The sequence below is a fragment of the Falco rusticolus genome, chromosome 2 (assembly GCF_015220075.1).
Source record: "Falco rusticolus isolate bFalRus1 chromosome 2, bFalRus1.pri, whole genome shotgun sequence".
In the NCBI taxonomy this organism is placed as follows: domain Eukaryota; kingdom Metazoa; phylum Chordata; class Aves; order Falconiformes; family Falconidae; genus Falco; species Falco rusticolus.
Window position 1 is genome coordinate 24,560,892 of NC_051188.1, and position 122,921 is coordinate 24,683,812.

The 122,921-nt window shown below is 39.8% G+C and overlaps 5 protein-coding genes across 12 annotated transcripts; 1 reads left to right on the top strand and 4 right to left on the bottom strand.

The window, feature by feature from the left end:
• Window positions 1-220: 220 nt before the first annotated feature.
• ZAR1L (zygote arrest 1 like) lies at window positions 221-1,989 on the bottom strand. Its single transcript, XM_037378465.1, has 4 exons — window positions 1,368-1,989; window positions 1,120-1,212; window positions 901-975; window positions 221-488 (listed from the first exon to the last, which is right to left on the bottom strand). The coding sequence occupies exons 1-4, from the start codon at window positions 1,959-1,961 to the stop codon at window positions 345-347; spliced, it is 906 nt and encodes a 301-aa protein (XP_037234362.1). The 5' UTR covers window positions 1,962-1,989; the 3' UTR covers window positions 221-344.
• Window positions 1,990-5,003: 3,014 nt separating this feature from the next.
• On the top strand, window positions 5,004-46,126 carry BRCA2 (BRCA2 DNA repair associated). The gene is made up of 27 exons (XM_037377559.1): window positions 5,004-5,258; window positions 6,218-6,323; window positions 6,965-7,213; window positions 9,166-9,274; window positions 10,058-10,110; window positions 10,216-10,256; window positions 10,354-10,465; window positions 12,061-12,116; window positions 13,055-13,169; window positions 17,431-18,612; window positions 19,489-24,237; window positions 25,424-25,516; window positions 26,953-27,022; window positions 27,412-27,830; window positions 28,767-28,957; window positions 29,558-29,745; window positions 33,174-33,344; window positions 33,643-33,994; window positions 34,683-34,838; window positions 36,982-37,126; window positions 40,520-40,641; window positions 41,695-41,896; window positions 42,154-42,320; window positions 42,419-42,554; window positions 43,223-43,479; window positions 44,172-44,324; window positions 45,368-46,126. Exons 2-27 carry the CDS (start codon window positions 6,257-6,259, stop codon window positions 45,995-45,997), a joined length of 10,185 nt encoding a protein of 3,394 aa, XP_037233456.1. The 5' UTR covers window positions 5,004-5,258; window positions 6,218-6,256; the 3' UTR covers window positions 45,998-46,126.
• N4BP2L1 (NEDD4 binding protein 2 like 1) lies at window positions 45,588-61,089 on the bottom strand. Of its 6 annotated transcripts, none has more exons than XM_037377563.1 (6): window positions 60,934-61,089; window positions 52,939-53,063; window positions 52,014-52,102; window positions 50,640-50,716; window positions 48,400-48,663; window positions 45,588-45,672 (listed from the first exon to the last, which is right to left on the bottom strand). In XM_037377563.1, the coding sequence occupies exons 1-5, from the start codon at window positions 61,053-61,055 to the stop codon at window positions 48,435-48,437; spliced, it is 642 nt and encodes a 213-aa protein (XP_037233460.1). In that variant the 5' UTR covers window positions 61,056-61,089; the 3' UTR covers window positions 45,588-45,672; window positions 48,400-48,434. The 6 variants fall into 6 exon arrangements, with proteins under 6 accessions (XP_037233460.1, XP_037233461.1, XP_037233459.1 ...); XM_037377564.1 differs by having other exon boundaries at window positions 45,593-45,672; window positions 48,433-48,663; XM_037377562.1 differs by lacking the exon at window positions 45,588-45,672 and adding an exon at window positions 46,007-48,077.
• A 546-nt stretch (window positions 61,090-61,635) lies between these two features.
• Window positions 61,636-79,583, bottom strand: LOC119142810. The gene is made up of 5 exons (XM_037376184.1): window positions 74,152-79,583; window positions 71,681-71,766; window positions 70,919-70,961; window positions 69,752-69,944; window positions 61,636-64,878 (listed from the first exon to the last, which is right to left on the bottom strand). Exons 1-4 carry the CDS (start codon window positions 75,854-75,856, stop codon window positions 69,784-69,786), a joined length of 1,995 nt encoding a protein of 664 aa, XP_037232081.1. The 5' UTR covers window positions 75,857-79,583; the 3' UTR covers window positions 61,636-64,878; window positions 69,752-69,783.
• Window positions 79,584-88,701: 9,118 nt separating this feature from the next.
• LOC119142811 (NEDD4-binding protein 2-like 2) lies at window positions 88,702-113,716 on the bottom strand. Of its 3 annotated transcripts, none has more exons than XM_037376185.1 (6): window positions 113,594-113,716; window positions 109,616-111,063; window positions 99,149-99,273; window positions 96,249-96,337; window positions 95,806-95,882; window positions 88,702-91,347 (listed from the first exon to the last, which is right to left on the bottom strand). In XM_037376185.1, the coding sequence occupies exons 2-6, from the start codon at window positions 111,061-111,063 to the stop codon at window positions 91,149-91,151; spliced, it is 1,938 nt and encodes a 645-aa protein (XP_037232082.1). In that variant the 5' UTR covers window positions 113,594-113,716; the 3' UTR covers window positions 88,702-91,148. The 3 variants fall into 3 exon arrangements, with proteins under 3 accessions (XP_037232082.1, XP_037232083.1, XP_037232084.1); XM_037376186.1 differs by lacking the exon at window positions 113,594-113,716 and adding an exon at window positions 113,130-113,300; XM_037376187.1 differs by lacking the exon at window positions 113,594-113,716 and adding an exon at window positions 113,026-113,104.
• Between the last annotated feature and the right edge of the window lie 9,205 nt (window positions 113,717-122,921).

Below are 122,921 nucleotides of genomic sequence, written 5' to 3' on the forward strand. Positions count from 1 at the left end.
TTTTAATTTTAGCATTCCCTAAAGGCAGCTGAAACCAAAACCTCTTTTTGTTAAGAAATCAAACTGGTTCCATTTCCTTCCAGATGTAATTTTCCCTCTTTCATTCCAGCAAGATGAAACTAAGGGGTAGCAAAGTAGTGCAAATGTTTATTGTACATATGCTGTGAGTAAAGTTCAATTAAGTTATACACTTCATAAATAATACAAAAGTCTTTACCCATTATATATTCTATAAATAATACAAAAGTCTTTATCCATTATCCAATGCCAGGTCAAAAGCCTAAAGTCAAAACATTGCAAGAGATTGACAGAGTGCAACGCACGAACAGAAGAGGGCACAGTGATCAGACAATGTATTTGAAGCTGTAAGTGTTGCCACAGGACAGCCTCTTGCCTTTGCAACGGCCACAGAGCTCTTGGCGATGAGGCTTCTTGATATCAACATGTCTTTTCTTCCAAGGGCAGGAACAACGAGTCTTTGAACAGGTCTTTAGAAAAAAGACATTTTATTAGTAGTCGATCAAAGGTGCTCACACTTCATGTTAAACTGACATTTAGTTTTCCTTAATCACAGCAACACATTTGGGCTGATGCACTTGAAAGAGCTTTTGTGGTAAAAACCCTGTGGAGTTAAGCTGAAAGAGCCTTCTCACCTAGAAGCACAAAACCATACCCTACTACTTGTAGCTAGGCATAACACTGCATGAACAGAGAACCATTCATGTAGAGCCATGAGCAGGAGAATCCTAGCTTGTTGCACCTTTCCCAAATAACACTTCCCAGTACTTTGATGAAAGCAAGTTCTCTTCCACAAAGTCAGTATTGAATTCAGCAACTGTAAACTATTAGAGTATATGACAAACTCCAGCGGTCTTACCAGGATATAGAAAAGCAACTTACCTGGCACTGGATTGCTTCCACTCGATAGGGATTGAAGCCCTTTTGGCATCTGCGACAGAGCTGCTTGAAGTATACCTGAAAAAAGCAAGTTCTCAGTTACTACAGAGACTTACTTGGGGTGTTCAGTACAGGTACCTAAATTTGTGCCAAAACATCTTGATTTGTGGCAGATTTGGTGCCATTCTTAATCTCAGGAGCAATAAATTACTTGCCAACTACCTTGTTGCTTCCAGAAATGCACCACACGTAGGCACTCTCCCATCTGGTCTTGCAGTCTTTACAGTGGAAATAGCCATACTTCTGCTCCAGAAACTGCCGAGAGAAAGTTCACTGAGCAGCCTCCAGCACCACAGGAGCACCTGGCCCAGCTCCCTCCTTACACCAGGAAGGATATTCCCTGGGCTGGCTTTGTGGTTCACCCCCCACCCCTCCTGCCCTGGGTGGGCCCCAGCCCCAGGGTCACGCACCTGGAAGGCAGTCTGTCGTCTGGGGGCCACGGCCTCCTCCCCTGGCACCTCCGCTGCCTTCTCCCTCGGCACAGCAGCCGCTGCTTGGCCCACCTGCTGCTCCCTGCCACCATCCTTCACCTTCTGCTCCTCAGGGGTCTTTTCAGATGACTCTCCCTTCTCCTGGGGCCTGGCAGCCTCAGGCAGTGTGAAGAGGCAGCCGTCCCGCAAGGGTGAGTAGAGGGCAAGGCACCCTGGGGCGCAGAGGGCAGCAGGGCCGTGGGGGCAGCTGACGGGCAGCGTGTGCAGCTCCAGCGAGCACTGCACGGCAGCATCAGCCTGCAGGTTTACCTGCACACCCACCTCCTTGGTGTCAGCCCGGTGCAGCTCAGGGCTCACCTGTGACAGCAGGGCCTGGAGCTGGGCCTGTCGGTAGCTGCCCAGGCAGTCAGAGGGGAGCGGGCTGAGGGGTGCCCCGAGGAAGGGGCTAATGCCACTGCTTTTGGTCTGCTTCCAGTTGGGCTGTTTCCCCATTAGGTCCCTGCTGTGGCTTGGCGTGAGGTTACCCCTGAAGCTCTGGTACATGCCAAAGCGGGGATAGACAAAGCCCTCCATGATCACAGCTACAGAAAAGTCAGCCCCAGTTGCCTCCCCAGGCTGCTTTATTCTTATCTGGAGAGCTGCTGCTAATTGTTGCTAATCGATGAGGAAATTGGCCCCAGCCTAGTGGGGCTAGCTGGGGCAGCTGGAGGGTTGATTGCAAAGGGAGGACTGCAGGCAGGCCTGCCCCCAGCCCTGCTCCCAGAGCTTGTCCTGGGGGCTGAGCTGAGGCGGGGGTTAATGTGTTTCCAAGCAGGAGGTGTAGGAAGCCCTGACACGAAGAGCAAGAAGCCCCTGCTCTGGCCATCACGTACAGGATTTCCCTTCCTTCCCTCATTAAGATCTTTGCAGAAGGTCAGGGCCTGCACCGAGCTGGCCTGCAGCTGTGCAAAGCGCCGACTGTCGCTGCTCATCAAGGCCTTCGCCTGCCATTTCAGGTAGGAAATGCAGCCACAGGGCTACAAGCTCCAATAACAAATCCAGGGATGGATAAAGCCTCAGTTCATGTAGCTGTAAATCAGTGACAGTCTTGATAGAGCTGTGTAAGCCCTGAGAAGTAATTGGTGCTCAAAAAGCAGCACGCCTCTGCAAGACCCTGTAAAGATGAATAGATCTAATTCAGCCATAGCTGGGACAACGGTGGCTTTCAGAGTGAGGAGAGGCCTGCTTGCCCACAACACCTTCTGTTCATGGTCTTAAAAGAAGGAAATGGGGGGTTGGGAAACTAACAAAGCCTAGATAAACTGGACACCCCACAGACAACTGAGCAAAGAACGCAGGCAATTAAGTCTCTGAAAAGAAGTCTTTATTCGTATTAAAATGTCTAAGCATCCCTATTGCTTCTGTTACTTGAGGATTGTCCACATGCAGGTTTTCCTATCAACTGGATTGGTTTAGGAAAAGATGGAATATACTTCAGTTTGTACAACACTCTGGAGGGAAAACAGTTAAACCAGGAAAAGTGGCTTAATACTTGTGTAATAAAATTTTAGCGATTTTACAAGCACTTACATATTAGACTAATAGTTGTTCTTCCATAATTACATCACTTTAGTTCAATTCTAAGGTAATATAGTTAAAAATCATATAATCAAATCATTGAAACTGTATAAAGGGGTCTTCAGAGACTGCAGAATCCCCAAATCCCTAGACCTGCTGTGATGTGAAATAATCTCTTTGCCTGACTCCTCACCACCTTTATAAAAGCACTGCATTATAAAATTCAGTGGGCCAACAAGACAGGGGCTAGAGAAGAGCTGGTAGGGATGATGTCTCTAAAAATCCACAGTGTATTTGAGAAACATCCTTTCAGGTGCCTGAAATAAATCAGTAAGAAAATTTTTATGGAACAGAAGGAGGTTAAGGTTCAGGAAACACACATCCGTCCATCCATCATAGCTAAACGAAAGATGGCTCAAGGCTCCACATTATGTTTGGGTTTTCAAAGCACTGTCAGCATCAGCCCAAAGCAAAACAGGGTATAGAGATGACAGTTAAAATTTAGGACTGCAGTGTGGCAGCAGCAGGAGTAAATTGTTAGGGTGCATTGGGAGGGGAATGGGGATTAAATTGGAAGCTACATGCAATCATTTAAAACAACAGTTTGTTTTCCTCGAAAGTGCTTTGGGAAGGAGCAGTTACTGCAGCTTCCCAGAGCCTGCAGGATTAGAAGTCTGTATGAAGGAGGAGGGACATGTAAAAACTGTTGTATGATTGTTACCGAAATCTCAGAATGAAAAATTTCCCACCACCAATGTGTTGTAGATAAGCAGACACTTCTTTATTGACGGCCGGGTGCATGAGTGAGTCCTCTCACGATCAATGCACACCAGGCTTCAAAATCATACACTTCATATAGAACTTATCCATACATATTCATTAAGTATTCATGCATAAACATAGTATTTCCCGAAAATCACTAACATACTCTCGCTTCGTATGTTAATTAGCTTATCAATCCTTCGCGCTTGTGCAAATTCTTCCAAGAATTGTGGGCAGGGATCTCCGGGATGTGGGCAGTGGTCTTTGGAAGGAAGGCTGTAGGTCTTCCTCATGGGGTACTTTTCACCTTTTGCCTGGTATGCGATGGTCTTGCAAGTTTGCAGTGTTCTTATCGGTCTGAGCTAATTTATGTCCTTGTCGACCATCTGTTTCTTCTGTTTCTTTTAGTCGCTCCCTCTAGATAACTTATAAACAGGCCCCTTGTTAGAGAAAGTTAGAGAAACAGACTCCTCCTTTCATTAGTTATTTCATTAATTATTTCTTTCAAACTATGGTTACATGACCTAATTACTATACCTTCATTCTTTGAGTAATATATTTACACTTAACTTATTGTCCCTATTCCATACAGTTTCTTTATATCAATAATTAAAGTTCACGCTTTCTTGGCAGGTAACTACGAGTTGCTTCATTTGGTTGCTCTCAGTTCTTGGCCTTGGTACAGGGCTGTACAGAGGATTTCATAGCAGCTTTTGTTGTGCAACTACTAGTTTCATTAAAATATATTTCTTATTCCTCTATATTTCTATTAAAGCGATTTTATAAAATCAAATAAAGTTGATGAATTCTAACTGTCAGCAAATCTGTAACATGATGAGATGGCAAAGGAGGTGACGGGTGAGTAAGCAGGTGATAGAACCGTGTAAAGTAAGGAGTGGTATGGAATGGTAGGAAGAAACCCCCTTCAAGGGCAGATGAACATCTGGCTAAAATAAATGATGTCTTAACTCAATGGATGATAGGAAGCATTTTCCACCCAAGCTGGAGTTCCTTTGGAGTCATTGCTGAGGCTAAGAATTTCTCAGGAGCCTAAAAGGGAACATACGTGTATGTAGAGGATAATAATAGTCTCTTTGTTATAACGTCAACAACGATAACCGCTTCATGTGGCAGGGCCCACAAAGGCAGGCGGGGGCGCCGCCCGCAGCCCGCGGTGAGGCCCCGGCAGCCTTTGCCCGGCACCTCAGCGCTAATACGAACACGGCGCCCGCCCACCCTGGATGCGACGCCCCATTTCCCACCGACAAATAAAGACCAGCGGCTGCCCCACGCCTCGCGATACTCTCCTTCCCTATCGCGAGAGCCCTGCCCCCTCCGCCCGCTGCTGCCCGCCCCAGCCCCGCCTCCTTCCCGTGACGTCGGAGGCGGAGGAAGGCGGGAACGGCGGGCGCTCCCGGTGCCTTGGCGCCAAACTTTGAACGGGGTGGCGGCGGGAGCGCGCTGTGCGGTGGGGCCGTGCCCCCCCCACACACACCCCTACCGCCTGAGGCGATGCTGCGGCCGCCGCGCCGCCTGAGGGGCCAGCGGGAGGTAAGGGCCCCGCGTGTGGCTCGGCCCTGCCCCGGGAACTGCCCCTTCGCCGTGGTATGTGTGGTAGGGGGTCCCTGCTGCCCTCTGGGGATTTAACCCCGCTGGGGGGGTCCCTCCCACAGCCGCCTGTTCCCTCACAGCCTGGCTGGGGGGCCGCGGCGGACGGGGCCCGGTCTCTGAGGCACCTGCCCGTGACCCGGTGGCGGCTGCACAGGCCCTGCGTGTGCGTGGGTGCCCGGCGGGAGCGTTCTCTAGCGGGAAGCAGCGTGCGTGGGTCGCTTCGCCTTTTAAAATGCAGTTTTGAGGCAATTTTAAATTGCTTGGCTTTCTGGCTTAGGGTAGTCTTTATCTGTTTTTTTTTGTTTGGTTTTTTTTTTTTTCAGTGCCTGCCTTTACCATTTTTTTTGGCAAGGCATCGTGTGTAAAACATCCATCTCGTGGGAAACATTTTACTGTGGAAACAAGATATGTACCAAAATAAACAGGGATGTTTCTGTGAAAGTCTCCTTTATGCCTGTTTTTTAATAGAACTGTGAAACTGGCAATGTCAGCTCCACTTGAAAGCAACTTTAAATCAAATTCTTGGCACATAAGTTATAATGGTTGTAGGAGTTTGTATGTAATAGCATACATTCTATTCTAACATATATTAGGGAATGTAGATTTTTTTTTTTATTTGTGCTTAAAATACCTCAAAAGTCTTCTGTTGGTTCCATTTTGATTTTCACCTGTATTCACTGAGGTTTTTTATTGTCTCTGATACGACTCCTTATGCTTTTCTTGTCTGTTGTTTTCATACCAAGTTCATCGTTGGCAGTGTTTAAATACATCAGAGTCCTAAACCTGAATAGGTTGGGTTACAACACACCTACCAAGAAATGCAGGAAAGCAGGCTGAAGACTTGCAGCCCTGTGACATTAGAATAGCACTGTATGAAGTAATTCCTTATTTTATCTCAGGTTTTTCAGCAACTGTTCCAGTAATGTTCTGAAAAGAAAATGGCTTGCAAACCTGTGGAAAGACCAACTTTCTTTGAAATATTTAAGGCACGTTGCAGTGAATCAGGTACAGCTTCTCTATAGTAAATAACTCTTATTAAGCTTATTTTCTTGACATTAATACTTTGTACACATCTGCTGTATATTCCATAGAAAAGCATTATGCCGATTAGCATAGCTGGTTAGCTGCTCCTCTTGCCCCAAATCTGTATTTGCTAGTATATGTTTCTTGAAATTTCTATTTGTAGCTTTTTTTCATCATGTGTACTCAGTTACTTTTTTGGTACTTGCTTTTTAGCTGTGGCCTCCTTAATGTACCCACATGCAGCCTGGGTTTGGTCTTTTGCCAGATGCACCTGTAGTAGTATCATTTGTTGATATTAAAAGGAACCTGTTTAACTTGGTAGTCTGAGTAGAACAAGAGATAAACTAAAAGTCGGAAGTATATTTTTCATTGTAAACAAACTGGATATTTATCTGCTCTTTGGTTAGTTTTGTTAATGGTCTGAGAACTTGGGCAGGCATTATTTTATACTCGGGTATCAAGAGTTCAAAGCTGTCTAGAAACAAAATAAACAGAAGTATGACAATGGAATGATCAGTGGGATTTTGCTGCTAGCATTTAAATGCCTAATGTATTTCCACATCCTGCATGGAGGATCCTTTTTTTCTTTTTTCATTTGTTTTTCTTTATGTTTTTCTTCATAGACTTAGGGCCTATCAGTCTCAACTGGTTTGAAGAGCTCAGTGCAGAAGCACCTCCATATGAGCCTAAATTGTTGGGAGAACTTGATGGTCCCTTTGGCTGGCTTGATCCAACATCTTTTAAAACTCCAAGGGCAAAACCTACCTACAGTCAGCTGGCATCAACTCCACTGATTTTTAAAGAACGAAATATAATACTGCCACCTTATTCTTCTCCTGGAAAAGAACTGGATCAGAAAAAAACAGGAGCAAGTAAGTGATTTTTATTTTTTTTTTTAAAGTGTTACTTAAAGGCTGCTTTTGCTTTCCAGAAGCAAGAGACTTTTTTTTAAACCTGTTGTGTTGTACCTGATGATTATTAATGGAATAGATAATGCTACTGCAGAGATTGTATGACTAAAAAGATTATCTTAGTAGGCTTCTGAGGACCACCTATAAAAATGCAGAATGGATCTTAATGATTAATTCAGCCTTGCAGTGAACTGGTAATATTCCTCGCAGAAAAGACATTGTAATGGTCCTTATACTCTAAATACTGTTAATATATGGAGATATGAGCTTATTAGTGTAACCCGTTGACTGAGAATCAGAGTGGATTTTTTTTAGCAGTCTGATTTTTGCTTTATGCAAAATCTGTGAAAACCTTCAAGAGAGAAAAAAGTTCCTTATCATGCTGAAGCATGAAGCTGTCTGTAGGGTACTCCTTAATCTTTGTTAGAAAGATCTAGAAGCACTAAGCTCTTTTGAGTTAGTAAAACTGTAAGTCATGGAAAGAAGTTACGCTTTTCCATTTGGAAACAAGGAATGATTTCCAAGTCTCAAGTACATCATGAAAGTACATGTCACACTGCTCCTTTTTGATGTACCTGCAAGGTAGTATCAGATTTGTACATCTACCATGTCTGTACTCTGCTAACAATACAATAAGCTTTTCTAAACGGGTTACAGACAAACATAGGACTCCCTTTATTACCAGAATTGTTCTTAGATTCTAAAGCAAAGTCTGTAAAGGTGCAGAACTGTGCGACTGTTCAAATACACTTTACAACATTGCTTCCATTGAATAGCGTTACCCGGTTTGTTTTTCTTAAGTTTGCTTAAGAAAGTGAACTTCTGCTCAACTTATTCTCAGCTGAGAGCGTTTTTCTTCTAAATGTAGCTATTTGGCCTTTTACAGTGTTATGTTCCTAGTGAATTATTGGTAGCGTTGCATAAATTGCAAACAGAGGAACCTTATGATTCTTCCGTTTCAAAATGGCTTACTTTTGCTCTGTGTTTGTGCATGCAGACATTTGTATATGCTCCCTAAGGAAGGGAAGATGGCTATTGCCAAAGTTTACCTGTGGCTGGCCTGAGATCTCCTGGTTTTCTTAGCTAGACCCAACTGGCTCGTGTATCTAGATTTTCTTCTTGTGAAAACAAGAGCGTGGATGGAGGCTGATGGTTTTCACCAGGGTATGGTACTGAGCTGCAGCTGTGCTGTGCATGTGGATTTGGGAACTCGGAAGCAGAGAGAAATGCAGAAACCTAGGTGTAATTTCTGATACAGAAGTTGTTTGGAAATATCTGCATAGGAATTCTTTTGAGTAGTTGCTTGTTTGTGTGAGAGGCTCACTCTTCAGAGCATTCTGCTGCTTTGGTGGGCATGCTCTTTCTCTTTGCTTGGACGTGCATAGTACATAAATAGCTACTGCCACCAGTGGCGGTGCCTTCACTAACGGTTCCATAAATAATTTTTCCTTTATACTGCTTATTCAAATCAAGATGGGTATGTCTCAAGTAAATTTGAGGGAAAGCTGGTACAAGCGCACGTTTGCATGTATTGAGTTTCTCCTAAGAATAGCTTCTGCAATGACAAGAAAGGCACAATATAGTATATTAAAACTGAAATGGAACATTCAATGACTTGAATAATATAAAGGAAATAGACTGCAACACATCTGTATTAAGTGAATGAAGTGACATAATGAGGGTTTTTTTGGCCATGTAATTGAAATGTGTTTAGCATTGTTTGGATATAGAATTGTGTTCAAAACTCTAGAGAAATAAGTAGTGTTGGGTTTTTTTGTTTTTTGGTTTTTTTTCTAAAAACTAAAGGTCAGACATTGCATAATTTTTTTTAAAGCTTTTCTTTAAACTTCAAAATTGAAACTGTTACCTGTAGTTTTGCAAAGTTGTGTTGATTATTATATTCTGCATTGTAGGCAAAGAGAATTTGTTAAGCCCGGATATCACAAGAAGAAAAATAGATCAAGAAAATGAAATAGATCAAGAAAAATCTCCTGGTACCTGCTGCAACTGCCTTGCTGCTAGGTATGCTAAATATGTCAACACAAACATAAACTAAACTGCACCTGAAGAAAAAAGCAACATTAAATCCACCTTATTTGACTGGTAGATTTTTTCAGAGCAGTGACTAATCTTGTATGTCCAGTATGTTTTTATGATACTTGTAGGTAGCTAAGTGAGTTGAAAATAAAATGCTAGCTAGTTTTGAAAACTTCCTTGCTTTCAGGCTTTCTTCTTTTCCATTTTTCTATTCCTTCACAGCTGGCATATAGCATTTGTTGACATTATTTCAGCTTCCCAAATCCCCAACATACTGTGCAATGTGTCCTGTACTTCTGAAGTAGTAATTTGTAAAGTATTTATAATATTTACTGAGGGTTTTTTACTACTAGCCTTGACTTTTACATTTAAATTATATTTCAGATAAATCTGATCAAAGTACTCATGTTGTTTACAAGAACAGTTAAACTAATTAAAATAAATTATGCCAATTTTTGTAGTTTCATATAGCTATTTAAAAATGTATGGTTATGTTGAAATCTGTTATGTGTCAGACAAATCATCACTGAAAACTAATGTATTTAAAAAAAAAAAAAAAGTATTTTACAGTTTGTCATAAACTTATGGTAAGGTTTAAAATCCTGACTGATGGTTAGGAGAAATCTATTTTATTTAGTCAGGGAAATAGCCGTTGTTGCAAAGAAAGAAAACAATGGAGGTAGTAAGTAAATATTTCAGATATTATGTATATTATTTTAGAAATTGAGAAGTGAAATTAATATTTTTATATTTGATTTCGTTTTGCAGTCCAGCTATTGTAAGGAATACTTATAGAACACCTCAGAGAAATAACATGCCTGGTTTGTATTTTCAATTTTTGGTTTTACAAAATATTTGACATCTGTAGATATAAATCCTTATGTCTTGGGAATTATTTAATTTCCTTATTACATAATGTTTTTTAGGACCATATGGAAGCTTGTTTTGCACACCAAAACTTTTGGAGGTGAGTATTTTATTCTTGTATTTTGTTTCCTTTTTCCCCCCTGAGTAGTACATTTAGAATTCTGCATATAAATAATACTTGTTAAATATATTCCTAGGTCAGAACTCCAAAATGTATTTCTGAAAGCCTGGGAGCAGAAGTGGATCCAGATATGTCCTGGTCAAGTTCTTTAGCTACACCTCCTACACTTGGTGCAACAGTCATAATAGGTATTTCTGAAAATGAACAGTTGCTAACGGTTAAAAACTTCTGGGTTCGACACACTGGAAGTTCACTTGGTGTGAACTGTTGTTTGGTTGGTTGGGGTTTTGTTCATTAAAAAGGGAAAAAACTCTTATAAAGTGAAGCTTTGTGGGTGTCTATATATAATGCAGCCCTGAAAGGAAGAAATTGTGTCATTGCTTTCCAAAGGTTTTCTTCCTTTGTATAATGTATTAGGGAATAAAGATATAGCAACAACATAGCAAAGCATAGAAGGAGGATTAGATAATGATTGCTTTGCAGTATTGCAAAACTAGATACTATTAGGTTATGTCATGTGATTGTTTATGAAGTCTGAGAAGGTAGCCTGTTGAGTAAACTGTCCGGAAGCAGTGCTGGCTTCAGCATTTTCAACCCCTCTCGCTGTGCCTATCATCACACTGATGCAGTGAGAGGGACTGAGATACTGGTCCAGTTGAAGACCACATTTCCAGGACAGGGCAATTCTTGGACCTTATTTACTGTGCAGCTGCACAAACAGCTGTGCCACCATAACTGTAAACAAGAATGAGTGGGTGGTAACTGTGTAATTGGTAACTAACAGCAATGCTAAATATCGAGCCTTGACTGGAGGCATTGCTGTAAAAGGGATTTCATTAGCATATGGTAAGCAAAATGAAATTTGGCTGTATGACTTTATGAAAAACCCTGAGAAAATGGGAAGACCTGGATGTCTGCTTATTTCCTGACACTGCTCTTCCTAATGTTAAACTGTCACTGTCTAAAGCATGCAAGCATATAAAAGATACTAAGAATGAATGCTAGAATACCTCTTGGGAGGGAGGGGTGGCACTATTTACAAGACTATTGAGTTTGTGCCATTTTGGGTGTGTGTTGATTCGGAATGATGTGACCTGAAAAGAAAGGCTGGGGGAAGTACCCATAGCTGATTATTGTTTTGGGAGATGAGCCGTGGTTTGAGCTCTCATTCTTCCACTTCCTAGATGAGCCTGGTATTTCATAGTAGTGATGCCCACTCTCTGCTGTCTGGCACATGTGAAAGGGAAGAGCGAGTCATTTGGTTACTATATGGAATCTAGATGCCATGTCTATGAAATGTTATTTGAATAGACACTTCTTCAGGCATCTTAAAAATAGGGTTCACTTTCTCCTATTGTAATGTAGGTGAAAGGTATTACTGCTCTTGTGGGAGGAAATGAAAAAAAACCCAGAATTTCCTGACAAAGGCTTGAAGATCTCATCCAGGTCCTTTGACAGAAAAATACCAGGGAGTGGTGCCATGAATAACTGCTTGAAAGTGGAATGGCAATGGTGGTGGTCTCAGGGTGGTAACTGGTCTAACTGCGCAGCAGAAACAACTTATGATTTAGGGTGTTTTGTGCTGTTATGAAGCTGCTTTTGTACCCTGTCTTTGTCTCACATGGCAGAACTTTTAGCTAGTTTTCAGTAGCTTTTTGTTTAGGGATTTCAATTGCGTTTAAAATAATCCAACAGAAACCCTCCCAAAACACAACCATATTTGAACACGCTCAGCAAATTCTTTAGGAGCAAATGAATTTACTTGTGTGTCTTTCTTCTAAAGCTAGAGAGAATGATTCTATATCTGGAGCAAAGCAACAGGATGAAAGAGCTGATATAGTAAGTAGCTTTAAGAGCTATGCTGTCCTTTAATTTCACTTAAGCTATTCAGTTACATGTTTACGTTTCTTGAGCCAAGAATTAAAAAATCTGTCATTTTCATTCTAGGCTGTCCTATATAGCTATTTTTGAAACTTACTGCTCATAAAACTAAACTTGCAAAACCTGGCTGTAGACTATTCTCACAAATAACCTCCTTTGAGGAATGTTTTTGCTGTCTTAAAAAAAAAAACAACAACAAAAACCACCAAACACCCTCAAACAACAAAAAAACCCAAACAACCCCACTTGGATTCAGCAGAAGTGAGTAACTCAAAGAGAAATCAAACCTAAGAATTGCAATATGCTACTTACCTGTGGGTTTGTTTGGTTTTCTTCCTCTTATGTCAAAGTTTTGGGAGTTATTTGGCAATAACATCTTGTGTTCAACCCCTACACCAAGAGTTGAAATTGGGTATTACTTTTATAGTACTGGGGAGAGTTCTTGCATAATTGTAATTCTACTCTGCATATATGAAAGCTGAGTGATTAATCAGACTGAAAACCAAGGATAGATGCTAATAGGATTCAATTATAAATTTACATTTGATTCTTAACTACCTGAAACTTCACAGTTAAACCATTACAAGTTAGAATGAGCAAAAAGTCTTTCTGCTTCCTCCTGTCTCTTTTGTTCCTTTTTTTGAGAGGCTCACTTGCAGTTAGCTGCTGAACCTATTTACAGCCCTTAATTTAACTGTAGGATGGAACCTGATTTGCATTGAAAATGGGGTTTATCTGCTTATTTATTTTCAAGCGTACCTGTGAAAATGTTACCTTTCACTTTAAGGCATGCAGCATTATGCAGATACTGCAGTAAATGTTCTGAGTTGCATGTTTTACTATTAAAGTAACACTTACTGGTATGTAATGTAACAGCTTATGTCTTTGGTTTACAGATTTTGCACAACTTTTTTTCCAAATATGACAAATATCCTGGGGTGAGTGATAAAAGTATGCTATCTGTTCCAGAGACAGTTAAGCCGAATGCTGAAGATGATGTCAAAGATTTTGGTATGCATTGATGCTTTACTACTGAGTATGCTTTGAAGCAGGACTGAGGGTAAAGTTACACTGGATGATTTGAGCTAATCTTACTGCGTATTTCCTCTGTCAACTGTGTATTCCCACTTCCTGAATTGATTCAACTTTGTAAAACTGATCTGGCCTTAAAGGGAATCAGTTTTGACTGAGTCAGTGAATTAAATCAGGTTACCATGCCAGTGGATGACAGCCAGATTAGTACTGGTGTAAGTGAAGGCATGATGCTGTATGGGAGAGCTGAGAGAGAAAATGGTACAGTGTCAACAGGGAGCAAGACTACTACTTCTAGCTATTGAGTAGGTTTGTCATGAAGTTTCACCCAATACTCGTTATTCTGTGGTGAACTTGTTTTTTGTTTTTTAATCCTGCTATATATTTATTATTATATACCTTTAATTCATTTACTTCCTATTAGTAATTCACAACTACTACCTATCAGTAGTTCAAAACATGACAAATTGGGCCCCTTACGATGAGAAAGACATTGAGGTGCTGGAGCCTGTCCAGAGAAGGGCAGTGAAGCTGGTGAAGGGTCTGGAGCACAAGTCTGATGAGGAGCAGCTGAGGGAACTGGGGCTGTTTAGCCTGGAGAGGAGGAGGCTCAGGGGAGACCTCATTGCTCTTTACAGCTGCTTGAAAGGAGGTTGTAGCAAGGTGAGGGTCAGTTTCTTCTCCCAACTACCAAGCAATAGGACAAGAGGAAACGGCCTCAAGATGTGCCAGGGGAGGTTTTGACTGGATATTAGGAAAACTGTCTTCACCAAAAGAGTTATCAGGCATTGGAACAGGCTGCCCAGGGAAGTGGTTGAATCACCATCCCTGGAGGTATTTAAAAGACTTTAGTTGTGGTGCTTAGGAACATGGTTTAGTGGTGGTCTTGGAAGTGCTGGGTTAATGGTTGGAATTTGATCTTAAAGGTCTTTTCCAACCTAAATGATTCTATGGTTCTATGAAATCATTTAGGAGAAAGAAGTGTTTATTTTTTAAATGAATGCAGAAAATACTCAGCAAGGGAACAAAATGTTTTCATTCTGTGGTCTCGGATATGTTAGTGGACAAGTGAAAATGTACACTTCAGTGTGAGTTTCTTGATTTTTGTTGAGAAATTATAGCAAAAGGGAAGAATATTAAGAGGCATTTGTTCAGCACATGTGAGCGTAATAGGGTGCTGTAGAGGCCGATGCAAGCTAAACAGGGTGGTATATCCTTAGGATTGTATGTCTGCTTACCTGTATCAAATGGGCTGCCCTAAAAATAGTTCAGTGGTACGTGTAAAAATTGTGAAAGAATCAGTTTAGAATTTGATGGGAAGGGCCAGGAATGCTGAGGTCAGGAGGCATTGTTGCTTGGAGTGACATATACTGCAATTTTTATATTGTAGGTTCAAACGTGCTGAGAAAACATAATTGGAAGTAAACATATCCAAGTATCTGTAATCAGTAAAATACTTCTAGAAGTTAAGGACAAATTTATGTCCTGTTCTGTACTCCAGAATAGCTTATTACATCCCATACTGCAATAGAGAAGGCTAGTTAAAACAGTATCTGATTAAAAATAACAGGAAGAAGAAACCACTTCTCTAAAAGTACAAAATACTTTTGCAAATGTTTTTGGGGTTTTTTTTTCCTTGTATCTTCCCTTTTTGATAGTAGTGAACTTTGCATTTGAAGGTGCAATATAAAAAGGATAGCTCAAACCTCCATATGTGTAGTTTTCAAATGTGTGTTTTCTCTGGAATAGTTTTGTATGATCGTGAGATACAGTCAATTTTATTGGATATGTTTTGTTTCAGTAAAAGAAAATGAGAGAAAGAATACTGAATTGAATATCTACATGATTTTAAGGATATGATGAGATTATTTATATTGTACTGGTTGTGTTCTTTATAGCAGTGAGACTGAATACATGCACTCAGTCCAAAGTACAAGAACTACAAAGTATTTAAAATACTAATTTTTTTACTGGATTAATTTGGCTTTCAGTTGTAATAATTTGGGGGAAGAGGAAAGCTTTTAACTTTTAACTGTTTACTTTTAGTATAACCATGGACTGAAAGGAATGTACTCTCATGTAATAACATTCAGCTCCTTTTGTAAAATTCTGAAGTTTGCGTATAGTCATTAAGTATACTCATTCATAAGCCAGTCATTAATTCCTAAGGTTCACGTCCCTAGTTTAAGGAAGTCTAAGACAGGTCTAGCAAGTCTTAAGGAAGTCTTAAGACTAAGCTTTAGGTATTTGGCCCTTGTAGCAGAATTCACAGCTTTGCTGTAGGTATATAACCATGGATTCAGAGTTAAGTTGCTTCAAAAACAGAATAATCAGCATGTTGACTGGGAAGCTATTTAAATTGAAAAACTAACGGGAAACATGAAATTCTGTAACTTACAATTTACTCTGACATGTTGCTCAGAACTTGATATTTTAACTCTTTAATTCAAGAAAGAAAATTGCATCATTCATTCAGTTTTTAACCTTGATCAGAGTAAATGGTCTGTATTTAACCTCAGTGGCTAGAGCTGTTCATGAAGTAGGAGAAAAAGGTTCAATACCCTCTGATAATGACCGCATTCTAAAATGGGGCAGTGTGTTCTAACAATCGGTTAGTATGTGACTGCAGAGTGGAAACATCTAACTTTCAGAAATATCTAAAGCCCCTCTTTTCTGAGTATTATCTACCCAGAAGGAGAGGCACTGAGAAAACAAATTAGGTAGCTAACTGCCAAGTTAGGGCACTTACTGAGAAAACAAGAGAATTCTGTTGTGCAGTCCTTTTTTTTTTGGAGTTGTCATTTCACTGACCCTCTAGTGAGATTAGAAGTCAAAATGAACTTCCCTGTCAGTCTACAACCAGTAATTTTACAGTCTCTCAGATACTCCTGGTTTTCTTTTTCAATTAAAGGTAATGGGTCCTGTTTAAATGAAACAAAATACATCTGTGTCTTTTTAGAAATCTCTGTTGACAAATTATTACAGGATAAAAGGATGTGTACGTGGGCGTTACTCCAGAGGAATGTAATAAGGAAAAGGACCTGTACACTCAATCTGTAGTGTTACAGTTTTTTCCTTTCCGTATCTTGGTGATGCCTTCTGCCACTCAGGCAAGAAACAGATGATAAAGAGAATGATTAACTGTTCAAGAGAGGTGATGAGAGAAGTTGTTTTGTGCCTGTAGTGTGGGCATGAGGCCTTAATGGCTGTATTACAAATAGTTGGATATGTGTGAACAAGTATTGGGAAGTCTATGGACTTCCAAACGGCAAACCTTTTGGACAGTAGATTATTTAAAAGTTTTGATAGGGAAAACTATAGAATTCTAAATTATAGAAAAGGCTGATGGAAAAGTTAAGCTGTTGGCTGTGAGCCCAAGGAAAACAGAGGACAGCGATGGTTTCTAGGTGATTCATTATTTTTTTTCTTTGATATGAAAAAGCCTTAAAAAGTACTTTCAAAATAAAACCTAGCTTTCTTTTTGAATGTAAACTATTTTGATAGCTGGGTCTAGTTTCGTACATTTGAGAAGGTAATATTTTATTTGGTATGTGTAAGCTTTTAAGGCTCTCTAAAAAGTAGAGTTTATGTTATTTTTTCCGCCACTGCATATTGTTTCTCTACACAAACAAAAAATTCTCATAATTTTTCTGATATTTGTGCCAATCATGTGGAACTTCTTAAAAGCTTCCCAGTCAATTAAAAAATTGAGGTTATTCTCTAAATCTTTCTAGGTACTATACTATTCTATATCAAATCAAAAGTTTAATAAAATAATCCTTAAAGAAGTTTCCTTAGCTGCCAGTTATAGACAAAATATACAGCTTCTTAAGGTTTTTAGTGCCTATCATCAGGTATAAATTCTGGAAGGAAAACATCTAGACTTTTATCTTGTAAAGTTTACTACTCATTCTTTTGTCTGTAGGGGGGGAAAAAATAATCTTTTGAGACAGCTAGGTTTCATCTTGGAAACCTGCTTAACCCACAGTCCTCAGGAGGCCAGGGCATCTGCATGTATATCCTTTGCCTCCTGTTTCCTCTAACAGCTGCTGTTGGAGGGCAACCTCTACTTTAAAGACATGTAGGTGTGCCTTTCCAAACTCTCTCCTGAGTAAAGGTAATTACCATAAAATTGAAAGCTGTGTTTACCTAAAAAAATGCCAATGCTGTTGCCAAATTATTTCCTAAAACTTGATTTTTTTACTTCTTTTTCTCTCCCCATCTTCTCTAAACTATTTAGAGTCGGAGATGTTAGACGGCTTATTTGGTGAGATGAATAGCTTTGAGGATACATTCAACATGCCTGCTAAGTCCAATGGAACTCTCCTGCTGATGCCACATGGTCTGGATGCAGTTGAGAAATGTGAAATGAATACAGATAAAGCTCAAGGAAAGGGGGATGTTCCTTCTGAGCAGCCTAATAGAAGAAAGACTGGCATTTCACAGGAAATGAAAACAACTAACTGGACTGAAAAAAGCCATTCTATTGAAGTGAAGGATTCTTTACTGAGAAACACAGGTGAAGATCCGTGGGATGGTAAAGCAGCCTGTTTAATAGGACAGGAAAAGGAGTCTGAGTCCCTTATGATCACAGGAGATGTGCATTACAGAACACACAAGTCATCTGAGAATGAGAAGCCTGTGAAAGAAGATGTGCAGTCTTCAAGCCAGTGGTCTCAACTGAACTTATCTGATCTTGATGTAACTCACTTGGAAATGTCTGTTTGTAGCTCTTCACCCTCTGACTTACGTAGAGAGAAAAATTTAGAAGAGAAGTCAGTACTAATAACTGAGGATGATACTCTGGAAACATCTTTACTGAATACTTCAGACTTGATAAAAGCACAAAAGCTGTTGAGTATCAATTTGTCAGAAAAGTGCTATGAAATGAAAAATTCTGAAAACAACCCGAAACTGGAAGTAACTCCAGTAAATTCAGTGTGCCTGAGCGTTCGCAATCCAAAGTTAGCAAAAGGATGTGCAGCTGAGAAGGTTTCCAAAATGAGCTTCTTAAACTGTAATTCTTTTTTAATTGAAAGTACAAATGTAATGGAGTATTCCGTAGTCTACAATGGCAGCTTTTCCACACATTTAAAAGCAATTTCTAAATCTGTCATAACAGATGTTGTGTCTCACCCAGTTGTATGTGGTGCTACATCTCCAGATAACTGCAATGACCTGCATTTAATAAATAGAGAAAATACTCCTACAAAGTCTGGCTTTAAAAGCCTGAATATGTTATCCAGCTTGAGAAAGAGATCCAAGAGACTTATTTATACAATAAATAATACTTTACTGTATCAAGAAGAAAAAATACAGAAAGAAGTAACCTCTGAATTGCCTATTCATCCTGTATTAATGCACTCGGAATCTGATTTGTGTGAATTTAAAGGTTGTCGTGTGGCCAGTGTTGATAAGCAAGGTATATTATTGAGCTTTTCATCATTTGAGGAGGATTCTTTAATTATTAAGACTCTCTTATGTAAATGTTTCAGATAAAATTGTGTAAAATCCTGCGTTAGTGATAAAGTAGCTCTGCAACTGGGAATTAAGGTATGGAATTGGTCTGTTATAATAACAGTGGCAGAACAGCATTATTGTCAAGTAGTTTGATGCCAGCTTACTGGTTTAGTCTCAGATTAGTTTTTGGAATAGAAACTTCCACCTTGAACTGTTACTCTAATAAGGAAACTTAGTTATCTTTGTCAATGCTGTTTAGGCACCCATAGTGTTGAGGGCCATCCTGTCCAAGTTGACAACTTCTAAGAAATCATAAAGAATGGCAAAGTTGTATTGTTGTTTTTCTAAAATTAGGGGGTTTGAGACTGTACATCTGTTTCTTACAGAAGTACAAAATACTTTAAAAAAAAAAATATATAATGAAAGCAAACACACGCTCCTATTTTTAAAAGCTGTTGTTCTTGCTGGAAAAATAATGTTAGGATTTGAAGTACTTCTCTTTAAAGTTTGAAACCCATTCCTTGTGTCTCAACATGAGGATTTAAGTCCATCTCTTCAAATTTTATTACAATTAAAAATCAGTTGTTTTTCAGCTGATAACATTAACTGCAGCCTACTCGCTTCTGGCTATTAGAACATGATTAGATTAAATAGATCTCCAATCTTGTCAAGGCATTCACATTTGAAAACAAAATTGATATTTATGGTATCACTGTTAAGTGTGTGTGGAAATGATCTTAAAGGGCCAAAATTTTAGGAAAAATTTAATTTGCATTTGTTTGAATAAATGAGAACTACTTTATTAACATGGTTTTCTCTGTAATGTCTTCTCTTGTAGACTGCTTGCTTCTTGCTGAGAGAAAGTGTTTGCAATCGAATATCAAGAAAAATAATTTCAGCACTTGTACTTCAAAAACAGATGTAATGGGTAGCGCATGGGATAATTCCTTCAATGATAGGTTGAAGCAACAAGATCAGAGAGGCTTGGAGGGAAATGCAAGAGAAGATCAACCTGCTACGTCATTAAAATGCGTAGAAGTATCTAATACACAGAAAGAAGACACAACAACTTTAAAAAGTAAAATAATTCCAAATACAAAAAGTAAAGCTCTAACTTCAGCATGTCTAATGGCAAGAAAGTGTTCCAGATTGCTCCCTAAAGGCTGTTGCTTAGAGAAGGGTGAGGAAGATAAGTACGTGAGTGCTAACATGAACAATGGAGATACTGTACTTCAGAGCCCGAAAGAAGAACTTGTGTGGTCTTCTCCTAGGGATAATGAACACTTGATTGACGTGCACCGTGACACTATATCTGTGACAAATAGCAGTTGCAGTAATACTCAGAGTCAGATCAACTTTTGCATAAATGGAGTCAGTAGTGATTGTTGCAGTAAAATACCAACGGGTAGAAGGCATGCTACAGACTGGCGGTCAGTAGTTGATGGCAGAGAAGCATGTGAACCTTTGGGAATAAACTACTCAGAAAATTGTAGTATTGGATTAAGACAAAGTGAGAAAACGGATGCAGCTGCCTGGTCAGAAGTTGTAGCCAACAATGAAGAGCCAAAGTCAGCTGAAAACAAGGAAAGCCCTCAAGCAGCTGCTTTCAATAATGTAGCTGTAGAGTCTGCCAAAGAGTTGTTAGATTGTATAGATAATAATTCTTTAAATGAGGTAATTTCTGAAGAAGATAAACAATTCGTACCTATGTATTCCAGCAAAAACCCAAATGAGAACCTGAAGAATAAAGGGAAGTCACCAGGAAATCTTAATGCTTGCAGTTTGAATCTGGGCTTTGGTGGCTTTCAGACTGCTTCCAATAAGCAGATTAAATTCTCTGAATTCAGTATAGCAAAAGGCAGAATGCTTTTCAAAGATATTGAAAATGAATGCTTTGAAGCCTGTTCAATGCAAAGAGTCGGAAACTTTTCAAATAAGGTTAAAAAGGCGAATATGTTTTTCTCAGATTCAGAAAGCAAGTTGGGTGGTAATTTATCTGATTCTTTAGATTCACAGACAAGTTTTCTTAATCCCAGGCTTACACAGTTTATTCCACATAAAGTTGGCTTGTGTAAAAGCTTTCCTAGAAGTCCACAATCCTTGCAAGAAACAAATCAAACCTTGACAGCAAGCCAAGAAGCTGAAATTGCTGAACTTTCTAGTATTCTGGAAGAAACAGGTAGTCAATTTGAATTTACACAGTTTAGAAAGCAAAGTAACGTACAAAGTCATGCCTTTCAACAATTTGGAACTTTAGAAACATGTGGAACAAAGAATGTGGAAAACATTTTTGAAAAAAGGAAAGATGCTGATTTTTGTAGCACTTTTAAGTCTGAAAATCAAGTGAAAAATGACAAGTATTGTACTAAGCAGGAAGACACAAATGAAGACTTAAAAGTGGTGGAATATGAAAAAGAAAATGCAGTGGTTTTACATAAAAATGACAAACACGTTACATTTACTAAATTAGACAGAAATAAAAGTAGAATATCCAATAAGAGCTTTCCAATAGCTAAACAGGACTGTTTTTCTAATTTTGTAGGCTTTACTTCAGCTGGAGGTAAAAAAATAAATATTTCTAAGGTGGCTTTGAACAGATCTACAGAGCTCTTCAGGGACTTGGAGGATGATGATGACTTGTTTAAATCTTCTGAAACTAGTACTAGATGTCACAATTCAAATGGGCATATGTCTTCTAACTGTAATTCTGTCAGATGCCTGACAAAAGAAAACAGACAAAAAACTGTTTGTGTTTCAGACTTCAAAAGCATAGATGCCATTTCCCACAATACACAGGAAAAAAATGATGAAAATACTACTACACCATTTAAGGAAAATACGGAAAATCAAACAAAAAGATCAATAAATGATACTGAAAATGTTCATTTCAATAGTACTAATGCTATCATCAACAGTCTATCATCTGTTAAAAAACATAACCAGAATCTTAAAACTTTCAAACAATTTTTGAATCAAGGAGATGGCCAAGTTGAAGGCAGGTTGCAGGAAGACTCATTAGGTGTAGCATGTCTGGGAGATGCTGTTACAACTGCAGAAGAACATAATTTAAGTATATCAGATACAGTGGAGAACCTGTCCCCTAATGAGAAGGGAGAAGACAGAAAGGAAGATGAACGCTTGTCACAAAAATTTCAAACTCCAGCTGGTGGTGATATATCCAGTTTTGATGCAGCATTGGATCATTCTCTACACTTGCTCAATATACAGTATGGAGGAAGAGGTGTAAATGTTTTGGACAACTCTGATAAACAAAAGATAAATTGTGAAAGTATGGAAGATGACACCACCCATGATAAGAAGCTGTTACTGAATGAAAGCAGAATAAAAATAGGTTCTTACCATCATCATCATCAAATACCTTTTGAGCAAGAGGTGAATTTTGAAAAAAATCAAGTGAAGGGGAGTTACCTAACTGGTTTTCATACTGCTAGTGGCAAGAAAATAATAATTGCCGATGGATTTTTGGCTAAAGCTGAACAGTTTTTTGCAGAAGATGTTGATGTAGGAAGGGAATATAATGATAATTTTGAGAATCTCATAAAGAAAAGGAAACATGGTAAGAACTGCATAAAAGACTCTGATTTATGTATTGAAGGCATTGCTCAGTGTGATCTAGAAAAACCTGGAGATCAATTTAAGCTGGCAGTAGAGAGCAGTCCTGTTAAACGCACTGTGGTTCTTGATCCTGTTGAAGTAGATACATCTGTTAATCTAGGTGAAGGTTGTGAAAGAAGTTTGGTAACTTCATATGCACATAAAAAAGCTGATGTCAGACCTGGGGAGTCAGAATTTGAATCTCTTACTAGACAGGAGAGTGATACTTTAAGTAGAGCTCATTTGCCTAAAGATGGAAAACTGTTTGCAGAGAGAAAGATGGAATACTCCCCAAAAAAGAGCGATGATTCTGAAAACATACGTGATTTTCCTGTGCACTCTGCTGCATCTCTGCATTTAATGAAGGTATCAGATAACCTTGAAGATAATTCTGTACCTGGAGATAAAAAAAATACTTTTTTTGTTGAGTATAGTAACAATAGATCTAATCGATCCTTCCTCTTAAATTCAAAAAGTAGCTCTGTGAACTGTGACAGTAAGAAATTTGATTTAGAATGTTTAAATGAACCTTGTGCTGATAGAGACTGCTTTGCAGACACCATGGTTAATGCTTGCCAAAACCAGTCACGAGTCAGTCTTCCTGAAGATGAAAATAATTTAACCAGGTTAAAAGAAACAACACTTAGTGTTGAAAATCAAGAGGGTAATCTGAAACAAACTGTGTTTAGTACAGCAAAAGGTAAAGCCGTTTCTGTTTCGGAAGGTGCATTAGCAAGAGTCAGACAGATGTTTCAAGATGACTACAGTGAATCTGTAAAATATGAAATTGAGACTAACTCAAGGACTGAACAAACAGAAGTTGCTGGAAATTCATTTGTCATTCATACTGAGTGTCCTAATTCTGCTAAGTTTTTTAATGCTACAAGAAGTGAAGCGAGTAATTCAGCTGCATCCCATTTTATTAAAGTAAATGTAAGTGTTAGTGAAAATGGTTACCAAGATACAAACACATTTGCAGATGCAAAGTCTGTTTCAAATTCTCAGAAGCGATGCTTTGAACAGAATATTGAGACTTCAGGGCGCTTGCCTGTTCCAGATAAGCAGATAAAGCTGACAGATTCTTCTGTGAGCAGTCTTGGATTTTTCAGTACAGCGAGTGGTAAGCCTGTACAACTATCAGAAGAGTCACTCCGGAAAGCTAGACAGCTCTTTTCTGAAATGGAAGGTAATCATTCAGCCCATGTACAAGAAGACTTTTTAATTGAGGAAAATGTTGAAAAGTCTGAAATGTGCACTGAAGTAGTTCCTAGGAAAATGCAGATAGTGTTACCAAAAGGGGAAGAGAATGCCAGCACTGAATTGATTTCATATCCTGCTTTTGGGTTCAGCACTGCAAGTGGAAAGCAGGTAACTGTCTCTAAAAATGCCTATCAAAAAGCAAAGGCAATTTTAAAAGAATCTGATGACTTTGTAAGCAGTGGGCTTTGCATTAGAGATCAGCTGAGTTCAGTTAAAGAGAGTGGTCAATGTATAAAATCTTTAACTGATAAAGTGAACTTAGAATCCAAAGTTGAGAAAAGCTGCAATGAAGACCTTGAATTAAAAAACTTCCACCCTGAGGAAATGAAGTCTTTTGCAAGCACTCACCATGTCAGAATGCCTGAATATATGTCACATAGTAAGAAAACCAAGCAATTATCATCACTTAAAAATAGCTTTCAGCAAGAGGAGACTAGACCTTTTGGAAAAGGGCAGCTGAATCTGGGGATGAAAACAGAGTCCGAAGCAACTTCATGCAGAGCTACTGCTAAAGGAGAAACTAATCTTCTCCAGACTCCAAAAAACTACTTTGTAGTGGAGGCTGAAGAAAGTGCAAGAGCATTTATGGAAGACGATTTTTCTGATTCTGGAGTACAAACTAATGCTGCACGGACCTTCAGTAGCAGGCTGGATAAAAACTTCCAAACGAAGACCCTTGGGAAGAGGCACTATGAAGAAGAAAACTCACTTGGTAGGTCTTTATTTTATAGATATTCAAATCAATTTTCTGCACAATGGGTTGTTTGAGGGTTTTTTTGCATATCATGTTGCTTTTTAGGTTGTATAGAACTTTAAGTTCTTTCTTTAGGTGTCAATGACAAAAATTTTTGCTGCAGGTGATAGTTTCTCCTCTCTTTCCAGCCTTAAATGCACAGTACAAGCTAAATTTGCAATTAGTAATTTTGAGAGGTATGCAGGTTTTGTTGTTTTATAAAGTTATGGAAGAAAGCTGCTGCTCCTTTTCTGTCTGAGCAGACTTCCTTCTGTTTTTTTTCTCTGCATGAATCTAGTGTTTTTTCATTGAAAAATGAGTAGCAGCATTTCCCTTTTCACCTTTTTGTGCCTTGTAGGTGAGGACACAGTTTCACTTGTATTGAGATTGCTGGTCTGGTAAGAATAGTTGTTGGTCTAAAAGCATGGTTTCTTGCCATCTAAAACTGATCTGTCTCGGAGCTGAAGTGTTGGTACTTAATGTTTGCAGTCACTCAGACCTGTTCAGGGACCTGGGCTAGATGAGAAGTATTTATGGAAGGGTAGATTGCAAAAGTCGCTGCCTGGCTGCACAAGTTCAGGTACAAAGTGGGCAGGCTACTTTCTGGGAAAGTTTAAGTAGTTGTGAAAAGGCAGATAAGACTCTTACCAGGTCCAGCTTGAAACAGCAGTGCCACATTTGAACCACATCCATAGTTACAGCTTCTGTAAAAGATGCGTTAACCTCTGCTTCTTTAGAATTCTGCAGGGACTCTTTATTTGCAGAAAGTACAGCTGTGCTGCCAGCTGAAGTCCGCTGTGGTGCACTTTCTGAAGCAGACTGTCTTGAGTATGTTTGATAACTTAAGGCTCACAAACTTTGAGTTGGATGGAACAGACCTACTGTCCACAAAAGATTCTGCAGCAGACTTAATTACATCTTGAAATCATTCTTGGTAACGTAATATGCAGTCATTCTGTACAGAAGAAACTTTTGCAAATTGTGAAGTAGCTCTGTGTTCAAAAAGGCTCTTGAATACAGGGGTGTGATCTGAAAACTTGCTACTTCTGCTTGCTCTGACTTCTTGAGTGGGTTTTTTTAGAAATTAAAATTACAGTATACAGCATTGGAAAGAAAATGAGCTTAAAAGGAACATCACTTTTAAAAATCTGTGGTTTTGTCCTAGGAGGACCTCCAATTAAGAGACAGCTACTGCTTGAATTTAACAGAACAAAGAATCCCCCCAGATCCTTGAAACCTTCAGTAAGCACCCCTGATGGTAATTTTAGTCTTTTTTGTGTTCTAATTAGTAATCTGATGTTGGTTGTTACCTTTAGAATTCTTCAATTTCAAATAAACTAACATAATAAGATTGCTTAACTGCTTCTTTTATCAATATAGTCATGGAAATTCAGGGTAGTTGCTATAGTAATGTTTCCACTGACTTGAAATCACATGATTAATGGTATGCCTTACTGTGTAGAATCTAAACTTATTACAGTGTACTGCTACTGCAACAATGTGGGTTAATTTTCACCTTGGTAGGAATTCAGGTTCTCACAATCCTAAATTTCATAAATTCTAGTCTCAGTAGGAAGAATATGTTTTATTGATCTGTAATTTCTAAGTCAAAAACTGTATCTGCAGGAAAATGAGAAGATACTGGGAGTTTTATCAGAAAATAATTTGTGAAGACTATAGTTACTGATAAGTGCCTACATTACAGATACTTTTCGTATTTTGAGCCAGTAATATGGAGGCTTATGAAAGTGGAATCAAGGTTTTAAAGTTTGAGTTGATGCTTTCTGTGAAGCTAGTTAGCGATTAGTATATATTAGCGTCGTGATTTTTTGGCTACAGTGTTTGGTTATGGGATAAGCTGTGTTCTTTAAGGAACTTGTTCTAAGCACTGCATGCTTTCATCTAGGATTCAGTAGTAGGATTCTTTAAATATATTGGTGTAACCAGTATATTGGTTCCTGAATGCTGTCCTAAATCTGTTTGAAGCATAAGCCCCGTGATCTGAAGTTTTAAGTGGAATTTGTAAGTTGCTGCCAGAGAATAATTTCATACCCTTCATATGTTAATATTACCCTACTCTGCAGCAGGATTTTAAGTGTTATTTGGTGGAACAACTGAAAACAGTTCTAATCTCCAGTACAGTCTTTGACTTCCAGAACACGTGGCATCTTGTACATATGACTTCTCATCTGAAACTTCCTTCTTTGTAGCCTAAGGACATATAGGACAAATTAGTTCCAGTTCTGGGCAGGCAGGATTTAGTTATGTTGGCCAAGATAAGCATGTCCTTCAATGTTGGAAAGAGGAGTTTGTGCAAATGTACCCATTTCTGTTACTACTACAAAATAAAAAAAAAGTTGAGAGTTCTAACTGAATGGTGAGTCTACCTGGCGTTAAATGTATGATAAACATTTCCCTTTGAGAAGCCTAAAACATCTTTCAAGCTCACAAACAGGAACTTTTGAGAGTTCAGCGTTGTTGTCACTTACCCTTTAGATCTGTCTGCAACTAGTGTGAAGATGTCTTATACAAAGATTTTAGCAGGGGGATGGGAGGGGATGAGAACAAAGCTATTTAAATCTACTCTGGAAAATTTTCTATATATTTATACCATTAATATAGAAAAAAAAGTACTGTAAATATCTATCCATGTAATGTTACATTTCAAACTTTATTTTTCTAATTATCTTGCAGGCATTTTCAGAGACAGAAGAAAATTTATGTACCATGTTCCTTTAAAACCCATAACATGTCAACCTTTTGGGTGAGAAACTTATAATACATTTTAGAATTCTTCTAATGCAATTTCATAAAATCTCACAAGCCCTTGTAACTTTTTAAAAATACATGGTAATAATTTGCTACCCAACTTTATAAAAGTCTTAATAATTTTACTTCAAAATAAACAAATTGCCATATAATAAATATTGCTGCAGTAGACCAGTGAGATGCTAAACAAATTTTACACTTGTATTTTTTTCTCAATAGTGGGAAATTAAGTATTATGTTTTTAAAATGTTAAAGACTGATACTTTGTCTTTGCTTTGAGGTAGTGTTGAAACTTGTGTCACTAAATTAAGAATACGAAAATCCTAACAAAGTTTTCTGCCAGGAAGCTGCAACCGGTATGTTTCAATGTTTTAATCTCTGTAGGGCTACTAAAGAACGACAAGAAGTCAAGAATCCTAACCTTACTCTACCAGATCAAGACTTCAAAGGATTAAAATCTAAACATACCATTTTTCAGCACTGTGCACTAAGGCAATCTTCAAATGCTACTTCTGGGTTTTCTACTCCAGGTAAGGCCTCAGCAAAAGAGGGTGAAGAAACAAGAAGTTTGTACAAATCTGGCAAAACTGCTAAAACTTTCATTCCACCCTTCAAAACCAAGCTGACATTTTCTACAGGCGAACAGGGCAGCAGCAAAAGATGTGATTCACTGATCAGCAAAAATCTGACTGAAAAGACAGAATTGGGTCGGATCACAACTGAACAAAATATTGCTGAACCTCAAGATCACCAGTCTTACATCCAGCATATAGCAGACACTGACCTAGAAAATGGCAAATCAGGTATTTTCAGATTTTGATCACTTAACTATTGCGAATACTATCAAAATCAAACCTTTAGGGGTTTTGCATATTATGGCAGACTTTTTTTTTTAAATAAAAAGAAACTTTTTTTTTTGCAAGAAAATTAGGAAATAACTGCTTTCCTACTGTTTCATGTTACACTGCTGATAAAGCATATGCAACTCATCTCTGAAGTTAATTAAGAACATGAAAAAAACTTGGTTTCACACAGTGCTTCACAAACAAGATGGCTTATGTTTCATTTGATATTTAATTTTATATGCCTCTTAAAATATTCTAGGAACCTTAAAAGACTAGCCTTGCTTCATTCAGTTTTACAGAAGCTTGTTTTCATTCTGTTTTCTAATTAAAATGTAGGCTTAACAATATAAATGGCTGTGTCATTTTCAAAGAGGCAGAGTTTAAATGCTCAACTGTTTGACTTTAGCATGTGGGCTTATGCCTTCCGAGCTCTTTTGAATATTTCAATGTGTATAATTTCTGTAACTATTACAATCACATAATCTGGGCTTTTTCAGATGGACTTACTGTTCGTATTTGAACAGGTGCATGAACATTTGCAGAATTAGATCCCATATTTACAGGTGAAAATCTCAGGATTATGACTTTGTAGTCATCAACTAATTTCTGTTCATTTGCGGTTTTCTATGAAGATAGTTCAGTCTGAGAAAAATAAGTGTATTTAAGTTGAGTTCAGGGACTTATTCATTTCATATCAATATTAAAACACCTTCAGTAAAGACTGCTTTTTAAATGCATTAGTTTTGAAGAATTAGACATTGCAGTTTCTAAAAATAGAGTGTGGCTTAGAAAATATGCTTTTCTTAATCTGCTTGTATAGTGTGACTGTATATCTTAAATCAATATATACTGTTAACGGGTTTTGATGTTTTGGAGGTTTTTTTTAATTTGCAGCTACGGTCAAGATGATGACAAATCTCCACTTTGCCAGAGATCTACAGGATATGAGAATTAAAAAAAAATATAGGCAAAATATTAGCTCCCAGCCAGGCACCCTTTATGTCATGAAAACATCTGCAAGAAATAGAATCTCTCTGAAAACTGCAGTAGAAGAGAAATCTCCTAGGTTTTACTCTATGGAAGAGGTATATTGATCTCTTTTTACTGTGTCTTTCCTGGGATGTGTTTCCTGAAGAAAGCAAACAAAAACTCAGTAGCTTTTGAATAGATAAATTCTTCAGTTTTGAGATAGGTATTTACAGTGGCTGTTATACCAGCTGCTAATTTTTAAGTACCTTTGCATATCCACAGTTTTAAAGATTATTCCAAATAGTAAAGTCATAAATGTCTCTGTAGTGTTATAATCAAACAAGAAAAACATCAAACAAGGAAAAAATCCAACAATGATAGTTGCTATTGGCTTTTAACCCACATGAATAGCTATTTTAAGATAATGGTTAAAATTTAAGCTTAGCGAAGTGTATCAAAGCCCTCTTGCTTTTGGTACAGTGAAGGTACAAAACCTATGGAATTTTTTTAAACACATTTAAAGCACACTGATGCTGTTCTGCTAAAATAATTTCTGGGAATTCCTTCGTTCTCTTCGGTTTACATACAGAATTACAAGGTCAGGCAAAAGCTGTCTCAACCTCAAGCAAATATTTTATCTGAATTTATAACATTAGATATAAAAACTCTCAGCTGAATTCTTACTGTATTATTTCTTTTTCATCAAATTTTTTCAGCTGTACACATACGGTGTTACAAAAAATTGCATACAAGTTAATAGCACAAATGCAGAATCTTTCCAGTTTCTCATCAAAGACTTTTTCAGTAAGGAGTATTTATTAGCTGGAAATGGGATGCAACTTGCTGATGGAGGATGGCTAATACCTACAGATGATGGAAAAGCTGGGAAAAAGGAGTTCTACAGGTACTGTTACTTATGAACTTGAGACAAGTATGGTATTTATTAGTAAGTAATTCTGTTATCCCCTAGAATAAGTCCAACACAGTGGGCTTTTAAAGCCTCTAACTATTTTTTACTGTGCATTTTCAGTACACCTCTGCTAGTGTAAATGAAGATGCGGTAGGGTTGTCAGTTTATGATGTAGACTAATGTTAGTGATCCTCACTGACCATTAAATAAAACAAAGTCAATCTGGAAAATTCTGGGATTTCTTCAACAGTGTAAATAGTCTCCAAAAATTACAATTGTCTGTTAATTCAGCACTTACCACTTTGTTTAATAGGTTTTGACTTTAAGTGGAAAAGGATTTACCTTTGGGCTCTAGAGTTTCTTGATGGGAATGAAGGTTGATTGGGGAAGTGCTTAGGGCTTCTTTGTCAGGACAGGGATGAAAATTTTTTTCAATGTAATTTTTTTTTAAAGCTGACGTATGATTTGAATGAAGCCAAGACTTCAGTAGCAAAACTCACTGATCTGTTCAAGCTTTCCTTTGAGTATATGTAAGAAGCAAAAAAAGAAAAAAATGCACAAACAACGCTTGCTCTTGCACTCTTCCTAGTCCTTTTATCCCTCCTTTTGCAGGTCATTTCAGATGAGCTGGAAAAAAAGTTTGAGTGCATCTCTCCTAAACACTTTTGTAAAAATTGTTTAGTTTTACTGTAAGCAGGTTTGTACCTTTAACTTAATGAAAAGCATGTGCAATAGAACAAGGAACTACCAGTGCACTGTTCTTGCAGCAAAACTTCAGAAAATATTAAGCATTAGTTTCTGACTGACTTGGTATATTTGAGGTGCTCTTTTTTCAAGTCAATGTCGCTGTTGGTATGCATTCATACAAACTCAAGGCAGGGACATGTATTTGAGTAGTATTTGTAGTCAAGCATGCATTGCCAACCTATGTAGTATCAGAATTCAAGAAGTTTGCAACATTTGCTTCCCAGTACCAAAGTGTGACAGAGACAGGTGTGTTCCAAACTCAAGGACTGCTTTTATTTGAAGCTTATCTACTTATCCAGCCTATATCTATCACCAGTTCAACGATAGAGAGACTATTAAGAAATTATCAAAGTCTTGCTAACATATGCAACATCCACTGCCCTCCCCTTGCCCACAGCACCTGTTACTTCATCACACAAATCAGTTGGGTTGGTTAGGCATGATCGACTCTTAGTATATCCATGCTGACCATTTCCAACCACCCTCTTGTCCTTTGCTTGTTTAGAAGTGGCTTTTAAGAATTTTTGCACACTACTCTGAAAGTCCTTGAGTCTCTCTAACAGAGTTTGTCTCCATGGGTTTTTTCTAAATCCTATAAGGCAGAGTTAATCCTCCCACAGTTTCCATTTTGCACCCTGTAGCATCGCATGCCCCAGCTGTTTTATGGACAGCTATGGGATGTGTAGGCATATGCTATTGTGTAGTCACTCGGAGGCAGAGTGTGCAGAACTTGACCTAACTTGTTACTTGTCTGTTTCCTCCCCATTTGGCAAGTATTCTGCTAATAGCAATACCGTCCCTGATTCTGCATTTCCTTCTAGTGGTGACATGATTGTTGAGTGTTTTGGGGATCTACCTTGCTTGATGGAATGCTCATAAAAGCATTTATGGTAATAAATAAAACATAAAAGACATGTTCATCCCTGTGCAGTTAACGGTGCAGGACCTCTTGCCTACATGTCAGTCTTCTGGAGTTGCATGCATTTTTAGAAAGCATGCTGCTCATTATTTTTTTTTCTCATGTGAAATTGCTATTTCTAGGCTGACAAGTAACACCGCTACACAAATTAATAGGAAACGTGAGTTTTGAGGTTGTTTCTGTCAAGAAGCAGTAGATCTCTGGGAACAATCTGCTGCTTAAGCATGTTGGACGTAATCTTGATCATTTCCACACAGTTTTCCTGATAATGGGAAAGGCATTAAAATATTTGCACAAAACACCTTATGCCTAATGTGCCAAATATTGGCCTTTTTAGGCCAGTAGGAACTTCTTGTTCCAGAGGCAGCTTGTCTTAATAAATCATTATCAGATGTGTTCCTGATTCTGTGATTCAGGCCATCAGGTATATGGCTTTCCCCACATTCATTTTTCAGAAACAGAAGAGAGAAACCACCAACATACTACTAAATACCCCAGAATAGCCACAGTGGTTTTGGTGTGAGAACCTGCTCTGGGTGGCAGTGTTGTTCTGACCCTGAATCCCAGATAGCCTCTTGAGCAGTTTGTAGAGGTTGTTCCCCAAGAGATTGGCTTCAGTTCCTGTATGTTTTCTGGATTTTGTTAGATGTTAAAGCATATGCTTGAGAATAGATACCTACTGGTTGGTCAGCTGAATCAGCCTTTTTGTCCCTTTAAGTATATTAACTGGATCTCCATCAACTAGAATATATGGGTCTTCATTTAGTTGTCTGTATTTAGAATCTTAATCTTGAACTGAATTCTGTATTCAGCTGAGTTGTATTGTCCTTCACAAAGGATTACAGAGTGTCTCCTAAAGTCTTGAGATTGATTTGCTCTCTTCTAATGTAGTAGTAATTAATTTGATGGTCATGTCTGCTCCATATCTTCCTATATATAACTTTTTGGGGTTTAAATTGTCTCTTTTCCTCAGGCAGCTGCAGTACAGTTCTTAAAATCTTGAGGCTTTATGACAAGTTGGAAATTGACTTTTTGATAGGCCTTAACTTGTGTTCTAATAAGTCTAATGGCTTAGTTCTTTGAATCTCTGGTCTAATTCTCTTCCTCCTTGAATTAAATGGCCTTCCTAGTGACTGAGAGCTGGAAAAAAGTAGATGTTTCCAACCTAACTCATGCAGGTCACGGTGGTACAGCTTGGACTCAACACAGAATGAAAGTCTATTTCAGTGGTCACCCAATGGAGAGAAGAAAGTTCTTCAGTAGCAATTGAAAGCTCTTTAAAATGTGTTGTCCACATGCATGCTTTAAAAAAAATAAACAAAACCAGAATATCCAAACCACAACTCCAGAAACCGTGAAGTTAGAGGGGGATGGATTGTAATGAGCTCATCAAGCAAGCAGGGGAAACTCCAGGGCTGAAGGGGAGCAGAGCACACCTCTGTCCCTCTATGCTATGTGCATAACTGCACGAAGCAGACAGAGCATGCTCCTGGAGCTACTGCTAGAGTCAGAAGTATCCATTTCAAGAATGCGTGCATCTATGTGTGTGCATGCTGCCAAAGCGTATGAGGACAAAACTTCAGTATTCAGAATAACTGGATCAGGTTATGGAGCGTAACCTTCCTGTTTTCACTGTAATAAATATTCCTTTGTTAACATTGCCTATGTACATACACTGAATATAATGCTAGGAAGAAATATGCAAGTAAAAACTTAGAGTGAATTTCAGGTTAATTTATTAACAATTTATCTGCAGAGCCCTCTGTGACACTCCTGGTGTGGATCCCAACCTAATAACAGAGGCCTGGGTTTACAACCACTATAGGTGGATTGTATGGAAATTGGCAGCCATGGAAGTCTCTTTTCCACATGAATTTGCGAACAGATGTTTGACACCAGAAACAGTACTGTTGCAGCTGAAATATAGGTATGTGTATAGCAATGTATTTGGAGTTATAATTTGTGATACTGTGCTTTCTAGTTCATAATAGTACAAAATAAGCACTTCTACCTTGCATTTACTGTATCAGAATGTTTATATTGTTAAACTTATGCATATCAGTATTAAAAATTTACAGGGTCATATTTGCAAAAACTTAGATAATATTTGCTTTGCTACAGTGTAACTTCAGTCACGCAGATGGATTTGCTACAATTGTTTCTAAGGAAAAACAATGATGGATTTTGTTTGCTTTAACAAAGTGTCATTTAATTCTTTTTTGTAGGTATGATTTGGAAGTTGATAAAAGTAAACGATCAGCAATCAAAAAAATAATGGAAAGAGATGATGCGGCAGGTAAAACACTTATACTGTGTATTTCTAAAATCATATCGCTAAACACCGTTGCATGTCCTAGCAGTAGCAATAAGAATGTGGAAAGTAAAAGAGCAGCAGCAATAATTGAAGTTACTGATGGCTGGTATGGGATTAGAGCTCTTCTGGACCCACCTCTCAAAGCTTTCTTGCACAGAAGAAGGCTGACTGTTGGTCAGAAGATCATCGTGCACGGAGCAGAACTCGTTGGCTTTCAGAACGGATGTACGCCACTGGAAGCCCCAGATTCCCTTATGTTAAAGGTAAAACAAAGTATTAGTTCCGCTCGTTTGGATGTGACTGAGAGATGTGATAGGTGCTATTTAGTTGAGCCATGTTTTGGAAACAAACAGTTTTGTCGGGGCTTTATAAGCAAAAAAGTTTTGTCAGAGTTTAATAGCCAGATTTGTAAGACATGACACAAGGTAGCTGGCAGTATTCAATTGGGTTGGGAGACAAGTTTATAGTACAAAATTCTGCCAGGGTTTGCTGCATGTTTTCACGGTTCCAGCTCTTCAGTTTGATTAAGCACCAAGATACAAAAAGTACGTATCCATCACAGACAATATGGAAGTTGGGGGAAGAACAGAGAGGGGTGGAACCAGGTTGTAAGGATGGACTTGTGGAGAGAGAGGGTCTTGACTTATTTGAGAATGATTAAAGTCCTGGGTGAAGTGTCAGCATAAAAATTTTGCTCCTCTGGTATGAGGGAATGGCTTGTTTCATACGTGCTCATTTCCTAGAGAATTTTAACTCGTCAAATTTTCAGTTCCTGTTTAAAAATACATTCTTGGATGTGAAAAGAAACCTTGAAATTAAAATGTAGTATGTTCAGGTGCAAAAATTCTTAGCGAGGTCAGTGTGAAAATAGTCTTTCCTCTAGATATAGTAAGTTGGATATCTTTTTGACCTCCCAATGACAGTTTATCATTTAACATTTAACTTATTCAGATCTCGGCGAACAGCACTCGATGTGCACGATGGCATGCAAAACTAGGATTTCATCGGGATCCCCGACCTTTTCCTTTGCCTTTGTCATCACTTTACAGTGAGGGCGGTGCAGTGGGGTGTATTGATGTAGTTATTCAAAGAACTTACCCTATTCAGGTATGGATAAATATTCTATGAATCTAACAGGTTGTGTGAGATCTAAGTTATATAAGTTAATTGCTTAATATAGAATAACATAATATAGAAAGCTAAAAGATTTAAGATAAGGTACCATTATATGTAAAATGAACAGGAGTGGTTCTTGCAGTACACATGTATTTAGTATTTCAGGACTGTGGAGTATCCTGCTGTAAGAAGAATTGCATTTGCACTTGGTATCTTCTGGTTGGCTTTGCTTTCAGCTTCAAAAAGCCAGAAATATGTTAATTTTAGTTCTGTAGTCTAAAAAGCATAGCGCTTGTTTTAAAGGAGAAAAAAAAATTGATAGTTGCAACTCCAAGTTGAAGTGAAACACTTCTTTTTTCTAGTATTAGTATTTGTATCCCTTCAAAGAAATTAAATACTTAAAACCATTAGTAAGGTTGCTTTTTTCTTACATGTAGATGGCTATGTTGTGTAAGATCTATTATTTAAAAAATATTACTGAAAATACAGTGTGATTATGGTGTGAAATAAAATGAAGATCTTTTAAATACCACTTGATATCCAGACGTTTTAAATATGGTCAGACTTCACTGTAACTACTTGCTTTTATAACAATACCAACTACAAAAGGAAGCAATATATTTGCTTAGTAATCAGTCCTCTTAATGTTAACAGTTTAACCAGGATACAACTTTCAGGTTTTGTTTTCTCAGAGTATGTTACATTTGGCATGTACATATAGTTGGGGTTTTTTTCCCCCAATGCTTTTTTCCCAAAGTGTTGTATAACTGTTGGTTGATACAGAAAATTCTGCAAAGGTAACACCAATATTTGGTTTGCATCATTACTTTGGTATTTAGATCCTTGCTGTAATGGAGGAAATTGCAGCACTTAATATGTGAACTGCCTGAGAGAACTAGCATTTATTTAGGTCCCAGAAAGGGGACTGTAATCTGTAATCGCATCACAGTAAATGGCTTCCAGACTGGGGAGGAAAGTAGTGCTTTTTATCTCACTATATTAAGAGATTGTGCTGATGTAGGTTATTGTTGGTTTTTTTAAACACTGAGACCGTTGCTCGAACAAATCAAACTGATAGAAAAACTTGGGCTGTCTAGTCTCCTTTTGCCTCAAGAGTCAAGGAGTACAGGAACTACAGTAACCCTAATTAAAGGTGTCCAACTGTGAAGAGTGCAGGAAATACATGAGATGCAGTTAATGAGGCAGGTAGAGCCTAATTCAGCAATTCCCTGCCTCGTGAGGATTAGTCCTTCTTATCCTGCTCTCACTATATTCTCTTGCTGCTTCTCTCTGCTAAACCTGGAGCTCATCTGATCCTGTGGCTTAGCTAATGTAGAGTAACTAACTAATAATAATTCAAAAAAACAAAGAAACAAAAAAAAGACAAAACAAAAAACCCCACAAAAAAACAAAAAACAAAAACAAAAAACACAAAAAAATGCTGTCTATTGCCCTAACAGACTGATGTGGTCTGATGAGCTCAGACATGTTCTAGAGCCAGTGCAAAGGAGAAGATGGGACTGTGCAGCAAAGAGGAAAGGAAAGGGACTGCTTTCAGCAGCAGTGACCTCTTTGTTTGGCTCACCTGTCTCCTTAGATCAGACAAACAGGTTCTGGCAGGGCTGTGAACAAGGCTGTAGACTATGGAACCATTTAAGGCAGAAAAAGTTTAAGAGCATATGCAGGAAAACATCATCGTTCTTTCACATCGTCTAATCCAGTGTCTGAAAGCAGACAGTTGATGTGCAAAGACAAATTGGGTAGAATGCAGTTCTGGTATGTTTTTAAGCATCAAGATTGGTTTGTATCTTAGTAGTGTATCTGCCAGTGGGATCCAGCTGTCTTCTAAATTACATCATTGATACCTACTACTATAAGCTATGGCTTCTTCAGCTGTTAAATCATGCAGTTTTGACCACTGCGCCACTCTGTCTTGTCTTTGAAGCGAATGTTTACCCAGCCAGTGCTGTGGGGTTTTGCCTTTTATCTATTATACTGAAAGAACTTGCACTCTACTGCCTGTTCATTTTTTTAAAAGCAGTTTTGCATAACAGTGAGTATTAGAAGGAAGCTAGATGAGGTTGAGATTTTTTTTTAAAAAGTCTGTTTTTTTGTTTGAATTTTTTCATTTCAGTGGATGGAAAAAACATCAGCTGGTTCATATGTGTTCCGTAACAGCCGAGCTGAAGAAAGGGAAGCTGCCAAGCATGCAGAGGATCAACAAAAGAAACTGGAAGCTCTGTTTGCAAAAATCCAAGCAGAATATGAAAAGCATGAAGGTAAAGCTTTCATTCTTTCAGGACATGTATTAAGAACACACAAATTTTTTGGCATTTACAGAAGAGTTTGAAGAAAAGTGGCAAAAACTTCTCTGGTCACAGAGAAGCAGACAGAGGGTGTGGGTTGTTTTCTTTGTTGCTGTTGGTTTTGTGTTGTATTCTTTTAGGCTTTTTACTTTGCATGTATCAAGGCCGTTCAGTACAAAACAGTTACATACTTGCATGTTTGGCTTTACAACTATCCAGGAAACTCTTCCTGAATGTGTTGGTAGTCAAGCTACTAAAAAATTACAGTTGAGATGATGCTGAAGGAAGTGCTGCAGAATTGTAGAATTGTTAATTCCGTTCTCTTCAAAGACCTGACACTAATATTTCACGCAGAGGTGGGCACAGATTAGGATGTGTCTTGGTAGACCTGAACACCAAGACTGAGCATCTTTCCTCACAAGCATTGCGGGACAGTGGAGATACTGATGGCAGTGGAGCTGCTAAATGGGACAGGGACCCTGGTGGCACAGGACATGGAGAGGGCAGAGTTATTACTGTGTGCCTCTTTCACCTCAGCCTTAACTAGCAATACCAACCTTCAGCAATCGCAGGCCCTGGAGATCAGGGAAAAGTCTGGAGCAGGGAAGACATACCCTTGGTGGAAAAGGATCAAGTTAGAGGAAACTTACGCAACCTGGACATACATAAGTCCATGGTCGGTGACAGGATGAACTCACAAGTGCTGAAGGAGCTGGCTAGTGTCTTTGTGAGGTGGTTTTGCATCCTCTTTGAATGATCGTGCTGATTGGTAGAGGTGCCTGAAGACTGGGGGACAGTAAATATGTCTCCTGTTTTCAAAAAGGACAGGAAGGAGGACCCAGAGAGCTAAGGCCAGTCAGCCTTCCCTCGATCACTGAGAAGGTGGTGGAACAACTAACCCTGAAAACCATTTCCAGGCACATGAAGGACAAGAACATCATTGGGAGTAGTCAGCAGGGATTCACCAAAGGGCAGTCATATTTGACCAGTCTGACAACCTTCTGTGATGAAATTACTGGCTTGGGTAGATGAGGCAAGAGCAGTGCGTAATTGTCTGTCTTGGCTTCAGTAAGGCTTTTGACACTGTCTCCCTTAAAGTCCTCATAGAGAAGCTGACGAAGCAGACAGTCAGGTGGATTGAAAATTGGCTGAACAGTTGGGCCCAGGGAGTGGTGATCAGTGGCACAAAGTCTATTTGGAGGCTAGTAACTACCAGTGTACTCCAGGGTCCAACACTGGGTCCAGTCCCGTTTTAATGTCATCATCAGTGGTCTGGATGATGGGGCAGAGTGTGCTCTCAGCAAGTTTGCTTGTGATACAAAATTGGGATGAGTGACTGATACACAAGGTGGTGTACCTCCATCCATAGGGACCTCATCAGGCTGGGGAAAAGGGCTGACAAAGAACCTTGCGAAGTTCAATGAAGGGAAGTGCAAATCTTGCACCTGGGGAGGAACAGTCCCACGCACCAGTCTGTGGCTGGGGCTGCCCAGCTGGAAAACAGCTTTGCAGAAAAGGCCCTGGGGTTCCTGATGGGCAGGTTGAGTGTTGCCAGAAGGTCTAAGGAGGTGATGCTTCCCCTCTGTTTAACACTGGTAAGGCCACGTGTGGGGTACTGTGTCCAGTTCTGGGCCCCTTGGGACAAGGGAGACGTGGACATACTGGAGAGTCTAATAAAGGGCCGTGAAGATGTTCAAGGGATTGGAGCATCTGCCATACAAGGACATGCTGATAGTTAGGACTGTTCAGCCTGGAGAAGGGAATGCTCAAGGGGAATCTGATCAACGTACATTAATACGTGAACGGAGGGTGCAAAGAAGACGGAGCCAGGCTTTTCTCAGTGGTGCCCCGTGATGGGACCAGAGGCAGCTGGGTACAAACTGAAACACTGAAGGTTTCCTCTGGGCATCAGGAAACCCTTTTTCACTGTGCAAATGATCAACAGTGTTGCCTAGAAAGGCTGTGAAATCTCCATCCTTGGTGATACTCAAAAGCTCGCTGCACAGTCTCGGGCAGCTGGCTGTAGGTGACCCTGCTTGAGCAGGGGGATTTGCCAAGATGATCTCCAGAGGTCCCCTCCAACTTCAACCACTTTCTTGATTCTGTAATGGGCTGACACTCTACACCTCTGCCAGTGATTTTGAGCAGTAGTTTCTGGTCTGCTGTTGCTGTAAGCGCCACAGCTGACTGCTGTGCTACAGCTTCACGAAGCTCACCGCTGCACCAGTCATGTTTGGTTCCCCTTTGGTTGGATTCAGCTAACTGCAACGAGGAAGGATGTCAGGATTCTTGCCACGCTGATTATGGATTCCTTGATGGCATGCCTTGATATTGTGGTCTGGTTTTTGTGATTAAGTTTTTGTTTGTTTTGGTTGGGTGTTTTGGTTGGATTTTTTTTTTCCCCAGGAACAGGTAGGATTCCACACTAATGGTAGCTTGTGCCGTTCAGATTTCTCAGGGTCATATCTACAACCCAGATAGGTCTCCCTTTCCATAAATGTTTCTCGTGGTGATCTGTAATGCTGGGACGTTCTCTAATTGCTTTCTCAGAATCTGGAGTTGCTCATGAATTGCAAGGAAAAGACAATTAAAGCTATACTCTAAAAAAAAAAAAAAAAAAACAAAAAAAAACAAAACCCAAACAAAAAAAAACCCCCAACAACAAACCCAAACCAAAAAACACACACACAAAAAAACCACACCACCGCCGAATTCTTAGTTGAAATCGGAGATCGCTTTATAATGCTTCATTTCACTGGTAGGAACTTGAACTTCCACATATCAGTCACCTCTTTGAGTTGTTTCATATTTGACTGTAAACTTGTCGATGCTAAAGTCTGTTATGCTGAAGGAATTCATTGGAATGCTAGCAGCAGAATGATTCATGTAAGAAAAGGGTAAAGTTTATGTGACAAAGTTAACTCTGCTTTTAGCTGGTGACTAAGGAGGCTTCATGTGCAGGCCTGTGGTCACCTGTTGTCCCAGGTCTTGGTATCTTTGGGACTTTTCTGCTGTATGAGAGGAAGAGGAAGTGACAGACATGCAGAAAATATGGTCAAGTATTGATGAAGTTTCCTGGCAGCCTGTCAAGTCTCCCACTCTCTCCCAGGTGCAGACACTGATACCGGCTTCCCCCAAGTTTGTATAATACTCTGATCTATGCTGTATTTAAATGAATGAGATTTATTTTTTTTTCCTGCTTGTATTTTTCTAATATATGTACACACATATATCTGTTCCTATACAGAATTGTTTTGTATTTTTATTCCAGCAAAGCTCAAGCACTACCATACCTCTTACATAATTATTTCTTCTTTCACTTTTAAAGTATCAGCTGTACTGAACATAAGGGCTTTTTTTTAACAGAGAGAACTAGCAGGATAACACCAAGATCGCGCATAGTCACAAGACAGCAAATCCGTAATTTGCAAGATGGTGCGGAACTCTTTGAAGCAATTCAGAATGCATCTGATCCTGGTTATATGGAGGTAACCGTAGATCCTACTGGGCTAATTTGGAAAGGCTCGTGGAATAATTTACAATTTAGTGCCTTCTGCTAAAACTGTTAAATTACTATTTTTGCTGCCTTTTCAGGTTTTTACAGCGTGCTTGCTGCTAAATGAATTAAGATGAAAAATTTTTCAAAATATGTTAATGAAGGCTTGTTGAAATAGTTTAATAATAGCTCAGACTGCAAAAGAGAATGCTGTTTTTTATAAAAAAATCCAGAATATAGCACAACTAAAAGTTAACTGTTCCTTGTAATTGTATTACTTTGCTTTGCCTTGCACATATGAAAGCTGAATGCACCTCGTAAGCCTTGTTTCACATACCTGTTCTTGCATGCTGTTGACTGAAGTGTTTGATTATATTGTCATTGTTCTCTGCTTTCCCTGTTCCAGTTCAATGACAACTTTGAAGTATTTATGCCTTTGTTAATAAAGATGCAGGCGATTAGTCCCTGCCACTTGTTAAAAATTAAATACCTGCTTCGCCTTTTGCAAGTCGGGGTCCTTGACTGTCACAAAGCCATACAATCTGTGACTTTATTTGATAAAATGTTATGCATATCTATGTTGCTACATGTAAAGGCATCTGGATCTTGAAGGCTCGGTCAGAAAGGTAACACTCCAGATGCATTTTGATGTAAATGGCTGTGTCAGCTTAGAGGTAGCAGCCTGCTGAGAGGTGCAACCCTTCTCTTACAGATTTTTTTTTCCTAATATTTCTTCTTTCTTATGAAACAGGCAAGCATGTCTGTTATATTAAATATTAATATTAGTTTATGCACTCTTAAGCAGGTTTCTCACTAGTTATCACATAAGAACAGTACAACATAATACTTAAACAGTAAAGCACCAGCTGAGTACCAGTCAAGACTGGTGACTCCTGTTGTGTTAACTTGAATTTCAAGTCTTAGTAGTGAATGAGTTGAATTGCTTATAACAGATCAACACTTAAGAAAGAGGTTATCAAAAAATCTTGACAGGATTTTTTTCATTAATAAAAAAGATACTAAATACATTTTCTTTTGGTTACAGGGATATCTCAGTGAAGACCAGTTAAAAACTTTGAATGCTTACAGGCAGTTGATGAATGATAAAAAGCAAACTCAGATACAGGAAGAATTCAAGAAGGCTTTAGAGTCAGCAGAACAGGAAGAAAATGGTGGTTCTAAAAGAGATGTGTCTGCTGTGTGGAAATTATGTGTGGTAGACTACAGAAAACAAGAAAAACATAAAGGTTAGCACTTGGGAAATTATAAATAACTTGTATCTAAACATGGTAACTGGCCAGCACAGCAGGTAGATTTGAAGTTTCCCAGCAGTATTCCAGCTTGCATGTTAATGTTTCCAGTTTCATTTGGGTTTTGGTTTAGCACTTTTGGGTGGGAGGGAGTGCTGTGGGTGGTTGTTCTGTTTTAAACACAGTTTTTATTTTGTTCAAAAGCCTCCAAATTAGTATTGTGTAGCTAATATATCTTAATCTTACATTGTTAGGAGTGATCCTGACTATCTGGCGTCCACTGCTGGATGTCTGTTCCTTGTTAAAGGAAGGCAGTCGGTACAGAATCTACCAGCTGTCAACATCACAGTCCAAAGGAAGATCAGATTCAGCTAACATACAATTATCAGCAACAAAGAAAACTCAGTATCTACAACTACCAGTAAGTGCTTTAAGTGCATAAAGATGTATCATTAGAATGTATCACAGTCACATCTGTAAGTGTGTTATAAATACTTAAAAAATCTTGTGTTTCTTCAGGTATCACAGGAGATGCTGCTACAGGTTTTCTTTCCGAGAAATGCTCTAAAATTCACCAGTTTGTCAGATCCTTCTTTTCAGCCACCATGTGCTGAAGTTGATTTAGTTGGAGTTGTAGTTTCTGTTAGCAGAACAGGTACGTTGTGGACCATGTTCATGTCCTCCCACTGAATAGACAGTAACTTTATTTTAAAAGTCAAAATTATCTTGCTGTTTTACCTGCGTCTCAGGCCTGTGAAAACCTGCTAATTAGCCCATCACCGTGACATGCTGGCAGATAATTCTGTTTTCCTAAAGAAAAATTGTCTGTGCTTATTAGCTCAGGAAGAATTTAGTAAGGGAGAATGGAAGCTCGAGAAGCTTTTCTTTCTCTCCCTGCCCCTGCACCCCCAGGAGTGGTGGATCCAAGTTCTGACATCTGCAGTACTAGCATGCGTGTATGTGAGCTCCCTGTCGTGTGCAGTGTCATGGAATGAGTGGAACGCAGGTACTGGAGCTCAGGGTTAGGAACAGGCGGATAATCTTCTGAATAAAAATGAATAGCACCATAGAAGTATTATTTTTTTAAGCACTGGAATACAGACTTTGAGTTGTTTTCTGTAATCACTAGGGAGATTAGAATATGTATGTAGAGTATGAATGAAGTGTGAGACATCTGTTACTGTGCAGATAGGCTGCCATGTTACATTATCAATTTGCTTCCAAGATGCACGTGACTCTTTTTTTATAGATACAAATTGCAGTATTCAACCTTTACTTAAAAGATTCAAGGGTTTAATTCAGGCTTTTTTTTCTTGCTTTTAGGTTTTACTACTATGGTGTACTTATCTGATGAAAGCTATAATTTAGTGGCAGTAAAGATCCGGACAGATCTCAGACACTTCGCTATTGAAGATCTAGTTGTCCGCTGTTCGTTCCTTTCTGTAAGCAACCTTCAGTGGCAATCTGAATTCAGATCAGAAATCCCTGTGCTGGTGGCTGGAGAGCTTTCTGTATTCTCAGCCAGTCCAAAGGAAAACTACCTTCAAGAGAAGGTTAATGAACTGAGAAGTACAATAGAGGTAAATCTGTAGACTTTTAGTTTAATGATTAATTTTAATTACTGCTGTGTTACATTTTTCACCAAGAAGTCCATTAGTAATAATAAATCTTTAAAACAAGTAACGCACATAATGTTGAATTTGAGGGGTTTTTTTTTCTGGGAGGTATGGAATAAGGTGTTAATGCACTTTTCATGGAGGATTCTACGTATCACCTATTGAACGTCTTTTTTATTTTATTTTTAAATTCAGCTCAGTCAGCACTATCTTTAGGATGTGCCACGGAATACTTTCTGGCTAGCAAAAAAGTATGGTACCTGTCAACGGGGGATCTGTCATGGCCAGTTTGGCTCTAGCCTTCTAAAAGTTCAAATTTATCATCTTGCTCAGTATCGGATTGTTGATTTCATTTATTTATTATTTCAGTTTTCTAACTGTGCTAAATAGCAGGTCCTGGTTATGTATTCCCACTTCTTAGTGATAAATGAGTTTAGATACAAAGGGGATTTTTTTTTCTTGTTGATAAAAGGAAGGTATGATATTTCCCTCCATGGAAAGTGCAGCATTCTTCTAAGTTGTTGGTTTGATATAAAAGAAACATCTAGTGGGATTATCATGAGAAAACAAAATTCTAAATACTTTTTTGTGAGTATATAGTACATACACAATTTGAAAAACAACTATTCTGCTTTGTGCACCGTCCTCCTTTACAGAACGTGGCCTCCTTTTGCTCTGATGCAGAAAGTAAAATGATGAATTTGCTACAAAGAAATGTCTCGCTTACACAGAGTTTAACTAAAAGATGTGACTTGGAACGCCCCTCTCCTTCCTGCAACTCAGGTCTTTATGCAGAGAATAAAAGTTTGGTAAGTTTCTGTTAATGAATATGGTGTTTATACTGCCAGTACATACGGTAAGGACACAAGCAAGTTTTCCAGTGATAGCTGTGGTGAGTGGTCTCACTTCTCGGTCTACTCCTTTCATTCTCTTCAGGGCAATGCAGGGAAAACCTTGAACCGTAGATTTTTCTTTGACTGCACTCTGCAGTTCCTGCCTTTGGTTACAGAATTTACCTCCTGGTCGTCTTTTCCTAGCTAATGTTTACTATTTCCAGGATTTAAAAGGGAAGAGGTATTGTTTTGTAAATGTAAACATTTTGTAGCAGTCTTGACAAAAGTTCAGTGAAATGGTACTCCAGTTTCCCATGAAGGTTGCTGGCAGCAGGTTGTTGCTGATGTGGAGTACTGAGTGCAGTCAGAACAAATTTTTCTTGCCACTAGCTGTGAGGGAGGTGGAAATACCCTGATGTGACATCAGTGCCTGGGGACTAAATTTAACCTTATAAGGCATCTTTTTCCATGTCAGAGAGTGTGCTAATGTTTAATTCTAAAGGTTTGGTTTATATCTGTTGGTTAAATGTATTAACCAAGATAAATGAGACGTTAAAGGTATTCTCAAGTTAAGTACATTTGAATGATTTGCTGTGCAGCACCCATCTTGTGTGCATTGTTATGTTTTTCAGTCTATACGCTATCCCTTTTCTCTGCATTTTTTTCCCTTGTTTTTCCCTGTTTAACAACCTGTTGGGGACATACCCAATGCAGTAGTAGACTTAACTTGTTTTTATGAATGCTTTGACTACTTACCATCTGGCACAGAAAAATCCCTATACATCTAGCTTGGATCTCAGAAACAGAATGTAAATGTACTGTCTTAATGTACGTGTAAACAGTGGCTTATCAAGCATAATACTAGTCACAGTCAGGAGATAACAAACTAAAGTTGGTCATGAAAGATGACGTAACATTTTTATATCAGTTTCCCCCCCCCCATTTTGTGAAAGTAATTGAAGAAGCTAATGAAATAATCTGGACATTATTCAACATAAAACCTATCTCTTTTTAACTAGATCTCCTCTAAAATTGAAATAAAGCATCAGAGCCCTTTGTCAGCTAGAACATCAAATATGAAACTTGTCACACAAGGGTCAGCAAAAACTCCATCTGTCACAACTAATGAAGACCATCCCAAAACCAGCAAAAAGCGAAAAGCGATGGACTTCCTCAGTTGCATACCTGCGCCTCCACCACTGACACCAATGTGTTCAATAATTTCTCCATCTTTAAAAAAAGCGTTTCAGCCACCCCGAAGTTTGGGTTTACAGCATAGCAAGTCATCAAAAGAAACAAATCAGAATGTTGGTCACGTCACACCCTGTAGAAAATTGAGAGAAACTGTCCATCTTCCTGAGAACGACCTGGTTGCTGATGAAGAACTTGCAATGATTAATACACAAGCACTCATGAATAATTTACCAGAAGAAAAGAAGATTGCTTATGTAAATGAAAACAGCAATACAATAGTTCCTGATTTATCTGATGATCCTTCACCCCACAACAGTTCTACCGGGGAAGCAAATAACTCTGCAATAAGCAGGACTGAAGTAGCTGAGAATCTTCAGAAGAACAAAAAGGAATGTGAGGACTCGTTACCTGCCCACAGAACACTACAAAGACAAAACCTCCGAAAACGCTACTAAATGCGCTTGTACAGTATTGTATATATTTCAAATTATTTTTACACTTTGTACATTAAGTCCTGATTGTATTGAATAATGCTCTATTACAAAACCAAAGACTCATTAAATGACATTTCATCTGCAAAATAATTTGGAGTTGGGTAATTAGACATTTCTCAAAAACATGTATCGTACAATAGCATCAGTCTGGCTGAAGGTTTGATGACGTTTTGTGAGGCATTGCTCTGATTCTGTTGTATTCTTAAATTCCAGCAGGATCTTTGTTTCAGTCTAAAGCAGGGGTCCTCAATCCGACCCCCGGTATTTACAGAACCCCCCTGCCGGGGTTGGGGGGGAAACCAAGCAGCCGCAGATGACTGCCTGCCACTGCATCCGTGCGCCGGCCCCCTGGTTAAAAAGTTTGAGGGCCCCTGGTCTAAAGCAATCTGTTTCGTTACCCTCTGCAGCAGTGTAGGTGTTTGGCTGTCAGAGGTGGCACAAGGCAAAATAAACAATTCTCTAAGTTTACTGTTACCAAAAATATCACTTTAGTTCTGAAACATTGTTGGGTAATTGTGGCACAGTTCTTGTACCTTTCCTCAAATTCCTCTATAGTGCTAAAAGGTTTAGAGAACAGCCGTGATTATTTGATTCATAGCAAAATGCTATACAAAGGTATTAACGATAGATCCTCGGTCAGTGTTTCTGAGCTACTCCTTCTTAAAGAAGTACATGAGGCCACAGCATCATGCAAGATTATCAGATCTTTCTTTGATTTCATCATGAGATCTTTCTGCTGGGAGTGAGTTAGTTCTTGAATTCATTACTTTGTTCTCATTAATTTCAAGAGGTGAAACTTCTCAGAACTGGAGTTTCTGCATTGGAGAGGGAAACAGTCCTGCTAGCCTGGCTGCCGACTCCATGGTTTAGTTTGTTGTCAGGCTGCCCCTTGCCTTGCTGCTTCCCAGCCCTGAATGGTTCCTACTTGGCAACCTTTGGGGGTCCTGCGCCATTCACTCAGCAAGTGCTGAACTGGGGGTGGCTCCGCTAAGTGGTGTCACTAAGCTGGACATGGTATGGGACTGGAGAACTGTAATGGGCTGACACAGGTGTGCTGATGTTTCCGTAAACCTTTGTGCAATGCTTCAGTGCTGGGTCTTTAAACACAGCTCCAGTAGAAAATGCCATTCATGTCATAGGTTTGCTGTGTCCTGAAGACAGCTTGGCTTTTGCCCAGAAACGCTATATTGCTTTATACCTCTTACACTTCTCTGCTGTGCACCTAGCAATTTAGCAGTTACGCCCGTATTTCTTACTATCCAGTGTAGCTGTCTTCATTTCTTACTGCAAAATAACTCACTACTGTCCTGTCATATAAGCACTGCCTAATAATCCAGACTGTTAAAAAAACCACAACTGTCATCACAAATGCTGAGTTTTAAGAATGTTTCTTGATGAGGATATAATCAACAGAATTTAAGAACAGATAAAAACTACTGTAGGATAGTTCCTTTTCTCACTCATCCATCAGTCAGTGGCTTCTTGGCACTTAGTGGTGGAGGAAGTCCATTTCTCCCTGTACAAGAATGTTGTGGTGTTTTGTTTTTTTTTTACTTCCTTTCTTCAGTTGTCATTTGTAGTTCTGCGTTAGTCTGGGTATCTAGTTGCCTTGTGCTTCTGCTATTCAGAGCTGCTCCTGCAGCCTCGTTCCTGCTTAGTGAACAGGCCCTACCTAACACTAATGTTTCCTTTTAGGATCCTCATCTCGGGATCAGTTGAACTCCTATGTCTGGGCAAGATAAAGGGCTCGGTTTGGCGTGTTGAAGCGCTTTGCCTCCAGGCTGGAGAAGCTGTTGGGCTGTGACAGAGCTGAGGTAAGGCCTGCGTGAATGCAGCCAGCAGAGAGGTAGACAGGGCCCAGCATCGAATCTCGCTACAATCTGTTAGTTACCTTCTGTGCCCTTCACTCTGCCTCTCCCAGCACGGCAGAAGCGCTCTAGCCGAGATGGAGTGGGAAGATACGAAAGGTTATACAGCCAGATACAAAGTATTACCACAGCAGTAAAGGACAGCCGCCGGGAGAAGGAATTGGCCCAGTAGCCTGTTAGAAAGAATGAATTTAGGAATATTTATCATTACTTATTAGCGACAAAGTGTGATGCAGGGAAAAAAAACCACCAAAAAGCACATGGCACATCCAGTAAGTGCCACTGTAAGCTTGGATAGATTTTCATGGAGGAAGAGGGGTGAGAGCAGGTACAGCTTGTACTGGGGATAGCACTCAGATTGGGTGCGTAGAGCTGTGAGATCATAATCTGGTGACATTTAAAGATTTTTAAGAAAAGTAATTTAGAAATGTAGTAGAAAAATACAAGAATAAAAACAATTTAGAAAAAAGATTGTAAACCTAGAAACTTTTATACCCTGATAATTAAAACACACTGAGGAATCCACATCTTCAGTGAAATGGCGTGGTGTTCGTATGTGCCGCACGAGGTCTTCTGTTTGAGAAGGCTGCAGGGGCGTTGGAATGGGCACCCGTGCCACAAGCTGCATTTGGTCCGCTGGAGCTTCTCTCATCTCTGCTTGGTTTCTCAGACCACAGAACGCTGTGGAAGGTAACGTTGTGCTCATATTGTTCTTTCATCTGCTGTATCTTTTGTCGAGGGACATGATGAATGTTTCTTCTGTAAAGTCAACATTAACAGAAAATACAAGTATTTAGCTGCCCATGTAGTAGAGGTTATCTTAAGCTTGCTAAGGTTCCTGGTATGTTCAGGGCAGTGGTTCATGTCTCTGCTGATCTGTTCCTAGCCCTTTTTGCCAAATTGTTGTTCACTTTCACCTACTTCTTAAAAATATTACTGTGACTGCTGAAGAACATAACGCAAGTAGTTTTATGGGTAGCCAGGACGTAAGTTGTTAGACAGATGCTTTGAAATGTGTTACGTCAAAGACCCATGTATTATTTTACGTGAGTGCTGCTGGGGTTTAGCGCTTACGGCTTGTTGGCCCCAGGGTGAGCTTTTGTGCATCTGGAGAAACGCAGGCATGGGCTGTAGATAGCCCAGATGCTGGCTTGTAATCAACAAGTATTAGAGGTCAGAAAAATTGTTGCTTTGCCTAAGCACAAGTGGGGAAAAAATCATACCTGAGGTGACTCAGGCTGCAGGGCAGACCTGTAAATGACCAGTCTGAGCGGGAGGGAACAGGATGCGCAAACATGCAGCGCTTTCCAGACAGATCAGCAGCAGCCACAGTCTCTCAAGACGTCAGTGGGAACTGTTTTTCCAAAGACCACTAGGAGTTTCTGCCTGTCTGTGAGGTTGCAAACAGTATCTTCGGCTTTGCCATTTAGCTCTGTAAGGCACAATTTGTGATCTAGAACCCACAGGCTTGCACCCCAGCAACCAGCACAAACCGTATGGCTGGGAGAGACACAACGTGGAACAACCAGAGCGGGAGCAACCTTCAGCTGTCCACGAGCTATCTGCCGAAGAGCTGCTCCAAACTGAGCGTATTTGAATTAGTTTGACAGTGCTACTGTAAAAAGCAGTCTTGTTTCAAATGATTAATAAAACAAATTACAAGTTACCGAGCAGCTCAGCCTATAATGAATGATTACTAGTAAAATCTGCCTCTGCAGTGATGCCCCCCCAGTGGCTCCCAGCTGGTACTGGTAAAGCAAGAGCTGACACTTGCAAGTGACTGCTAAGGCTGTTGGTGTCCTCACCTGCCTTCAGCCCCAAGCCACTGGCTGCCATCTGCCAAGTCCTGCCTCCCCCTGGAGCTGCCAGCGCCCTGGGCCACAGATCTCTGCCGTTTGTCTCTGTCACGCACAAACAGGAGCAGCGCTAATTTTGTACTAGAGTTCCCAGCTGACAGAAAACACATAAATGAGAATGAAGCAGCCGTGCCGTTTTCTTGCAATAACAAAGAAGTTAGCACATGTTAGCTTCTGGATTTAGTAGAGCACACTATTCACGGTAGTGAGCTTTGCATCAGGTTGGTTAGCCTGCATTAATTTTTTTTTTTTTTTTTTGTGAACTAGCATACATAGAGCCGTATTTGGCTGCCTGTATATCCTACCACATTATGCAGAGTTGAAACATTCACTGTATCCCTTTTGTATACACACGTTAAGATCTTTAGAAAGATCCTCTAGAATCCCATTTCTTGACCACAGTTAAGGTAGCGCCCCACCATGCTACAGCAAGACGCTATTTGTTATGATTAGATCTTCTTACAAATAGGAGCCTGAATATTGTCTGTAGTGCTTGGACACGCTTTTGTGCCTGTGGAGGGTGATGCTGAAAATCCAGAATGAAAATCGGGGTTCCTGCCCCAAGAAGATTGCAGTATAAATACATTGCAAGTATAATATATATATATATATATTTATTTATTTATACTGCATTTTGTATATATAAATGCAGGGGTGTTGCTTTTTCTACTGTCTGACTCGCTTGAGCATGGTCAGGCTCTTTCAGGGCTGAATTCACTACAGACCAGGTAACGAGTAATAGAAATTTCCACGACAATCCCCCTGTTGTCATTTACTACGTCGCTTTTTAGGGTATATGAAGAGGAAGAGAGCTGACCTCTCTCAGAGCACATCAATAAATGAGCAGCTGTCTGCAACAGCAAAGAGAAAAAGAGGTACCTTGTCAGTTCTTGAACGTTGAACTTCCAGGGTGTATCTGGTTCTTGGAATATAACCTCATACCGATTTTCACGTGCCTGAAAGGACACAGAAGTTTTAGACATCAGGCTGCTGAGCTCAGGAGTAGCCAATCTTCCAGACCCCCAGAGGTTTTATGTGGCTGAGAGATGTATCATATGTACCAGGGGCCAGAAAGAGGAAGATAACCATGGCACCCATCAAGGTGCTGGGCTGAGTCCTAGATAGTTCATTTCCTTCTGCATCAAAGGATTGGGGTCTCCCAGCAAAACTTGCCTCGGCATTGCCCCCAGTCCCTCATGGCAATGGCACCCTGGCACTGGAACTCTCTGGAAATCACCGATGGTTCAAGAGCCGCAGGTTGGCCATGCCACTTGGGAGCTTCTGGGAGTGTGAAGTCAACATCCATCAGTCATGCTATTTCCAGCCGCTGAGTCTACAGGCCTTGATTTTTTTCAAGGTAAAGCAAGGGTATTTGCATGTGTATGTGTACATACATACACGCACACACACCCCTATATATATACACATACACACACAAATATACATGTATATGTATTCGATACAATGATTGATTGCTTTTGTTTCGATTTAGCAAAAAGGAAGCAGGGAAATCTGTTGACTTTTTTACATCTTGCCCATCTCTGGCTGTGCTCTCTCACTTGCTTCCTGGTCACCCACAAGCATTCACAACGGCTGCTGGAGTGACATGTCCGGGCTTCCCAGAACCACTATTGACTCCTGCCTCTTCTGCGCTCCCCTACAAGTGATACTTAGAAAATATTAATATATCAGTAATACTTGGTATTAAGAAATACCAAATTTCTTAACTGACAGGACCACAACCCAGGAACAGAAGCATGAGTATAATGTTAGCAGCCAGGCCACATTATGCAACTGTACCAAAAATATTGCCATCTCTACCAGAACTCCTGACAAGAGATAGCAATGCATCTTCGAAAATTATTTATGGTATATTTTTCACAAATGGTAAACTAAAATTGTAAGTAGCTTGAGATATTTGTCGTCAAACAGTTTGGGAACTGTTCAGTTCATGTCACTTCTGGGGAAGGGAATGGCATCTTCATGGCCAAGAACTAATAGGGCAAGTCCAAAGACTGCTGGATCTTTCCAAGTAATTTTTCCTTCACTGAGTTACACAGCTGACTAGATAAACAGCCACACTGGTGCGTTTCCCCCCTACTTCATCACAATAACACATCCTTAACTATAATTAGAGAACTAAGGGAAAATTGAATTAATTATTTTTAGCCATGCTAAGTACCATTTCAGTCAGATCACCTTGTAATTGTCATAGCTGAGCATATAAAAGCAATAAATCAGAGCTTTCCCTACCATCATCACATACGGCTTCATTTCCCAAGCATGGATGTTGGTATTATCAACAATAACCGGGCTTTTCCCATTCTTCATTGCTTTGCGTGCTGTAATGTAACACATCGAGTAAAGCTAACGTATTCGGTAAGAGACTGAGCCAGGCCCTACTAGCCCCAAAGCGTCCTTTCTTTGCCCACTGCTAGCACACTTGGTTCCCCACCAGACTTGCATCTCCCAAGGGGAGCAGAGGTCAGTGCCCAGCTGGTCCTGTCCTAAAGGAAGCGATGCAGCTCCTGGCTGTGCTCAGCAGTAAGACCTGAAGCTCTCACAGAACATACTTAGCGGTACAACAGCTAAAAATGACAGTTATTTGCAAAAGGTGCCTGGTTACACGATCTCAAAAGTATGTTCGCCATTGCTAGAAATGAGTTTGGAGCACAGCCGCAAAAGCATGTTACATTTTTCTTTCTGAAATTGAGACCTGGGTTATTTCATCCTCAAACTTATAATTAGGTTTGCAAGTTTTCCTCCTGGCTATCACTAACTTCCCCTGTAACACCCCTTCCAAGTCAGGACAGACACCTCAGAAGTTAGGGTGTGAAGGACTCGGTGTGTACAGCTGTAGCGAGCCGCTGCTGGGCTGGTATTTGCATGCCACCTGCTGTTACCGAGCTTCAGCAGTGCTACCTCATAGTCACTGCTTTACTTTCTACAATAACATCTATCAATCAATCATCAGCATTTTTTCATTTATAACACTCTCTCTTACAAGTCTGAAGAAATAAAATCAGACTTTTTATGTGATAAATGTATTTTTTTAACCAGTAGCCCATGAACTGCGGTGTATGACACCACTTTGAGGTATTTTATTTTGGGGGCTAAGTTTAAAGACAGATTGAAAAGCAAAACTCTTTTGCAAAACCCCTGCACTGAGTTCAGTCACCTCTCTTTTGGTTCCACTTGTGTGCATCCTCGAGGAAGTCAGGCTCAAACACGTATACACCATTTTTGATAAAGAAGTCATCAGTACTAAGAACTACAGCACTGGGATAGTCATGTTTCAGCTGTCTGGGGGGAAAAAAAGATGAAAGAAGGGTTAGTATATGCTGACACATCTTTAACAGAGACCATTAAAACAAGAGTCATAGGAATGCTCTGCAAATACGCACAGTGCTTCATTTCAAGAATCCCAGCTTAAAGGATCTGAAAGCAACGTAATCAGTAGATGGACACACAGGAGGAAAGGAATGGAGCTTAAAGGCATGGCCTGGATTTCTTTAATTGGGTAGAGCAATCTACACTGGACTACCAACATACGAATCTTTAATCATATTGCTATAATTAGTTTCCTTTCTGAGTTATTTAAGAGGGTATGATTTTAAATACAAAACAAAAAAACACCACCAACAAAACCAACACCCAAATCTGCTAATCCCATGAAATTTGTCTTAAAAGACAATTTGACCTTGGGAGTTTTACTACAGAGAGATTTGTGAAAATAACCAGGAGAAGCAATTATGTCATTTTGAAAAGATGGTTTGTATTACCATCAGTTTGCCTTATTCTTTTTTTTTTTTTTTTTTGGCTAGGAAGCCATAGCACTTTTTTTTTAATCATATATGTTTACTCACAAATATCTGAATGATTAGTCAACATTTCTTATTATTTGTAGCAGTTCTACAGTTCTTCCTGCTTTTCACTTGTCCCTGTTTTACTTAATCCTTCTCTTGTAGATTTGAGTAATGATTATTTTCAGCTTCTAACCAAATTTTGTAAGAATTGCCTAGACTGGCAGCCCCAAATGCAACAGATCCATAGAAGCGGTCCCCTGTGGCCAGTGGCCGTGGCCATTTCCCCTTCCCCTCACGCTGATGTGTCCCCCCCAGCGATGCTCCCTCAGGCCCGGGCTGCCCACAGAGGGGGCTGCATGTCCTGCCGCGCTGACCAGCTGCCTGTGGGTGCCAGGAGGTGGAAGTGCTGGCTTATGTGGTGGTTTAAATGTGAAGCATTCCTCTACCAGTACTCGGAGAGCATTAAAAAACCCCTTGTGTTCCCATCTGCATGTAACACATTGACAGAATTGGGTTTTTTTTCAGGCAAGGGAGCGCTGGGGGAGGATGGAGTCTCTGCAAGAAGTCAGGGAGAGCCCACGGCATCATCTCACTGCTCTCTGTCTCCCTAAGGCCCAAAATGTCTCTGGAAAGGAAAGTAAGGCCAATCGAGAAACCCTGCTATCTCACATCACACGGTCTCCAGTCCCTGGAGCTTCCCTGATAAAACACTTCTCTTCCATCCCCATAAGCTGCCAAACAACTATTTCTCAACGTCTTATCTAATTGAGCAACAGCAAGGGAAAAGGTGCCTCTAGGATATCGGCAAAAAAACAGACACACAGGCAGAAAAGGCTTAATTCTGTCATCTCTAGCTAACCATTTACTTACCAGTTTTACCCTAATCTGCCTGCTAGCAGCAATTCTTTGCTAGGATTGCATGTCGCGTTTAGCTGAATAAAGGTCAGCTTCTGACTTCACTCCGCCTCCGCTGTAACTTCTACCATCTGTTGATTAATTAACATTATTTTGTGGTAGCAACCGCCCCTGAGCAGAGACTCACTGCTGACAGACCGGCCGGGACTGGGCTGTACCACTGTTACCTCTCATTAACAACCTATGTGTCATTATCTTCTAGCTCCAAAAGGATGTTTTATGCACATAATTACTGCTGGACAAAAAAATCTAACAAAAGTCATGTCACAAACTGATAGCAAACAGTCAAATAATTATTTTTGCTTTGATTTTGTTCCCAGGCAAGAATCCTTACCATGAAAAGCATGGGAGTACCTAATGTTACTCCTGATGTTAAAGGAGTACCTGGTCACTCCTGGGCTGAGAAAATGATACATTCAGCGCTCACTGTGATTCAGTGCCTCACCTTTCACACTGCTTTACCCATCTGCATCACCACCTCTTCTCTAAAAAACTGGCTGCACTAAAATACATGTCATCCCTTTAGCTACTGATATGCACATAAAATTGTACAATGTTAACAAAAGATCTCAAGATTCTTTTTTTCCTTGCTCACTGCTTCTTTTAAAAATGTTCTCAACCAGTGCAAATTTTAAAAATTCATTTCTTAGCATATATACCTTACCGAATTTTTAACACAAATATGCACAGTCCCGTGACAGCTTTGATGTTAACCCTTAAGCAATCTAAATAGTATGTGATTATCCATAAACTCAGTCTGCTATCGTCCCATCACCAGTAATTAGATAAAACTCATGCTTCCAAGGAGGAAAAACACAGCACAAAACATACTAAGAACTATGAATTACCATCACATTTGCTATGTTCATACCAAACTAACAGTAACGTAAGAAAACATTAAGTGGGAAAAAGATGTTTTACCTTCTTCTTATTTTGCTGGTTTTAACTTCTAGCTTTCTAAAACAACCAAACTGACACAAAAGTTTATGACCATTATGACCCCCATTGCCCATGAAGCTGACAAAAATCCTATTTCCTCTGTCCTGTATTATTTCAAAGGGTGCCCAAACCTCCTTAGTATGTTCCTTGAGAAATCAAGACTTCTACAATCCACATAGGACCACAAGTTGGCTTAGAACAAAGTTTTTACACAATCACATCAGGTTCCTAATCACTACACACAATAAAAATAACTGTATTTTAGCAAAATATACACCAGCTATGCAAAATGGAAGGAGGTGTGACCAGTTTTATTAATTAATAAATTTTGAGCAGCACTGTAAAAAGAAAATTACCCATTGCCACTAGATCAGTAAGTGTAAAGCATACTAAGGAGGAAAAGAAAAATGAAATCTCTTTGCAAGAGCAAAGAGTACATACCAGCAATGTTCGCGTTTTTTAAAAAAAAGCCACTGAACTTGAAGCGCTGCGTTGTGATAAGCAGCATCTGTCAAAGGTTCGGCATTAATTTGCCTGCTTGGGGCATTTAATCGCACAGTATTACAGCACTCTGTCTCCCAGTAGGTAGATACAAAACGCAGTATGCTCTATCTTGCTAAAGAAAAGCTTGCTGATGTTTCAGAAGATACAAAGGGTAAGAAAGTAAGAAGAGAAAGGGGGAGGCTTCCTCTGCCTGCAATAGATCTCCCCAAACCCTATTTCACCCTTCTGCAAGGCGAAGCAGATGTCCACGCCGGGTACCATGTCTCATTAGATTGGCTGATACAGCTGGGGGGAGAATAAACTTGCAGGTGCTTCTGCTCTTCAGCTCTGACCAAACAGCAGCAACCTCCACGTGCCTACCAGCAGGGCCTGGAAACTGATGAAGCCTCTGGAAACTCGAAGGAACACACAGAGGCACAAGCTTCACTCTCTGCCCGCTGGCAGCCCGGGTAGCAAGGGTGCTGCCGGACGATGTGGCAGCTTGGCTAGTGTTGGCGTACAGTCACCTGCCACCTCCCACCCTGGTCAGATGTGTGATGGCTGCTGTGATGAAAAACGAGAGTCTTTCTGTTGAAAACAGAGCTGTGAGTCTGTTTCACCACAGCAGCATCGTAACAACTGCCTTGGTGAACAGACAGGTGATCTTAGAGTCTCCTGTGCTACTCACCTGAAGATATGTTCCCATAATCTATACCATTTTTAAGTAAGGTTGCCTTTTTTCTAAAGAACATCTTTCTTTCAAACAATTATTTCAGATTATAACTGTATATACAGACAAAAAATAATTACTCAGGATTTCAACTTGCTGGATGCATTACAGTGCCTGGGAGAAGTCTCCATGATCACTAGCAATATCATTGGAGAGTAAATAAATAAATAAATATCCATAACTGTGTTCCGTAGCCTGTCATGTTTTTCCATCAGAAAGTCTGAAAATAAATTTATTTCTGATTTGAGCCTGGTAAGCAGATCGGAAGGAACATTTCCAGTTCTCAGAAGGCAATAGAATGGTATATATTGGGCAGATCTCAGAGCCAGTAAATTCTCAGTCCACTCCCAATGTAACAGAGACCAGAACACATAGGTACTGACACCACGTGCAACCACTTGCTCTGGTCACTCTTCCTAACATAAAGCATTCCTGTGGCATTTCAAAGCCTTTAGTTTCAGCAGAAAATCAGAACTATGAGATCTGGAGCACGTGCCGCCCAGCACTATCAGCTGCTTGCTGTGTTTTAACAGCTTCTGGTGCCCTGAGGACTTTGCCCCAGCAGAACCTGCCAGGCAGCCCTGGTGCTGGGTGGCACAGCACAGATGTGCCTTCGCAGCTCACCTGTGGGGACTGGAGCAGCAGCTTTGTGAAGAGAAAAAAAAAAAAAAAAAAAAAGATAAACACATTCAGGAGAATCACCCAAAGCAGTTTTATACAAAGGTAAATGCTTTCGATGCCCTGCTGCCTGGAAGCAGGAGCTGCAGAGCTGAAGTCCATGCACCCTGTCAGAGGGGTGCCGGATGGCCCGGGGCTGGACGTGCTGGAATGAACTGGGCAAAAGCAGCAGAGGGAACTGGAGGAGACCCAGATCACACCAGGCAGTGATGCCCCAGTGCCAATGCATTTTTTCCCTTCTGTTCTGGAAGATTGCTCCCTCTGTGCTTCTTAAGGAAGTACAAGAACGACCTCATTTCAGATGAGAAATCAGCAGTGGCTGAAAAGTTACATGTTTGATCACACCTGGCCTAGTGCTTGAGCAAAACTGCTCAATAAAGGGTTACGTGTTACATGAGCTGTGCATCACAGCAGTATGTTGAAGAAGAGCTGGAAATACAGCTACTGTGCAACAAGGAGTCTGTTGGGGAAGCAGGTATGAGCTCGTATGCGTCTGGTTTGATTTTTGGCGGCGTTTTGGGAAGCTATACCTGTTACTGCACCTCAGAAAACTGTTTTCTTAGTAGTTGCGCCTCAGTCTGATCACAAAATCTGTACTGTGACGTCGAGGGGAATGCACTCAGGAGAAGCGTGTTCCACGCGCCATGTGGAGGCTATTGGAGATGTAACTCCCAGCTGCCCCTCTCCTGCGTGCTTCTGCTGGTGGTGGCGTATGGTGAACGCTTAGAGGGAAATGGTGAGGGTCACCTAAAATATGCAGTTCAGGGAAGTGTATCCTTAACAGTGAAGCAATTGGAAAGTTTTGGAGCTTGGTGGTGAGCAGACCGACTCCTTGTTGTGCCTTGATTATTCAATGTATCACAGGTGGTTCCTTCGCTGTCTTTACCAGAAACCAAAAACCAGAGCTGAACTGATCCACATACCAACGTTGTGCTGCTCTGAGCTGGGGAGCAACAGGGATGGGGAAAGCACTTTAACAAAGAACTAACTAAATCTTACAAAGCTGTGTCCAAACTGTGCTGGATGACACTGAAAGGTCACGGAAACTAGTCATGGATCCAAAAAGGTTGTTCCTAGGATTGCACAACAAACTGAAAAAGGGGCCTTTCTGCTAGAGCTGTCACCAGGTCACGATGTCACCAGTGATAACTTTCATGGTTCATGACACTTCTGAGAACTATAAAAATGCACAAGTTGTAACTGAAATACTGGCTGATACAAAGAACAAACGAATGGAGGTGTGTGTGAACACACCAGAAGAAACAACAGAGCAAAAGCTAAAACAACGGCACACACTGACAACCGAGAACATCGTTAACAGCAATAAAACTGGGAAAGGAGCTGTTTACACACCCACAAAGGCCACCAGTCAGCTCAAGCCCAGCAGGGGTGACTTGCTGTTGGAAGACCCATGCACTGAGAGCAGGATAGCCATCAGGTCACACCAGCTCTTCTTCCCCTTGTTCCAAAAGGGGGAGAGGCTGCAGCTGAAGAAACACCCAGAATGGGAAAATTAAAATAACGGCCAAAACCCCTGCCTAAGATACACGGAGCACCAAGTAAGGAAAACTCGAAGGCAAAAAGATGGCAGCATAGAAATTGCTGGCTGCGAGATGGCATAGCAGACCTGACTAAAACCCACCCTGTCACAACCAACCTAGAGGAACCCAGAAGAGACAGTGAGGATGGGACAGCTGAAGGTCCTTGTCCTCTCTGATTTCAGGCAGACCACCTGTGCACATGTATCTTGGTGCTTGCAAGTATTTAGCTGCGATAGTAAGTGAATAAAATCTGAGACAATACATTTGAATAGGTAAAATGAGCTTACTGAGGGCTTTTGCAAATAAATCACCTTCATCCTCTGGTAGGATCTGGCACCAAGCTTCGTTGCAGTAATTTTCTGCAAACATCACTTTGCTTAGCACATTGCATTTACCAACACCAAAAGGTACACAATGCGGGAACAGCAAACCTTAGAATTTTCTTGGCACAGTCCTTTCATAATCTGGACAGAGTTAATGAAGAGGTACTAAATGCTGTTTGTACAGCTGCCCTTTGATCTGTGTACGGCCAAATGGCTAAATGCAACGATAAAACTAACGGCAGCTAGAAACAGAGCAAGCTCCTCAAATGTTCATCTCACAGGGGACTAAAACAACACTTACAACTGATTTTGTAAATCTGTCATTAACTATTAACCTTGTGTTTTGACCTGAAAAAACATATGTGAGTCTGTTAGTTGCACTGCCTAAGAGTATGGCCCCAACTCATTACATTCTTACTGTACTATAAGAACACCCAAAGCCTTCTGAAGGAGAAGGGCCTGCACTTACATGGCCTGTTTAGGGAGAGGCAGGTCATGTAAGTGGCCCCAGGAGACAGGACGATGCTGACAGAGCAAACTGATCTTTGAAAAACAACGTGCATTCCTTCATCAAAATGTCACCCCTGAACTAGGTCCCCAAAGCTTCAGGCTCAGTTTAAAAATCCTGGCCACCTCTCCCTCCAAATTCAGGGACTGCCACAGTGCTTCTCTGTCGGGAAGGTTGATCTCCTATAAAATGCAGCATTGCTTCCCAGCTGAAGATGTTCACCACACCAACAAGTGAGATCAACCCCTAGAAGAGCACGCTGCCGTATGCCCTTTGCAGAGCATCCATTATGTTTCTACTTCATCACCACCTACCCTCATCTCACAGGGAACCAAACAACACTTAGAACTGCTTGTGTAAATCTGTCATTAACAATTAACCTTGTGTTTTGACCTGAAAAAACATAGGTGAGTCTGTTACTTGTACCGCCTGAGAATATGGCCACAACTCATTACATTCTTACCGTACAACGAGAACACCCAAACCCTTCTGAAGGTGAAGGGCCTGCACTTACATGACCTGTTTAGGGAGAGGCAGGTATTTTGGGTGTCAGTAAATACACAGCATTTGGCCATTCATTAAAGAACTGGTCTTGCAGAAGGCAGAAGGCACAGGTGACAGGAAAGGCTGTACTGGGAAGAGGAAATGTACATTCACCTGGTGTGTCACAGGGCTTCACGCTGCCACTTTCCACAGCACAGCCCTCCCCTGGCAGCCTGTAAGGCCAGCACGGGTTCCTCACCCCAGCAGGGCAAGACGACAGCGAATGTTCTGCTTTCGCTGGAGAGCGTGTGCATGGGGAGCCGTGAGACACCAGACCGTGAGATCGTCCCATGCCAGGTTACGGCTCCTCTGTACCACGCCGACGGCAGTGCCACCTCCCAGCACGTCCCTCTGGGCTTTTCCCACCTGGTCTTGGAGCTGCCGGAGCGCAGTCCTGTCTCCCCTGCCCCTTCCATGCACCTCTACAGCTCTGCCCAGGAGCACAGGACATCACGAAAACAGGAGTCAGGGCTGCTGCCGGCTGCCCGGCGCGGGGCTCCGGAGCCGGGGCGTCAGCTCCGCCGCGGCCCGCCCGGGGCGGGGGTGGGGGGGCCCGCTTCCCCCCCCCCACCCCCGCCCCGGGCGGGCCCCACCGTGCCGCCCCCGCCACCCCAGCCCTGCAGCGGGGCTCGGCCCTCGGCCGCGGCCGGAACCAAAGCAGAGGAGAATCCGCCGCCGCCACGAAGCGCTCCGCGCCGCCGCCTTACCTGGCCAAGGTGCTCTTCCCGGCGCCCGGCAGCCCCCGCAGCAGCACCAGCCTCCGGCCGAAGCGGCCCCGCGGGGGCTGCAGGCTGAGCCCCCCCAGGGCGCGGAGCAGCTGCTCGTCCATCCCCGCCGGCCCCGGGAGGGAGCGGGGGCGGGGACGGGAGCAGCCGGCCCCAGCCCCGGCCCCAGGCCCGGCCCCGGAGCGGGGGGGCAGGCCCGGCCCCGGGGAGGCGGCGGCCAGCGGCGCGCAGGGACCGCGCAGCGGGCGGAACGCGCGTCCCTCGGTGGAGGCCGGGCCGCCCGGGACCCTCAGCCCCTCCCGGGACACCCGGGCCCTGCCCCGGGACCCTCAGCACGCCCCCACGGATCCCCCGGCCCCCTCAGCTCGGGACCCTCAGCCCCTCACGGGGACCCCCAGGCCCTGCCCCGGGACCCTCAGCCCCTCCCGGGACACCCGGGCCCTGCCCCGGGACCCTCAGCACGCCCCCACGGATCCCCCGGCCCCCTCAGCCCCTCACGGGGACCTCCAGGCCCTGCCCCGGGACCCTCAGCACCCCGCCCCCGGGACCCCCAGTTCCCCCACGGGTCCCACACCCTCCCCCGGGACCCACAGTCCCCGCCCCGGGACCCTCAGCCCGCTCCCCGGACCCCCAGTTCCCCCCTGGGTCCCCGGCCCCCCCAGCCCCCTCCCCGGCAGGGTGGCAGCGCCCTGAGGAGAGAGGCGCGGGAAGGGCCAGGCGGCGGCGGCGGCCCGCACAGCGACTCCGTTCCAGCCACTTTTTCTACCTGGAACGCGAGCCCGAGGTATCGACTTCAATTATTTAAAACCCAGATTAATGTCCAGATTCTCCAAGATGGGCAGAGAACAGAAGCCAGCGCTGAAAGCGTTCAGTCCCGGGTGCTGCCCGTGTGCCCCATGAGGTGCTGGGCACCCCAGAAGCGAATTACCAGCTCACCTCGGGGAAGCGGGGCTCTCCGCCGGACCGCCGGCTCAGTCCAACCCTTGTTTTCCTCTCCCCCCACCCCCAGCAGTGCTGGAGCCACCGGATCCCACCCTACCACAAAAGCAGACGAGGACTCCAAGCAGATGCTCCTGAACAAGGGCCCTGCGCCGCACAGGTCACTTTCCGTGTCACGCCGGCGGCGTTAGCATCGCTTTTCAAACATACCACATGAGAAACTGCAGGAAACGTAACAAAATTTAACCAGGAAACCTGATCTGCTCTAACATGGTCACCACACAAGCCAATATTAAGAGTCTCCAGCAAAACCAAGAATAGCTGGTGCGGGATCACGCTCTGCCTCTGGGAGCCATGCACAGCACCGACGCCAGCCGGGCGAGAAGCCAGCCTCAGGGACACGCCGCCACCCCGCTACAACGCTGGAGCTTTAGGCTGTAAAGTTTGCAAATAGCGCTAAAGAGAGTGTTCGCGTACAGGGGGAAAGCTTATCCCACCGTGGGATGTGGCACACCCACCCCAGCTGAAGCAAGTGGGGAAAAAAACCAAAAGTGACAGGAAAGAATACACATAAACTTTGAGATCCCAGAGGGGTTTAAAAGTAAACTTAAACCGATACTGTGAGATTTTGCAAACCAGTTTTATTTTAAGCATTCTGAAAGGTCAGTACTCAGTAACAGAAAATACAGGCATTCAGATTTCTCCCTCAACAAACAGAAGTAGGAAGAAAATACTGATCCTTGAGTGACATTTTCTTGAAACCACACTAACTTTTCTGCTGCGACTGGTACATCCGGTAAACCCGAAGCTGTGGCTACAGCCAGCAGAATTGCCTTCCTTCTCCCCATGACATTTTGTATAATGTTCTGCTGGTAGAAGAGCAGCACGTTTCTAACCAAGGAAAGGAAAACATCGCATGTGTACAGAGAAATGCATGAAAAAAAGTGCAGCCAGTGAATTTGCCAGTTCAAATACAACATTAGTTTAGAAATACATCCATCTTTAACCGCTTACATGTATACGCAAGTGTTTTTTTAAGTGGAGAGCGGGGACACATTGGGAATTTAGACCATGGTGGGTGGAGCTTCAGCATGACTGCAGTCAGGTACTGGCTGTTCAGCTGATGCACAATGAAAAGGGTGCCGGGAAAGATGAGGAGGAAGAGATGAAAGAATAAATGGATAAATATTCTGGATCTGGAAGCCGCAAAAGAGGGAAATATTTCTGACAAGTACACACAACCTAAGCTTCCTTGTTTCTCCCTTTCTCAATGATCTTTTCTCACCCTGAGGAGATCGTTCTTTTCTGTCACTCCCTCTCACTGCAAAGAAATACCTTGCCTTATGCACGTCTCTTAATTGACAAAGGCTGCTCTTTCTGATTATTTTTCTGATTAATAATTAAGTTAATTAGGTGTAATTTGATGTGTCCTTCCACCTCCCTCCATTCTGTTTTGCCTGTCTCTTCTTCATTATTTGCTATTTCAGCAAGCACTCATGATTTTTTTCATGAGGAGCTATCCTCCTCCTCCCGTTTGTTGTTACACTCACGGCCTTCTGCCAGTGAAGGTGCCATCATGAACTCAGTTGACCCTCAGCACTCCATTCCCAGGCATCACAAGCACCACTTCAAAGACAGATGGCACAGAACGTGTCACACTATTTTACAGACCACAGCAATACATCAGGGCAATTTAGTGCTTTTCCAGAAAAGCAACACCAACAGAGAGCTGGTGGGAAAGCATTGCCCTGTTTACAGCCTACATACACACACACACACAAAAAAAAAAAAAATCTAGATTAATCTAACCACACCTCAGAGAAAAACCCAGGAAACTGTGTTTTAAGATCATGGGATGAAATTCATCACCTATGTAATTTAGCTCATTCTACATACGTAACGTATTTCCAACTTTCCTGACACCCGCGTGGGCCTTACATACATATGTATGTAAGCAAAATTTTAGATTTTACTGTCAAGGGTTCATTGATTTCTGCTGCTCATCTGCCCCTGGAAACCAATACTCCACTCATGTTACTGGGACAATTACCTCAGTAACAGAATTGCTACTGGTAAGGTTACTGTTCTAGCTAAGGAATAACCACCATGCTTAATGTTGAAGGAAAACCACGATACTTAAAAAAAACCAACAAAACTGCACACAAACCCCCCCACTATTTTTAGCTTAAATTTCTCCTCACCTCCTAAGAATTTTAAGTAAAAAATGGCAAAAGGAATACTACTAACAGAAACGTCAAATCACTGATTACCAGTGCTAGTTATAGGTCTTATCAGTCTGCCACAAACCATGCGCATCTTTCCTCCAGTGTGTTTGAATCAGGTCTATACTGAAATTTTCTCCTTATTTCTATAGTGCCAACTGAGTCTAGTTGAAGGGAATCATTAGGCCTGGTTTCAGGAGAAGGCAAGTTGTGTACCCCCGGATGAAAGAAAAGGAGTGACTAATGAAGACTTACGTCACTTGAAGTTGTAAAGAGACTGGGATGTAATTATGCCTGACAGGACAAAAGGCAGAAGTAGGATAAGACACGTAACAGGCACCTTTCCCTGCAGGTAGGCATCCCTAGCAGTTCATGTACCAGTTCTTGGGGCAATATTTTGGATACCAGAGCCTGAAGGTCACAACTCGTGCTGACAAGACAGCTCTTTTCTGCTTACTGGTCTCTGCTCTCAATCTCTTCGTATGACACTCAAGGATATACTGAGAAGGTATAAATCCCAAATGACTTCAGAAAGTGACCTTTTGCCACACAAGACAAAGTTATCTCCATTTTGATTTTTATTCTATGGACAAAGAAGTTGATATCAGGGGGCTGCAGGGGGGTGGGAAGGGAAGATAGCCAAAGATTCACACCAAATCTCTACAGCGGTTACTTTCTTCCAGGTTATTCCTCACATTTTAAATCCTTGGTGGCCAACTGAAGTCCTTCCATGGTGGAATCAAAGTGAGACGTTTCTGAAATAAAACTAAAAAAAAAAAAAAGAGAGAAGATTCTGCTGAAATACCACAACAGCACAGACCGTCGAAAGACTTTAATGGTTGCACAGCCAACCCTCAGACTGAGAAGCGTTCACCTGTCTGATATTTTTAAGTGTCTCTTTCTTTCTCATACTCTGCTGCTGGTTATTTCTTTAAAAAGTTAAGAAGAATGGAGAGGAAGCAGATGATGGAGAGCAAAGGAAAAATAAAAAATGCAAGGAGAATGAAAAATGAAGAGAAGAAAACTTGGGTATCAGAACTAGAGACAGTAAGAACCTAGCAGTCTCAAGGCTGAAAAATAAGGAGAAGAGTAACACAGTGGAACATTTTTTTTCTCTACGTCACAAATAAATAATGAATAGCCAGCCATTCTACCAGTAACTATAGCATAGATACATCTCATAATTGTTGCATTATGTTGCAATTTTTCCCCATTACATTCACTCAGGACCTCACAGGCTTCCAAGTTACCGAGCTTGTGTAAGGCACCAGCACAACCTGACGGTTACCCTTTTCTGAGAGCTCCAGAAACACTGTTCTGGGCAGCTCTTACTCCCCCTGGTAATTATACTCTGCTTAAGTAAATTTTAGGCCAGGTTTTCCTGGTAAGCACTGTAAAAGGCAGGTGAGTGTTTCTGGTCATAATTCTGTGCACTTTTTCACACTTCATTTTGTTTAAAGTTAGTAGTCAAAAGATAGAGAAAACACTTTTTTATTATTGTCATGTCGAAGCAGCAACTGGAGGAGGTTTGGCCATGGGATGATATTTTCTGTGGCAATACTGGAAGATTGCTTTAGTCAGCTTTGTAGCTCTTAGATTATTTTTTTCACGCTAGCCAGAAGGTGGTCCTGCCTGTTCCAGCTGTATGTTCCTGCTCCTTTACCTGCGTCCTGCTGATCACGTGGCTCTAGGCCAATTTGTTTCAGCTCAATGGTCCAGACTGAAAACTTTTTGGATATCTTCACATACTAGACGACAGAGCTGAATTGCCTCACACTCTGGCTGCGGAAGCATTGCGTCCAGCAAAGGGAAGTGACAGGAATAGCGCAGCCAGGGACAGACGGAGTGGTAACACACGTCACCAAGAGATTTGTCTCATCAAAACCATGACCCTACCAGGCTGTCATGGAGGAAGTCTTCCTGCAGGGAGTTACCAACTGCTGTGCTTCACAAAGAAACATGCCAGCTTTTGTTTTGCAGTAGTCCTGCAGATAAATGCTTAAACTGACATCGGGTTTTGTTGTCTTGTTCTGCATTTGTATAGCATCTGGCACTCGGGAGTCCTGGTCTACAAAGAATTTCCAGGCACCAAAATAATGCTCTTTTCACCGATCTCAGCTTTCTTTTTAAACCAGGGTCTCTTGCTTAATCTCCAGAACAAATACTGATGTGCTGCCAAGGCTGCAATAAGGAGCTCTCACAACTTGAGATTAACCGCGTGGTTTCACAGAGGAACACCACTACTGTTCACTCTCCCATTTGAATAAAAACACCCTTACTCAACATGAATACAGAAGCATGATCATCTGGCTAACAGACTGTTGCACTTGGCCAGTAAGGCTTAGTTTACTTTCCAATCTCAAGGGACTGAAATGATCCTATAGCTCTCCATTTATTTTTCTATGATTTTAAAAGCTTGTGGTAGGAATGCCTCTGTTTTCTGACTTTTTTTTTTCCCCTGACATTTGATGAAATCAAATCCATTTCAACATTTATAGTTGTTCTCTTGAGCAGTTTTACAGCCACTCCGGGACATCACTCTTGGCAAGTCTGCTTTAGTCAGCAACCAGGAGAGAATGAGTTTGTGGTGAGGAAAGATAACGTTACCTCTCAAAACCAGGGGCACCATCAACCAGAAAAACTCCCCTGCTTTTTACAGCCCTTACACATGCAGACCTCAGAGAACTGCTGCAATACCCACATGGGTCTGGCCAGGGGTCTGCATCACCCAGTATCCTGTGCCTGACAGCGAGCACAAATCAATTGAAACCCCTAAGGGATGCTTTTTACTTTTTACATACTTCTTTCTGTATATTTCTTTAACATCCTAACATTTGTATGAGCTTAAGAGCAGCCTTTAGTCTGAAGGTATGGTTGCACAATACATGGTCCCTGGTATCAGAGCTGACTGCCACCCCAGCAGGAAGCTCTGTGCGTCCTCGCCCTCGTGCCTGCAGCAGCCCAGTCCCGTCTGCTCCCTGGACCCAGCTTTGGCACCCACTTGGACCTTACACATGCTTATTTAGATTTGCCAGCCCAGCAGAAAACTATCCTGTTGTTTGCTTCCTGTGGGGTCAGTGAGTTAAATTACAGCCTTAATGTCGCCAGAGCGGGTAACTGGCGCAGGGCTGGGAGGCTGAGCACTTCCCACTTTTGGCAGCCATGAGCTGTCACACCAGCTGCCCGGGGCAGCAGACCACAGCTCCAGAGCAGCCTAAACAGATCCAGCCTCTGATGTCCCACCCTCTTCCTCCAACAGCCAGCAGGACTTTCCCTGACTCGTTTCAGATGATCAACTAAAAAAACCCCAACAAACAAAACACAACCCCAACAAGAACCCCACAAAACCCTGACTAACTTCCCTCTTCCTCCCAATACAAAGCCCCAACCAGCTAAGCCTTGTCAAGTCAAAGGCTTTGCTGAGCACCAAAGCTGCTGCAAGGAGGATGGGACCATGCGGCCCGGACCAGGGCAATCAACCATCACACACGCTTCACCTGCCAGCAGGGACCTTTGACTTAACCACACCACCTCAGCCTAGATGTTCGTGACCAAGTCCTTCTGCACAGAGCACGCACTGCCTTTTTTAATGATTTTTTTTTTTTTTTTTTTTTTTTTAACCCACACACTGACTGGGCGTCTTCTTTCACAGCAAAGTACTCATTGCTTTAATTCTATGTTCTTTAGAGCTAATATAACCCAGCGCAGCAGAACATCAGACTGCAGCATCACACAAACGGGTTTAACAATGTTTGGTTTCAGACCAGCAGTCAGTGGCTGGCTCACAATCGCACAGGGCAGCGGATCACTTCAGCTGTGCTCACAAGCAGGAGAGGAAGATTGAAACAGCTTTGGGAGTAGCATGGCAGACAGAAAAAGGGGCCAAATTAATAGAAAAAAACAGCTTGTTGGATACAGCAACCAAGTAAAGGTATGGACAATAAGGCAGGATACTCTGCCAGCATATGTCTTTCCTTTCTTGAAGCACACAGGCAAGTCAATTTCCAGGTTAATTGCAATTTCTTTCAGGGAAGCAATGCAGCTCTCCAACTTTGTTTCTTTAGCATAACAACACTTTCATCAATAAACCTGAACATTTCTGCGTAGTAGATTAGGGTACCAATCCACTCTGAGACAGCTAGTCAGTATCATAAGCAAAACTCTTGCCTGTGGATTGTTCAGATTTACAATACTAAAAATAAATAACTTATAAAAAATTTTGGCCAACATAGGACTAAGTATTTGGTGAATTTTTTTTTTAATTACTTATCAAATATTTTAGTATTTGATTATGTAAAAGGACCGTACTGCTACCAGATCTTCTTGATGTTATTAATAATCTGTGCTGACAGATCTGTGCAAGATCAGTGCTGTCTGTACTACATGGTTCAAAGAGATTCCCTTCATCTTCCTACACGTTAATCAGCAAATGACCTGCAATTCATTTTTGTCATCAATAATATAAAAATGCACATAATCAAATCAACCTCCATTCAAGATGTTTCGATTCCAGCCCAAACGATCCAATTACTTTAGTTCTGTCATGATCTTCCACTGTGAAAATTAAGAAACCTTCTAAAAAGTCATCTATTTTTGTAACTCTCCCAACACAGCACTTGCCCAGCCCTTTGACTCCTCCTCCAGCCATTGACTTACACTCAGGTCAGGCACAGGACACCAGGTGACACAGACCCCACACGGACTATATACCAGTAAACTTGTGCCATCTGGATGGGAATAATTTAAGCCTTAGGATCTGGATATTTTTTTCTAGCTCAATCTGCTCATGGTGCAAATTATTCTTTTTCCATATACCTCAGTTTACTTGTTTTAAAACTACAGATTAATCCATTTTCCACTTTGGAAAGAACAACTAATGGAAAATGATACAGAAGTTAAACTAGCATTTTACAGCTGGATCCAAAATTCTTTCCTTCTTATGACAATCTGCCTAGAATATCTCTCATAAACGAACCATAGAAACTTTGCAAAGTTACCAAAGGGTTTAAAAATTCACTAGACAAGCACGAACACGATACCATGGTTTCTAATACTCACTAGCACACTTTGTCATACCAAATGAAAGTATTTATGAAAGATTAACACTTCAGTATATGGAGTCCTATTGTAACCTCCTGCTGCTGATTCTCTACTGAAAAGCAGAACTGCCACTTTTTCATAACTTGGTGAAATACTGTATTATTGCTCATACTGTGCTCCTCATAATTAGACCTTTAATGGAGTCAGCATTGCTCTTCATGCTGAAAAGATGAGGAAAAATAGTACCAAGATGATATGACTCACAACAGATCGCCACAGTAATCAAACTGGGAACAAAGTCCAACTATGAGGCATTCTAGACCATTGCTTTCACTTTACCAGGCAGGTTTTAGATTTTGAAGAAAAAAATAATATTCATATGTCTTTAATAACAAAATACTGCCTTCTCTTTTCTGCAGTCAGGCTTAAAAAAACCCCAAAACAACCAAAATCAAAACCACCTGCAATCCTAACCTGAAGAAAAAGAACAAATACATTGGGTGATACTAAATGCACCTTAAAAATTATAACAAACAATGTTCTTTAGATGTTTGGTGAAATACAATACCAGAAAAAACCACACAAGCGTGATTGATTACCTTTTCCTTCATGCAGAATTTAAGATGGTCAGTCACAACCGATGAAACACATCATCCAGACTGTCAGTGCTAGCATGGGTCAGGATGTTCTCCTCTGTCACCCCTTGAAACAGCTCCACTTCTGGAAGTGTTTCCGAAGAGTCTTGATTCTCTTGGTGATTTTTATTTAGATCTTCAAGACTAATAATATAATCTAAAACAACAAACAAATTACAAACTGTAGCCAAAGACACCTGCAATTACCTTACGTAGTCTGTCACTTAAAGTACGTGAGGATAGAGTATTTCTAAAGCAAGCTTTCATTTCATCAGAATACTCTTGATTTTGCCTCCTAAATGGCCTCCAAAATAAACTATATCTTTCAGGTTTGTCTCTGACAGGGAGGGGGGGGGGGGGGTGGAGAGAGAGAGAGAGAGAGAGAGAGAGAGCATGCATGCAAGCACATGCACGTGTGTGTAGTCTTGCTCTTGTGCTTCCTCTCAGCTCTCCAAGAGTGTCCTTTTCTGTGTTTTTAAAATAGAGAAACTCCTCTCCTATTTTACAGCAAATTCTATCAGCTTCCAGGGAGCTACTATTGTCCATTTTTAATCTCATCTTATGGAACTTGTGAAATTATACTACACTAACATGGAAATAATGGAAAAAGACAACCAGCAACCTCATCCCATAACCTCCACACTGCAGGAATTAATGCACGCAGAAGTCCAGAGCTTCCCATGGGCCCTGACATCTCTTGCTGCTCAACTGTGTGACCTATTGTTATGCTGGCAATTTTTAGTGATCATTAAGTTTAATTAAGTTGAAGATGCTCAACCTTCCAGAGAAATAAAGTCTAAAGACTTTATGTTAAACAACCTTCTGATCTGGAATGGGTAAACGTCAGCTAAGTATTGGATTAATCTCATATGGGAAACTTTAAAAGGCAAGGAATTTCAGCACTTGCATCAGGAAATGTGAAGTGATGACTCACAGCAACCATAGTTCTGCCACACTATGTACAAAATCAACGGAGGCACAAATTAATTTATCGCATCCTAGTGCTTTTGCACAAAGGAGAGTGTTACCACTCATTTGTGCTGAAAACCTTTGACACACTTCAGCATTAACTATTTTCTCTTCTGAACAAGAAGTATTAGATACAGGTTTTGATTCACAGAACACACCTACCCAAGGCATTTCCATCCTGTGATAGATTTGCTTTCTGTTTTTCCTAAAACAGATAATAATAGTTCAGATAAAAGAACAGGTGAGAAGAGATTTTATTATTTTGGGAAAGAACAAGGTCTATGCTCTATTTTATAATTATTATTTCCTTGTATTTACAGGATTTTCCTCATTTCCACTACCAGACACTACTTGTGTTTATTATTATTAAAGTGCTCCTTAAATAAAAACAAACCTTCACAAAGTAACAGCAACAGTGGGGGGGAAAGTAATTTGTAAGTTAACACTTTCTAACTAGACAAGGAGAATTCATTTGTTGTCAGTCACCTAGAATGACTTCTCTGCTGCAACTCTTTGTAGAAGTAGCTATGAACTATACACTATATATACACTACAGGTATAGTGGAGGATGAGATTCGATGGGAGAAAACTTTAAGGAAAACAACTGGATGACGGTAGGTTGTACTTAATGCACATAGGCCAGGTCAGGACACAAGTATCAAGGAAAGGGTTTGGGTTTTATTCTCCTTCAACTACTTCATACACATTTCTGAAGCTGAACTTTCAAAACCTGAACCCTACCATGGCCTCGAGCCGATTCTGGAAATATTCAGAAGAGTGCATAAAACATCTGTCTCCTCGTTGTGGGCATGAAAAAACAAAGCAAATTTACTAGCAAAGAACATAATTTTGCTTATGAACTGAAGAATTCCTCTTTATACCTGGAATATTGGAAAGCCTTCCAAAATCCCCTAAAATTCATACCTCCACAGAGGTCTTCCACAGTAAATAGATCATCTTTGAAACTTTCCAGTCAAGAGGAACTATATAATCATCTGGCAACAAGGATTCTGCAGAAGAAAATATTTTTTGCAGTTGAGTGTTCAAGATCTCTCCATAGCCAAAATATATCACTGAATTACAATTTTTGCACACTTTTTATATATATATATGTACTTTTTAAAAAGCAGCTATTTAAGTGAGCCAGCAGCAAAGTCAGAATTTACATTTCTAGAATCTAGGGACAGCGCACAGGAGGGGAGGATGGGGAAGGAGATTTGGGGTTTGTTTCTTTTTTTAGGCAAAGGCTTTTCTACAATACTTTCATTTCCACACATACTCCCCCGAAACTAGGCACGAATGAGAAAACCAGAAAGCTTTCAGCCCACAAATTAAAGAAAATGCAACTTAAGTAACAATCTTTAAATTTTAAAATGCTTAATTATAGGAATCTGTGCAATATCACTAAAGAAATTACTTCCTAAAATGTTTTAACTCTAACACCCTTTAAGAAGCTGAAGCGATTCTTTGTAGGAAACCAGTCTAAAATACATTCTACACTTGCATGAGAATCATACAGGCTAGTCAGTCAACTAAACCTTCCATTTATAAATAACCAAAGATGTTTATTTACGAAAAAATTCCCCTCCAAAATAATTTCTGCAATTGCCAGTGTTGTAAAATACTACAGCTCAAATATGTACATGAATAAATAGTAGTCTATCAGTACATAACAGGCCACAAAAAAGCGTAAGAATTTTTAAATTGTAGGAAAATTATAGTCAAATGAGAATGTGGCCAGCAGGCATAATTTTGATGGGAAAAAAACCCCACCAAACAAACAGCAATCACAAGCTGTCAGCGCTTCAGGGAGGTATTCAGGTGGCTTTATATTTCTTAAAGGTTATTTCCAAAGGAAACTCATGTAAACACCAAAGAAGTTCACCTGTTACTGAATCAGAGAAAAATGGCATTTGGTTCATTAACTGTTTCTGAACGCCTGCTTTTTCTTTTACCCTGGAAGATCCCAGTTTTCAAGTCATGACCAACTCCTTCTAAGACGATTAAATTTAAGATCACAGATATGAAGACTCACCACGTTTGGAGGAGAAAAACATTTTATATGTAATAGCTGAGGACACCAGCAGTACTTCCCTGCCCTGTTTCAGCTCTTTATGGTAAGTTCTTTGCTGTGTGGTGCCAGACTTAGATAGCGCACTGCAGGTCCTTTGGGGACCAAGCCACGTAATGCTGCCAGTGGTCTGCATCACTGTTCTGACATTGCCATCAACTTTTGTAATAAAAGAAAAGAATCCTGAGGTCAGTTTGGGCAGCTAAACAGACATAAGCTGCTCCTCAGCTGTCATCTTAACCTTTTCATATGAAAATACATGCTTAACCTTAAATTCTACTGAAACAAACAGGTGTAAAGGTCTACGTGATGAAAAACCAGCCTGTGTTTCTTAATCCTATTTGTTGGCCAAATCAAAGTTACTGTTTTGCCACCGATTAAATTTGGACCAAAGAATTTGCAGAACTTTATGCACAGGGAACATGGCTCTTTCAGCAGGTGCATACACAGCACCATGTCCTAGGGTGACTTCCAAACAAATGTCTGTTGTTGCTGCTGCTGGCTGCAGCTCCATTAGGTTACATCAGCCTGCAGTAAATCTGGAAATCAGGGTTGCCACACACAACTCCTTTCAGGACCGACTGCCATACTTCTAACTGCTAACTTGAAAGGATTAAACTGAAAGCACAAAAATATGACAATTGGCCCTCTGGAAGGCAAGTATACAACGCTGCAACACTTTCTAATCATGCATGATTAAAAAGAAGGTATTCACTATCAGAAAATGCATCCCTGTAAGTCTGATAATCAATTTCAAGTTAAATAAGATTTTGGGAAAGATTTTCAACGGTACCTAAGCCACATAAGAGTGTATGAAAACTACTAAATAAAGAAAAAGGAATGCTACTATATTAACCAAGTGGAATATAAAAACAAACATGCAACCTTTGTATAAAAGCATACATTTTATACCATGTTTTCATTCAGTTTTGTAATCAACGCAGTAAAGTCTTACTCAGTAGGATGTATTAAAACATCAACAAGAGCTCTATGCTTTGGATTTAAAGTTAGCTAAGGTTTTGTAACCAAAATGACCGTGGCAAAACCAAATGGCACATTTGACAGACTGAAAAAATGTTTAGGTAATAAATAAAATAATCACCAAAGCAGCAGTGATTCCTTTCAATAGCATTAATATTTGATTAATTGGTACCTGCAATACAAATGAGTATTTAATCATAAGGTTTTTTTTGTTTGGGAGGAGTGTTTTGGGTTTTGCTTGTTTGTGGGTGTGTGTGAGGTTGTGGGTTTTTGGGGGTTTGGGTTGGGTGGGTGGGTGTTTTTTTTTTTTTCTTTTATGTAGGAGTAGTAAGAAGAGTATTACCCAGTGGAAGACCTGGAGAACCAAAGAGCTGCACAAGTTGAAAAGCAAATCCTAACGATAAGGGAAGTCCCAGAAAACTACATCTCATATTCTCATCTTGATTATCTTCAAGTTGTGAGGCCTCTGCTGGCTCAGGGTCATCTGCTTCACGCACGCTTTCACTGCAGCTTGCCAATATACTAGAAACTTCTGGATATTCAGAAAAAACTTTAACAGAAGACACAATATCTGGTTGGCTATTTGTAACCTCTGAAGAACACTGTTCACTCTCGCCCTCTTTTTTATCAACCACCTGTTGTTGCTTAAGAGTTCTAGCTTGCTCCTCCTTCATCCTGGAAACTACAGAAACCCTGCAGGAATATTTTGGTGTAGAAGATTGTTCTGAATGAATGTAAGAAATATCATGTAACAGAGCATCTGTATCCAGGGTGAGTAGGGAACAGGTTGCCTCGGTGCCACTGTAAGGTGCAGAATATTCCTGCAGAGCATGGGCCTGTTCACATTCCTCTCCATGGTTCTTGCTTAGAAAGCTTTTTTGCCCCACTTCCAAAACACTTTTTTGGGGAACATCATCTTTTATCGAAACTTCCTTCCCTTCCTCTGTACTACCAGCAATCTGTCTTGGTAGATTAAACTTCGGTGCCAAGTTGACAATTCTTCTGTATTTTTTCCTCTTTGATATAATTGGTGCAGCATCAATTCTTGGAACATTTACTTCACTTGAACGCTGCATGAAGGTGGCCCTGGTTTCCACAAGGGAATCAAAGTGCACTTCACCAGCTGGAGTTGCCAACAGACCGTTGCTTATTACATTGCCAGCCTCTTCAGTTACCGTTACATGATGGTTTTCCTTTACCAATCCTTCATTTGACTGAGAGCAGTTTAGCTGTGTTGAACAGTTCGTATGAGTCTGTTTAGGTTTCCTCATTTTTGGGGGTTTTTGTTCACCTACAAATTTATCCTCAGATGAAGAAGAAAGAGAAACTTGGTTATCAAAGCCCAACTGCAATTCTTCAGTAAGTAAATTAACTGAAAAAAACCCCCAGGCATTAGAGCTATTCTCTTCTGCTTTTAATGCACCTTTGTCCCCTGTGTTATTATCAGGCATGTTATCACGTACGTTTGAATTGCAAGGCTGAGAGATTTCTTTTTCTTCACCATTTAAACTTAACAGTTTAGCTTCCATGTCAGGTTCCAACGTACTCTGATAGGATCCAAATTTGTTTTCTGTGCTTAACAGTGGCGCGTTACAATCCTCAGAGATGCCTTCTGTTTCCTGGATGGAATTTTTATCACTGCTTATTTTTAGGAAACTGCTTCTGCAAAGATTTTCTTTGTGCCTTGGATTTGTTTCCTCATCATCTAATGCATATTTGGTTAGGTTTTCAGTAGGAGAAGGGTTTATATCTATTAGAAGTGAACTGTCACTTTCTACAGGCAGTTCATTTCTCAATGCACTGTTCAACATTGTTGAGACCTCAGACACAGTGATGGGAAACCTTTCTCTTGAACCCACTGCAGCTTGTTTTAGGCTTTCATCATCACCGTCAGGCTGCTCTTCACAAACTGTTACTGGATCCTCTGGACCTTTTCTGAATGTGCACAATGATTTGCTGTTTTCTTCTGAATCATCCTCTGCACTTTCTGGTATGTCCTGGTCATCTGGAACTGGGGGATGAGCTGCTCCCTCTAACATTTTCTTCATACTTTCTGTGTGATTACCTTTCACTTTTTTGTTTCTTTTTCGCTTTTTCTTCTGCTTTGCTTTTGTCAACAGGTGCTCAGAATTCTTAAAAATCGTCTCCCTATGTGAAAAAAAATAGTTAAATGTAAAAGTATTTCAGTAACAATGTATTTGTGGCATTCAATTTGAAGAATAGGTACTTCATGTTAATATGATGATCAAATACAGATCACCTGCTTTTTAAAATAGATAAAATCTCAAATAAAACCTTCTATCGATTAAACAAATTTACACCTTGCAATTCAGAACAATCTTGAACACTTTAAACCAATTTAAATAAATATAGTTGTCATCTCATTAACATAGTTTTACAAAATGTATCACAAATCAATGCAAGACCAAACAACATGTTTCTGGATGTCTCTCTAAATGATGTTTCAGTAATAGATACTAAAGAGCTACTGCTATTCTGAAATTTCATTAAATGTCATGCTGAGCAGGAAGGTACTAAGTGGAGGATGCAGTAAGAAAATTTCATCCATAAAGATTAAATGGAATATACTTAAATAATCTGGACTCAAATTCAAAACATACTAACCAAAAATCTGAATAATGTAAAGATACAGTGACTACAGCAACTCTTGATATTTACTGGTCAGTATATTAGCATGGATGGGTACGTATTTGGAAAAAATATTTCATATTTTATCAGCAACAAAATAATACATCACAGAAAAAATAACACAGTTGTAGGCAGTTATTTACAACTAATTCTGTAGCTCTTTTCAGAATGTCTGATTTTTTTTGGTCTGCACTTCTCATTGAATTTAACAGGTATCAGCCCTAACAGTGACTTCTCTGAAATCTTGATGTCAGCCTGTCAGCCAGCCAACCCTGAAATGAACATATGTAAGAAAATCCTTGTCCAGAAACGTAACTTTTCCCTACGCACCTCTTCAGAGAGAGATGAGATTTTCAAAGCTAAGTTTGACTGACAAATCTTTGTATCAAAGATCTGCGCCTTTCTGTAATTCTTCACTTTTCTGTAACCCTTTGTTCAAGATGGTACTTCACACAACATACTAAAGGAAACAAATCAGCAGCTAGAAGAACTATAGAGTAAAATCAGTTAGTTTCTGGGCATTTATATGTAACATAAGCTGGTTTTAAGTGTTGTATTCTGAAATTTTTAAGAGAGAATAAAAATTACAAGAAGGGGTGACTGTGTGTGCAGAGGGAAAGCCAGTCACTGGGACCTAAAGGTCGCCTACAGAAACCTATCCTTCCCCTTTAATCATTTTGAACTCTGCAAAGCAAACCCTCCTAATCCTCTGTGAAGCACATCAGCAGCCTTCTCGGCCTCAGCGTAGCCACAAAGTCACTTGACTGGAACCGGATTCCAAAGTCTCGATGCCTTGATATCGCTGCAACAAGCACTACAGATCCCTGAAAAGATCTTGGTGGAAAGCACACAAATTTTATTGCCCTATAACGGCATCCAGATAAGACATCCTACTAAGAAACTGGATCTCCTTCAACTGTTGGCATTTACGTCCACATGGTGCTTTCCTCTGAGTAATGAAAACTGACCTCTCTTTTTCCAAACCAGCCTATTTTCAATACAGTGCCCTACGATGTAAGTGCAGTTCTCTATACTGCAGATGCTTGAAGTTAGCAAAGACAAATTCCATGCCGAATTCTGATCACAACACATTCCTTACTCAGCAACATGCCTTTCTCCCCCAAAAAGAGACATGGGATACCAAAGGTTTAGGATTTAATAGATCTTATTTTTCTATTGAATTAAGTGATATCAAAGTGAAGCATCTGCAACAGCAGTTGGAGAGATTACTTACATATAACCCAGATTTGCAGAAATGATACACTGATTACAGATTATGTCTTAAATCCTGAGATTAACTTTCTTGTTCGGTGATGAAAATTCATGACTTGAAAGTGGTTTTGGAAATTATCTGAAGTTTCAGAAGCATAAAACCCCTTACCAGTTAAATAGAAAATAACGGCCCATTTTTAATTGTTTTTAATGGAGTGGGGAATAAAACATCAGACTCGTGCAACAATTCCAAGAAGAACTTAGTATTGTACCTAAAGGCCCTTGTGCTGCCATAATAACTCTGCAGAAATGACAGTCAAATTGGAATGTCAACACCAGCACAGACAACTAATGAACTTCTCCAGTCTTGGTATTACTGTAGTTACACTCTTGCTTACCACTCATGTCTCCCCAGTGGGAATTTGTGCTGCTGCTGATGGAAATGAACATCTCCCATACCGATTCAAGCATGTTTCAGGTGTCTAACTCCTGGCACATCTGTCAACACTTTCAGGACAATGTTGATAGAAACTTTCTTAGGATAGGATGCCACACCAAAAAGTACTGTGGAACTCAGCAGATATAAGCGGGGGGTGGGGGGTGAGGAAAACTCAGAGGTCATCACATTTATTTCCTCCCCCCATCATTAATCCTGAATAAGGAAGGACAACCACACTGGACAGGATTCACTTTAGAATGTGAGAACAGGAGAAATGCATCCACCAAATAATGGAAGAACCACCACCTGGATGAGCAAGAGAAGCTAACAGCTATTATTGCACGTCAAAATAATAATGAATACAAATGTTGGTCCAGGTTGATGATATAGCATACCTGGATATGACCTTCCATAGTGACACTCAATAGTTCATAATAAGTACAACAACCATGTTGTATCTATGCTTTGGAAACATGGAGGTTTTCTAGCAGTTCAGCAAAATCAGTTCTCTAAAGGTTTGGAGCTTCTAAAAAAAGGACTAAAGCAAAAAGGAAACTGGTGAACTACTAAATGCAGAATAACAGAATTTCTTACTCTTCACTTTTCCAGGCAACTTCTGTTTTCCGACTGATTCTAAGAAAATACTATCCCAAAGAAACACTCTAATGCACTCTGATGGCATACCTAAACACTTCCTGCTTGGGGTATACCCAGTACCATGTTAAGGTTTTTGCATTTAATGAAACAAATCGTTTACTAGTTTTGACTAGTTTTATCTTAGTTCCTCCTCTTTTAATCCACCTACATGCCTTTTGAGGAGTTTTCCTTATTGTAAAACCATATGGCACACAAACATTGAGAAAATTCGAGAACCAGCATGGAGATAGACTTGTCTTCTTTACAGGGGCATTTGCTAGCAAGTTGTTTTTAAACACATACAACACATGCAAAAGGTAAAACCAAAAAGGTGCTGTTTTGGACAATATTTAAATTTTACTACATAGTATGCATTTTTAAAAAAATGGTTAGTAATAAACAGACCAGAAAAAAATGTAATAGTATTTGTTGAAATAGGAATTCCCTTTCTGTAACACCACTTTGAAATTTCTCAGCCTACCGTTTAGACAATATTAAAAGCTTTTTGCCATATCTCTGTTACATGTAGACTGAAAGGTTGTAACCTACTGCTCAAAACAGCACTGCCCAGCTTGACTGAGAGACAGTGCTCAGATGACACACTTTTCTGGATAAACAAATGCATTTTCATGATCACTGAGGCAGAACATACAAAGCAAATAATCTAAAGTTAGTCACATTTTTCTGGAAAATGGCAAAACTAGAAAAGAGTTAGTTATTTGCAGTTGTACAAACTTCAGCTCTAGCATACATCTCAGCTGATGTCTGCTTGACATCAAAAAACGCCTGCAGTCATTGGTGTAATGAAATACAGAATAGAATCATAGAATCATTTAGGTCGGAAAAGACCTTCCAGGTCATCAAGTCCAACCGTTAACCCAGCACTGCCAAGACCACCACTGAACCATGTCCCCAAGCACCACAACTAAAGTCTTTTAAATACCTCCAGGGGTGGTGACTCAACCACTTCCTTGGGCAGCCTGTTCCAGTGCTTGACAACCCTTTTGGTGAAGAAATTTTTCCTAATACACCAGCAATATAGAGGAAGTGATAAATTTATAAAGCAATTCTATATGACATTTAGCAATGAGGTACATACCTTTTCTGAAACTTATGTTATCATTAATCTCCAAAGTATCTGCAGTAGGTTTTCAACATCAAAATTCTACAAGAGCTGCTTACATAAAATGATATTTACTGGGATACACCTCACCTTCTTCACCTGGTAAGTCCCAGTGCACTGTTGAATTCCTTCTGACTTGACTTTACTTCAGCAACAAACAGAAACAAAGTTGCAATTTTGGAATCTCAGAAAAAGCCATGGTACCAGCCTTTTTGTCACCTATCTTGCCTGTAATACCGAATTGAGTGGTAAAGATCCAGTTCCTCAAAACCAAATCAGATATTGGTATTAAGTGATCAAGGAACTGGAAAAAATACATGCAAAATAACTTGTCAGCATTATTAGGCTTCCTGAAAGGTGAATCCCATCAGAAAGCTGAGTATCCAACTTTGTGATTTATTGCAGCTGAAGAAACAGCTTTTGTCAGCCTTTCTTCCTTCGTTCCAGGTGTCACTTCCACTGCCTGTCTTTTGCTGGCTCTACCACCCTCCTTGTGGTGGAGTTACCTGCCTAAGCCAGCATCAAAAGGAAGTGAGTACGTGCTTTGTTGTTGGGCTGATTTAACTTACCAAAGCAAGAAGTAAAACGAGTGTATAGCTAAGACAAAGGGAAGTGGCTCGTGGGAGCAACGTGACTACTTTCAGCAGCAACATGTCAGGTTGACTCACAGTCCATCTTAAGGAAATTCACCATAACTGATTCATAAGAAATGTTTACACATTTCTCCCCACCCCAAACCAGTAAGATCCTACTAATTGGATTTAATCTGAAGTGACCAGTATTTATTATTCTTTTGTCTCTCAACAGCATTGCCAGTGGTGGTGAGATTTAAATACTCGTCTTCATAAAATATGCTAACTTAGCACAATGCTTAAAGAACTACTCCAATCTTTACCACTTCTACAGGACTGATGTACACATAGTTCTGTGCAATGATCAGCCAGACTGCTGTCCTGTTATAGACCAGATACAAGAGACCTTGATCTAGAGAGCACACAGAGAATACCGTATAATTGGTTTGATCTAAGCATGCCTTTAGAAGGTGTTCATTTAATCAAATACATGGAAAGTGCAACCACTTTTCAAAGTGAAAAACCAAACAACAAATAAAAAAACCAAACAACTAATACACAAAAAAATCTAAGTTCCTGAGGTGCTAGTAAGAGCAATTCAGTTTCAAATGACAGTCCATTCACTCCACAAGAAGCTTCAGGTGGGGTGATCTGACTGATTTTTGTCCTGCTTGGTTCATTTAAGTCATAAATGTCTTATGACAGAAAAAGACAACTGAATATACTGATTGATATATATGTACATACAAACTGAATATACTTGTGCCTAGTATCAAACATTTACATCCTGAACCAGTGAAAGAACTCAAAAGCCACTTTCAACTCATTTTAGATGGCACAAATATCTCACCTGACACAATTCAAAATTCTAACCAGAAAATAAATAAAAAAAAAATCAGCAAGAAGTAACTGATGGATGCTAACAGACAGAGGAGAGACACCATTTTTTGTTTGACTGGGATTCTCTGCTCTGTGAAGTATGGTTCAATGTTAAAAAGCAGGTGAAGAAGAAGAAAAAAAGACAAACTGAAATGCTACAAGTGATCTGAATCCATCTTAAGGGGATGTACTTAAAATACAGAGAAGAAACCTCAGCTTTACCATCAGCCTTCTTACCTATGAAGGCTCATAGAATTGATTTTCATTTAAGTTCTCTCTGTCAACATTTAGTCTTTTGAAGAGAACATGATGGACACAGATGCCAATGTTATGTACTGGAAGTATGGTATGAATCATCTTGTCAAATTTGATGGCACCAGTTCTATTACTTGGATGATACCAGCTCAAGCATGAAAACAACCTGACTGAAATTAATCCAGGATAGACAAGAAATACATTGCTTTGAAAAGTAATTTGGAGAAATAGGAATTACGGTCAAATTTGCACTAGTTAGTAAAGTTTGGTGTAACCAGCTGTGCAGCAGTGCTCCTTTCTATTGATGTAAAGACATTTCTATATGAGACTTCAAGGCACACTTTCAAAAATCTGTAACAGAAAAATCTCACCTTCCCAGACAATGATCAGTCTCAGTTTTTCATTAACTTCCAGACAGACTACGGCACTACTGCATCTGTGGCTATGAAGCAATTAGACCTCACTAAATCCTAAGCATCCCCCTCTCAGCGACACCAGAGCACACTGCATCATACAAAGCTGATGGTCCAGGTTGAACACCACGAAGCACACTGGTGAAGACTGCGACTGACCACACAAACAACATTATCCACTGCAAACAAAGCCCATTTGCCTAACGGCCAACTCACATCTACTGAAAAAACATACAAAAGGTAGAAATTACCTTACAAACCTCAACCTTTTTCTTTCCAAATGAAAAACTGAGTTGCTGTTACACATAGAACATAATCCACAATGTGTCTATAAACTAACCAGTTCAAACACAAGACAGCATCATATCTGAGTGGATCCTTGATTTTAGGAGAAATAAAATCTCTGTTCAAAACCTCAATTCTGTGAGCCATCTCAGAATCCATTTTTCAGTTCCCCTCCCTTACAATCTACTGCTTTCCAGGCATGTGCTTATGGAATTCCACTCAAGAAGTTCTATCCAGGAAAAGACAATTTACTGAGGATCTCATGAAGTTGTGAAATAAATCATGTCCTAAAACATGGTCCACAAATAAAGCAGACTTTCCAGATCCTAATTCCTAAAAAATACCCTCATTGTATATTTTGGCCACTATGGAGTCTAACTAAATAAATCACTACTTTAACCAGAAAATAAGAACTACATATTGTGATATCTCATCCTAGTATTTGAACACATAGATGACAGCCATTCAAAACAGAATATATGGATAAGTAGTACATGAAAAAGATTTTAAAAGTCAAAATTAGATTTACAGGGTGAAGTGTTGGCCTTTCTTACCAAGGCACATTCACACCCAAAACAAATGTAAAATGAAGTTTGAGATAAGGCACAATCAAAATCAACTTGAGAAAAACACGGGTAGGAGTGCAAGGAAGCAACAGAGGTACAAGAGCAGAGTGCAATATTTAGAGGTATGTGATAAGATACGTTCTGTTAGGAACTTTCAATGAAAGATGACACATTTTAGCTGTGTTTAAAATAGCTTCAATCAACAAAACTGGAGAAAAGACATGTAATTAAATATCCACCAGAGCACAGATCATAATTCTGGGAACAAAAGTGTGAGTTTCAAAACCACAGAAAAATATACTGTATGACAGAAAATACTACATTCAGCAGAACAACAAAAAAAAAAAATTCAAAAGGAAAGCCTGGGGGGAAGGGGAATATATATACTCAGTTTTTAAAATAGCACCAGTTTGAACTGAGGTGTTAAAAAAATAGAGAACAAGGTGTAGCTCTCCACACAAGTTTATAGTTCAGGGAAGAAAAGGGGAGGGGGATATGGATCCAGAGTTAGGAAAACAACTGTAGTAACTGAACACACATGACTCAGACAGATCAGACAGATGAGTCCAAGAATAAGGGAGGGGAAAAAGTTGCAAGAGGAAAACAGTAAAGAAAACAAATCAGTAAATATTAAGTAACCAGACTCTAACCTAGGTTATAGCAACATTAAAATTCAAATACTTGCAACTGCAGACAATGTTGCTAATCAGAACATCTGCTCTGGGTATTGCAGTCATTCTATGCATCAAAAATGCTACATGAAATATTGAGAGCTACATAGCATTCAATTATAATGGGCATTCTCTGGAAGGTATTAAACCTTTTCAATAGATTTCAGTACTTTGTCATACAGGCATCCAACTTTTACTTACTATTTCTGCATACTACTTATTGCCATTAGTTCATTTCCCTTTTAAACATCTTTCACCAAAAGGACTAGAGATACACAAAAGACACTACGCTTACCCCTTAAAGTTGATTAGTTTTTATGAAACAGCCTTGTATTGTTCATAAAATCATAGAATCATTTATGTTGGAAAAGACCTTTGAGATCATCAAGTCCAACTGCTAACCCAGGACTGCCAAGTCCATCACTAAGCCGTGTCCCTAAGCACCACATCTATGTGCTTTTTAAACACCTCCAGGGATGGTGGTTCCACCACTTCCCCGGGCAGCCTGTTCCAATACTTGACCACACTTTCTGTGAAGAAATTTCCTAGAGTGTTGTGGATGAACAGATGCAGAAAACTGTCTTTCAATCTTCCAATGTGGAAGTGTCAATAGAAGTCTGATTTTGGACAGAAAAAAAAAAAATACTTTAGATAAACACTAATATATGCCAGTATTTTCCAAGTCTGGAAAGACAATACAATTAACAAGAGACGCTGTCATGGACACTGCCTGGGGGAGAAAAAAGGTGATCAGCTACAGGTGGTGTCAGGAACTTGTGAGCAACTCTGCCAATACAGCTATGAAACAAAATAACTGGAATAAATGGCACAGCCAGTTTTGCTGCTACAGTTAAAGCCAGAAACTTAGTGCCCAGCTGAGATAAACAGGAGAATGATGGACTGCTGTATTAATGCAAGCCTGCACCTGACACCCTGAAACCAGGCAACAATTGTGTTAGTGACTTAAAGTCTTTTCTGATAGGTAAAAGCCAACTCTTCTGATATTCTGGACACAAGTCTCACTATATTTATTAGAATATAGTAATTTATGTCAGAAAGGACCTCTGGAGACCACATGGTCCAACCTCTGCTCAAAGCAATACCAACTGAGATCTCGTTGCCCAGTGCCTTGCGCACAGACAAGTTTTGAATACTCCAAGGATAGAGATTACACAACCTAATATCCAATTGGAATCTCCCATGTTGCAATCTCTACCCATGGCTCCACCTTCATGCTCTCCCATTTGGGAGGGGAAGACAGCATTAAGCTGTCTTAGCCATAGCCTTCTCTTCTTAAGGCTGAATGATCCATTTCTCCCAGCTTCTCCTTGTATGTCGGGTGCTCCAGGCCCTGACCACCCTCTGCTCAACTCACTCCGGTATGTCACATCTTACGTGCTCCAGTGAGCTCAAAGCTACCACAACTAACTAGGCAAAAGGCAAACTCATTTAACCTCTTTACAGCTCAATTCCCTACGAAGCAGTGGAAAGCTAAATCATAGTTAGCTATCTTTACTCACAATAAAACCTGTCCTCAAGATCTAGGACCAAAACGGGAAGCATTAGGGACATAATCTAGGTGTTCATTGTTTGAAGCAAGAACTCAGTCTGGATTGCTGGAACAAAAAAGAAAAGAATGAAACGCAACGCTCTAACCGTGCCTTCTACATACACAGAATACACAGAACTCCATTCATACTCCTAAATATAATGCAATTTTGCTGCACAGCCATAAGCACAGTCTTCCAACTGCAGTTTTCATACAGTGAAAATAGTTCAGCAATTTTATCATTGAATATTTAGCACATGTACCAAACCACTGCAAAGAGCTGCAAATGAAGCTCAATTATGTATACCTGCCTTGCTTCAGGTAAAAGATCAGTTGTCTATACTTCTGTTGTCAAGATCCCTGTAAAAAAGTGTATTCATCTTATAAGCAATACAGGAAAACTATCAGGAAAAATGCTAAATGGGGGAAAAATAATATAGTTATTCCACTTTTAAGTCTGGTTCATAAGCCTTCATAACCCCTTCATGGTTAAAGGCAAGATGTGGGATAAGCTGTTCAGTGACTTCTTATAGACTATTATAACCTATAGTGTATATGTTACCAAAACCTAAGGCTGAGTAAAGAGAAAAAAAATAAAATATTGGAGGTATCACAAATAAAGTAACAGCCAAAACCAGGATTACAGGCCCATGACCAAGACTGATCTGTAAATAATACAATAAAGCACTTAGAAATAACCAAAATTTTATTCAGTCAGCTACAGCAGCACTTTAGTCTGTTAGCAATTTAAGATGACATTAAACAACATCCACTAAAGAATTCACTTTTTTAAAATCAGTAGTTAGACAACATGCAAGCACACGTTCCAAAAGTTTTGCTCATAAATTTTTTTTTTACTGTTTCCATCAAATCCTAATTAGAGTCAGTACCAGGAAAATACTTTAAAAGGACAAGCAGGATGATACACACAAGTATAAAGCAGTTACTTTGACATAATTTTCAGGGACCACAAAAGAAAAGTTGAACCCGATTAACAGCCCCAAAAGAAAAATATTTAACATCACTAAAAAGACGAAGTACAACTGTAAATAAGTTACTTTGTGGATACAATATATTCTGACTTGGCACAACATGGTATTGTTACAATGGCACTATATATCAGTAAGATACACATTAAATGGTCAAGGACTGCCTGCCTACCTGAGAAATGAAGTAGCAGAATTATCAGCTAGACGAGAACTGTGAAGACCCGCTCCAGATGCAATACTTCAATGCTTTTATTATCCTTGATCTAGAATGACATTGACAGTATCTCAAGCTAAAGCTACCACTTGCTGCTTCTTCATTACTACAGAAATAAATTTGTCTAATTTGAGATTATCTGACCTTGACAAACCCTGTTTCTTACTACTTTATCTTCTAAATAATTAAAATAGCTCTGTTTTCATATACTTTTCTGTGAACTCAACATAAGCTGATTTACAGGTAATTTCAACAAATTAGCCTATAAGATGAAAGACACCCCACCCCCACCCCCCAAACTGACTGATGTACAAGTAGATTCTCACCTAGGAAAATATTACTGAAAAGCTTTAATCTCTGCTCTTGCTTTTATTTCAAAAGATGAAAATGTAAACATTGAATTAAGTGTCACTGTGGAAAGACTTAAGTATTTCCATATCCAATCTATATGAAGCATCTGACCACTCTTAAATTGACTACTTAATTTCAATTTTGTGAACTGCATTTCAACACTATGTTGTCTTATTGCTCTTTACTGGGCATTGTAATAAACATCTGTTCTTTTGTACGGAAAACCCTCAATTCTCATCTTATACCTAATCACCTTATCTCCACAACGTACCAGCACAGAGGGAAAACATTTCTTCCAGAAAACTGCATTGCTAGGAGGAAACCACAGTTAAAACTACAGATATCACACACATTAATGTGAAAATACAAAAGTAGTATTTTTCCAGTTCACTGGAAATTAATCCTACTGGTCAGCTCAAAGACGAAAATACTGGCAAAGTCTAAATTGCATCAGGGAAGACAGACACAAAACAATTACATATAAACGTTATGGGTTCCATCACAGCTGGACGAAGCCTGGTTTTCAGTTATCTATTAGTGGATAAACAAAGAAAAACTACCATCTCTGCAGAAATTTTCAAGGGATAGATGAGAAATAACAAAACCTTGGCTTTCTTCTTAACAGACAAAAAGCTTAAAAAAAATTATGCAGCATGGAGACCTAGATTAAAGCAAACCTAGAGGACATGATACATGATCAGAAGACAGAATTCTTCACAGCAGATCATTTAACATCACAGGTTAAAAATAATACAATATTACATTAGCCTGTCACTGTTTAACCCCAGCCAGCAATTCAGCCCACGCAGCTGCTCGCTCCCTCCCCCCTGGTGGGATGGAGGAGAGAATCAGAAGAGTAAAAGTTGGAAAACTTGTGGGTTGAGATAAAGACAGTTTAATAGGGAAAGCAAAAGCCGTGCATGCAAGCAAAGCAAAGCAAGGAATCCATTCATTACTTCCCATTGGCAGGCAGGTGTTCAGCCATTCCCTGGAAAGCCGGGCTCCATCACGCATAACAGTTACTTGGGAAGACAAACGCCATCACTCCAAATGTCCCCTCCTTCCTTCTTCCCCCAGCTTCATATGCTGAGCATGTCACATGGTATGGAATATCCCTTTGGCTAGTTTGGATCAGCTGTCCCTGCTGTGTCCCCTCCCAACCTCTTGTGCACCCCCAGCCCACTCACTGGTGGGGCAGCGTGAGAGGCAGAAAAGGCCTTGGTGCTGTGTAAGCGCTGCTCAGCGGGAACTAAACCATCCCAGTGTTATCGACAGTGTTTTCAGCACAAATCCAAAACACAGGCCCATGCTAGCTACTGTGGAGAAAATTAACTCTATCCCAGCCAAAACCAGCACATAAGTCTTCCAGGGTTTGGATTTGTGGGGTTTGGGGTCGTTTTATTTTGTTTTGTTGTTTTTTCAGATTGTTTAGGGGTTTTTTTCTTCTCCAAACAAAAGAAAAATAAGAACATTAAATCACCTGTCAAGGACAAGGCTGATGAAGACACTTGATACCTCAAGAACTAAACTAATCAAACAAGAAACAGCAATTTAGATGAAACAGTAAAACCAGAACTGTTTTCTTCTATAACAACACGTAATCCTACATAGCTGATGCTAACTGGTAAACTGTATGAATGGAATTATATATGTTCTGCAAATTAATTCTCATTTAAATTCCATGCTTAGAAGAGTAAGATGTTAAAACTACAGCTATCATAACTATTCTGTTTTAATTTACTTACCAAACATCTCACTAGTTTGAAGTATGCAGCAGATACTTAGAATCTGAAATTGTAACATTAAGGTACTATGCATTAGTTACAGTAAAAAAAAAATGCTGACACTATCATTTCATGAATGATGAACCAGCAATTTACTAAAAATCTAAAACAACAGGAAACCTTCATTCTAGGTACATTATCATCAACAAGATACTGCATTAAAACTATGCCAGACATTAAAATTTTAAGACTTCCAGTCTAATTGATCAGCAAGTTCTCACATTTCTTGTAGATACTTTTTGACAAAGTAAGTAATTTTCCTTGTTTGTGAGGGAGCAGGAGAAATTAAGTACCTGCAACATGTACTTCACATCACCTTTTTATTATTTTTACATATAAATATTGTAGCATAAAAGCAACTTCAGAGATACATGTATGACCATGACTATCATATCCTCATGACATATGAATGTATTATGAAACAAAAATCTGTTATACCGACAGTAATTTCATTGTGTTTTCATGCACCATGTCATTGCACTTACCCTGGAATACAGCTTTATAGATTAGGTAGTTTACAAGTAATGTTTGATACAGTGCCAAGTTGCAAAGCATTCCTTTCTTATGTGTCCTTTGCAAACTGCAAGCCTATTATCGATCAACGTGTTTTGCCTATCAAAAACACTTACCACCCAACAATAATTTATGAAAAAGGTAACACAAAAAATGCTGCACCATTTTAAAATACTATGAATTCACATCTATTTAAATACAAACTTCAGTTAAAGAAAACTTAAATATCAGTTAAAAACTGCTAAAAAATCCATTTACTTTAAAAACTGAAGGCAGAAGGTACCAAAAGATATCATAATATCCATTTTCAATAATCAGCTCTTTTTTGTCATACCTTAGCACACTGTGTGAATATAACACAAAGCCTCAATAAATTTTACCACATGATTATGGCTTAAAGTAACATAAATAAAATTAGTCTTTCTAAAACCTCTTTATCTTCCTCCCACTTGAAATATGCTTTCATGTTTAAATACAAAAACTTCAGGATAACTGAAGTACTTACTGACTGTTTACAATGATTTCCATGATTCTTTTGAGACACGGACAAAGATAACCACAACAACTAAAATACAGTAACATAACTGGTATGAATAACAGACGAGGGACGACAATTAATATAGTTGAAGAGCTTTTATATATATATATATATATGTAATTCAATATATTAACAATCCATGCACTGATGAAGTATTCTAAATTATTTTTCAAATAATTAAAACAATTACTGTAAAATGTGAAACTGCACACTTCAATTTTTATAGTCACCAATCTCTGATGAAAATATTACTGCAGATATACATTGAATCATACACATTTAGATTTGCACAATAGGTGTAGAAAACTACGGAAAGCTATTTCATCATATACCTAGATTTTCAGCTTTCATGGTATTCAGACTTTAAAGGTGAAGACGTTTTTTGCGCCTATTCAAAAGTTGTCTAGAAGTAAAAAAAATTATGCTGGCAACTGTTCCACAAAATTAGTAAAAGAAAAGCATAAAAATTCTTTTAGCTACTTACTCGTGTTCTTGACAAAAGTTCCTATTCAGGATTTAATCATTCAGTGTATAAGGAAATCAGATGTAGTTAGAACTGAAGACAGGTTGTTTCAGCTGGCAGGTTAGTAATAATGCTCATTTGTACAAAATCCTACAAGCTTGAAAACAGTAAAAACTGTTGCACTGAACTACTAGACCAACACTGAAGACAAATGTATTTTATTAATACAGCAAGCTGTTAGAAAACAAGCATAGTGAAAACTTACACATTCATAATTTTTTAAGATAAAAAGGGCAGTAAATTAGTCAATCTCCATGTTGGCTCATTCTTTGTTATGTACTAAACAGATTACATTGGCTGTGCCAAAATCAGAAATGCAATATGGTTTTACAGAATTATATCCACTATTTATACTGAATTGACACATCCCAACTGTGGACTGGGACTTGTCAACCTAATGCTTTAATACTTCATTTTTATTGTAAATGAAAGAAATTGACTTAAAAACAGAGCTGTGAATTTTTTGTGTTTTAGTAATAAAATTTAGGCTTTTTTAGTCAGCACAAGAAAGGTGGTGTTTATATACTACCACAGAGAACAAACACAAAAAAAATTAATTCAGGTTGCACAGTTTAAGGCTGGTGAATACTATACTGGCAGAATGCTGCTTCAGCTGCCAGATGAGCTTTTGAGACAGAAGAAAAACTCAACCACCACAACTGAAACCAGAAAATACATGCCAAAATTTTGCCAATTGGCAATACATGCCAAATAGAACAAAAGAACAATCCAGGACATAAGTGTTTTCCAAAAAATCTCCTAGAAGAAGACTAAATGACAATCATTAAAATTGGTTATTACATAAATAACCTCTTCTTCTGGGGCTTTGATTCACTTTTAAAAGATATCTAATATGACCTCTTTAAAAAAAACTGCTCAACAGTTACTTGATATATGACACATCATTGTCTTCAGTTTATGAAGGCAGACTCTGCTATATGTCATACTCTATTAAATATTTTACTGAAATCGAAGTTATTACAACTGTAACAAATATAGTTTTAAAAAACATTTAATGTACAATTTTATTTACATGCAAGTCCATTAAAGGAACAAGCTCCAGAAGAAAATGGTCTTGAAATAGGCCTATTTAAAACACGGAAGATCCACTACTTTATTGGAGATGATGATGTTTTAGAAGGGCAAGTAACGGACTTTTATTAACTGACTGCAACTGTGTTATCGGCTACCGGAAATATTGAAAGAATTCCATGAGTCTGTATTGCCTCCCCACCTATGTCTTCGCTGCAGAGGTGGCCTTTGAGTGTTTTTGTGGGGAGGTACCATTGAATTCATGACAATAGGTATGGATATTTGATATTCATATCGTTCCAACATCTGAGCAATCTTCTCACGAGTGACCCCATGTTTATTCCTCCTACAAAAATAAAAATTTAAATAAATTGTCTGGTATGCTTATATGTTTACAGTCTTCAAGAAAAAGAAAAAGCCTTCTAATTTCACAATTTTCCATCTTGCTCTTCATAGTGTAATAAAAGTTAAATTTCAGATATAACTTCATTCTCTTAGTATTCAACTTAAGTGTTAAGACTTACTCTAACAATTCACTACTGCATATATTAAAGAACGGAGAACAATACAGTCATTCTTCTTTGTACAGAAATGTGATGTTATTCAGGAGGACTATGTACCTAAATAACCCTAGAAGGACTTTGCTCAATAGATTTTACATAGCGTACTACCTAATGAGTAGAGGGATGAATGATATTACAGAGTACTACTTATGAACACAATGTTCAAACTAGCATAAAAAATGAAACTACATGGTTTCAAGACTTAATGACAGAATATTTTCTCATCAATAAATCTCTACATAAAATAAGGACCAATTTAATTTTTGAACCAGAACAGCATGTTCACAATACCTTTACCTTCTAGCTCTTACTTGCTGTAAATTTGGAAATGTACTGAAACACATGTAAGGGAGGAGAGGTCAGAAGTGTTGTCCTGTTCTTGCAGTGTTTAGTGAAAGGCTACTTTCAGTGAGAACTTGGCCTATTAATAACCTGAGACGTTAGACATTATTAGAATGTATCCAGAGTCTTTAGTATCTATAGAATAGGATCTTAAAATCAATGTTAGCAGAAAATTTCTGTCTCTGCCAAAAAGAAAACCATGAAACTCATGCACAAACTGTCAGAGAATTGCTAGCAGTGTAACAGAACTGAACCTAAAAGAACAGATAAAAAACATAAGCAAAATGTTCTGATAGTGTAGACAAGCATTTATCATAACCCAGTATATTCTTATCACCAAGAAACCTTTGTCCGAGCTGAATTATTTCCACGTTATACCAACAGGGAATATATGCCTGCATCTTTGCGCTTTCTGCCAGGGACAGAAAAGGCACGGGCCTCCTTACCAACTTGCTCAGTTCTGTGAAGGAGAAATCAATACTGGGAACAAACAGGCTATACTGGAAAGAGGATACCATATACAGAAAGATTTTAAAAGATTGATCCCCCTCTCACCCTTCCCCAGGGTGTTGTAATAAGAAGCACAAACAAGAAGTATGTGTCAAGTTGATAAGGGTTCAAAGTCAAAGCATACTGTGAGAAGCACACTAGTTTCACATTCAGAATGGAAGAACTGGTGATCTCAGAAGTAGTCAGAATTATGCTGGCTCCTTAAGGTGTATTTTATCAGCTACCTGTCTGGGAAGAAAAAGCCTAAGTAGACTATTTCTGTCACAGATACTCTTCCCTGAGACAACATAAAAAGCCAGAGCGATCATCACAAGCAGCTCAACATTTAAACGCTACTAATTTCCACATTGTGCTAAAGAAATCCAGGAGAAGCTGCATGTTGCACTTAACAGTTCACAAGTTTTAACAGTTTTGATTTTATTAACAAATATGAACTAGGTTAATGGTAGAGAAAAAAGCCAAGCCCCTAGAAATATGAGGATTCTATAAAGCACTGAACTCTCACAAAAGAAAAAAAAAATGGAAGAGGGAGTCTAAGTCCTTTTATGCCGAACAGTGGAAGCACAAAATTATTAATTTTTTTCCATATCTTAGTACTCCTAGAAAAAGATTACAGCTCAAGTGCTCTGGGCATAAAGTGCACAATCATCCACAACTGAATGGACTTGTGCAGAATCACTTCATAAATGAGCAAGTACTTTTCCTTGAAGAACAAGGCAGGATAATAGAATCAGCAACAGCAAAATCACATCAAACGAAGAAATTAATTTTAAAAAGGAAACAAATCTGCTCTATAGTGTCATTTAATATGGGGAACTCCTCTTCAGGTATGTCTTCTTCCATCCTGTGGAGGCTTGGCTATGCTGTAAGAGCATAAAGCCATCCACCCTTAACCAATACAGATGTACCAGCAAAAGGTCCTAACAGACAATTATGCTTTGGAAGATGGTTTTTGCTTGGAGGAACACAGAATCTATTGATAAAAGCGAAGTCCTGCCACTATTAAATGCTTCTGCACTAGAAGAATCTTACATACCAATACACTGGCAAAGTAATTCTGCCTAGACGTGACTCCTTAAAAGAATCAGCAGGAATTTAATGAAGTCAATACCAAATTGCAGTTTTATGATCATACTGAAGGAAAAAGGATTATATTAAACGTGTTTGTTTCATGCCTGCGTGAAGCTACACGGCAACTTTTAAAGAAATTATCATCTGTCCCAAAATACAGATTATATACAAGACATCTGTTATTCCCCAAAAGCCTGAATAAAATGTACGTTTTTTAAAAGAAAAGTTCTAGCTCTCAACTGACCAGCTTCTCAGAAAGCATGCAAACATGAGAGGTTAATTTTTTTCATCCAGAACTGATTAGACACTTAAAAAAGAAAATAACAATAAAAAAATTATCTCTCTTCTACCAGTGATTTTACCACTCTTTTGTTCTTTCACCTGCAGTTTTCAAGATTTCCTAAAAATTGTATCAAAGATCCTTTATATAAAGGTCTAACAGTTGACTTTGATGACTTTTGAGTGATAGGAGGCAAAGGTCTTTTCCAACCTAAATAATTCTATGATTCTATGATAAAGGCTATGCAAGAAGTTTTGAGCACTACAGCAAGACGTGCCTGTTGAGTCACGATGTTTTCACAAAAGTTATGTGCACAAAACAAAACTAAAAGCAAAAGTCACTCATGAGTGACTCTAAAGATAATTTGTACCTCATAGGGAAACTGGAAAGAAAAGACACTCACACTCATTCCATTGGTAAATGGTAAAACATCCGTCACATTCTTCACATCAAGAATCCACCCAGTGTTGACCTAGAGAGCCTTTTCACAGATTTCTCAAACACCGCACAAAATGTTGAGCTCAAATTTCCTAAAGGGAATCCCAAAACTACAAAAAAATCTCTATAGTGATCTATTACCCAAATACAAAAATATGGAAGAAAAACCCAACCAAAATAAACCCCCAAATTCTTAAAAAATTGAGTGCTCTCCCCAAGGAACTGAAAACCAAAATGAAACCTCACATCACCACCCTTTCTAAACTCTCAACAAATAAAGTTTCTAAGACAAGGGGCCTCTATTCAAATATTCGAAGTAACTGGAGCTGCTAAAGCATTTCTAGGAAGCTCCTAAGAACCGACAGCATCACTTCACAGTTCAAGGGTTTCCTTTGGTTTTGGGAAAGATATAAACTTTATTCCTACAATTAATGACTAGACAAATAAATTCAATGATAACAACACTTCACATTTTCACACCTTCTTAACAGATAACAGGGGAAAAAAAGTGAATTTTCCTGGAAAACAAGTCTGTCTCATATACAGAAAATCTTACACTGAACATCTTAGTAGTGTCTAATTACTAAGACAGTTTCCTAACTGAGCTGTGCTGCACCCCAAACTAGAAAAACTTACTAGAATTCATTCTACAGAGAGAGGACTCCATCTATAAAAGTAAGTTGGTGGTACCTTCGGAGCAAAAGATGAAAGCTTTAAAAGATTTATAAACACAATAAAGTCCAAGTCAGTAATGTAAGTATTATACACACATACTTTGTGCGTTGTAGGGGCTACTTTACAAAGCTGAAACAATTACAAGCCAAGTCAGTTGGAATCATATAAAATGACAATCAGTAAAAGAACTCTTAGTGATCAACCATGAAAATATTACATTACATTTCAAGCAATGAAATATCCCTAAGATGGTTTGATACCTCCTAGATTCCTAAAGCAGACATATCTGAGACAAAAGAGACATTAACCAGGATTAATAAGCAGCTTCCCAGGCACTCTAACATCCCAGCATGTCCAACAGTACCCTTAAGTCAGATCCTTTGAAGACTGGGGACAATTACACAAAATCTTGCAATAGAACGATATAAAATCTGAGCTTTCTTTTTAACTTTTGCTGATTAGTAATGGGCTGTTGTTCTTTGACACTGGAACACGTATAAAAGTAGACGAAAGAATGCACTTACACTGATGCACTCCTTACAAAATGTGTACTTTCTATTCGTCTTCTACCTATTTCTTGATGTCAGCATTTTGCAGCAACAAATTTCTCAGAATAATTATTACAATAGCAGCGATTCTTACAGGGGTCAATCATTTCTCTACTCACATCCAACAAAGTTTTAATATCAACTTTTTGGGCCAACAGAAGAGGACCTCTATTTATTTGTCTTGGTTGCTCCACAACACTTCCATTTAAAGGTATATCTCAAAATGCCTGTTTAAATAAAATGTATTTTATACTAGCAGTTAAGTATTTAAAAATACGATACTGAATAAAATATAATGTACTAAATATATATTTATGTGCACCTGTTTATCTGTCTATATATAAAAAGTACAATGTTTTCTGTAATATAAACCTTACTTTTCTAATTCTTCAGGATCAAACTTCCACCAAGTATCTGGCTCATGGAACTCCACTCTGTATCCCTTTTCTAGAGCCTGCAGCAAGCAAAGAAAAATATGTAGGATGTGTATCATTATTACATAAAATGTAACAAAAGGTTTCTAGACCAGTATAATAAACAGATGTAGTTAAAGATGTAGTTAACTGCAGTGGTAGCATGCTGAGTTTCACTTAGTCCCAACCAGTCTTAGCTTTCATTCCAGGCTAAGCAGATTAGATGAAGTCAGTCCTTAAACTGGTCTGAGCTATAGCCATGCCAATTACTGATCGTATCAATAAGCAGTCTCTTTCTAGGAACTTGAGTAAGGAAAATATTTCTCAACAAAACAGACCAACTTATCACACGTGAAGGTAAGTCTGAAAAGTTGTAACAAATGATATAATCACACAACAAAACCTACCGCTTCCACATATGGCTTCATTTCCCAGGCTTGAGTATTTGTGTTGTCTATTATAACTGGAGATTTTCCCTGCTCCATTGCTTGCTTTGCTGCAATGAAAAATAGTGCAAGTTAATAAACAACTATGTAACTCAAATAAAACGTTAAATGTAAATAAGGTGTTCCAGATGTTTTTTGCACTAATCTACTCTGACTGAAACACCCTGTTCTAAAAGAAGGAATAAAAGCACTGAAAGGTAGAAACAGGAATGGAAAGTAGTAGAAGCAAGAAGGTAAGAAAAATTAAGTGAAGGGCATAAAAAATAGGTGGTGGTGAATTGATGCAAAGAGGTGGTAAACGGGAAGTGTAGAAGTCAAAGCAAACTGCCTAAAGCCTGTGGCCTGCTGAGTATGGAGATCCTGGTATGAAACCATATCATGGTTCCAGCTTTACCAGCTCTGCTGCATTACACATGGGGCATGTAGAACTGAGACCTGTGGTCAGGTGTTGCAGTTCTTCTCCAACAAAATACTAAGAAACAGGCAATCTTCACAAAAAGACATCACACCTCTGAAATATTTCTGAGCTCCATTAAAAAAAATAATTACAACCATGCTGTCTCCACTTGAATAATGTTTGAACTCATTGGCCAATTTCTACCAAATCCAAAAGAGGGCAGAAGCTTGAGGAATAATAAACTGCTTCTGAGTTCTATAAACCAGCAAGCAGTAAGAAGGCATATCCAAATTCACATCTTTATTCATAGAAAGACAGGCAGAACACAGTCATGATGCAATTTGTTTGGCAGGACACTTACGCAGTAGCATGCTTTTAACTTTGAACCAGCAGAAGTATACTGCTTCTTACGCAGCAGAAGAACCCTAGAGATTACAGTGCAGAACTGAGATTGGTTGGAGGAGTTTAGGGGATAAAACATGCAAATCTCTGGGCTACCTGAGATTCATCAGCTCCACAGCACAGAAAACATTTTAATATTACCAATGCCTAACATGGTATCTCCTCACAAGCCCAAGACTGCTTTAGTCTTGATAAATCAATTAAGCATCTATCTTATGCCTAAAGCTAACTCTGATCTTGAGATCGGGCATTCTTCTAAATCCCTTACACAGTTCATCCAGAAAACGTTGTCAGAGGACTCCTAGCCCACATTACTAGGATTTGTGCCTGAAAAAAACAACACTGCACAACCATTTTTTTGAGCATATGCAGAGAGCATGATTATGACATTCAGCTTCTACATAATGCTACGCAGGAGACTTACCCAAGGAAGTGGAAAAACTCAGGTTCTACACCCTTACCAGGCTTGATACCCACCTCCATTTTATACAAACTGGGACAACAGTTAAGCTATTCTTACCAGAAGTTCAGCTACTATTAACCAGAAGTTCAGAAGGAACTCCTGCAGAGGAGAGTAGCCAGAGAGGGTATTTGAGTATCCCACTTTTGGGACAAATGGGCTACCTTAATTTTCATTGTTTTAACTTCCTTCACCTTTTTACTTTGAAAGCAAAACCTCTGCCATTCTTTGCAGAAAGGGACACAATTTTTGTATTTTTAGAAAAGAACTACTTTGTGCATGAATCAATAAATGAGGTTCTTTTTGCAGCCTGAAACTAAACCAGATGGAGAAGCAGATGTCAAAGTTATGATTATCAGATTCATGAAGAAGATTCTTCAGTTCCTCCTACAACTACTCTAAAGCATCTGACAATTGAAAGTAAGGCTTTTATAAAATCTATTCCTCAGCTTCTTTGTGCATCAGTTAATCGGTAAAAACATAACAATAATTCCTTATCTATTTTACAGAAGCATTGTGAAAATGAATTCCATTTAAAAAAAATATCAATTTTCTGATGCTACACGTTGAAGCCAAGAAATTTTTTTTGTTTGTTCTAAGCAGTACTAGCAATGTCAGCCACAAACACATCAAGAATTTCACAGAAACAGCCAGAAGCCATTATCAGGTGAGAACTGTTTGGTGGTCTTGTAATTGTGAAGTGTTAAGCCCTCTCATCTATTCAATACTACTTTATCAATTCTTCTGTTCCTTAGGTTCCTGCTGGGAACCTCATTCAAAGTATTTGTTACTGCTGCATTCCAACCTCAAAAGTGCTCTTTATAAATGGTATTCTAATGATCGCTCTAAGAAGTTCCTTCACTGTTCATACAGAAACGTTCCCTGATGTATCATAAATTTTGATTAGGGTGAGGAGGGGAGATCTGTTTGGGTTTTTTTCTCCTTGGCTCTCTGTATCTTTTGATGCAAAGCAGTAGTCCTCTAGACAGTAAGGAAGCATCTGCTTGAGACACTGCAGCACAGAGTATTCTGCATACACAGGCAATGGAGATGTTCAGTTTGTCCGCTCCTTAGAGTTAAACAAACAGATAATGAGGTTCTTAGATACCTAGGGTTAGAAGGGTAGCAAATTCTTGCCCTTTCTGTAGCAGTTTTCTACTTCCTTACCAGTTAAACCCCAACCTCTGGACATTTATAGGTATTAAGAAAGATGACTTATTAAAGCTGTTAATTCACACAGGTGAACTAAAATCTTCCTCAGAAAAACTCTTCCATAAACTCTGGATGAACCTCAGATCAGGAAAGATACTGGAAAAAATAGGATACTCTGCTGTTGCGGGCATTAAAAAGGTTCAATTCTGTCATCAAGATAGTAGTATCAAATGTAACAAATCAGCTTCAAAATTTAATGTACACATCTACATCAATTAAAATGTAAAGATTACTTTAAATATATACTTCTATATAGCCTATACTAACATATATACACACACTCCTTTTCATATAGACTATTGACACACATGCCCATTACACTTCTATTTTCTAAATATAAGCATAATTTAATCAGAATAATTTAATAGGATTCCTCTTATGCATTCAAACCTCTCTTCTGGTTCCAGTCATGGGCATCACCAAGCTGAGCAGCATTATATGTATATCCATCTTTTTGACGAAAATAATCATCAGTGCTGAATACAATGCCATCGCGACTTTGACCAAGCAGAACACTGTTAAACAAAGGAAAATGCAAAAATATTTTAATTTTTATTTTTTGGATAGAGAAAAAGACACAGATAAAAGAATATAGCTAAAATAAATTTAATTGTGCCCTATTTCTGAACTTCAAACAGGTTTATAAAAGTACACTCAAATCCAAATTAAAGCAATATATTTTCCTCCTCTCTACTATTTCTGTATTTGTTGTTTCTTCTCCTCCACCCCCCAAGACATGCTTGTACCCATCTAATTAATGGTTATATTGCTATAAGTTCTAAGTACCCCATAATAACTGAATATATTTACTAACATTATCCATATCAATTATCATTTGGAATTATCTCTAGAAACCAATCTGATCATAAGAAATCTGGATGCAACTGAGAAATTAACTGGATTATTAAATCCTTTTTCTGCACCTCAAACTCTCAGCATGCCCTCCTCTGACCTTTGCCCATGCTGCCTGCACATACAGTGTGGGTTGAACAGGAACAGCAAGAGAAAACTACAGATGTTTACAGCAATTTCCTTATTTTCAGGGAAAATTAAAAGATCACAATAAACTTTGAAGATTATCCTACTACTGAAAATCAGGATTACAGAAGTGCATCCATATTCCTTCAAGATCCTATACTCTTCTATTCCAGCTCAATGTCTTCTGCAATCCTGATGACACAGTCCTACTTGCCTCTGTTTTCTCATCAATTCTGGCATTCACTGGATCTATAAACCACTGGAATTCACAACCCAGAAAAAAGCAATCAGTTTCTGTCCTTCTTCACCCTCCCCCGGGTTAATTCTTTGAAGCTTTAGCAGTTGAGCCTATTTAAGAAGAGGCCCCAAAAGGTGATACATCATAAGCAGCTATCAGTGGAGACCTCTCCTAGTTACACAGCAGTAAGCTGCTACACAGGTTACCACACGTTGTAGAACTGCAGTTTCAGTCTAATAGATGACAAGAAAATTAAGATATAAGAATAAAAACTTTCCATATCTCAGTTTGTCAGGGAATTACACTGTTTTTCCATATCATTCATACTTTAGGGCTAACAGGGTGATCAGAAAGCCATGCATTTTACTATGCCTGAATTTATTACTTCAAATCAGGAGTAAAAACAATCACTTCCTGAATCACTTAAACCACTTGACTGAGTGTTTTAGCTTGATTTCCTAAGGCAATGCCATTCCATGGTGACTTCTGGACATATAGACCAATTTCAAGAAAACCTGACAAAATATTATCTCAAAAATAGTATGGATTTTTATGGGGGGGAAACATACAAATGAAAGCAAAACAAATTTGTAAACAAATGGATAAAATGCAGAGATTCAAATTAGAATCCGTAAAGATTAAAAAAGAGCAAAAAATTGCAACACATCCTACATTAACCTAGTCTTTTAGGCCTGCCATTTCCAAGCAACATAGATTTTATTTGTTAGAAGTTTACTTCATTTGTAGGTCAGAATAAGTTGCATTACATTCTGCTTCTTGCACAGCTAACACTGAAGATCATGGGAGAAATTTAAGTATGCTCTGGGAAACAAAGAAGAGACACGGTGGGGAAGCCAATGAGCGTAAAAAGGGGAACTCAGAGGGACACAGTTGCAATGTTCACTGTCTACATGCTTTTTTTTATTCTATATTGTAATATTTTAGATTACCAATAATATGTTTATTAATTCCAGAAGTTATTGTAATGGGTGATGTAGGACTACTACAAAAATCCATTAAGCTTTTCTAGAATGCTGTATTTCCATTGTCATTAAACATCAAAGACAAAACTTTTAGAAGAATCATAGAAGTGCCTCTTGGATTTAACTAAAATTCATCTTAAGTGTTGCCCGGGCATGCCAAGAAATACATGTGAGTCTGAGAAACTGATTATAGCAAAGTTGCAGGGAACAATTAACTGCTGATTTATCAATAACATCAGAATCTTTGTCAAATCAAATTCACATTAATCCATTCCAATGGGCAATCCCCATTGTGCCAAATGTAAACTTTATTTTCAGAAAGCCCTTGGAAATTGGAAGATTAAAGGAAAACCTTATAAAACTGAGATAACAGTACAATTCTATTTAAAGTCTGATCTACAGAATAAATGTGGTGACAAAACCTCCTTGACTATTTATGTTTTCTATAGTATATCTAAACCTGAAAATAGAAAACAGCCAGGTAGTGCCACAGAGTATTTATAGCCCATTGCAACACTCAGGTATCATTCCTATGGAAATTTAGGCAACTATTCCAGCTCAGAAATAGACAATGTACCCAAAGGCTACAAGAACCAAACTGCACTAGCAGTATGCGGGAGCTGAGGTGGGACACTGTATTACATATTAACTTACATTCCTACACCTTTGTTGTTCCACAACTATGCTGTCGGTTATTTTTGCTTTTAAAATACAGAGATCTGTAACAACAAAATTCAGATTACTGAGGACCAGAAGAAACTACTAATAATGCAACTGTCAAGTAACATGATCAAAGCTGTGTACAGGCTGGTTTTTTCCTCCTTGCTCTTTCTCTCTTTTCCAGAGTACCAAGGTTACCTCAGGACAAATAGCACTGTTATGTCAGAAAACAAAGCATGATACACCAGAAGTACAGACTCTTTTTTTGGACATTGTTCAATAATTATTTTTGTTAGAGCCTATGCTTTTTAATAGGATGTGTATTACACTGGTTTAGGAGATCACAGATCCAAAGCCTATTTTTGTTCTATGCAGATAAAATGGCACCAGTAAATCATACATCACACACAACAGCATTTTTTCATCTCTACTTCTCTCTGGTATAAAATACTTAACAGGAATTTATATGAAGCTACTTGGCTGTGATTTCACACACGGCCCAATTTTCTTATTTATTTATAGCATGCTACATTTTGCAATTAATAATGCTAGAAAAACTGGATCCATCTTCCACACTCACTTTTTGATTGCCAAATACATGTACACACAACTTAAGGAGTAAGGACCATCTGCCTTAATAAAAGAGATAGCAAATAGGAAGTGGGATTCTTCTACTAGCTGAGTAGATAGACACGCCCCTACAGCTTCTAGGAGCCTGACCATCAGGTTTCTGTAGGATTATGTATGAACTGATGAAACAAGACTAATAGGGCATTCATTTTCATTTTTATTTCTAGGAACTTACTCTGTTTGCTCAGTGTTCTGGAGAATAATTCACTTACTCAAACTCTTCTGTTGCATCTTCCAAACATCATTAGTCACAATTAAGACACGCAATGACAAGGGTTTGGGAGTCTTGCAAACCCATAAATAACATTTATTCTTGAAATATTTTGTTATTATTCCTTGAAGTTCAGAATACACAATAATTTATTTATAAACCTATATAACTGATATAACAGACTTAATCTAGTAAACTATATTTGCAAGAATAATCTTAAAAGTACAGAATTTGGGAAGGCAAAATGACTACCAAAAAGGCCTGAGTAACTGAACCTTTACTCTATAGACAACACACAAGCTATCACAAAGTAATGAGTTTAAGATGTGAAACTTCAATTATTGCAACAATGATCATAGCCCATTTCTAAATTGTGAAATTAAATCATAAAACATAACATATTCCAAGCCTGACAATCACCTCTTTCAGAATTCACAGTATTTAAACTTGTAAAATTTAAAACACAAAGATACTAGTTGACATTATATAGAATAACTCACAACTTCTAACTTGCAAATAAATTTGGAAATAAAATTTATCCCAGGATCATCAACTAGGAAACAAACAACAGAAAGCACATCTATGCAAACAAGGCATTACTATCGAAACCCACAAACAGATGACAGCCCACTTTTGAGAGATGGAGAAACAGAAAAGCTAAGATAAATACGTTTCTAATAAGAGAGTCAAATTACAGACCAGTCAGCATTCGTGTCTATACATGCTGGAAAATGAGTAGCAGTATTATCCAACTGCTGTAATGCAGCTTTTTCACCCTAAACCTTCCCTACAATTGAACACCCACCTTTGAACGTAGTAGGACAGGGAAATTAAACCAGCTCACCCACTTTTTCCAGACACGCTATCTGATCTAATAGAAGATACCAGCTCAACATACAGAACTCATCTTGAACCAAAACTCTTATTTTAACTAGTCAAAAAGCAATACACGTTTTTTTCCAGTGCACATGTGCATGCATGCACACACAGATGAATCCTACCCTGATTTTTCTTCAAAAATAGAATGGTCCATCAACCTTCATCCTGGTTAGCCTACATTGACAGATGATTTTATGATACAGAAGATCTCTTAGAATCTAATAATTCACCTATTTAAAACAGCTAACATCACAGATGAGGAAAAATAAGACAACAGCTAAATATAATTTTAAAATCATAGGATCATTTAGGTTGTAAAAGACCTTTAAGATCAACAAGTCCAACTGCTAACCCAGAACTTCCAAGTCCATCGCTAAACCATGTCGCTAAGCATCATATCTACATGTTTTTTAAACACCTCCAGGGATGGTGATTCCACCACCTCCCAGGGCAGCCTGTTCCAATGCTTGACCACTATTTCAGTGAATAATTTTTTCCTAATATCCAATCTAAATAACTTAAGGCTGTTTCCTCTGTCCTGTCACTTGTTATCTGGGAGAAGAGATGGACCCCACATGCCTACACCCTCCCTGTGTAGCTGTAAAGACCAATAAGGTCCCCCCTGAGTCTCTTCCTCTCCAGATTAAACAGCCCAAGCTCCCTCAGCTGCTCCTCAACAGACTCGTGCTCCAGCCCCTTCCCCATCCCCGTTGCCCTTCCCTGGACACGCTCCAGCATCTCTACATCCCTCCTGAAATGACAGGCCCAAACTGAACACCAGATTAGAGGTGTGGTGTCACCAGTGCTGAGTACAGGGGGACAACTGCCTCCCCTGTCCTGCTGGCCACACTATTTCGGACACAAGCGAGGATGCTGTTGGCTTTCTTGGCCACCTGGGCACACTGCTGGCTGTCAACCAACACCTCGAGGACCTTTCCCTCCCGGCAGCTTTCCAGCCACTCTTCCCTAAGCCTGTAGCACTGCATGGGGTTGTTGTGCCCCAAGTGCAGGACCCAGCACCGAGCCTTGCTGAACCTCATACAACTGGACTCAGCTCATTGATCCAGCCTGCCCAGGTCCCTCTGCAGAGCCTTCCTGCCCTCCAGCAGATCACTGTCCCCCAACTTGGTGTCGTCTGCCAGCTTTCTGAGGGTGCACTCGATCCTCTTGTCTAGATCATTGATAAAGATATTAAACAGGACTGGTCCCAAAACTGATCCCTGAGGAACACCACTTGTGACCAGCCATCAGCTGGATGTTAACTCCATTCACCACCACTCTTTGGGCTCGGCCAGCCAGCTTCTAACCCAATGCAGGGTACACCCATCCACACCATAAGCAGCCAGTTTCTCCAGGAGAATGCTGTGGGAAAGGGTCTCAAAGCTTTACTAAAGTCTGGGTAAACATCCACAGACTTTTCCTCATCTACTAGGCAGGTCACCTTGTCACAGAAGGAAATCAAGTTTGTCAAGCAGGACCTGCCTTTCATAAACCTGTGTTGGCTGGGCCTGATCCCCTGGTTGTCCTGTACATGCCATGTGATGGCACTCAAGATGACCTGCTCCATAACCTTCCCCAGCACTGAGATCAGGCTGACAGGTTTACTGTTCCCTGGAACCTCCTTTCTGCCCTTCTTGTAGATGGGCATCACACTGGCCAACCTCCAGCCTTCTGGGACCTCCCCAGTTAGCCAGGACTGTTGACAGATGATTGAAAAGTGGTTTGGTGAGCACTTCCAACAGCTCCCTCAGTACCCTTGGGTGGATCTCATCTGGCCCCAATGACTTATGCATATCCAAGTTAAGCAGCAGGTCACTGACCATTTTTTCCTACGGGGACTTCACTTTGCTCCTTGTCTCTGTCTTCCAGCTCAGGGGGCTGAGTACCCTGAGAAAAACTGGTCTTGCTATTAAAGACTGAGGCAAAGAAAGCATTAAGTATCTCAGCCTTTTCCTCATCTTTTCTGATAATGTTCCCCCCTCACCCCTCCAATAAAGGACAGACATTCTCCTTGGCCGAAGTATTTGTAAAAACATATTTTTAAATACATAAAACCTCATCTTTAACAGCAGTGGCCAGCATGATTTCTAGCCGGGCTTTTGTCTTTCTAATCTATCTAATTGCATAACCTTGTGACATCCTTTAGACCTCCTGAGTTGCCTGCCCCTTCTTCCACAGGTACTAATATATTCTTATTTTCCTGAGTTCCAGCCAAACTCCTCTGTTCAGCCAGAGACAGGTTGCCAGCAGGCCTGATACCACGTAAACTGACCCATGATAAAAGAAAACAAAATTCAGCTGTTGACACCAGGCCCAGAGCCAGGTATTGATCTGTGTGACCTTCCACTTACATGCCCCGTCATTCCCTGCAACTGACAGAAGAGAACAAAACACTACCTGTGCTCCTGATCCCTCAACCAGCCACCCCAAGGCCCTGAGGTCTCTCGATTGCTGTCAGACTTCTTGTTGTTTGGACTTCATCATTGCCCACTTTGAAAACCAGGAATGGATAATAATCAGAAGGCCATACCAGACAAGGGAGTTTTCTAGTAACACCCCTTACCTGGGCCCCAGGGAGGCAGCAGACTTCCCTATGGGCTGGGTTCAGTTGGCATATCAGGCCCTCTGTTCCTTTAAGAGTGGAGTCACTGATTACAACCACCTTTCTTCTTTTCTTAGCAGAGCTGGTCATGATGCATTGGGTTGATTGACTCGCCCTGGATAACTCCTCCAACCTGGATGAGCCTTCCTCCACACCATAATTCTCTTGGCCCTCAGGCTCTAGAGCAGGGGTCCTCAAACTTTTTAACCAGGGGGCCGGCGCGCAGATGAAGTGGCAGGCAGTCATCTGTGGCTGCTTGGTTTCCCCCCCAACACCCGGTGGGGGGGTCTGTAAATACCAGGGGCTGGATTGAGGACCCTGGGGGCCGTATCCGGCCCACGGGCTGTAGTTTGAGGACCCCTGATGTAGAGCCTCATACTTACTATACAGGAGGAGCCTGGGAAGGTGAATTAGACCAGGAGGCAATTTGCCTGCTGCCCCAAGCAGGGACCTGTTTCCATTCCTCCTCATTTCTTAGGTGCCCTCCTTCTGCCTTGTGGTGAGAGGGTATGGGATCCTCCACTTCTTTGAGGTGTCCATCTGGTGCACTTGTCTCAGCAACGGTAGAGCACGGCTCCACCAGTCTATCTCCCTCTCACATTGCCAGATCTCCTTAGCGTTTCTACTTCTCCTTCCAGCTCTGCCACCAGGCTGAGCAGATCGTCCCCCTGGTCACACCTCACACAAGTGCTACCTTTGCTGCCCTTCAGTAGCAGTGACAGGCTCAGGCACTTCCTGCAGCCCGTGACCTGGACAGCTGCATGTTTACCTGGGAGCTCCATCTGGGTCATCACATGCCTTCTGGTACTGCCTTTTGGCAGAGCAGAAACCATAGCTAGGTTTTCACCAGGATCTGTAGTATTACTAAGCTGGTAAATGCTACTCTAAAAGCATTGCTTGTAACACTGTTTAAAGAAATTGTTAGAAACAACAGCACACAATTGTTTCTACATTCAGCTATAAATGCTAACTAACTCTGCCCTTCAAAAGATCAAGCTCTTAGGAAGAATGGCCCCAGATAAAGCCAACTGCCTAAATATTCCTGACAATGGACTTCATTTGAAATGCACTTCTTACATGACACCAATATCTGTTCTTTCAACCTCATTAAGCTCCTTTCTATTCAAAGTCATGTTCAGATACTTATGGAGGAATGAAAAGTTGCAATTGCTGCCAAATTCATTAGCAAAATATGCTAAAAATCCAAGTCTGTTTCCTTGTAATCTTTTTCCAGCATTATAAGATCATGTTATTATCTACTTGTAATTCTAGCAGACTTTTGTTACTTGGGCTAAAGATATCATTGCTAGGTATCTGTTTGGCCAAATTGTTTTAGAAAATTTCTAAATAAATGGTCAACCACTTTCAAAACCAAGGAAGAAACACAGCATTTTTATCATGTTTTGTTATTCCAAGCTTTTCTCTGAGAAGCTTTGGACTGAAGTGGTGAAATCCAGCAAAGTGCGTGCGTATGTTTTTCCTACAAAAATTTTCAGTAAATCTGCCCAAGCCGTAGGACTTTAAAATGCCATGTGCACAGAAAATAATAGTGTAAAGTACTCATTTTTGTTCAACGTTGAGCAGAATATGCAAAGATTCTCACTTCACCAAACCCACTCCTGAACAGCACTCTGACAGTGGCAGGAAGCTGATTCAATACCAGCACTGCATTGTATGGGAGAAATTTTTCCCAACATAAGAGCAGCAAGAGAAGGACCAACATTGGCCTAAAATAGGAAGGACATCAGAAGCATAGTGATATAAAGACTGGAACAAGCAACTTGGTACTGGCAGCAGATCTAGGAAATCGGGAGAAGACAAAGAGTGAAGCTCAAGGCAGAAATTGGTACAATGAAGCTGGGAATGAGATAGTACCACTGGCTGAGACAGGGTCATTTTGCTAGCATGAGTGGTAGAAGTATGTCTGCAGGTGGTAAAGATGCCAAGCCTGCAAAGATGCCCGTGGGTACTGATACGACATCAGAAGACTATTTGCTGTCCTAGTCGACACCACAGAATTCTATGATGTTACACAAAAAACCATATTCAACTTTATTAAGAATAAGACTTAATTAATAATGCATATATTTTCCCCATAGGCAGCCATTAATTCTGGGATTGTTTTTCACCCAGGTACCTAAGCCCCTGAGACATTATTTCATGGGAATTAGCAATTGCAACCAAACACTGAACATATGAAACTGCGTATAACTGAATACACTGCAAAACAAGTCCCATGCAGTTCAAATTCTGCACCCAAATTTGGTGACTATTCTTGACCTTGATCTCATAGTGCCCACTTCCCCATCTGTTAAATAAAATTAGTAATTGATCTCACTAGTGAGAGATGAAAAAAGCATGAATATGTGTTCATAAAAACCTGAAGATACAGAATCTTTTGGTTAGCATGAGTAGTATATTAGGATAAAGATTCAGAGACAATTCAGTACACCAAACATGGAAAAAGAAAATATTTGATATCTTCACACTGAATATTATCCATTTACTGCACTGAATGAGGCTTCATTTTTTACAAAGGGTTGTATTTTACATTTTATATTTTGCTTTCATATAGTAAAGAGATTATTGTAATAATACCCACACAGGCACATGTAGCTTCAAAAATGCAGGCTTGCAAAATAAAGCAATCAGTAACTAGAAAACAATATAGTTGAAGTCTACAAACATGTAAGCTAGAAATTTCTAATAGGTATTTTTCTATGACATGGAGATCATGACCTCCTAAATATCAGGAAAAAAGCCCCATAAACAGCAAGATTACTCCTTTATACAAAAGACAATGAACATGATCACTGTGTCTATGTCATAGACTCAGTATACAACAGAAAATAACCACGAAGACAACCCATTTGTGATGTACATTTTCTGGATGAAGCTCAATCAGTAAGTAATGATATAGTAACTTGTTTGGGGTTTTTTTTGCTATGCAAAAGAAGCCTCTTTTCACCTAATACAGATAGCATCTGTGCTCTATGTCAATTTAAGTGCTTTTTAAACTAGGCCAAAAAAAAAAAAAAAGAAAAAAACCAGAAAATCCAAGTTGGAGGTGGTACCTGCTTTTAACCCTGTCAGACTTCAGCAAGTATATTTTTAAGGAAAAATAATATTTTTCTTCCGTGTTGTTCACAAATAAACAGAGAAGTTGACAGACCATAGTATGAAAAAAATGGGACCAAACTGACTTTCATCAGCACACTGAAAACAGCATTTTCAGCGTAGCAAAATTATTCTAATGGTCTTAGAATACTTTTGCATGGGCATGAAAAAGTACTTCTGGTTCAGTCAAATTAATGTTGTTACATTTGACAGAAGGCTTTTTGAATGAAGAAATCTAAAAATTTAAAAAAAAAAGGCAGACCATCAAACACTAGCACACCTGGAAGTTCCAGAATAAAATATTATGCAATTTAATGAATACAGAACATTTTAAATTTAACACAAAACAGCTCCTGTTCATCAAAACTCTAAAGGAGACAAAAACCCCAAGCATATAATTTTAATACTTACTGTCATTTGTCCACATAAAGTAAAAATTACTGCATTTTAACAGCCTAATTTACAAATACCAAAGTTTCCCAACTGTTTACAAATTAATTTTTTAATTATTAAAAACTTTTATTTGAATAAGCTTTTCCAGCTTTACATCTTCACTTACCGAGAAAGAGTTGATTTCCCTGAACCAGGTAGGCCTCTTAAGATCAGGAGTAATTTCTGTGAACAACTGAATCTTTCTTCAGGTAACCACAAGGAAGAAAAGCTGTGCATTCCTTCTGTATTGTCAGCTTTTGGATCCTTCCAACACTTTTCGCTGGTTTCACAGAAACCATTATTTTGGAGTCCATTCTGGTCATTAGTTCCGTTTATGAAGACCTGAGTAGTATGGATATCAGTATGACCAGCATAGTTGCTACTTTGATCAAGCAATGGACCATGACTGTTGATATCAGTAGCTCCATGGCAACCATGATCATTCTTGTACAAAAGTTCACCATTCTGAGAAGGGAGAACATTTTTTTTTTGTGGTGGGGAATTAAGTATCTGAAAACGTGACTGATAGTTGAATCTAGGAGCAAGAGGTCCCTGAGGTATGACGAAAGAGACTGTTGACTGCCAAGCAGGTCTGAATTCAGGCACTGAGTAGTTCCAATATTTAGATTCTGCTTGTCCATTAAAGGTATTTTCAGTTTTCCAGCCACCTCCTTCCATGACAAACTGCTGCTCATTGCTTGTTTTCTGACTGTTCTGTTCCCCAAAGAAACGCTCTCCATTCTCATAAAATGTTTGTGAGCTGCCCAACAACATGCAGTGATAATCCTCTTGTGAGATTTGACTACAGTTATATGGAGAGCATTGTTCCTGAGAAGTTTCAGTTTTTTCTTCCTGAAAAACAGTATCTAAACTTTCATTTTCCAGCTGATTAATCTCTTTATAGAACTGGTCCAGTTCATCATCTATTTCTTTTACAGCGGAAGAAACAGTCTGCATCTTCTTTGCCTCCATTCCTTTAGCTCTGTTTTCACACAATTCATTCTGATCTCCCTCACTGCTTTTACATTCATTGCGACTGCCAGATTCATCCCGTTCGTTACATTCGGCAGGTTTGTAAATAGGTCCAATAAATTCTTTGCTTGTAAAAAACTCTTCATCTGATGCATTTCTATTTATTGAGAATGATATACTGGTATTTTTAATATTAGCCTCACCAGCATGATTTGTAATAAAAGTGCCTTTCTTTTCTTCAACTGTAGTGCCATTTATTGATACAAATGGAGGATTTACATTCTGCACAATTTCTGAATCAACTGGCTGACTAAGCACTAGATTATTTTCAGGGAGCACTTCATTCAGCGTTCCCAAGACACCAGTAAGTGTTTCCTCTTGCTTCTGCATTTCCTGTTGCCCTTGGTTATCTGAGGCATACGCTGGTATCAAATCATTTAATGTTCTCTCAGCATCCACTTCCTCCTGAATAGCTTGGATATCATCATCATCAGAGAGTTCCTCGTAAGCTTCTTCTGTTGACTTCATTTTTTTAGAACATGGTTCAATTGTGATTTCATCCTGACACTCCAAGAGCCTTATTCTACTTTCAGCCTGAAGCATCTTAGAAAAAAGAATAATAATTAACAGCACACACATTTTTAAAGTGTAAAAAACCATAAGTTATTCAGACGTATGACATACATCCTCAGACCCTCCATGGTCACAACTAAAATGAACTCAACCAGAAGAAAAGCAGACATCACCTACTGGAAGTACCATTTAAACAAAACTGCCACATTATCACACAACTTTAGCAAAGAACAGTAGTGCTGTACCAATCTAGCAGCTGCATTTTATGATAAACCTTAAATAACTTTTAAATGCAAATATTTGAAAAATTAATTACATCAGCCTGTTCTCTACTGACCTATGCTAATCTGCCAAGTGTTATAAATCTCTTAAAAGATAAACATGTGCCAATTTCCAATGTACAAACTGATGCCTGACATCACTGCTAATATGACCAACAAAACCGCAAATACTTCAATCATGAGGATGATTTTCTGTGACACAAACTGAATCCAACTAATTCATTTAACAATCAAACAGATGCTGGATAGCATTTATAATTTAGTACTCTAGTCAAATAAGATTTAAAATTAAATCTGCAATCTGTTATTATATTCTGGTTTTGGAACAACCAAAGACTTTTTTTAGGGACCAAGACCATTTGGGTTTATGTTTTCTAAAAACACACACAAAAAAAGCAATGCCTGCCCCAAACAGATTGTACTCTAAGAGTGAGCCAATAAATTCCGTAAAGATTCAGAAACACAACAGCAATTAGAAACAAAGTGAGATGCCACTGACCACCATGACACCCAGTCATGCCATTATCCATCTATTAGTTAGAATTACTTGGATTTTCCTTTGTATTCCAGAAGTCTAGACAGAATGCCATAAAAAGCAGCAGTAATATTATTATAAATCAAATGTCAAGTAGTTTACTCAGCAAACTGCCCCACGCCGCCCAAAGCAAATGCAGTACCAAACAAGGAAAAAAGTATTCTTCCTACTACAGAGTTTATTCCACTGCTCTCTGTGAACGTATGAGCTTTCCAGGAATAAATATTAACAAAACATCACATGCTCTTCATTCTGGACAAGAAACAAGAGGTTTTTTCCTTTATCTGAGAAGGATATGCAGGTAGTATTAAGGGAAGATTTCCAAGTAACATTTATCATCTCATGTTCACTTGCAAAACTGGCAAGGAAAGGTGTTACTCTGGGCACTTTCTCACCTATTATCCAAAGGAAGAGAATCCTGCCATCCCTAGTCTCAAAATGTCTAAACCAAAGCAAATTTAGTGTTTGCGTTTGACTTCACTACTTGGAAAAAGCACTAATGTCAGAGGGGGGAGAAACACAGCCATGCAACTTTCCCTCTTCCTCAGAACCTGGTGGAACATTGGGGGTACTATGGTCTCCCCTCCCCTCAAGATGTATGCATTTTATGCATACCCCCAGCTTCTCAGTTCCTCCTTTCTGTAAATTTGAAAGCAAGCACAACACGGTATGAATTGTGGACTGTATCCTCCATTTATCAAAAAATGTTACTCCTGCTCAAAAACAGGATTGGGGAAAAAAAAAAGTTGCTTTATAAGCTCCTATGTCCTCACCTGTCTTCTGGGATGGTGTTTAAGCAGAGCCCATATTCTGATGTGGAATGAAAACAGAGCATGTGAGCACTTGCTGTATGACAACAACTCTAATGATGGAAGACATTGCTCTGTGACTGTTCCACACAGGAATATGCTTTCTTGCTAATCCAGACTTTCTCTGGCTGTCTTTTCGGACAGCAAAATTGCACATGAAAACATCTCGACCTGCACTGTTGGGGAGGACAGAGCAACTATGTCCTGAGAAAGTGCAATTTATGGCACAGCCTGGCCTCTTGAATGTGATAGGCATAGGTCTGTCACATTTCTATAAAGAATGGCTTGTAAACATTGGGCCTGCGTTCGCCTATGTGATTCAGCAGGCCGGCTCCTGCAACGACACTAAATTAGTACTTTAACTAACCTGCCAAACATCCAGAAGACTCCATCAAGTAACTCAAGGCCATAAGCTCCACCTCTACAATAAATTCCCAAATGGAAAAAGGTGGCGTACGTGGCAGAACTTACAGATGGAGGAACTGACTGGCTTTGCTTGCGCGACCACCTCCTTCAAGGCCCGGAGGCGACAAAGCACGTCGGCCAGCGTCCCTCGGCCGGCGCCAGGCCGCGTCTCAAGGCCGGGGGACGCTGGCGCTGCCGCCGCTGGCAGCGGGGGCCCCAGGGCCACCAGCCCCGGCTCCCGGCAGTGTGCCAGCCGCCCCCCCCGCCCCGCAGCGCAAGGCACCCCCGCCGCCCGCCTCATACACGCACGGCTCCCCCGGGCCGGCGCCGAGGCCGCCACAACCTCCGCAGCCGGCTCCCGCACGTTAACGCCACCGCTCCGGCGCTGCTCCCCTCTCCGCCCGGACGCGGCGAGCCGAGCGCTCGCCCACGCCCCCCTCTCGCCACACGCCGGTAGAGGCGTCGGGGAGGAGCGCCTTCCCGGCCCCATTGAACAGAAGCCGCAGCCACACGCGGGTGAGGACACCAACCTCAAAGCAGAGGCGCCCGCCCGTCTCCCGCCGCCTCGGCGAGCGGCGCACAGCCGGCGGGCGGGGGGGGGGGGGGGGGGGGGGGCAGGGAGGGGCAGCGCTGACGACCTCTACCGCCTCCCTCTACCACTTCGCCCCCGCGGCCCCGGCTGCTACGGGACGCGCGGCTCCACCCGCCCGCCGGACTGCAGCTCCCAGCATACCCGGCGGCGCGGGGCGGGGCGGGGGGGGCGGCGCGGCGCGGGGCGGGGCCGCCACTTCGCGCGAGGCGCGGGAAGAAGCCGTCGGGGGCGGTGGCGCTGTGGGGGGCGGGGGCCGTCAGCCCCGCCGGGCGCGCCTGTGTGTCCCGTGTACACCGCCGTTCCGCGCCCCGCGAAGGACGGTGAGCTCAGCCCGAGAGGGGCAGCGGGGTTTAGGCTATTTTAAACTCGGGGCGTTGTTTTCTCGGTGCGGGGCGAGGTGTTGCCTTTGTGAGGGCAGTGGCTGTCTCTGTGGTTTCCCAGCTTCAGGGGCTGCAGGCTGTACTGCAGTGGAAACGGCGAGCTTGTTTTTCTGTCTCCGTATTGACACATCTGGTGTTTTATTCTTGGTGAAACTGGAAATCTCAGCTACTGAAAGCACGGGGCAGGAGCTTGGCTACATTTTCTACTCTCCTGCCTAGGCCCTCAGCTGTGCCTGCACCACATTTTGGCTCCGATTTCTGCGGTACAGTCTACCTTCCTAAAACTGCCTGGTGGTTGTTTTTACAAAATCATGGAATCACTTAGGTTGGAAGAAACCCTTATAATCATCAAGTCCAACCGTTAACCCAGCACTGCCAAGACCGCCACTGAACCATGTCCCCAAGTACCACAACTACAAGTCTTTTAAATACCTCCAGGGGTGGTGACTCAACCATCCCCCTGGGCAGCCTGTTCCAGTGCTTGACAACCCTTCTGATGAAGTTTTTCCTAATATCCAATCCAAACCTCACCTGGTACAACTTGAGGCCATTTCCTCTTGTCCTATCCCTTGGTACTACGGAGACTAATAATGAAATAAAATGTGGAGGCATATTTTGCCCAGACGTTTGGCCTGTCTATGTTGATTTCAATAAAGCTTATTTTTTTGGCTGTAACCCTAAGAGAGAACATTTATTATAATGGGTTATGTATATCCGTGTGCTAGATTAAGTTACTCTTACTACTATGTTAAGGATAGAATACTTTCTTCTGTAGAGTTTCGAGGATCAGAATGTTTATTTTGCTTTAAGTGGTATTCTGCTTTCTGTGTAAGAATAACAAAGAAAGATTTTAGCAAGATTATGAAGTTCTGATGAGGATTGTCCCCAATGTAAAATTTGCCCAAGTTTCCTATGTGTGCATTGTACTTACATGAACTTGCAGCTTTTCCCTGCAGCATAAATAGAGCATATTTTTTCCATTATGTGACTATGTTCTTCTTTTCAAATCTTGTGGTGTTATGCAAAGCAAACCATATTTTTCCTAAGAAACAGTCTTGTAACAGTAATTCCCCAATTTTCATTAGTGCACACAACAGCTCCTATAACTGATGTGCCCATTTGAAATACCTGGAACATTTATGTTTTCAGATAACACAAATAAATCAGAAATATGTTAGTTTATAGAATTTATAAAATCCTTGAAATTAGTTTATTTGCTATAAATGGTAAAAATAAAACAGTGATTGTTAAAATCCATGGCAACTATTCCTTCCAGTTACCCCTGCAACAAAAACAGTCTCCTTTTCAGTGCTAGATGGTAGCCTTGTTTTGTTAGAAGGTATGGATGTGTCTTTGGAAACATTTTAATTTAGATCAGAAGTGAGCTTTTTAAGTGAATCTCCTGATTCTTCTCATTTACTATGCTTTGTTAAGATTAGTGCTCCTCCAGTTTAAAAGCTACTGAAATGTGTATTGTATGAATGCCACAATCTCATAGGATCAAATACTTTTCTGTATTGATTTACACTTAATGATGCTGCCTGGTTATGTAGACATTGTCTGCATCACAACCAGATCTGGGAAATCTGCGTGCACCTTCTGAGGAATAAAGGTGGCATAACCTTGTCACTCCATTTCCAACTGGAAAAACAATGTGTGAATTCTCCTGGAAGACACGAGCAGTCCTGTGTTTAGATATGGCCTTGCTGTGGCTTTGGGGCCTGCATTTTGTACCGTGTTTTGGAATCCACAAAAAGACAAAATGTACAGCTATTTTGAAGTACAGAAAAACTCAGAAGGAACTGGTCATTTCTGCTGGAAGGAGTTCTTTCAGGAAGGAAAACAGGAAATGTCTCAAAGAACTGACCTTGGCTATGAAGAAAAATGTAGAAACGTGAGATATACAAAGGAGAATATTATTGCAAGTTGGTGGAATATTTCTAACACAAGTATTTTCAGAAATACAAAAGCTACACTGCTTTATTCTTGTACCCTTTTTCATGAGATTTTCTAAAGATAGTAAAGCTAGTCTTTAATATTAAAAATATATTGCAACAAGATTCTTGGCTTCTTGGAGAATTCTAATAGTAAGACTTTAAATTATTTAGACCTAAGGAAAAATATTTTGCATCTGAAATCATGATTATATGCTTCCCTAGATGAGCTAAATCATTAAACACCCAAGTTAACCATCTAGAGAGAATAGGTGTTTGCTGCACATGGACCTTTTGCAGGTGGTATCTAGAGAACAAAGCTGTCAAGCGCTTCATATTGTGTATCTAGTAATTGTCTCAGATGTATTTCATTTTGGGAATTCTCCCAGTACTTGTGTACCTAATTAAATAAACCACATGTTACAACTGACAATACCCTAATGTCATTTTTTCAGCCTCATTGAGGGTAATAAAATACACTTTCCCTGATGATACTATTCCAGCTGCTACAGATCCCCTATGGGAAGATGTATGTATTTGAGACAAAGCTACAAACTATTACCCTCACAATCCTCAGGCTACACTAGATGATAAAAGAAGCTCCATCAGAAACATCATCAGGAGAAGTTGATACGGTAGTGTCCAAGGGGCACTGTAATGGTGAAAATATTTAGAAAGAAGCATTAACAGATCATGGATTTTCTTTGTTTGCAAAGGAGTCTGAGTTTTATAACATTTTTTTTTTTCATATGTTTATAAATTTGCATGGAACTCAACCATGTACCAGGTAGAACTCTACCATGTACCTCTACTATATGTCACCCAAATCATGCTTCCTGTAACATACAAAACTCATCTATGGTTTTGGTGGAAACTTCTCATAGAAGTAAAAGTGTAAGAGTGTAGTAGTGTTATTGCATGGGTAAAAAATTATGAAAAATCATCTATTCTTGTGTTTCTTGACATTTATGCCATTACCTTCCTATTAGCTGATGAAATGTTGGCTTTAACTGATCTAAGGGAAAAGGAAATTTTTCCACTTTATTTAATCAGATTTTGATTCAGTTTGCCAAGTATCTTGTACATTTAAGTTGATTTGAACATTACAGATAGCATCACAATCTGTATGCATGAGGGAAGTGAATAATGTTCTAGGAAAATAATTAATCTTGACATTATTTAACTTGAATGTTTGAACTTGCAAATGGAGCATTTTCTTAGAATGGTTTTTGTATTTTATTTCCTTAATTAAAAGGGGAGAATGGCAGCTGTCCACTTAGGAGGATCATTCTGATTCCTACATGGTTTACTGGCAGCTGCATTAAAGTAAGTAGTTGCACTAACAGGCAACTCTCTTCTGCATGGGCCCAGTTTCAGGTTCTGTAGAAAAAAATGCCATAATGTGGAATTTCAAATGACAACTAAACCACACTAAACCTAAACTACTGGCAGAAAAAGTGTGTCTGCTGCTCTTCCCATACATGGGCATGCCTAGCTGCTGTCCTGCCTCCTCTCTCCTAGTAGCTTTTGTTCTTGTTTGATCCCAGAGAGAGCCAGTGCTCCTGCATCACTGGTGGGCCCAGGCCAGTCAGTGCCAGGGAAGCAGCGGGAACAAGTAGCTGTGGAGGGTGCAGGGACTGGTACATCTCCTTTCAGCAGCATTCAGCCGTTGCATCAGTTTAACTGTATCACCTCACCCTAACGATTACCAAGTTACGTGACCCTAGCCACCATGTTGCTGTACCCAGTGCCTCCTTGCAACTGTTTTTACACACCAGTTTGTTTCTACCCACCATGACTGCCCATCTCTTCCTTGCCTCTACTGTTCCTCTCCAGTATGATTTTGCTTCTTGCCTGGTTCCCACTATTCCTTTATATTCCATAGTCCTGTATCATTTCCCACTACTAATGCTGTGCTTTTCCCCCCTTCTCTCCCTTGCTATTTGATTCAGGGTGTTTTCTTCCTTCTGTTTTTTAGCACTTTCCTCTTTCCTGCAAAAGACTAATGTGCTGCCTTTACCTTCTCATGCATGTCTGGAACACAGCATCAGAGTGGCATCCATTTGCTGAGGGAAAACTACAGAAAATATATACGTTCTCTGCAGTGAGAGAGGTAACTGGGTACACTTCAATGGCAGCAGGAAGAGGAATATTCATCCAGTTTCTCAAACTACAAGTTTCTGTTTCATAAAAGGGGAAGAACTGGGGTTTTTTTTCATAAAAACATTATACTATTTTTTTGTGTAAGGAAAGATTTCCCTTAAATCTGCTTTTAGAAACATTTTAGATAAAATTTCCCAAAATAAGACAGCATGAAGAAGGTAGCTGGCTTGAAAAATATGAACACAGAAGATTAAATGTTGGCAAAACAATACATGTCTGTATTCTGTCTTTTAATAGAAAACATTAGGCAAATGTAAGATAGAGAGAATTATGAGACTCCATCTGTAATAACAAGGGGAAAAAAATCAAGATAAATATCCAGCGGGCACTACTTCAGATTGGTTTTTACAATTAAGGTTTAATATAAAAGGAATGATAGCTCAATCATTTCGATCTTGTGCCTTGATCTTGGTAGCAGAGTTGAGGTAGCAGAATACTCTTCTTCTCCTAACACTGTTCTTCTAATAACAGTTGCATTTGCATTCAAGAGGACTAGTTACATACATTTAATCACGCAGCTTTCTAAAAGATAATTACCTTGGGCCTTAATTTGTTTTCTCACTCTGTACTTCACTAAAACTTGTTTGAATAAATGAGGCTTCAAGACATTTTAGAAAATATAGGAAATACTCTTGTGTCATTCTTTGAATTTAAAACAAACTAGAGAGAAATTCCGGTGACCATTAAGAGAACTAGTTTACTCAACCAGCTAGGAATGTTGCTTGCCAAATGGCTTTCTGAAACTTTTATGATGAAGAGGAGTCATATTTAATGATATGTAAATGTCACATCAAAATTTCAGTCATAAAAATCCAGTAACAATGTTTTACTTACTAATTTCCACAAATAAAGTGGAGGGTTTTTATTTTCAAATTTCAACTTGAGAATTAACCTTAGGAATTATAATTCTGATAAAGTTATATCTTTTTATGAAAAAAATATACTTACTAGCCTGCTGGTTGTGACAGACAGGAGTATGTTTTGATATATGCAACAGATAGTAGTAAGTGATACTTAAGCCATGGATAGATTAGTGTTTCTTTTGACTATGGTATAAGTAGTCTTGTCATTTAAATATTGTTACTTTATTCCCTTCCAGTACAGGATGAACCCCTTTGGAGATAAAAATAGCAGGGAGAAAATAAAAGGAACATCTAATTAATTCATTTTGGAGGTTTTTGAAACCTTTGATGTAATATTTTAGGAAATTTGGGAAATTCAGATTTTAGCTGAAATCTGCATGTGTAGATTTTTTTTCTTGACAGTAAAGCACCTGTTCTGTGAGGCACTGAACAGCACTGTAGCAAAACAGAACTAAAAGAATGGTAAATTTTAACTACTAAGGCAGAGTGCTTTAGAAAATGTAACAACTGCTGGCCTACGGCAAAGCTGAGCTTCTAGGTTGTGAAGTATTAGGGGAAAGCTAACCAAGAAAAACATGATTCTGAACAATTCATGTGTTCCAAAGTAGAGCATGGGGAGTTTCTGGGAAGCGACACTCAGGGTGAAGGTCCAGGCACTGCTTAGTCTGCAAGGCTAACTAGGGGCTCACATTTACATTAAAATGGAGGAGACTGAGTGTAATGCCTTCAGTAGACTTAAATTCAATGGGACATTCAAATAAGTAGCTTTAAATAGAGAGCAGACAGTGGAATGGTAAAAGCAAAAAGTGTGAGTAGAAGAAAAAGATCATCAGATAAAGCAAGTGAAAAAATACTCAGCATTTTACACAGCACAATATGTTTAAGTATTTCATGCTTAATATACTAACCACTGTTTAAGTGAAAGGAAAAGAGATGATGAAGTACTACCGAACTTTAGTGCAAACGTGCTTAGTTAAGGCAGTTAACATCCCCATTGTTTTTGTACAATACTTATTCATTTTAAGTACTCATTTGTTACCTGAAATTACTTTTATTTGAATACTTGAAGTTTAACAACAGAGACACTCACCTTTCAGATACAACTTACAGTAAAAAGTTCTTAAATATGTTTCCCATTTTGTCATACTAACAGCATTGCTTAAGAATATTTAGGTTATGTACTCTCCTCTCCCACTTTCTATCCTACATCTCAATTAAGGATGGAGAGCATTTAAATCAATTAAAGGTAACTCAGAGGAGAAGAACTAATTTAATTCACTGACAAAATGAGCTAATCACCAGGGAAAGAAAGACTACTGGTACAGACTCCCAAAATGCTAATCCACTACTGTCGTACCTGTCAGCAAGGCACCAAGGGAAGAACCATTTTTTTCCCCCTGGCTACTGTGGCTTTTTAGATGCTGGCTGCCATAGGTTATATTAGTGTTCAGTCATAGGAATACACTGTGAAAATATCTGGAGTGATCAGTGGTCAGCAAGAAGATTCCATGACACTTAGCAATAAAACAGCTGTTAAGCCATGCCAGAATGAAAAAACCCAACAAACCACAACCAACAGCAAACTGGTATTAGAAGCCTTAGAGTTTTGTGTATTGATGCTCTCTAACTTAGTCCTATCAGACAGCAAGATGGTTAGATTGGTTTAGCTAAAGCTTAAAAGGGTTGGTAGTGAAATAAACACCATCACTTCCTGACTGCAGTAGAGACAGATTCTGTTTCAGACCAGAAACAATCTAAATTATGTTTTTTGCTGCTGTAACGTGAAACATTTTATTGCTCTCTTCCCATACATGTGTCCAGAAAGGCACTGACCTCTTCAGGATCCTATCTGAAGAAGAGAGGTCAGAGATGAAGATGCATCTAAAGGTGACTTGAGATGGCATGTTTTGGGAGGGGGTAATAGTTTTTGTTTTAATAGAAAGACTTACTTTAGTAGGTCATTTAATCTTACTAGTGTCCCAATGTAACTGTTAACTGTTTCATGAAGAAAGCACATGAGTAGGTGGAGTGAAAGGCTTCCTGCAGTCCTCACCCTGAAAAGCAACATAATGTAATCTCTATAAATTAATTTTTTGAAAATATCATATAGTACTTGACTCTTGTCTTTTTATTAGAAAACAACCACAAGAAAGACACAAATATGTATTTTTGGTAGTCAGACTTGTTAGCACTAAGATTAAAGCAATACTTACTAAACATTAGAATTAATACTGCACATGTATTAAAGCTAGTTGCTCCTGAGCATCACTGTCTTATTCAGCTGTTTGATTTTTGTTTACAGAGACACAGCATTGGAAACAGCACTCACAGAGACAGTAAGAGTCTAAAAATTCCGGTCATCTTAAGTCACTGTTTCCATGTGGCTTCCTTGCAAATTACTTAAGAGACGTATGAGATACTAAAATTAGTTGCTAAGTTAACTCATGTTCATAATAATGTCAACCATTTAGTTGAAGAGCCAACACTACTAAGTGAACTATTTCTTCTCTGAGACAAATTGCTATACCTGCAAGGCAAAGGTGTGTATAGGCACTAACTCCCTCTTAGATGGCAAAAAACCTTTCAGTGTGAAGGGCTTATGATATGTTACATGTATTTAATTTGAATTGTTTTTCTAGTACAATATTTTTGATGCAATTGTTCACGAGTCATAACTGCAAGAGAAATAAACGGAAGGGAAAGGTGGTTATACCTATGCTGGAAATAAAAGTATAAGTTTCACAAACCTGCTACATTAGGAAAGGGAATTTAGATAAGTATGATGGGAAAAAAAAAAGGAAAAAAAGCACCCTTCTGTCTCTTAATCCAATTTTTACTTTTCTGTTCTGCCTTGATTTTGCCCACACCATCTATAAAAGGAAACAAAAGCTACTTTAGGATACAGTTAAGTGTGTGGGGTTTTTTTTTTCCCTTTGGGTCACTCATGTAATGTTGGAAACGTAACTTGCAGTTTGCATTCAAATAAAAACCCTATCAATTGGCTTACATTCAAATTCTGTGTTATTTGTGCTGGCCCTTCATCAGACTCTGGTGATGACTGTATGGAGGGATTTGCTTAACAGCTACTCTTAAATCATGTAATGTTAATCTTTAAGTAGTAAAGTTGATAAAACAATTTACAACTTATTGCTATCAAAAGCAGGTGTTCTTGGTCTCTGCTGTGTAGTCCCTCCCTTCTTTCTTGTGTTAGTTCACCTTCCTGTGAGCAGAATGAGCTTGCTAGCCAGGACAGAATTTTGTGATATGGTGAAGCTAAAATAGCTGCTTCTCCTGGGAAAGAAAAAAAGATTTTGCTGTCTCCAATCTATTCTTTCACTTGTTCTGTCTGGGACTCTAGGATTTTGTTAGGCAATTTTAGTATTTCTGTGTAGTGAATCAGTAGGGATTGCTGAGGTCTATGGCATTGAGTCATTCTAGGACCCAGCTTCCTTCCAATTTTTCTTTGTCCCACAGTGGAATGCTGGGGTGGATTGAAAGTCTATGTCACTTCTAACATGTCAGCTTTCTTCCTGAAGTCCCTGTCTGTTCAATCCTGTGAGATATATGTTAGAGCTCTTATATAAATAAAGGTATGACTGGTAAAGCTAGGATGTTTGTCTATTCTGTTTTGAAGTATCCTTAAAGTTGTTATGTCTTCCCATACTTCTTTGGTTCAAGTCCATGAGTGAAAAAAATGGAGGGACTTTCAGGCAAAACATATAGAGAGATTCACACATGCAAATGCCTTAGGGTTACTGTGGTGAGGAAGGAGACACAGTGAAAAATATTTAGTGAATCTTCTGGTGGTGAGTTACCTTGACAGTTGTTCCTACTTCTATCTGCATGGAAAGACCAACACTATAAAAGATCACTGGGCCCATGGGTAAACACAATGTCTTGGCAAAGCACCAGCACGGTTTCTCTGA

Bases quoted from the DNA above. Each gene is read 5' to 3' on its own strand.
- ZAR1L (XM_037378465.1), bottom strand. From the start codon at position 1,961: ATGGAGGGCTTTGTCTATCCCCGCTTTGGCATGTACCAGAGCTTCAGG. The intron at 1,213-1,367 runs GTGCGTGACCCT...TTCTCTCGGCAG, and splicing joins GACGACAGACTGCCTTCCAG to TTTCTGGAGCAGAAGTATGG. The intron at 489-900 runs GTAAGTTGCTTT...TTTTTTCTAAAG, and splicing joins TGGAAGCAATCCAGTGCCAG to ACCTGTTCAAAGACTCGTTG.
- LOC119142811 (XM_037376185.1), bottom strand. From the start codon at position 111,063: ATGCTTCAGGCTGAAAGTAGAATAAGGCTCTTGGAGTGTCAGGATGAA. The intron at 99,274-109,615 runs GTAAGTGAAGAT...TTTGTTTAACAG, and splicing joins GGGAAATCAACTCTTTCTCG to TGTTCTGCTTGGTCAAAGTC. The intron at 91,348-95,805 runs GTAAGGTTTATA...TTATTTTTGTAG, and splicing joins GATCCTGAAGAATTAGAAAA to GAGGAATAAACATGGGGTCA.
- LOC119142810 (XM_037376184.1), bottom strand. From the start codon at position 75,856: ATGAAGAAAATGTTAGAGGGAGCAGCTCATCCCCCAGTTCCAGATGAC. The intron at 71,767-74,151 runs GTAATACTCTTC...TTTCTTCTGCAG, and splicing joins TTCTCCAGGTCTTCCACTGG to AATCCTTGTTGCCAGATGAT. The intron at 70,962-71,680 runs GTATGAATTTTA...TATCTGTTTTAG, and splicing joins TGTGGAAGACCTCTGTGGAG to GAAAAACAGAAAGCAAATCT.
- N4BP2L1 (XM_037377563.1), bottom strand. From the start codon at position 61,055: ATGGACGAGCAGCTGCTCCGCGCCCTGGGGGGGCTCAGCCTGCAGCCC. The intron at 50,717-52,013 runs GTAGGGAAAGCT...GTGTCCTTTCAG, and splicing joins TGAAGCCGTATGTGATGATG to GCACGTGAAAATCGGTATGA. The intron at 48,664-50,639 runs GTACCTCTTTTT...TTGACTTTACAG, and splicing joins AACGTTCAAGAACTGACAAG to AAGAAACATTCATCATGTCC.
- BRCA2 (XM_037377559.1), top strand. From the start codon at position 6,257: ATGGCTTGCAAACCTGTGGAAAGACCAACTTTCTTTGAAATATTTAAG. The intron at 10,111-10,215 runs GTTTGTATTTTC...AATGTTTTTTAG, and splicing joins TCAGAGAAATAACATGCCTG to GACCATATGGAAGCTTGTTT. The intron at 41,897-42,153 runs GTTAGCACTTGG...TTACATTGTTAG, and splicing joins AAAACAAGAAAAACATAAAG to GAGTGATCCTGACTATCTGG.